This window comes from Anoplopoma fimbria, chromosome 14, assembly GCF_027596085.1.
Source record: "Anoplopoma fimbria isolate UVic2021 breed Golden Eagle Sablefish chromosome 14, Afim_UVic_2022, whole genome shotgun sequence".
NCBI lineage: Eukaryota > Metazoa > Chordata > Actinopteri > Perciformes > Anoplopomatidae > Anoplopoma > Anoplopoma fimbria.
The window spans coordinates 17,756,795-17,898,305 of NC_072462.1; the positions used below are offsets into that span (position 1 = coordinate 17,756,795).

Sequence of the window (141,511 nt, forward strand, 5' to 3'; positions counted from 1 at the left end):
CTTCTCCGGAGTTGCCCAGGGTGAAAGGCGGGTGAGATTTTCGGGCGAGTGTGGAGATATTCACAACCCCCCGGCTGAGGGTCACTGTGTTGGAGTTTTCCCTGGGGAACGAGAGGGTTGCCTTTATGCGACTGCTAGTCGCTGACGGGAAGTATCTGACTGTTGTTTGTGTGGATGCACCGAGCAGTAGTTCGGAGTACCTGGCCTTCTTGGAGTGTTTGGGTGGGGTTCTGGAAAGGGTGCAGACTACATACTCTGTAGTTCTGCTTGGGGACTTCAACACTCATGTGTGGGTATCGATCAAGCCGCAGCCGTGGGGAGGAGAGTGTCCAGTTTGGGGACCTCAGAATTGCATCCCTGCTTTTTGCAGATGTGGTTTCACTGCTCTTCAGAACATGACCTTCAGCGCACACTAGGGCGGTTTAAAGCCCAGTGTGAAGCGGTCAGGTTGAGAGTCAGTACCTCCAAGTCTGAGGCCATGTTTCTCTGCCTGAAAACTTTCTGCCCTTTGGGTTGGGGGTGAGTCACTGCTCCAAGCAATGGAGTATATTGGGGTCTTGTTCACGAGTGAAAGGACAATGGAGAGCGAGATAAGCAGTGCTGCAGGCGTTGTACTGGACCGTTGTGGTGAAGAGGGAGCAGAGCGGTAAAGCAAAGCTCTCAACTTACCAGTCCATATACTTTCTGACCCTCACCTATGGACATGAGCTTTGGGTAGTGACCGAAAGAATGGGATCGCAGATACAAGTGGCCGAAATTAGCTTCCTTTGTAGGGTGGCTGGGCTCAGCCTAATAGAGATGGAGTGAGAGGCGCAGACTTCCCGAGGGAGATTGTAGTAGATCCGCTGCTCCTTCGCGTCGAAAGGGGCCAGCTGAGGTGGTTTGGGCATCTGATCAGAATGCCTCCGGGACGCCTCCCTTTAGAGGTTTTCTGCCACGTCCAACTGGTTAGAGGCCCCCGGGTAGACCCAAAACAAACTATTTCAGAGAGTTGCGGGTTTGTTTCATTAAACCAATTCTCAATCTGTATTTTCTGTGTTTTCTATGGATGTTTATGGGAGCCTGTCCTCAGACCCCTAATCTACATTATTTTACACACCAAGATAAGTTTACTTTTGATACATGTAAGTGTGAACAATAATTGTTGTTCATGACTGATTTGACAGCAGTTTAAATAACATTTGCACTTAGATTTCACTTGTTGATTCACCTAAAAGAATATCTGCTGCTAGAGAACATTAGCTTGCCAACACTGTAGATGGATACAGCATTTGCATTAGCTACCTAGCTTTACTAGCATAGTGTAGCATAGATGCTGGTATGGATTTCAAATAGGGATTTTTTAGCTAAATTAAGAGGCTAGCAATTACATTTAAGAAAAACTATAAGATCTATAGGCTAGGTGTACTTTATGACCCAATTATGAAAGACTGGTGCATCTTGGGGTTAATAAAGCAATTAGTGTCAACTTTAAAACCCTTTATTAAGTATTCCTATTTATTTGTGCTACCACTTTGCTGTCAGGAGCATATGCCATTTAAATTGTGTATGAATCTTTTGTCCCTCATAAAGTTATTTATGACAAAAGATGTTGGTCAACAGAGTAGCACTGACAGGCAAAAAGATTAAATGGTAGAATAAATTTACTTTGAAAAGGCTACAGTCTTTAAAACAAACATTTTTACTTCACTAGTTTTCAACCTGAGCAGTCTTACTTCTGCTTGAGGTAAATAGCATTTATTATTTCCGTGCTGTCTCTTGACAAGAGAACTTCTTTGCAAATTTTCTGGATTCTGTCTTTTCGTAGCAAACATCTGTTGGATCTCAGACTTACTGAAAAACACTCAGATGACACAGCTGGGTGGATGGGAGGGGGTTAGCAGGATCTTTAAATGTTGGGTGCTGCCAGTTGGTCGGCCGTGTAATCAGAGTTGAACTTGAAGAAGGAAAGAAAGTGATGTCCAACACAAGATGAGAGACAGAGAGAGAGTGTAAAATGTGCGTGTGTGTGTGTGTGTGTGTGTGTGTGTGTGTGTGTGTGTGTGTGTGTGTGTGTGTGTGTGTGTGTGTGTGTGTGTGTGTGTGGAGGGGGGTCCTCCATCGGCAGGACAATAGACAGTGGCAGCAGCAGCAGCAGCAGCTGACCAGAGAATCCCTTCTTCTTTTGTCATCCTGTACAATGACGTCTCCACCACACACACTCTTGTCTCTCCCTTTCCCTCCCCTCCTCCCTCCCTCTTCACCCTATCACTACTCATCCCTCCCCCCGCTCTGCCTGATTTGGCTTCTGCATGTTCTTTCTTTCTCTCTTTCTTTCCTGGCATCTATTTACTCCCCCCTCTCTTCTTTTGACCACACCTCCCCTGAAGACTTCCATGTCTTCTTCTCTCCGTCCTGCTCTTTGGACACACATGTTCTTTCTATATAGTATTTGCATGTGCCTGTTTGTGTATGTCTGTGTTTGTGCAAGTACGTGGGTTTGTATATATGGGTTTTCCAGCCTTTGCTCCCAAAGAATGTAACCTCTGAGACACTCTACAAACTCAGTAAATATCTCCACCACAGTCCATGTTATGTTAACTAAAGTCAAGCTTCCCATCTGTGTGCAACCTGTGTGTTTCACTTTGTTCAGCATGTCTGGTTCCTCACTCTGCTTGTAGGGTTGACAGCCAACACAGTAAATGATCCTGTAAAGCATCACAAGACTGTGAGATGATTAAAGGGGTAGTCAAGAAGAAAAAAATTCAGCAAAACAAATGTGTTTTTATGTGGTCTTTGCTTTTATTGTGAAATGAGGGATGACTTTACCTCAAACATTGGTTTGAATAAAGAAGTTTCGGGGGGAAATCAATTTTGTAAGAACCGCCAACAACTCTGAAATGTGACAAACATCCCCTTTAAACTGTAGCTAAGCACCTGAGTAAATGTACTTGGTCCAAAATATTCGTCCAGAAAGAAAAAATGCCCACTCACTCATTCATTTCATAGGCTATCTTTGTGGACTGTGAGCAGATGTAACAGTTAAAGGGCTATTGAAGTAATAAACTAATTCAAGTTCATCAGAAGTTTTATTTCTGTATCTTATTAAAACGTATTAAGTGAGCAAGTGTGCACAGCACTGTAAACTTTGGGCCTGGCTGAATATAAATTAAGGACTGCTGATAAACATGTGGTTAGCTCAGCCTGCCTTTGCAAAGTTATCTGCACGTGAAGTTATCGCTTCCTCTCTCTCTTCGTGGGAATTTTTCCTCTCTCACTCTTTCTCTTCTGCTGAAAGCAAACTGAAGAGTGTCAATAAGGTTCCTCAGTGAATGTGTGTGTGCTGAGAAAGAGAGAAGTATGTGTTTCTGGCTATTTCTGTGTGTGCGTGCGTGTGTGTGTGTGTGTGTGTGTGTGTGTGTGTGTTTGCTAGCCCTCGTCCAGCCAGCGCCAGGTGATATGGCCTGGTACGGAAGGTCAGCGCTGTGATGTCACTTCCCCTTCCTCTCCGGATATTCCCAGCATTCTGCTGCCAGCAGCCGGGAACTCTGGGAACTTAGAGCAGGAAGACCGGCTCCTTCGAGAGAGAGAGAGAGAGAGAGAGAGCATATATATCTGTTATTTGGTTGTTGTTTTTTGCTGCGTTGAATGACTCATTTTCTGTAAAAAACTAAATAAAATAAAAAAACAAAAGCAGCCAGGAGAGAGTTAAATAGGAGGTAGAAGAGCTAACAGCACAGGAATGAGGATGGTGCTGTTGTGCAGCCAACTGTTTGTTTCTCTTACTATATTATTGTGTGTGCTGCAGGCCTATTTGATTGAGATTGTGTGAAATACACGTATCGTCTGTAAATGGAGCAATATCGCCCCCTCCTGGCTATTTTCACTAAATGCAGAGCAGTAGGCATGTAGATGATAAATCTGAGTAGAAATGGCAGAGGTCCAGTTGGAAAAGATCCAAATCAATCTTTAGTTTTTTTCTAAAAGAGAATGTGCAGTTTTATAAATATGACATACCTCAACCTTAATGCACTTTGTAGGGAGAAATACAGAAAGACAGAGAGACAGCAGATGGCTGCCCTGTATTTGTAAAATGTGTGTGTCAAAGGAGACCATTTTAATATTTCAATAGACTAATATTAACAATCAGTGATGGAAGAAGTATTCACAACTAAAGTATGGGTAGCAATATTACACTTTAAAATACTCTGTTACAAGTAAAAGTTCTGCATTCAAAATATTACTCAAGTAAAAGTAAACAAGTATTTGAATCAACATGTATTTTAAGTACCAAAAGTAAAAGTAGTCATTATGCAGAATAATAAATATGACTGGATTAGAATTATTGAGGCATTACTGTGGTCATCATTTTAATGTTGAAGCTGGTAAAGATGGAGCTCATTTTAGTTCCTTTTCATCATGCTGGCTAATTTAATCTATAATAATACATCATTTCAGGTTTATTTATATTTATATATTCTGAATCTGCAAAGTGACTAAAGCTGTCAGATAAATGTCATGGGGTTAGTAGAATATATCCCTCTGCAATGTACAGGAGTAGAAAGTAGCATAAAATAGAAACAAGTATAAGTACTTAAAAACTGTAGCCAATTTAAGTACAGTACTTGAATAAATGTGCTCAGATACATTCAACCATTGTTAGCTTGAATACATTGAATAACTTTTTTTCTACACAATGAACTGGTGAATTATTCTATTTCAACTCAATACTAGTAATAACTAACAACTACTGATATTTTTAAAAACACACACAAATAAATAAATAACATTTTAAAGGGGTGGACCCTTCACAATGAACTGGTGAATTATTCTATTTCAACTCAATACTAGTAATAACTAACAACTACTGATATTTAAAAACACACACAAATAAATAAATAACATTTTAAAGGGGTGGACCCTTCACAATGAACTGGTGAATTATTCTATTTCAACTCAATACTAGTAATAACTAACAACTACTGATATTTAAAAACACACACAAATAAATAAATAACATTTTAAAGGGGTGGACCCTTCACAATGAACTGGTGAATTATTCTATTTCAACTCAATACTAGTAATAACTAACAACTACTGATATTTTTAAAAACACACAAATAAATAAGTAACATTTTAAAGGGGTGGACCCTTCACAATGAACTGGTGAATTATTCTATTTCAACTCAATACTAGTAATAACTAACAACTAGTAACTACTGATATTTTTAAAAACACACACAAATAAATAAATAACATAAAGGGGTTTTCAAATGAAAATTATTCACAACAATACTAAATAAATAATATTTAAAAACACACACAAATAAATAAGTAACATTTTAAAGGGGTGGACCCTTCACAATGAACTGGTGAATTATTCTATTTCAACTCAATACTAGTAATAACTAACAACTACTGATATTTAAAAACACACACAAATAAATAAGTAACATTTTAAAGGGGTGGACCCTTCACAATGAACTGGTGAATTATTCTATTTCAACTCAATACTAGTAATAACTAACAACTACTGATATTTAAAAACACACACAAATAAATAAATAAAAACACACACAAATAAATAAATAAGTAACATTTTAAAGGGGTGACCCCCTGGTATCCCCCTACCGAGGCCACAGAGCGTTGGGTGCTATTGAGGCTGCACCACGCTGCGGCCTGCGGTGACGCGTCTGCCCTCCAGGCCAACAGGTGGAGGTGTGCCCACGACCGTCGCAATGCTCAGCCCACAGCGGAAGCAGAGGCACTTTTGGGAAAGCGTTTTTTCAAAGTCTTGCAACATTTGTGGCAGAGTCAAACCCTTGGACACGCCGCACAAGGTCAGCGGCACTTGCATGAACTGCTGCTGTCAGCTGGCCGTGAGCACGTTGTTGAAGTACAGACAGAGACCGGGTTATTAATATAATTCAAACTTTAAAGTTACCTCAATGATGGCCAGAGGAAGCCGCAGCCGTCCCTCAGCTCCAGCCAGGTAGATATATTTACAAATATTGCAAAACGGATTTATTCTGTGCTGTTGGGATATTGCAGATGGCAGGAAATAGCGCTAATTCAGACTTTAAACACATTATATTGACAGTGTAACGTAAAGTTTAAAGTCAGGCTAATAACTACATTATATACCGACATAGTTTTATTGTTGTTGCGTCACAACTCAGTGAGACAATGTCAACTCAGTTGTATGGACATGACATAATGACAAGAAATCTGACATTTTAGTTTTGAATGCTGAAGTATTTAGTTTTGCACTTATGACAGTAGTTGACTGAATATCTTTATAGTTAAGGGACTTCGATGCAGAGACACGTATTTGTTTTTTGGTAGAGGTGTTTAGTGGATCAGAAATGTAACTTTCTATTCTCCAAAACAAAAGTGCTTTGCTTAATTATCATGTGTCAGGTAAATGTCAGTGGGATTACTAATGTTAGAGAGCAACACTGATTATAAGTAAATAATAGAATGATAAAATACATTTGGACGATTGGAAGTTTTTTGGTTTGTTTTAGGCCATCATACCTGCTTGATTTCCACTCCGCCCTCCACTACATGGATAGCTGATAAGAACAGTTATAAATTAAACATAAGTCAATTAAATTAAATTCAATGTGGCTTTATTGGCATGGAAATTTCGAAAACAGTGTTTACAGAGCATTAAATAAATAAAAGGTCTAGCATGACCTTTTTTTGGTCTGATTAATTTACCAAATAAAAATCGTCAGCATTTGCTAGTTATCCTATGTGAACATCCTGAAACAATTAGAATGTTTGGTATTACTAACAGGTCCCTTGGGGACTACTATTTGAAGGCACCACTTGCTGGTACTTGTGATAGACATTTGAACTTATTTTTAACATTTTATAGACAAAGAAAATGGGAAGGAAGCTGAGACTGAAAAGCCCTGAGTGATATAAGATAAATATTATCATCGTAGTAGATTGCATGAAGGTATAATTCATTATCTACGCCTGATACAGCTGAATGGAAAGGACAGGTGGTGGTTTGCCACAGAATAAGGAATGTTCCTTAATGTCCCATTAAGCCTCACTAATGCAAAATAAATGTAATGGGTTTTTTATTTTTTTTTTTAGTCCAGCTATATCCCATGCCCCGGCCCCGGCCCCCGCTCATGCACCTCCTGCTGCGATGGCCCCGACTCCAGCTCCGTCCCAGGGTCCGGGCCTCATGGCCCAGATGGCTACCACAGCTGCTGGCGTGGCAGTAGGCTCGGCTATGGGCCACGTCCTTGTCAGCGCCCTTTCAGGATCGAGTGGTGGAAGCAGCAATGCAGAGCCAGCCAAGCCTTCATCCCAGGTAAGAGGTGGAGTATAATCAGACAGGATTAGGACGGCTGGATGACTGAACCTAGCTGGACTTTAACACGTCAACTGGTCCCTCCTCATTGGGAGGTGTTGCACTTTTGTGCGGGGAGTGTTTTGAGTCTGACTTTATCTTGGTGGTTTTTCCCTCACCTGTCTGGAACTGCTGAAATGCATAATTTTCTCCATCTGGACCAAGGACTTAAAGTATAGAGCCACGACAGATCAGTTAACTAATTTGTCAATTGATCAACCTTTGTCATTATTATTATTTTTAGAAAATGGAGATCATCTGTTGATTGCTTTGTGCTGATTTGTCTTTAGGTACTGGACTAGTCAGTAAAGACCCTGGTACAGGTTTCATTTGCTGCACAACAGACTATACAGAGCCCCACTGACTCATGCATACCAACCTTCACTATTGTCGTTACTCTCTAGTTTTCAGACGTTGTTGGATTCTCTCAAACATTTGAACTCAAATTTTAAAAAAACTGCACTGTGACCACAGAATGAGGAACCAATTCCGTAAAGTAAAAAACAAATCAAATACTTAGGAAAACGTGGCATGGTTTCCCAAATATTACAGTGCATGAGAGATTTTGGTCTAAATTATTTATTCATTTAGATAGGAGAACCATGAACCATGCCAGATGGATAGGAGAATTTTGTTAAGATTTGATCCTATGGAGAGGCAATTACTACATTTTTGTTGGAGAAATGTAAACCTGTCTTTATACAAAAACCTGGTCCCTGATCCATGTTGCATTGCCAGTAGCTTTTCTATAAGAAGGCAGGGCTGGGTGGTGTTGAAAGCACTGCACGTGTCTCAGGTGGTATTTTTGGGATACTTGGGACAAACACCTGATTTACCGAGTAAATAATATTTGAAGACATTTTGAATATATTTGTTAACAGAACATAACACCCACCAGACTGTTTCTTGTTAAGTTGTGGCCAAACCAGAGCTGACCACATGAGGCTGACCTCGACCACTGAGCCCATTTCTGACTTTTATAGCAGCAGTTTTCTGCAGTTCGGACACAATGTGTGATGTGTTTCTTTCCTTGCTTGTACAATTCCAGGAGCCCCCCCGACCTGTTTCTGCTCCCGCCCAGCCAGGCCCATGTCACTTTGAGGTCAAACAGTTCCTTGATTGTGCCACCAACCAGTCAGATCTGACTTTATGTGAGGGCTTCAATGAGGCGCTCAAACAGTGCAAGTCCTACCGAGGTGAGTCTACCGTGACACCTTTCGAGAGTTATCTTAAAATTAGGCAGCTTCTTTTAAATTTGTATTTAATTATTCATGTTCTCCTCATGTAACTACATTTGGTTATCCTGGAAAAGCACATGCTGAGGAACTTTTACACTTTTACAGTTGAGAATTTTTATTTAGCGACTTCTCGTAAGGTAGCTGCAGCAACTCCTTCCACATAAGTTTAAACCAACAATGATTTTGACAGGATTTTAATATGTATCATGTTGACCTCCTTCTGTTTTTCTGTAGGTGTGACATCACTGGTGTAAATGAAGGTCATGAGCCGTCATGACGGACATACTGAAGACTTGACCACATAACACTAAAATGTGAACGTGTACCACAGGAAGTGAGCATGTTGGTTTTGTTGATTGATGACAGTGTTATGTATGAAATGTTTTTAGGCATGTACAGTGATACCCCCTTAATAAACAGCTGCTATCTACTTGCACATTCTGTCTGTATGGGTTGTCTTTATTTCTGTCATGTCACGTTGTTAGCCACAAGTTGCCCTTTACTGTACGTTTTTAATTTTAATTTTTTATGATTGTCAATTTGCTGATTTTTCATGTTTATTTTCCAATAGTTTTTTTTGTATCAAGCCTCTGACAGCTCAGCTGTAATGGTAAATATAAAATACATATTCTGCATACCTTCAGCCATCACATTAATGTATCCAGGGTCGTATATCTTCACCTTGCTTTGGAGCTTTTATTGGTGAAGGGTTGTCTCCCATGTAACTTTGTCGTTTCGGAGACATTTTAATTCCATGTCTAACTATGGTGAGGACTTGAGTCATGATTTTTTTTAGGACTTTTCATGCAAAAAGCCATTCATATCAAAATGTACATTTCTTAACCTACACAGTGATATTTTACCTCTTATAAGGCTTTAAAACTCCATTAAATCTATCCAAAAAGACATACTGGGGATTTGGTAACGGTAGTCCTACTATTTTTGTGATTGTGGGGAGCTGCTTCATTTATTTATTACATGGTTAAAAATATTTAATTAATGTTCATTATGTATGCATATTTGCCTATACTTTTCAAAATCAAAACACTAGATAATAATCTCACTTCCACCATCTGTCTTTGTCTCCTCCCACTAAACTACTGTAAACACCCATCACAGATATCGAGCATATGAAGCCAGCTGAGGTTTCCTGAGACCCTAAACACAAATAATGGAACACTAATTATTATGTTCCATGCTGGAATACATGAGCTCGTGTCACGTGGTCAAAGTTGTTGTACCACGTGGTCTGCGCGTCACCCACAGACGCGTCTCAAAAAAGACTCAGCTGGGTAACTGGGAGGACTGCTGTTAGTGTAGCTACCAATGTTATTTACACAGTCTAAACTCGGCGCACCATACTCCCCAGTCGACCCAGCTTATCTGTGCTTATCTGTTTTACTCACACATAACTTTGGCAGACAGCTGACCTCACCAACGCTAACATTGAGCTTCTCCCAGCACTAGCTAGCAGTAGCTAGCTGGAGCCCACAGCAGAGCTAGCAGCAGAGCTAGCAGCAGCTAGGTGCGTAGCAGCGATGGAGTGGCTGGGTAACGGAGCAACGATTAACCGAGAGGAAGAGTCGAGCTCAAGTCGACTCAGTGGTGGTTATCCTCACCAGCAGGTAATGAAGGTGTAGCCAAGCTTTACTTGGCATAGTGGATCTAACTTAACGGTATTAAAAGCATGCTGACTAGCTAAACCTGTTTGGGGATCAGTGAAGTGAGTTCATGCCAACCTGGATTGCTTGCCTGTAAGCAACAGTATGGGCTAGTGTCTGTTTCTAGCTTTGCTGTCACTGTCTTACTAGCCAGCTAGCTAAACTATCACATGTATCCAATAACTGTCATGGTGCACAACAGCACTGTCCAGGCTGCATGTTGGAGTGCATACTGACCTCACGCAAACCCAGATTTGCGCAGTCAAGTCTATCTATATGTCCCCTTAACGCGTGGTTATAATGGAAATGGATCACTTGCTGTGTCATCATCCTGTCAGGACATGTCCCTATTCCCCCCCTTCCCAGGTCCTCGATATTCTCAGACTGTGTGTGTGTGTGTGTGTGTGTGTGTGTGTGTGTGTGTGTGTGTGGTGTCTGTTGTTGACTAGATAAGGCATTTGTCTGTTTTGGTACCCATGAATAAAATAGATGCAAGCCTTTTTATTTTTAGCCCTCTCGCCCCACCCTGTACTAAATACAGCATGGTTGTGGTAAGAAGCCAAATGGTTTACATTGTGTGTGTGTGTGTGTGTGTGTGTGTGTGTGTGTGTGTGTGTGTGTGTGTGTGTGTGTGTGTGTGTGTGTGTGTGTGTGTGTGTGTGTGTGTGTGTGCTTAAGAGTGAGCACGCAGTTTGTAGCTGTTCACTCTCAGCTGAGCCAGTGTTTCTATGGAAAAAAGGTGTATAAGACTTCAAGTTATGTCCTTTGCAGGATGTTGTTAATGTGGACTTCTGCTTGTTGAATACAAAGTACATGACACAGGGTTTCTGTGCTGTAGATGTGCCCACTTTGTTCTATTTTTAAAGCTTAGACCCTTTGTTCCCTTTGCAATGGAGACACGTGCATCCACATGTTCTCGGATAGGTCAAAGCTTATTTCAAGATTTAAAACACCAAATTGCTTTTACCATCAAGGCCCTGAGGAAATCTTAGGTTAGCTAATTTAGAGAAAAAGAAAGTAGGGTAATTTTTTGAGGTATACCAAACACTGTGGTAGGTAGACAGGGAATAACAGTTACCTGCTCAAGGCGCAATGTATATGTTATTAATTGCCAAGTTAACTTGAGTCCATGACAATTGGACTCAAGCCTTTCTGTCATAGTCCTTATCTTTTCCATTCTTTCTCCCTCTTCTATTTACCTCACACCAGTCACCATCATCGCACGTTTGTGATTGTGCCATGGCGTCCCTGTGCCAGAGCCAGCACCGCTGCGTGAAGGCCTCCATCGTCTCCAGCTGGAGACTGGCAGAGGCCCAGGATCAGCTGTGCTCTCTAGGAGTCCACAGCTCCGAGTCCCTGGAGCAGGAACGAGCTCGGACTCTGGCTTGCCCCACCGAACTCACGCACACTGAGGAGGAGTGGCGCCGCAAGGAGAGCATGCTGGGATGTCAGGAACCCAGCCGCAGTCCTGTGCTTGGAGCTGACAGAAGTTGGGACGTTTTTGATAAGGTAAGCAAACAGTTTGGCTTTTTTCACATTTTAGTGAGCTGTTGTGATGCATAAAGCTGACATGAAAAAGGAAAACTAAATCATGACTGGAATCTGGACAAACGATTGAAAGATTTCAAAAGAACAAATATATTGTGATGTTGTCTATTAACATTTTCTTATTAATACTACTACACTGTGTATACCTACTGTTGTCTCACCATCTAATAACTTTAGCAACAGTTAATCAATGTCTCCTCTCTCTTCCAGAGTATCATCAATGTCCCAAATCAAACTTTAGAAATGGATCAGGACAAGTGCAAGACGTTTCTCCAAAAGTATGACCAAGAGCTCAGGCATTTTGGTAAGTGTAATCTGAAGTTTGTTATAAGAATGGTCCTGTCCTCAGACTAATGGTAACAAAAAGGTTGGGTCTAGTATGTTTGTAGGTACATACAATATAATAATTTAGCTCTTCATCTTGTTGCTTGCTGATTCTTGCAGGTTTAGGCAGGGTTCCTTCTCCAGCTTTACTGAAATATTTACTTTACATGTGCATACTTCATTTTATAATGAATGATTCAGTTTTATGCAGGGCTTTTATCTCAAAATAGAACACCCGAATGTGGTAGAAGAAGGCAAGCCACCTTCTGTTTTACAGCAAACTCCTGGCATTTGTCAGTTATAGAATGGTTGCTTTGTGTGTAAATGTTTGTGCCTCTAACCAGCGAGGTAGTTGGTGCTGCATGTCAGTTGTGCAGAAGAGTTCATGTCACAGTCTGTACTTTTTCCCACTCTAACAATCTGACTTTTTAAAAAGCTATAGATTTGTTCTCTTTAATTGCCTCCCTCAAAGAAGTTTCCATAAAAGCAGGAAGTGTCTGCACTGAAGGGCAGGAAATGAGTCTTGAAACATACATTATGCTTTGGAAAATGATCCGAATGAATATAGAACACAGCCTACACATTTCTTAGTGTTGAAACAGAAGTGCTGGACAGCTTAAAATGTTAAGCAGGGACTGATCACTAACTAATCATAAGGAGTTCCAATTATAGACGAAAGATAAAAAGATTAACTCTACTATGTCCGCTTTAAGTGCCCAATAATACAAAACTCTCACACTCTTATTGCTGTAAGTATTTCTGACATCAATTTAATATTAGCAATATTAGCAAGCACCTGAGTTTTCTTTAACAGTAGTTAAACATGTAAATCATGGTTCTTTTTTATGTCTTCAAAAAACATGAACCAATATGCTTTTTATTCATTTTTCAGGTATGTTGCGGAGATGGGACGACAGTCAGCGGTTCCTCTCAGACATGCCTCAGCTCATATGTGAGGAAACGGCCAACTACTTAATTCTGTGGTGCATGAGACTACAGCAAGAAGGGGTGAGTTACTGAAAAGATCAGGCTGGTGTTATTTTAGCTTTTTATTATCACTACAATTAAACCTACAATATGTGTAGTCGAAGGCTGATATGGATAATACCTCTGTGGCAGAGAATTCTTTTGACAGTTTATGAGATTTCTTTTTATTAAAACACATTAGAGTCATATAGTTGCGTGGGTGGCATATTGAAGCTTTTACGATAAACACCTCTCAGCTCGTCAAACTAGTACGGCAGTGTAAACATGGAACCACAAGCCTGAGCATGTGCTCTGTTATCCCAAACATTGAAAATACAGTTGTGGGGTAGTTAAAGCATTAACTCCTTCCTGCTTACATAGAATATGACTCTTCCAAATAAAGAAATATCCTCCCCTGCTTTAAATGTCCAATATGTGGGCCCTGATTTCAAACTAATGCAGTATGACACAATATAAATGTGTTAAAAGTACAGAATTTACCTTTTTGCTGTTAGTGCTTACCTCTCTGTAGAAATCTGATATTTTGAGTAGAAACTTTGCCACAATTAACACACTGATAAAGTAGCTGGAAACTTCCCATATACAACAGCACATACTGCAAAGATGATATGAGGTTTTAGAATGAATTAATAACATAGCACAATTGATGTATTGTGCATTGTCCTGTAGAAACAAGCCCTGATGGAGCAGGTGGCGCACCAAGCTGTAGTCATGCAGTTCATCCTGGAGATGGCCACGAACTCTCAGCAGGATCCCCGAGGCTGCTTCAGACATTTCTTCCACAAAGCCAAAGTAAGACAAAATCATCTCATTAATACTGTGAATGTACTGCACCTCTCCGTGTATCCGTCTGTGGCTCTCATTCTGTTGTGTGCAGGGGCATGCATAAGGCACTTTTCTTAATATCGTTACCTTGGTTGCTTTGTAGGAAGGACAAGACGTCTACTTAGAAGTCTTCCATACAGAGCTTGAGGCCTTCAAACACAGAGTGAAAGAATACACAGATAAGTCTAGAGATGATCCATCCAACAATGTCAAACAACAGAAAACTGGCACAAACTGCAAGCTCGACCCCAAAGAAGCCTCGGACCCTTTACCTCCAGTAAGTGCTCCTTCTCTCTTTTTCATAGGCTGTTGCAGTTACTGCACACAGCTGTGGGGTGGCACCATTGAGCTGTTGTATTTAGGCTGGTGATTATATACAAAACACAAGGGCCGTCTTTAGTTGGATGCTGGATTTTAAAGTGTCAGCACTCGTGTTCTATTTCTTAGTGATATTTTTTGTCACAAAACGTGCAAAGAAATATATTCACATAAAGTAAATATACAGCAGCTGCCATACGTTGATAATACCTGCACACCAGGACCTTGAGTTCATGCTGCAGATGTTATCAGTGAGACCAAATAGCCTTTTCGTTGTCCTGTCCTTAATTTGAAAACCTCTGCCATACAGTAGAGATTTTGCTAGAACATCCTGGCTTTTAGTTTCACTGACTCAGACAAAAATGCGCTCGCTGGAAGTGTGACGTGCCAAGTTAAAACATGATAACCTAGCAGTAGTGCAAAAGAAAATAGAAGATAACTTACATTTTTTGGGGCGTTACAAATTCCTCTGCAGGGTTCTCTTGAAACTGTTAAAGAGCACCACAGTGGATATTGTTTTCTGTAGTAAAACACCTTATGTGATGTAGGTTAAATCACTAGAAAAGCAAATCAAGTCAATGTAAAAAAATGTCTTTTATTTTTGTGATTGTGGGGAGCTGCTTCATTTATTTATTACATGGTTAAAAATATTTAATTAATGTTCATTATGTATGCATATTTGCCTATACTTTTCAAAATCAAAACACTAGATAATAATCTCACTTCCACCATCTGTCTTTGTCTCCTCCCACTTTTAGATCATTATTCTGCATCATTCTGTTTCCTAGATCATTGTAGCTTTACCTGCTCCACCATTTTAAAGAGAAGTAATAGGTGACAAATGTGGGCAAATCTTCACTCTCAGGACCTTTTTTTTAAATTGTCTGTAATAACATACGTGCAAGATTCCACATACTTTTCTACTAAACTTGATCCTTGTAGTTTGAAAGCCTTTTGTGGTCAAGGTATAATGAGGCCTCCTCCCCTCTGTTGGCCCCAAAGCTTGACTAGCTGCCAAACATCTACTCAGAGAAAAGGGAAAAAAAAAACACATCCCCCCCATTCTCCCAGAGAAGAAAGATGGCTACCCAGGAATGTGATCGAGCCTGTTGAAAGTGAAGCTCGGCTCTGCTGGTCCTGCTTTTGTATTTTTGTTGTTTGCTTTTTGTAGCTTCCCTCATCACCTCAGTTTAAACTGGGAAGTGTCTGAGGGATGATTTGGAGGAGAATACACACATGAAAAGCTTTTCTTTATGAAAAAAAGCAGATGTGTGATTCCTCCTAGCTTTTTAGTCCTCCTGGCTTTTTAGTTCATAGTAAAAGTTCTCTGCACTGGAAAACGCGTGAATTCAAGATCAAAATTCTCGTTTCCGCTCAGATTAGGGCATTGAATGTTAAAGAGGCAGAGTGTAGTTACATAACCATCATAATCCTCTAACTAGGCAACAGTAGGTTAATCCTTCAGAGTCTCTCTGCAGCTTCGTTTCAAACCTATATTTGATTTAGATGTGTGCACGACATTCCTCATCTAATTAAAGTTTTTTTTTTTTAACCAATGGACTCCCTGTCTTCCTCTCCCTCCACTAGGTGGCGGAGTATCCTAAGAAGCTTTGTTTAGAGGCTGGACTGTGGACAAGCACAGGGAGGTGGACGAAGGATGACGCTACAGAAACGGACGATATACTCATGATGGAGACCTCCTAGTGGTTGTAGGATCGGCCCCCTGCTTTCCCTCCATCTCCATCGCCTTCCCATTTAGGAACAACCTAAATTTTAAGCCCTCTTTACACAGCAGACCAGGCTGAATAACAGTAGTGCAAAGCAGGAATAAAATGAGACATGATCTGTCTTTTAAACTGCAGGAAATAATGTTTGCTGATGACAAACTGAGCTGGTGTCTCTTGCCAGCCAAGCAGACGTGCTGTGCCATAACCCTGCTTTAACAGATGGCGTTCTTATATCCTTCAAGGTGGTTCATTTGTATTTCTCCTGAAACGGAGAAACATCCTTACGTGGATGCAAAACAAACTGACAAATTGAAAAACAACACAAGGAATACTAAAACAATAAAAAAACTTTGGGCAGATAGGTAACCTAACCTAATGACTGACGTAGGACGCAGGTCAGTGGACTTCCGAGGAGTATTGTTATTTTAGCTGCTTAAAATGAATCACGAGAAGCACAACTGACAGAATCAGTGGCTTTGTATCCTGTGTGGCGAGTGATGGTTAACGGAGAACGTTTCATGGACATTTATTAAGGCAACGTGTCTTAAAGTAACATATGAAAGTACCTGATCGTGTGTGAGTGTACCGTATCTACTGTATAACAGAACGGAGATGGACATTCAGCAGGTGTGATCTGTGGAACAATTTGATTTCAATCATGAGGGGAAAAAAGAAAGCGATGCTGTGGTTTTATGTCTGGAATGTAAGAGAAGTCTCTTTACCGGTGAGTTTCAGACTTGATGTCCGTCTCTCCACACCTTTTTGTATTATTTTTTTTGCATTGGTTTACTAAAAGCTAACCTGCTAGCTGTATGCTAATGAGCAAACGGTTTGCATTTAATGACGTAATGAATTTGTAGGAATACAGTTCCAGTTGTGGTTACTTGGATTTGTGTTTTCTTCAGCATTTAACTTTTCAGGCTAAAAAGGAATTACAATCTTGGAGGAAAAAGGTCAATGAAGGAGTTTTGGGTCAGATTCACCCTGCAGGCCTTGCCTCTCAGACTCACAACTGACATGCATGTCTTTAGTGGCACACAACCCACAGGTCTCTAAGGCTCATTATGAGGAGAGGATAAATAATGGAAAATGTGTGTGTGGCTAGTCGGTTAGCTGGCTTAGAGTTTTCTAAATTAAGCAGACAGCAGGGATGCTTATAATATTTAGCTTTTGCTGCAAATGCTGCTCGAAGAGTTGATTGTTTTTTTGTTTTTTTAACACTTTGCAGGATTGCAGGCAGAATGAGGTCAGAGCATGTTATAAACTTCAGAAGTGTGACAATACATTTCCCAAAAGACTGCACAAGAGTGGTTTTACTGGTTAAGGTTTTCTGAAACAGTATTCCTACTGTTGTTTGGAGAGGCTTAAAGGAGCAATTAAAAGTGCTGAGTAATCGAACTACCACCTTTTACATCTGTGACATTCAGAATTTATCTAGCATCTTCACTGTCAGACAAAACACAAATTCACCCAACACACACAATGCTTATGAAATCACTGTAAAATCAATTGAATTGTCAGTCCACATACAACAACAGAAGATGACAGTAATTGTTGTTCACTCGGCTGCATCTTCTCATATTGTCCTCTGTGACAGAAATAATTCAGCCTTTTCAGAACACGTCAGTTGCTTATTTATTCAAGCAGCTTACCATAAAGCACAGACCAATAATGTGCTAAAGACATGAGTGCATGCTTTTTCAGTATGTGATACAATAACACAACTGACCTTTTATTACGTGGTAGAGAAAACATGCATTCTAGAGGTACAGAGTCAACCTTGAGACAACCTTGGTGTTGAGTGTAATTGTGAATTATCCATTTCAATAATGTTATCTGGATGCAAGAGGCATGCTAATGTAAGATATAAAGAGGGCACTACGTTTGTTTGTTTACTTACTTGGCTACTATTCATCAACTAAATTATGCTCCTCCTCGAATGAATTATTTATCAGGCATTCACACGATCAAAGTCTCAAATTTCAACTGGCACACAGGTGATGGTAATGAAAGGGTTTACCAGGCCTGTATGGGTTTTGCGTATTCATTTTCTCTGGTTCAGCTTTCCATCTACAGTACCCAGCATCTGAAACCCAATAACAGCCGCCAGTTTCCTTGTACAAGTTCTCTGAGCAGACAGAAGTCAGTGTTGTGTTGGCTAAAGCTCAGATTCATCTACACCTGAGAAGGAGCTGAAAAGCACCGCGATGGAGGGGAGGGAAAATAAGGGGCTGAGCACTCCACAAAGAAATATTTGTATGCATAAAGGAACTCTCTGCATCTGAATGTGTCCTGCACTTTATAGTTCTCTGCCGTTAAAAACAGAAAAAAGGTCAAGATGGAGTTTTTGAAGCACTTGACTTTATAATTCTTCCTCCTTCCGTATTTTGATTTTGCCACTTTTTTTGTTGTGTTCCCTGTCGTCCAAAATTCAAAGCAGGCTTTAGATAAGCCCCGTTTTGAATTGTAGACATTTAGTTTTACTTTTTGTGTGCTGTTGTTTGCTGACTTATTTTTATTTTTTTAATCAAAGTGTCCAAGTTAGCTTTCGCCCGATTTATCAGGCTTCCAATTAACTGTCCCCTTGTTTTCGTCTTCTTTTTTTTAACAAGACAGCCAAGATCAGTGTGAAAATCTGCTTGAGAAGTAAGATTTTTACTGCTGACTGGGGAATTAAATATACCATATGATGCATTAGAGTACAATGCATGTGTTGATGACTTAAAGCTGCAGTGTGATGCATTGTTCTGAAGTGCAACTGTCATTTCACTAATGGTCATTTCACAGCTCTACGTCTGCTCTGCACAGTGCTGGTGTCGATCAGTCTCATGAAAAACTGCAAGCGTAAACAAAGCTATTGTTAGCAGTGAAGCTAAAGCAATGTGCTGTAGTGGTTTAAAATGTACTTCCTTTTTATTTTTCTTGTCCAAGGTGACTTATCCACTATGCAAAATAATTGTATGGCTTAAGGCTGTTGTACTAAATCTGTGGCCAATATCCATGGTGTCTCAACGTCCGAAAATATATATAATAAACAAAAGTTTTTAGTGAAGATTGAGAGGAATTTCAGTCACTAAGCTTGAGTTTTAGTAAAATGATACACTTCTCATTCAAAGTAGACTGATGTAAGATTTGTCTTCTCTCAACGCTGTTAATGGCTCAAATATAAAACAAATGCTAAATGTTTGTGTCTTGATGTCAACTGCTCCAGTTATTTGTAGACCTGCAGTAATGACCGTATACAACAGGTTCTTCTGTGATGTTGTCATCTATAAATCCTTAAAAGTGAACTCCACCGATTTCACAAATCAACATCTGTTTAAGACCCTGGGTAGTACTACTCCACATGTGAAAAAAGGTTTATTTGTCTGATAAATGTATTAAAAAACATTTGTCGGCGCAAGAGATGGAAAACTGTATTTGACTTTGAGTTTAAAGCCAGAATTCTAAACTAAAATACTTTTTTTCACGTGTGGCCCCTAATCCGCTTCCATAGTTAGATACTACAGGTTTGAAAATGGAAAACAATCTGGGTGTTAGAAAAAAGTGAGTTTACCAGAGATATGTAGCTCACTTATCTCTGCTTGGGACTAATGGCTCAAGCCTTCACTAGCTAGCAATAACACACATAAATATCCAACCAACTGTCTGCTGTCAATTTGAATTGTTGGTAATGTAAGACAACAACAGAAAAAAAACAATTTTGATGATTTATTTTTTAAACTGCCCATTGGAGTCTGACATTCATATAGAAAACAATGCTGAATCGGTGGAGTAGGCTTCTTTTATCTGTCTGTTTTAGGGCCAGATGTGTCAACATTAGTCAAATGAAATCAATGACTTGGACGTTACTCAGTCGTGTTATCGTGGTGTACAATAATATACTACATACAGCTACTAGTATCAGAAGTTTATTGTGACTTATAATAAATACTCATGACACAGTTGTCTATGAAGAGTAGATGTGCTTTTAAATATTGTATTCAAATGTTTATGAAATACACAGTACAATTGAGGAAACATTCTACGGTACATTTGAAAGGCAAGTTAGCATTTCTGTGGCTTTACCATGATGAAACATTCTTAAGACTTGAGAGCAAAAACACAGAACTGCAGATAAACTTTGAATGCTGTTATATCTTTTAACAATACGGAAGCCCTGTACAAACTGTGCTTTAAATGTTTTAAGTTAATACATTTGTTTCTATCAAGTTTTCAGTTGCCAAGTCACATTAAATGGCAAATAACATTATACATTTATAGACTTTGTCATGACAAGGAGCGCCTGGTTGAAATGGAAACATTGTGTATTTCAGAGGCAACGCAATTAAGACTTCAGGTGGGTAAAAGAAGCTGTTTCGCAAAGATAGTTTGGTTAAAAAATAAAAAATATTCAATATATTAAGTGTGGTTTATTCATTATTGAATCTGTGGTCCTTATTCATTAAAAGTATCAACAAACTACATTCACTGAGATACCTGTTACATTTCAAAAGCAGCAAAAGGCCCTTTAGTGCTAAAGGGAATTACAGTAATTTGAATAACATGGCACAATTCCCTTTAGTCATAATCCACAGCACAAGAAACAGTCCCAAGTTACGCCCACATTTATCACACGTGGGGAGAAAACCCATGCAGTATTGCTTTCAAAGGATTTCTTGGGGCAAAGGCAGGAAAATATCTTATTTAGCTCATAATATCTTATGCTTGGGCCCATTCTTTTCATTGTTGCTGACATCAACTAGGAAAATAAATCATGATTGCGATTACAAAACCTAAAAATGATTGTGAAATTGTGAAATACACCTTGATATTCTACTGTTAAAAACCTTGGTATTTGATTCAGTCAAGTCTCCTGGCTTTAAGGCACATTGTTTAATAGAGATACTATCTTTAAATGTTAACGATCAATATTTTAAAGACTGTATGCACACCTCCTGAGAGTTTCCCAAACTTATTTCAGCAACAATGCAATGGTGGCCTTTTCTCCAATAATATCTGCTGTCTTACTATCACTTCCTGACATAACCCGCATGCGCTCGGTCCTCCTTATGCACATTCAGAATATATTATTACACAGACGGCTCCTCTTGTTTCACAGAAATGGGCACCTTGTTGTACAGAGTGGTTTCTTCCAGTAAACTGTAACCCTTCTTGCCGCTGTCTGTTCAGGCTTTCTATGCAACTTTCTGTTTGACGGAGGAGAGTTTTCTGTGGAGGAAAACCTCGACGTGCGGCCAGATCTTGTTGGTTTCTGTCCCAGAGAAGATCTCTAGTACACCTTTACTCCTGGAAGGGCAAAGAAAATCAGAAATCAGATTTTACTGTCACTATCTGAACTCCTATTCCAATGTTACAAAGCAACTAGAAACATATGTACATGATCTATAAATGATTGACAGTTTTTAATGTGCAGAGAACTGTGAACACTAAGATATTTTGTACAGCAAATAAAACATGTAACGGCAATCAAAGTAGTTTTCCATCCTTTAATCACTTGTCCATTTCTATTCCCAGTCTATGGGCTACTTGCCTGTACTTCTTCAAATGATGAACACCCTCACAGACGTTGTGGTAAAAATAAGTGGGACACTAGCTAAGCACATCCATTTGTTTTGAGGGAACACAGAGTAATCTGTTTTCCTGCCTAATTAGTCCAGAAATAGAAATTATGATGCATGTACAAACTTTGTCTGAGGCTTTGCAAGTCTTGTATTTTGTGGTTATTGATTCTGGTAAACCTTAAAAATAAATATTTGTAAATTAATTTAATTAGAAGAAAACGGCAATTATGAGCTTGTCCTATTGGAACGTGGTTCTTTAGCAATTTTTCATTCATGCAAGTAACTGTGATAACTGTGTAGGGAGAACAAGGTCAGGGGTCAAAGTTCAGTGGCATTTCTTGTTGTCTTTTACCTATTAAGGCATTAATGAGGAGTAAACTTCAGTCAGATATTCTGCTGTAATACAGTCAAACATCTGCTCATTTCCTCTTTAAGTTCTGTGTTGAGTGCTGCAAAATAGGTTACTGTAACAAGCAATGTCTGAATGTTATGGACACAGTCAAAAAGTAGGTGGAGGTATATTTTGATTTATCTGTACTACCTGTAGTACTCTAAGACGGGCTCTGTCTGGTTCTGATAGGCCTTCAGCCTCCGTGTGACTGTCTCTGGTGTGTCATCGTCCCTTTGGACCAGAGGCTCCCCCGTCACATCATCGGAACCCTGAAGAAAACACATAAACTTCTGTTAATGCTGACTTCATTAGTTCAAAACTACAACTGTGCAGCATGCTGTAACAGTACTTTGTTATGCATGTTTTTTTGCAAGCTGCAGGAGGAATTATATAATATATGTTTACCAGAACAAAATGTGAGAAACTGCTGAGCCACAGTTGCTTAAGAAAGGCTTCAGGCACTGTAACTATCGTACTGGTCCACAACGGTAGGAATTATCCAGCCCAAACACAAACACAGCACAGGGACTAGAATGTAAACACCCCTCAAGACACGTACAGAGGACTGAAAGGATACACAAAGCTGATCATAGCAAAGGTGAATAATGTAAAAAGACATTCATTGGGTTGATTTGTTGTTAACAACATTTCTTGCATTTCAAACAGTAACTGTAGCAGGACATTAATTCATTCTGACCACAACCTGGTGCACCTCCGGCCTGTGTACAAACCTCTTGTGCACAGGCAGCCAGCTGTGACCCGCACAGTCAAACGATGGTCCGATGAAGCCGAGGAGGCTCTTAAGGACTGCTTTGACTCGACTGTGTGGGAAGTGTTCAGTGATGCCCATGGGGAGGACATCGATGGTCTCACAGACACCATAACGGACTACATTAACTTTTGTGTGGAGAACACCGTACCCACCAGGACTGTACGGTGTTTTTCCAACAGCAAACCCTGGATCAATCCTGATATAAAGACCCTCCTCAAGGAGAAGAAGAGGGTCTTTAGATCAGGAAACAAGGAGGAGCTGAGGACTGTGCAGAGGGAGCTGAGGAGGAAGATAAGGGAGGGGAAAAATATCTACAGGACGAAGATGGAGGATCAGCTGCAGCAGAACAACATCAGCGGAGTCTGGAAGAGCCTCAAGGCCATGTCTGGCCACAAAGGGCCCAACCAACAGCCTGTGGGGGACCAACAGTGGGTGAATGATCTGAACTCATTCTTTAACAGATTTGATCAGCCATCTTTACCCAGACCTGAGCTTGAAGCACCCCCTGGGGAGGGCTCCCCTCCACACTCCTCAAACACTGCACTCCAACACCCCCACTCCAACAACCTACAGCACACAGCCCCCACCCCCCAACTTGTCCCTCTCAATTAACCAGGTGAGGAAAGAACTGAAGAGAATAAAGGTGAGAAAAGCCACGGGTCCGGACGGCATCAGCTCAAGGCTCCTCAGATCCGCAGACCAGCTGTGCAGGATAGTGGAGCACATCTTTAACTTGGCTTGAAGCTGGGGAGGGTACCAAGGACTCCTGTGTGGTACCAGTCCCAAAGACCCCGGGGCCAAGGACTTCAGCAGCTTCAGGCCGGTGGCATTAACATCCCACCTGATGAAGACCCTGGAGCGGCTGGTCCTTGTGCACCTCCGACCCCTGGTGATCTCATCTTTGGACCCTCTTCAGTTCGCCTACCAATCTGGCATCGGGGTGGATGACGCTGTCATCTACCTGCTACAAAGATGCCTTTCTCACCTGGAAAAGGCTGGAAGCACTGTGAGAGTCATGTTCTTTGACTTCTCCAGTGCCTTCAACACCATCCAGCCTTTGCTTCTGAGGGACAAGTTGGAGCAGACCGGGGTGGACCACCACCTCACTGCGTGGATCCTGGACTACCTCACCAACCGTCCACAGTATGTGAGGATAAGGGAGTGTGAGTCAGATCGGGTGTCCTGCAGCACGGGGGCCCCACAAGGAACCGTTCTGGCTCCATTCCTCTTCTCCATTTACACATCAGACTTCACATACAACTCTGCTACCTGCCACCTGCAAAAGTTCTCTGACGACTCTGCAATCGTCGGCCTCATCTCCGCCGGCGATGAGAGGGAATACAGAGAACTGAACCAGGACTTCATAGGATGGTGCCGGCGGAACCGCCTCCAGATCAACTCTGGTAAAACCAAAGAGCTGGTGGTGGACTTCCAACGGGGTAAACACTGTCCTCCGGAACCAGTGAACATCCAGGGACAGGACATTGAGATTGTGCAATCTTATAAGTACCTGGGTGTTCACTTGAACAATAAACTGGACTGGACTAATCATACAAATTCACTGTATAAAAAGGGTCAGAGCAGACTGTATCTGCTGAGGAGACTGAGGTCCTTTGGAGTGCAGGGAGCACTCCTGAGGACCTTTTTCAACTCTGTGGTGGCATCAGCCATTTTTTATGCAGTGGTCTGCTGGAGCAGCAGCATCTCAGCAGCCGACAAGAAGAGACTCAACAAGCTTGTCAGGAAGGCCAGCAGTGTGCTGGGGTGTCCACTGGATACGGTGGAGGTGGTGGGAGACAGGAGGATGATGGCCAAGCTGTCATCCCTGATGAACAACACCTCTCACCCCATGCGGGACACCCTGGCAGCTCTGTGCAGCTCCTTCAGCCACCGGCTGCTTCACCCCCGGTGTGTGAAGGAGAGGTACCGCAGGTCCTTCCTTCCTGCTGCTGTCAGGCTGCACAATCAACTCTGCTCCCAGCAGACCACATGACACATGACAATAAAAACATGACAATAAAAACCTGTGCAATACATTACACTGTGCAATAATAGTTAAAATAGTTTTTTCTGTCTGTAAATATAATATTTCAGTTATTGTTGTTTTTCTACTGTTTTTATTGCTTATTTATAATACTTTTTTGGGTTTTTTTTTTTTCATTTTTTATTTTTTATCTTGTCTTTCTTTACTATGTCTCTTGTGTGCACTTTACTCTACGCTGCTGTAAGCCTGCAAATTTCCCCGCTGCGGGACTAATAAAGGATTATCTTATCTTATCTTACATATGACCACATCATGTGTTTTAGAGCAACTTGCTGATCAAAGCCACAGGCCTGTTTCACAGCTTGACTTTTCACTTGTCATAGTAGTGAACACACAGGTTTTACTAATAACATTAACGATGGCTCTGTTCTATTCAAGTGTCCCAGTAAATCATGACAGTGAGCCAGCATGCACAGTACCAGGAGCGAACGGAAGCAGCTAAATGGAATTAAACCCTCACCAATTTTATAATTTACATGTAAAAATGTCGTGGGAAAGGTCTAAATCCCACTTAGTTTATAGCAAAGTGGATTTCTGTCTTCTATATAATTTTTGACACCTCAGGGTTAACAAGCTAACTAGCTGATGTTTATCAGGTGATGTTGACATTGTCCACTATCTTTGTTAAGCATACAAACATTTGTTATTTAAAACTAAACTCAAAGTACAGCTGAGAATACAATTTTTGACTTGCTGGTTGTGTTAGAGGAACATTTAGGAGATCTCCAACGTCAGTGGGTTTCACCATCTGGGGAACATGTTCGGTACTAAATTTCACCGAAATCCATTCAGTAGTTGTTGGATGACCAACAGACCAGCATTGCCATCTCTAGAGCCGCTAGCATGACACAAATTCAGCAGCACAGCAGCTGGTGTATTGAACTGACTTAATCAGAAAGACTAGAAGGAAAGTGTGCAAATATCTCAACACTATCTCAATCCAATCTAAATAGAAACATGCGCCACACAGAAAAGGGGTCCGCAGAAGTTATATTATATTATATTATACATTTATTAACTTGTATTATATTATATTATATTATATATGTTATATATGTTATATATGTTATGACAGCTTCTTCTGTTTACTCAGAGAGCATGCACAGGCCCTGAGGAGCATTTCAAGGTGCATTCATGCCTCAACAAGTTTTTCTGAGAGCTTAAGTCAGATCTCTGGTACAATACGTACCTGATGAAATGACCTCTAAGGCTGTAACTAGAAGAAAGAAGAAATACTGGCATTTTTTCAAACCCTTGATCTTCATTCCTCTTTTTATGTATGTTTCTGTCACCTTGTTCTCCCTCAAACAGGACTGTGAGAAGTAGACTGAAGACAATGATTAACTGTCAATCTGTTACTCCTCCAGACTGTGAAGGGAATCTAGCAGGAACATGCTGCAAATCCCTACCACAGTGAGAACACGTGACCACAAGCACGTCTGCTATGAATCATCCATCAGCTCTACAGAAACAGGCAGCTCACTTTAGCAACGTTAACTCTGGATATATGTTATATATGTAGATATTTTATAGGCCTGATATATCATCAATTGAGACAATCAAGGGAAAACATTTGCTCAATAAGCTATTTTCTAATAAAATGAATGCTGGGAAGTTGAAAACAGTATGTAAAAAACAACAACTTGGTAATGTCAGATGCAGTTTTTTGCATAAAGGAATTGGCTAAATCCGAGAACTCTGTGCGTAGTCATGGAAACTGGATGCCACATTCACAAAAATGATGCTGATAAAAATAACTTGAATAAAATAGTTTTGCCTGAGACACATCTTTACAAAACAGTCAGAGACCTGAGATCCAACAGCATGCTTCTGTACTGACAGTATTAAAGGAGTAGTAGGTAAGAGAGGATGTATTTACAGGGACTTTAGGCGGGTTGAAATCTACGTTGTACACTCTGCCGCTGGGAAGGTGAGTCCAGCGTGAAGTGAGCCTCTGTTTGATGGTCTGGAAAGGTACATTGAGGTTGATGACTGTGTCCACACTGTAGCCGTCATCCAGAGCTTCTGCCTGGGATACTGTGCGAGGGTAACCTGGTAGAGATGGACAGAGTAAAGCAAGGAGAGCAAAGATACAGGGAAGAAAGAAGGATGCGATAAATAACTATACCAAGACTTTACTTTAAAAGATCAATGAAGGATCTATAACGAACAGACAATACAGTTTTATTATCAATCGTTTCCCAGCAGATATGAGCGATCCTACCATCAATCAGCCAGCTGCTGTGGTCCATCGCTCTCAGGTCACTCAGGATGAGACGAGACATGACGTCATCGGGTACCAGCTGACCCTGATCAATGCAGGACTTCATCAACAGACCGAGTTCTGACACACACAGGAGAACAGAGATAGAGAGAGGAGATGCTGACCGTTTTTTTTCTTACAGCAATGCTACTTACACCACAGTATTGAATAATAACTGTACCTCTTGCCGAAAGCATTTACTGATTCTCATTTCCTCCAGAAAAAAAAAGGTTTTTATGAATGTAGCTGCTTCAACCCTGGCGGTGTTTGTAGTAGATCCTTCATTTTAAACTCATTCTGTGCTTAATGTGTGGTGGAAGTTTTCCAATACAATTTACTATACTAATACCCAATTTGTACTAGTACTATCTATGTCCCGAGATGAGTCCCAATGAGCGTTGAAATAATGATCAAATGACAAATGAAATGTCCTTGCGGTATTTTATTTCTTTGCATGAAAGAGCCAGAAGTTTACAGAGTCACCGGGAGCCTGCAAAGTACTGAACTCCCGAGTCAGGCTGCTCACCCCTGTATATATGGGAGCCGGGGTGGCCAGGCTCAGTTCTGAGTTAGCATCTCCTGACAATGAATGGGTGAAGGAGGGGGGGTATGAAGAACAAAAGGGGTGCATGAATATCAAAGAAGAAACAAAGGAGAGGAAGAAGACCAAAAGGTGGGTATGAGTCTCAGGTAGGGAGGAAGGACCAAGGTGTGAGAGGGCCAAAAGGTGGGGGCATGAATGACAAAGGTGAAGGGACATAAGGAGCGTCTCCACACAGTGTAACTTAGCATACAGAGAGACGAGGTTCTCGACCTTTAGAGTACACATCATAGTACATTTCATTCAAAACCTTTAGAGTAAAATCTTCACATCATAGTACATTTCATTCAAAACCTTTACACTATATACTTCCAACATACACTGATATAATTTCCCATTACAAATGCCACAGAACTTTAGTTTACATCTTGGAAAAAAGAGACCAAAGGTTTACAAATATATAATATGTAATGCTGGATGAATAAATATAAAATGGTGCACAAAACAGTTTGGGCATCTGGGTTTTATATCTAACTATAATCATCATACAATGAAGCTGCACAAGCAAACCGTTTATCTGCTTTAAAGCTTCCTAATGGGAAATTTTACAGGATAATGGATAAGCTCCAGCTGAAGAATGGAATTCCCTGCAGCCTTGCAGAAATGGCCTGAATGTGCTAATATACTGCTGTGATGTAACCATAATAAAGAGCAAAGAGTAAAACATATTATTTATTAATAATATTTGTTTAGCAAATGTAATAAATGAAGACGGCACACCAGTATACTCTGGGCCTGCACACTGAACCCAGAACTAGGTGTTTAGAAAGTAAAGGCATTGTTGCCAGTTAATAAAGGCAAGTATTGGTAAAGTGACAACTAAGGAGGACTGTGCTACTGGTATGTGCATCAGTCTGTTTAAGACATTGTTTTAGAGTTCATATGCAATGCTCAAACCCAAACAGGCATATCTAATGTTCAGTTTGTAAGGGTCCCCTCGGAAAGCAGAAGGTCACTGGTTCAGTTCCAAGGACTGTTTAGAAAGATTTGAGCTGGGGGAAGTCAATAAGAAGAACTGCTTTGACTGCCAACTGTTGGAGTTGCTCAGCTGAACAATACAAACTGAGGAACTTGAAAATGTCTGCATGTGTCCGACAGTATAACAGAACGTGTTGAGGAGATAAGCAGAGGTTCTCAACCCCTCTTTAACCTTGCTTTACTGCTTTCATCCTCAGCTGTAAAAACACACCTCTTCACCTGTAGTCCCTCCTCTCAAGGTACAAAGGTGCACTCTTCTTTATCTTTACACCTCTCTTTATCTTCATCCAAGGTGATATTGAGGAGCAGTGGGCCTCCTTTAAGAGCCCAGCTAAAGTGTCAGCCAGGTAAAGTGTTTCCAGTATACATTATACTACACCCTGTGTATCCCTGCAAGTCAGTTTGACCTTGGGTAAAGAGAACACAGATACTCAAAGTCACAGCAAGAGAAGAATTCAAACTGTTGAATGATCAGTGCTCTTCTCACAGCAGTTAGGGAGTTATCCTGCACACTACAGTATGCCTTGTTTGTGTGTAATACTCTGCTTATGTTGTGTTTTGAGCATGATATTAAATTGTGTCAATTGTTTCTAACAGTGTATCAATAAAAACAATGATGATGAATAACATTTCTGGAATGTATTTCTGTTAAACGGGAAACATCTGAAGTTTAAAATCACATCTACACTGGTATATGTGTGAGATAGTACACTATCTTACCGGTCTGGGCATTGATGTTGGCTCTCAAAATGTCCCCACTAGAAATGTGTTTCAATCCAAAAGTTTTGGTAATGCGTGCGGACACTGTTCCCTTCCCCGACCCCGGAGGTCCCATAATGACAGCACGAAAAATCCGCTGAAGAACCATCTCTGGACGGTTGTTTGCACACACTGTGTACTTAGGAAAAGACTAGCCGTGTCCTTCCCATGAAACCTCTCTGGATGCTCTGTCGAGACTGGACTGAAGACGACTTTTTCCCAAGTGCGCAACCAGAAAGTGGGCGCGTCTTTCGCAGCCTTGACTTTTTATTATCCTGCAGAAACAGAAGGAAGAGGAGGAGGAAGAAAAACTGATTCCAGCTCAATGTCAGCGGGGCAGGATGAGGATCCACTCCTTCTTTCTGTGTGGACACAACTTCCTCACCAATGTCACTGTTTATAGTTTACTGAGAATGTGGCATTTTCATTGCAGGTCTGAGCTATAACACGGTTATGTAATTGATCCACAGAGGAGGAGGAGGAGGGGGGAAGCTTTTTGCAGTGATTAATCCCTTCCGAGCCTCGGATGCAGATTGGCAGGAAGGCTGGGTTGAATATCAGGCAGTCTGCCAGCTCTATTCAGCCTCTGAAACAACAAATGAGAGCATGTATTTAAGGGATTGAATACTGTCTTCTAAAATACAGAAAACGTTTACCTTTGGCGAGATTGAATCATTGTTTCGGTCTGTGTATTCAAAGCAAATTTCAATTCATCTTCATTTTCTTTATTTTATTCCAAAAGCCTATATTTAAAAAAAATATATATTAAAGAGATAATCCTTACACATCATAGTGGTAACCCATTTGTTTACATTTTAATCACGTACTGTGCCTTTAAGACGCAAAGATATCATTACGCCACTCCCACTGTGTTTTAATGAATGGTCAACTTGCGCCATCTAGTGGCCAAAAGCAGCGACGCACCCTTTTAAAAAAAAAAGTCATTCTCAAAACTCATTTTTGTCCCTCCTGGTTTTCCGTATCACCGCCTCCCACCAACGTGTTCCTGGACAAACACACGTGGATCTCCACTGACGCCAGGCAGAAACAATAACATGGCCAGCCAGGGGCTCGCTTACGACGGCTGCAATTTCTTCAGACAGCGGCTGGTTTTATCCACACTCAGTGGGAAGCGTGTTAGAATAAAAAACATCCGGTCCAAAGATGACAACCCGGGGCTCCGCGGTGAGTCGCAGCTTCACTCTGCATGTGGCGTCGCAGTTAGCATGGCGGCTAACGTGCTAGCTGTTACGCAGTTGGGAGTGTGTTTTATCACTGGGCGTCAGATGTTTGGCAACGATGGGACAGTGTGTGTTAATGAGAGATAAATGATATCTCACGTCACTGCACAAAGTTATGTCGTTGTTTTGCTTGTCAGGAGCTTTGAACCAGTGTGTGCAGAGCCCTGCCTCTTGTTATTAGAGTTACTCATTTCAGCACATGTGAGTGTGAGGATCATCAGAAGTTCCCACAGTACTTAATCCACTTGTTTACATCTTTCTGTTTTTACCACTGCATGCTAAATGTAAATGTAACTCATTAGTTTGTTCCAACCAACTTGTTGATATTTCAAAGTTTTGGTAGACTTTTGCTTTTGATGGAAGAAAACATGCCTTTCATCCTCGGATCAGCTGATGGAAGCTGTTTGGTTTGGACTAACTGAACACTTTTCTGCTTGTCTTTTCCAGATTTTGAGGCCAGCTTCATAAGACTGTTAGACAAAGTGACCAATGGCTCCAGAATAGAGATCAACCAAACAGGTGAGTCTTTTCATAACAATATTACTGTTAACTGCCAGAGGATTGTTGGAGGTATAAGGATTGATCAACACCAGCAGACTATGAATAAGAGGATTTAAGTTCTAATGTAGTGTTTTCAGTATTTTTGTTCTCCCATAATCATTTTACATCAATTTGTTTTACTCCTTGCATGTGGCATTAGGTGTAGTGATGTCCAGCTTCATTACAACAAGACTGTAAAGTACCACCCACTACCCCATGGACTCACTCTCTGTCCCTGTGTGTCTGTCTTCACAAAGGTACTGTGTTGTTCTACCAGCCTGGCTTGTTGTTTGGCGGCTCCGTAGAACATGACTGTAACACGCAGCGCTCGGTTGGCTACTATCTTGAGGCCCTGCTCATGCTGGCTCCATTCATGAAGACCTCTCTGAAGGCCACACTGAGGGGGGTCACCAACGACCACATTGACCCGACGGTGAGGACACACACATGCATGCTCCTGATTACCTTCTAACTATTCCTTTTTTTTAGAAATTTTGCACCATCTGATTTTGAATTTGACTAAAATAGCTCATGGACACTGGGTGGAGCTGAGGCATGCTTCTGTTAAGAAACATGACAACTTCTTGGAACATTTAATTTATGGGAACCTCCCATACAAACACTGCCCTCTAGTGCACACATCCTTTCATGCAATTATGTAAGCTCAGATCAACAATGTTGGTGTCTTTACAGGCTGGGCATTTTATGTCTAAGATGGAGAGTTTTTGAGCGTAACGTAATAGCACAGAGGCACAGTCAGGTTTTTTTAATCAATCAGACGTTTGTATACTGACTTGAGAAATTGTTAAATTGTTCACAGTTGTGGTTAATGTTATATTTACAAATGCAGTCTGTTCTCCTCTTTGTGAGTGACACCTATTTTTGCCTCTGAATTTGTTTACATATTTGAAATGTTAATGCTAGCCAGTCTCAGCCACGGCATCATCATTTTCTCTTTCTCGGAGCTGCATTATTTTAAAGTGTACCATGTCAACAAAACACCGACAAGTAGGCAGAAAGAAGAAGCAATGGAGCTTCTGGAGAGAGGCGATGTCGTGAAAAGTTGCTGCTGTGATGGGAAATGACGGTGAAGACGTAGAAGCGAGTTTCAATGATACTAACACTCTGTTTCCTGCAGGTCGACATGCTTAAGACCACAGCCCTCCCTCTCATGAAGAAGTTTGGCATTGATGGAGAAAGCTTTGATCTCAAGGTGAGGACACAATAGTGATCTGTTGATGAGCATGTTGTAATGTTATACATTCAAATATAGTGCTGCAACTTTAGTCAGCCCTTCTCCTCTCTCACCTTCCTTCTGTTGCTGCTCCCTTCAGGTGGTGAAGAGGGGCATGGCGCCTGGTGGTGGAGGAGAAGTATTTTTCTCATGTCCCACCCGCAGAACCATCAGACCAGTGCAACTGACCGACCCAGGAAAGATTAAGAGGATTAGAGGAGTGGCGTATCCTTTCTCATGCTTCCAGTCATGGCCTTTTTTTTTTTTTTCTTCAACTGTAAACAAAATTGATGTGCTACAAACTGTCAATTACAAGACTTTTCTGTCCAGTTGTATATAGTTGTCTAATCTCCTCATTATTCAAGTTGTTTATAAACAAGGAAATTGTAAAAAAAAAATCACAATTTCCCACTCTCATAATAACCTTTAGCCCATGTGATAACCTCAGATGTTTTGTCAAAAAGCCAAATATATTTTCAAACAGATAAAAGCAGCAAATCCTCACATTTTAGTTGCTTATTAATAAGTTACTGTTGATCAATTGACATATCTCTCCCTATTATTTATGTCATCATGAATGTCAGAAACTTAACTCTGTTGTTTTTTTTAAGTTTGTGGTCCTTTCAGCTTAACGTTGGCCCCACTGTCGTATAAGTTTTCAAAGGTCCTTGACGTTCTGAACCCAGATATTCGGTTCGAGTGTCCCCTCAGATGGCCAACAGGATAGTGGATTCAACCAGGAGCGTCCTCAACCAGTTCATTCCAGACATCTACATCTACACCGACCACATGAAAGGAGCCAACTCTGGCAAGTAAGTATCTCAACATTAACAATTCAAAATTAAATTTCAATTAAAATTCATACTGACAAACCACTACGGTAGCATACGTTACTGTTTAAATGTAAACATGGCCTGGGAACAACACTCGTTATGGATTTATTAGCAATGTGTGAATTATCCCAGCATGTTTAGAGAAAAACACACAGTAATTCATGTTGGGTGACTGCAGGTCTCCAGGTTTTGGTCTGACCCTGGTAGCAGAGACGCTGAATGGCTCCTTCCTCAGTGCTGAGATGTCGTCCACGCCACAGGGGCAGGGAGACCCCATGCTACCAGAGGACCTCGGCAGGAACTGTGCCAAACTGCTTTTAGAGGAGGTGTATCGGGTAAGTAGTGAAAAAAAAACATACAGTACTTTCCACACACACTCATTATGTTAGTGCTTTTGGGAGTCCATTAAAGCAACAATCCAGATTTCAGTCATTTTAGCCTGGGATCAGATTTATTTTGGTATTTGACATAAATTGAGAATTATGATAAAATGTAAATGTCTACGGTAAGGGTTAGTGGCTCACTGTCCCTTTTGGACTACAGCATGGTATGATGGTCATCCCTCAATTTGTGTAGGTAACCAAATTGGTTCATTTTAGTTTGCAAGATCATCTTTGGCAAAGTTTCTACTACTTAAAGGGATAGTTTGGCTTTTTTTAAGTGGGGTTTTACAAAGTTCTCATCCATAGTCTGTGTAATACCGACAACAGATGGCGGTCAGCATGTCCCTATTTTTTTAAAAACAGACAGGAATACCAATACAGGAGCAAAGAAACGTACTACTATGGACAGGAGAAGCGACAAAACATATTTCAGCTACCTAAAAGAAACGCCCACATAAAAAGTAGTTTTGTTTATCTGTACGTTATATTTAGAGTATTTTTCAACCCCATTATCTTTCCGTCAGACGGCCCTTTACATGGGGAATTGAACCGAACTTGGCTCTCTTCATAACCACCACAACAGAATACATAAGTTTCCCTTTCAGTTTTGTTCCTTTAGGAAAATATTCGAAATTAATTGTAAACCTAAACTAAAGTAGGTTTAGCAGCTGCCCTCGTCCTCAGCAGTACATTACTTTGCTCCCATGCTGGTACTTAATTTGCATAATTAAAGCCGGCATAATGGCTACCTGCCGATACTCGTCTCAAACAAATCTGATTTACAGATTACATCCAAAGCTAATTTATTATTGGATATTTTTGAAAGGATGTATTTTTTTGTGAACTTGTTTGCTGAGTAGCCCTTTCCATGTGGTAAACAGATCTCACAGTGAAACTTAAAATGTTGCCTCTTTTGCGTTTTTGATTGTCCACCTTGAAGAATGCACTACTATGATTTTTTTGATTTTTTTTTTTTGCTTAAGTTTAACTCACTCAAGTCCTTTTTAAAATCTCCATCATCACTGGAGGATGCTATCAGGTCTTGACTACCCTGCACACAGCAGCTGGAGCATCGGTTTTCAGCTTGTCCCCGGACAAATCAAAATTCTTGGGGAATACCTGACATAGACAGTCAGGAAACATTAGTGTCCGAGCATGCAATACTGACACATGCTGCCCTTGTTTGCCCGCATTCTCCAATAATGACCCCGGTCTGGAATTCAACTGAGAGACAGTTTATGCACAGATTCACAATGTAAAAAAACCAAAAAAAACAACAACTAAATAGCATTTCCATTCAAATCAAATGTTTTGGTCACGCATTTACTCACTTCCATTAAGATGGATGATATATCCTGTTTAGTAAAGCCATCATGGACATATGTCTCATATGTTGGATAAGTTAGCCTTGATTTAGAAGATGTTCCTTGTCCTGTTGGGTCTTGTAGCTTCTGATTTATTGTTCCCAATGTTACTTCTGTTTCATGCCATATTTTCACCATTTTCCACAATGTTTTGCTAAGCCAAAAGAAGCCAGTTGACAACAACCCACATTTGAAAAATGTCATTAGAAAAGGAATTACAAACAGACATTCGAAACAATACAATTTAATTCACAGATATGTCTGTGCAGAGGTCAAAGATCAGTTACTGTTTCAGATGTTGTTGAGTGTCAGCTAAAAATTCATTACCCGAACAATCTTGATGAATGAAGTGATTTACAGTTAGTTTTGAGGCCTCAGAAAAAGTCACATTTTATGTTTCCTTATCTTTCTACCCGTGTAGTGTGTCCCCAAGTGTGACTGACAGTAGTAGCTGTAAGACTAACTAACTTGGCTGCTAGTAAAAGCATACGAAGGCAAAAATCATTTCACATAGTCAGAAAAAAAGTGCCCACCACATCAGAATTTGTACAATTGGATCCAGTGATTGTGTGACTTCAGTTTGCCTCTACATGGCTCTTCCTCTCAGCCCCCTCTCATAGGAGCCATGTGAGTCCAGTTAGCTGGTCAGGGTAGTGCTGATTAACTCTGAAACAGGAATATTGTTGGATGCAGTCTCTTAACTCCAAGCAACAGAGTGGGTAGCTAACGTTTCTTTTTAGCAGCCGCAGAGGTTGGTGGACTGAAAAAACCTTCAGTTTTGAACGTTTTGTTCCTTTTTTTTAAAAACAGCTGCTGATAGAACAAGTTGATTCACCAGTTCAGAGGAACAGCATTTGAATAACTGCTGATTTTAACACTTAACTGTAGCAGGAGGACAGAGTGATTGCTAGAGCTGAGAAAGGATAACACCAGAGTAGAAAAAAGTGTTACTCTTGTGTTGGAATAGTTAATTTTTGAAAACAGAGATAGGACAAGAAAGTAGCTGGATAGGCATTAAAGGGCCGGTGCGCTCTGTAACATGCGTCTTGTTTGTTTAATGGTTAATCAGTACCGTCTTCTTGTAGTAAACCAAAGCTACGTGATGGACATTTTGTTTTTGGAAGCAACATCAACACAGGACAGGAGCTGATGTAAGTGGTTCCAATTTTGTTGAGTTTTTGATATTTAATAATCTATAACAGTTTAGTAACTTGGCTGTATGTGTGCTTATCTTGAGAGTTTTGTCATGTAGTCCAAGTATTTCTGTTTATTTTTCTCATTTTATTCAGATCATCTCAAGATGTGTTTTTTTCTACTAATGTAAGAATTTTGTATTTGTATTTTAAAATGAGTCCTCTGACATTGTTCAATGTTATTCTAACAAATACAAAAGTGGATATCTCCTTAATTTCTTTTATTTCACCCTGTTGACATCCAGTCAGTTTGATACTATAATGTTTTTTAAGGAGAACATCATTATAATAATGCTTGAGGTTGTCTGCCCCCTCGTTTTTTTCCTCCGTTTGATTGTTTGAAAGGGAGTTGCCAGTTACTCGAAGGATTCAAGGGACTTTTCCATGAGGCCTCGTGGTCGGTTGGTGGCTGCTGGCCTCTTGGGAGGTTTCAACTGTCTGGTGTTTGGTCCGAAAGGCAGGGGCCGTATCTAGCTGTCAGATGGTGTTGACTTGTTTCATTTGTCATTTTTTACTGAAATGAAGCTGCTTGTTGAAAAGGATATGCAGGAAAGAAAGTAGGAAACCAGAAACTTTTCAGGGAAAATATAAGTCGTATGAACCTCTGTAGCCCAGAACAACGGCACAAAAAAGGTAAGGTTGCTCAGGCGCAACACTTTAACTATTTTTAACTAAATATGCTCTCCACTTTGAGATTTTATCCAACTTTCTTACACACTTTAAAATTGATAATGTGGCTAGTGCTTAACTAACACCGTTGAGGATTTACTGGAGGCAAATTGTGGTCGGTAAAATGTCTTGGAAATATGAAAAAATTGTGATAACCATTAAGATGGATGTGCTTGTTGCATCATATGGTAAACCCATGTCAGAATATAGAAAACCTATCAATCCAGCATACTTTCAAGGCTTGTTTATGGAGTAAATAATTTGTGATCGAGGTGTACGTCTTCGTAACGTTGCATAGGTGAAGTTAAAGAAATACTTGTTTGAAATCATTTTTACAGCATACTTGTAGAAGGAATGCAGTGGGCAAAATCTCTGGCTCATATAGGCAGTAAGGACAATAAAAACAATGTCACCATAGTTTCCCCATGGCTTCGCTTATATAATTATGTAATTGAATCATATTTCTGCTGACAGTCTGTCACGATGCCATAATACTCGGCCACATGCATACTTTAGTTAGAATGAATGTACAGTATAAGAAACAGATTTTGTTTAGCTTACTATAAACTGACAGCATAATAGAACGGGCAGCCAATTTACTGTTTATGTTATTTATAAATTGCTCTTGGGTGTGTCTGGTCTTGCGTATTCCTCTTCTCACCGGCTGGTGAATAGCACATAGCTGATGTCAAGTAATCACGACGGCATGTGATCACTTGGAGACAGAGAGTGGATCCTCTGTCCTCTAAATATTTCATAAGTCTGTACAGGGCAACAGACTGGGAGGTCAGAGCGGGCAGGACCATGCAGCATTATTAAAGAAAAAGAAAAGAGAAACGTGTTGTTGAGAGATAACAATTACATACAACAGTATGTCTGCTATATTCACTCTCATTGAGGAAAAGTTTCTTTTTTTTTTTTTTTTTTTTAAACAGTTGACTTCAAGAGGTTGAAATGCATATGCACATTTTAAACATGATCAAGGTACTAAACATTTAAAAAAAAAAAAAAAAGCACAACAGAACTGTAAATATATGCTACATAATGTGCTACATTTGTTTTTAAAACATTATCACCCAAAATTTGTGTTGAAAAACATCTAGCCTAAACACGCCTCTTGGATCATATCTATGTTTTGCAAGTGTAGATGACTATCAGTGTTGGACCTGAGATCATCAAACATCTCCGCCTCCATGACATATTTCTGTGTTGTTTTTGTTTTTGAAACTCATCGCCCCTCCTCCCTCTCTTTGTTTTAGGGTGGCTGCGTGGATTCATCCAATCAGAGCCTAGCACTGCTCTTGATGACCCTTGGCCAACAGGACGTCTCTAAGGTTCTGCTCGGACCCCTCTCCCCATACACGTAAGTCACCATCACTCAATAATGGACACACAGCCTTTGGCTTATTTATAAGTTACTATACAGATTCACTTTGTATTTCTTTTACTACGACAGTATTCCAAAGTTCTCGTCCAGCTGTAGAGCATGAAATGCAGGACAAATATACAACAGAGGCAATAAATACACTCTTCATTGCCTCATTGTTTGTTTGTTTTTACAGATTTTCACTGAGAAATACCATGATTTGAAAAAAGTTTTAACTAAGTTGCCCTTTAATTCAATGTCCCAAAAGTTGTTGTTTCTTGCTGAAACCCACACTGGACTCTGGCAGAGTAATAACAAGCCTCAGTTAAATTCAATGGACTTCGGATCACAGTTTTTTTTCCACATTTTTTAAATGCTGCGTATCCTGGGACTTGGCCAGCTGTGCCTTCACATGGTCAGTGTCAGTTCATAGAGTGTCTGCTTGTTGAATGTTTGATGAATTTATATATTTACAATTTAGAAAACATTTAACCAGGATTTTTTTTGTATTATTGGAAACAAATACAAAGTTGATTTGACATCTTCATCATCAGGAATGTGGAGAGAACTATGAACTGTCCATTTTCAGTTATCATGGTACCGGTGCTGTGTCGGTCTCAAGTACAGTACTATGATAACTGAAGATTGGCAGTGCCATCACAATGCACTCCTCTCCTTACTCAGGTAATGCTGATTCTTCTGAAGACTAATGAAATCAAGTTTACACGTTTTGAATAATCCTTTTTCCTCTATATTGGAATCTTTCACATTTTAGACGTCCTAGCTTTAACTTTTGAAGGTAAAGTTCATGAGAGATAAGAAAGGACTGATGGCCTTTGACATTAACCTCCATCATGTGAAGCACACAGCATGGAGTAGACCTAGGACACTGTGTTGTGAAACTCCCAGTGTGTATTATTTGTTGACAGTTGACTTTCATCCAACTAAGGGTGAACGCCTTTCCTTGCATAAAAATGAAACTGAAATTTTATCTTCATCTTTCACTTTCTTCCCCCTCTCTCCCCCACCGTCTCTCCAGGATCGAGTTCCTCAGACACATTAGAGATTTCTTCCAGATCATGTTCAAGATCGAGGTTCAGAAGCCTTCAGAAGACGAAAGGAAAGGGGGGGACAAAGTCCTGATGACCTGTGTAGGAGTCGGTTATAGCAACATAAACAAAACCCTTAAATAAAATAAGTATTTTTTTTATATAAACAACATGTCTTGTATCTCTTCACTCACTAACATTAAATAGTAGAATAAGGTATTTTTATTTTCTGAAATGTGAAAGTTATTACATCATTGTTTTGTTATTTTTGTTACAATATGCAGGAAGATAAATGTGGAGTTGACAGGAATCCGTCACGTGGATTACATACATTTTATAAATTCAAAAAAACATTCAATAGCATCTTCATGTATACATTTCCTCTTAAATCTGTGTGTGTTAATCATCAGTCTGCACAGCTCTCTCTGGTTGAACACTTCTGGGAAATTAATCAGTATGAAAAGGTCAGCGACTGGTCATCCTCCTCTTTTGCTGCGGTTCCTTCCATCTGCACCTCACACCACATGTTTCTCATCACTGGAGTTGGGAGGAGTTAATCTTGGCCACATAGATGCTTGAGGGCCTTGCCATAACTGCCCGACACTTCAGACTACACAGACATAAAGAGAGGGAAAACAGGAAATTGTGTTTTAAGAACACATATCTTCTGATTTGAACAATCCAACAAAATGATTGTCCAGTGTCTCAAAACAAGATACTGTGATATTTAAACTGCACATTTCTGTCGAGGTGCATATGTAATTTCATCTCTCCGGGCATGTGCACTGACCTCCAACTGGGATTGGAGGGAATATCCAAACAGCTTCTTGTACTCTGCTCTGATGTCCAGCAGGTCTACCTCTGAGCGACTGACTAGTATTCTGGTCAGAGTGGACTCTGTGGTCCCAGCACCCTAGACAAAGGAAAAGGTGGGATAGAAGCAAAGGCACAAATTTGACCTGGGTAAATAAAATACTTGTATGTGTTTACATACATTATCCTGCAGTAACTGCTGCTTCTATGTCTGTGGTGTCACATGTTTTTGGTCATTTGGTTTAGAGACTGTTGACAATGTTCAACCAGTGGTGCACATTTAGTCAAAGAGGCCGCAGTAAAACAGTGGCTTAACATTCCTTTCCACGCCACTGGTGACGAATACAAATGCGTGCTGTGGCTAAAAAGGACGGGATGCAACCAAACAACATGTGGGTTTTGTTTTGAGGGCCTCTGGCTTTGGGGTTTAAAGGGCCCTTGTGATACAGATGGACATATTGTTGGACAGTTTACCTTCATGCTCTTGAAAAGCCTCTCAGCCAGGTAGGCAGGAACGGTCTTCACACACTTAACTACACAGAAAAAACTTAGTTAATACGTTTTATGTTAAACGGAGCACTATTTAATGTGAGGGTCAGAAACAGGCAGACAATATGATGCATTATTCTCACCAACAGCCACCAGTAGACTCTCCAGGCTTCCAGACATCTCACTCTCAATGCTCTCCTGTAGAGTCTTCTTACTTATATTCTTGTACTCCACCAGAGCTGCCGAAACACAACAGAGATTTGAATACAACTGTTGGAGAAAAGATGTAAGCTGAGATAAAGTTCTTTAATGAATTTGCTTTTTTTAGCTATGCTAGCGGCAGTGCTCTGAGGATGGTCTGTTGGTTGGTCCACCACCTTTTTTCATAGGTCATGAAAATGTGTCTGTTCCCCAGAGGGTGAATCTTATCGACTTTGGTGATCCACTGTTTTGTTTTTTTCTTTTCTCTTGCGCCAACATCAGGTTGACATTTTTGTAGTATTGGATGGATTGCCATGAAATTTGGTTCTTTTCTTTCCAGTGCCATCATCAATTCAAATATTTTATTTTGTCAAATACTTTTGTTAATGACCAAATACCTGTAAAACTGGTGACATTACCATCAATGTCAGCCTTACTTTGTGTATAGAGCTAATATTCAAACATAAGCAAGCTAAAGGTAGGAGATTGTGAGCATGGTCAACATTATACCCTCTAAACATCGGTAAACTAGAACAGTCATTGTGACCATGTCAGCATGTCTGACATTAGGATTTAGCTCAAACCACCATTGTGCAACCTAACAGAACCGCTAGCATGGCTGCAGACCTGTCCGTTTTATTTCATAAGCATCTACAGAACAAACATGCAAGAGGTGAACCCACTCTGTCGCAGCTGGGGAATGCTCCTGTGGCACAAGATGTCAATAAACTTCCCCTCATCGGTTCCCCATTTCTTCTCCCCTGCTTCATACAGGGCCTGGGTGGAATAAGAGGGAGTGTGAAAATACATATATTCTTTAGACTATAAATGTCGATGGTAAAGACAAAGTGCATCGTGTAATTTAAATGTTCTTAAATTTCCTGTTGAGCATAGAAAAAAACCCAACAGAGAGCTGTGTCAGGGCGTGCGGTGCATTCAGGCCCCATGAATTTGCAAAGTCAAGCTAAGAATGTCAAAATAACAAAGAAGTATGCCAACACCACACTTACAGATCTGTCTGATAAAGTAACTAAACTGCTCTGTAGTGTTTTTTTCAATGCCACTTTCCTCATTTCTTTGCATCCACAAAACATTGAGTAGTGAGTATACCTTAGCATCTGCTTTAGCTTTGGCAGTGTCCACATTGGTGCTCTCGTCTCTCTTGCCCTGTGAGGATGACCAGAAGAACATAGTTTGTGATACGTAGAAGTAATCCATTATATTTGGCTTAGTCATTTTAATGATGAACCTTTTTTGAATAGCATTTTTAATATATTTGTCTAAATTTGACAATAGAGATTTACAGATTCAGTAGAACATACATTTTATTTTACCCTACAATTCAGAAATAGGAAACTCAAGGTCTAGTATGACTTTTTCCATTACATTTTTCTGATATAGGATTAAAATGGTCACACCTGTCTAGCTACAATAAATTGAACGATTCTCATTTGTTGAGAATTCGTTCCCTGTTTCAATGTAATGTACAGTACCTCAGCCAAGATGAGCAGTGCTTTGCCATAATCTCCAGATACCTCCGACTGCAGATCATGAATCATCGATTTTCCAGTTTCTTGAATGAAACAGCACAATACAGACGATTGCACAACAGTCTAGACACAGCATGAGCCTTTGCCAACTGTTTTATAATAATCCGAGTTACTGTCTTATATGTGAAATTACAAACACTTTGTGTTGAAGACACTAACCTGCAAGGTATGCCTCAGACAACGCTTTGATCTGCCTGTTAGATCTCGAGGCAAAGATTTCTGTCAGCGTACTCTCGGTGGTCCCTGCTCCCTGTATGCAAATCACACAAAATGTGATATGCACATGTGAATGATAAGTGTAAAAAAAAAAAAAAAAAAAAAGAGTAAAACGCAGCTGCATTGCGTTCTTACACCACAATGTGAGTAGAGGAAAATGTTATGATTTTAAACAAAAATCTACAGCAAATTAAGTCTGTTTAAACAAAGTCTTTGCTCCCTTTGAAATCTTTTTCTTTTGTTTCTTTATACACTGATGCACCAGAAGGCCAATACAGACTCTGTTATGAAGCAGGTTCATGTCTTCTTCAAGTCAATCCGACACACAGCCTTACCTTTATGGCTTTGATGACTTCTTGACAGTCGTAGACAGCAGGAGAGGTTACCAAGGCTACCAACAAATCTTCAAAGTCTCCTTGGGTGTCGCCCTCCAGGTCGGCTACTAATTTCTGATGGAGGAAGGTTGATACCACGCTATTTCTCTATGTCTTTGTATCAACACTCAGAAATATTATTCAAAAGTCAATTTAATTACCCTTCCTGTGGCTTTCTCATAGGCCTGGGCAATAAGCAGACGCTGAGCATTACTTCTTTGGGTCAACACCTCAATTAGTGTCTTTTCTGTCGTACCTATAAAGAGACACACAAACCAGGCTTACCACTTACACTGCACTGGGAGAGTTCATGAGTTTAAAACCTCATTCAAACATTAATAGAAGACTTGTTCTACTATCAGGCAGAAGGGCGCATTTAGTAAAATATAATACAAGTGCTTTACATATTGGTCTGATATAGTAGATTACTTATCATGGTGACTCATTAACTTACCAATGCCCTCCATGGCTTTCCTTAGTGCGGACACATCCTCTTCCACTTTGAAGTTTGCCTTGTCCTTCACAGTTCCTCTTGTATTAGACTGAGGAACACAGAAACACACTCACAGGCTCATACATAACAAACATTAAGCACGTTTGAAAATGTAAAACAATAAAACATATCTATGCACAGGTGTATATATGTTTTAATGTTGAGTATTTAATATTCTAAGCTCTACTAAAGGATGTGGCACAATCCATTCAATCAATTGCATCTCATGTAATAATAATAATCATCATCATCATCATCATCATCATAATCTTGGGAGTGTGTTGAACTTACTGTCACTGTCAGTGAGGAGGGGGAGTCTAAGAGCAGGTCCAAGTCATCCTACAATTCAAGTCAACAAATTTTAGCTTTTGTTATCATCTGTATTTTTTTAAATTTAAGGCCTACAATCGAATTTAAATACAATTACTCACCCAAACAGACATTGTTGCGGTTGAAGTCTTAAACTAGGGAAATGAAAAAGCACACAGTATCAGCATCTCATAGCTGTATAGTGATGCAATGTATTTTCTCACTAGACTTCTGCTTCTGATTCACTCTCATCCACTTCATCCTCTGACTTTCACTGCTTTTGCGCGTTTGGCATCCACTTCTTGTAATAGAAACAAATCCACTAAACTATTCCTCTAAATGTCTTCATCCATAAATCCATATTAACTACGTGCACATGACAGTTTAAGGTTGACCAAGCCTTCATAGTTGTCAGGACACGTGTACGTGACTAGAACGGCAGAGAATTAAAAAAACATTGCAATGTCGACCGCTGCTTTTCCAAAACACAATTTTCTCGATGAGTAAAGCAAAAACAAAACAGAACACAGAACACAGACAGAGGATAAACAGGTGTACATGCACACAGGCTGTGATCAAAAGTCAGAAAAATTTTAAATTTTTTGCTCTTACCTTAGTAAGTAATGGAACAGGATTGATGTCGGAGGAGGAATTTCACCGTGTCTAGAAATCGCCACACCTTTCAGAAAAGTTGAAAAGGCCACGCCCCTTATTAGCTGCAGGAAGTTGAATCACAGAGACGTATTTCATAAACTCCTCCTCACTGATACATAGTAACTACTCTGCTCTGTCATGTGTCTTACACAGACTCAGGAAGCAAGGGGGATGTTGTGCATCTTCTCTGTAACCTTGCGCAACAATCTACCCATTTCAGGATGGGGGCATCATCTACTGAAGACGTAGCACTTATTGCACTCTTATTAGTTGTTGCACTTACTGTATTTGTATCAGTTCGCTGCACTTATTGAATTTGTATTTGTTTACTGCACTTATCCTATTCGTAGTAGTTTGTAGCACTTACTATATTCGTATTAGTCTGTTGCAATTATTGTTTTCGTAGTAACTTGCCTCTGCACTATACTTTTGCTCTGGTTTATGCTTTAAGATGCTTGTTTAAGAAAGGAGATGCACTTATGACTTCTGGTGACTAGTAGTTCTCTTGAATACCTATGTTGAATACACTTATTGTAAGTCGCTTTGGATAAAAGCGTCTGCTAAATGACTGTAATGTAATGTAATGTAATGTAAGACTATATCTCTGAAGCCATTAGAGTCCAGTAGTGAGGAAACAGGCCCTGTAATAAACCACAGTGGGTCCAAAAGTCATGTTTGCGGTCAGGGCAGAGCCAGGGACATGAGTCAGAGGGGATTAGGAAGGATGTTGAGAAACAGGTGAATGTTTTTCAATCGGCCTTACCTCTTTAATGTCATCACCGCAGTAACTGCATGTTGATCTACAGGTCTGTTATTACAGTTTCCTTATCATAACCAAAACCTGCCCCTTAAATCTTATATATACAGTACCAGTCAAAAGTTTGGACACACCTTCTCATTCAACTACTTTGAAGAATGTAAAATATAAAACATATTCTGGTTTGTTGAGCATTTGTTTGTTTACCACATAATTCCATATGTGTTCCTTCATAGTTTGGATGTCTTCAATATGAATCTACAATGTGGAACAAAATAAAAATAAAGAAAAACCATTGAATGAGAAGGTGTGTCCAAACTTTTGATTGGTACTGTATATTAAAAATGTAATAATAGCAAATTATAGATTATTATCATGCACATTCGTTTACTAATTGAGGGCACGTTTAGCCTTGGCCAAAATGCATAAATAGCCCTACTTAAAATCCTGTGGAGAAAATAGAAGTGTAGTCTACCATAACACTTCAAGAGCTGTGACAGCTCACCACAGCATCCTACATTGGAGAGATGATGTTATCAAAGGGGGCCCGTCTCCAAGGAGACACCGGCCTCCTTTTGAGTTAAATATTTGCAAAAACAGATAAATGCATGCAATCCAAGGGAGGTATGAGAGTGCTATACTGGGAGGAGAGTACCATTGCGACATCTTGTGGCAAATTGTAGAGACTACAAGATGTAGAGGCCTGGAACAATTATGAGATAAGTTATTTGTCATAAGGATTTGTACCTAGATAATATTCAACTGGTTTTCAAGTTCATTGTGTTCGTGTTTAAAATACTAAATGATATGATAATATACAGTACCAGTCAAAAGTTTGGACACACCTTCTCATTCAATGGTTTTTTTTATTTTTTATTTCTTATTTTTTTCTACATTGTAGATTCATATTGAAGACATCCAAACTATGAAGGAACACATATGGAATTATGTGGTAAACAAACAAATGCTCAACAAACCAGAATATGTTTTATATTTTAGATTCTTCAAAGTAGTTGAATGAGAAGGGTTGTCCAAACTTTTGACTGGTACTGTATATGATTGTAAATCACTAAACACATGCTACCAGTAAGTCAATTTATGCTTGACACATACACCCCCCTTGACTCCGCCCATTTAGTGACGCGTGTCAATCACGTAAACATTTGAGCACTATGCCCTAAGTGCAGCCTGCCAGGGGATCTTACTCTCTGCCTGAACAATAACCCGACGTACAAAACATTGTCAAACTGCAAACTGAAGCATAAACCAAATCAAAATATTCTATAGTTATACATTTAACCACTTGAAGAGCGTCACTTGCTCAGGGGGAAAGTGTGCTTTAGCCTACGTGGGAATAAAGCTCTCCTTAAATGATGAACTCAGGGCAGGAGAGAACCCAGGCGGACGCTCAGCCGGGTAGCAGAACAGCCGGGCCGTTCTCTGACAGCTCGCTCTGTCCTCGACGTCAGGTTACTGTTGTGCAGCAGTGATACCTGCCGACGTGTCATTGACCATTTAACTGTATGACAGTCAGTTCAAAGTTCAAGGGAATAATTTATTTTGTAGCCCAAATATTTTTTTTGCGTTATTGCTGTATTTAGCCGTGAAGCCCTTTGGCTAACTAACTAGCATTGTTAAAGGCGAACTAGCTGCTCGTTAGCGGCTAGCTTGCTAGCATCATGGATCCTCGCAGCACTGTTGTGGCTAGCAAGCGTTAGCTACACTGGAGCTCAGTTTTCTGGCTACCTAAATATATATTTTTTTAATATTTCTTTGCTTTTCTTGATTAAACAAGACGATCTGGTGAGCCAGTGTCTCGTGGTCAGTGTTGCTTTTCTTATCAACAGTTATTGTTTATCGAGCCTCTATTGTTTACATGGATACTGTCAGCTGACGTGCACTATGGACATGTGGTGCTCGTAACAATACAGGTTCAGGAGCAGAACAACTACGGTGGACACATGGAAATGGAGGCTGGGACTCTGCAGCCGACTCATACCTGAGAGAGGATGAAGGAGGACAGCTGTGCCTGCTGGACTGTTTGACACTGAGTGGGCGTTGGACAAAGGACAGGAGTGTGTTGGTCTTTATTCAAGCTAAAAACCAAAACAAGACTACATGATGAGAAAAGGAAATCTGGTCCACACTCCTGGCACTGGGATGTTGCTGAAGACTTTACTGTTCACCAGTCTTCTTGGCTGGGCGAAATGTCAAGAGAGCCAGATCATGACACCAGAGGAGAAGACTGTTATCAGGTGAAAAAGACATTTAAAGCTCTGTTTAGATGTGTTTGTAAATGAGTGGCTGTGGAAGTATCTACAATTTCGTAAAACTTCTACAGTGTACAAAGGAGGCATAAATAGGCAAGATATATGTCAAATACTACACTCATTTAGGTTGGGCAATATTGATACAATCATATCTCTCAGAATACACAATCTTGTATCAAAATCTGATTATACATTGCATTATATTGCGTTTTCTGGAAATTCAAATGAAAACTTAAGACAGTAATTAAATGGAAATGTCTACTGCCTATGTATTAGATCCATTGAGTTGAATAGGAAAAATAAAGATATTTGATCATTATGATGCAATTCCATTTTCACATTTTATTCATTTATATTTTTCCCTTTTTTTGTTGTTGCAGGGACCAGATTATTGAAATGTTTGACCATGCTTACGGCAGTTACATGGTAAGGTGTTCACTCTGATGTTGATTTTAATAATTGTAATTGTAAGAGGGAAGTCATGAAAAGCTTAAGAGGTCAAAACTCTAGAAATATTTGTAGTATAAAAAACAACAACTTAATTGTGATTTTTGGCATTTATTAGCAGCATGTCAGAAGATTCCAGCAGAACAATTTATGGTGCTCTTAATAATATTGATTCAGCTCTTGTCAGTGATGAGAGAAGTCTGGATTGTCCCTTTTAGTAAAGCAAGCAATGAGAATGAACAGTGAGATGATCTCATTCAGTGGGTCAGAGTTCTAAATGTAAGCTGCATCTGAAGTTTTTGCCAATATTTTTTTAAACATGAACTCATACCACAAACAAATATTTTTGATAAAGCTCTCTAAAATTTGTTTTTAAATAATTAAGACAAAGAAATATTCAGTAATTAAAGGTAAAAAATAAATAAACTGCTCAGTGCTCATGTAGTACAAACTATGCAATGTAAATGCAATTTCCGCTTAACTACCCCAAACAAATCTTTGGCATTTTTTTAACTGTAATTTTTTATATTCGGCTGATTTCATGGTTGGGCTGTAGTTTTCAGACTTCAACTCCATAATTAATTCAGGCCATCTAATTGGAATCTGGTTTAAGTCTGGAATACCAGATTTAAATCTACCCTCAATCCCAATTGATGAATAGCTGCAATCAGTAACCAGTATAATTCAGGGAAAGTTTTGTGTGAAAAAAAAAAACAGTTCCATTAGTGATCCAGCAGTTGTGTTGTGTGAGATATTTAACTTCAATCTGCTGATTTATTTTTCCTCCAAGAGAATTTTCAAGCCTCCACCCTTTTTTTCCTTAATGACACCTTTTCTGTAGACTGCTAAATGAAGCTTGAAGACAGTAACTGTTGTTTGTGTTGCAGAAATATGCCTATCCAGCAGATGAGCTCATGCCTCTAAGCTGCAGGGGGAGAGTCCGTGGCCAGGAGCCCAATAGAGGAGACATAGATGACTCCTTGGGGAAGTAAGTTCAGTTAAATTGCCTCAAACTAACAAGCCATGTTTTTTTAATTCCTCAATGGAACCCAAAGTTAATCGCACACTTTTGAAAGTCTAATAATTACAGTAACTGGCTTTGAGTGCTTTGTGTCTTTAAGGCATTGCTTCATAGAACTGTGCGATAGTTGGTTTTTAAACTCCTAAATTGCTGATTATAAAACTGAAACTACATTTTATCAACATGTGCTTGATTCTGTCCATTTTTTAAATATCTTTTGCCTGCTTCCAAGATTCACTCTTAACTGAGAATGTTAAAAGATAGCAATAGAATCAAAGAAAAAAATACACCTGTGCATTTGCTGCAATTTTGTATCCACCTTTTTCTGTTTATTGTAGGACATCCTTACTTAAATTGATCAAGTTGTATTGCAAGTCGTTGTTTTATATCACTATCCGCGCTATACTATAGAATAAAGCATTATATTGAGCTGAAAAAAAACGTTTACCTTGATCTGGTGCTTTGAATTTACAATATCACACATTTAATTTCTGCATCATATTTGCTATTATTATTTATCAGTTTTTCTATTTTGTGACAAAAAAACTAAATAAAAGTCGAGAATATAATTGCATGGGATAAAATATGCATGTGAATGTAGATTTAATACACAATGTGATACCTAAGTAATATCACCTCTTTTTAAAATGTATTTAGCGTTTTAAAAGAAGACAAAGATTACATTTTCTTCAATAATACTGTGCTGCTCCAAACATATTTAATCCAACATGGAGTGGATGCCCCAGTTTCATAGAAATACATGATTTAGATGCAAATTTTAGTCAATGTATTTTACAAGAAGGCCATAAGTCACAGACTTGCAGTACAATACATCCATTTATGCACCATTTATGTTGCATAATGTAATTTCACGACAAATGCAACAGATTTTAAATGTAATATTCAGTGGCTCTGGATCAGTGATGAAGTGGGACCTCAGCTCCACGGTGCTGTGCTAGAAGTTCTCATCATAACGTGTCGTTCATCTTTTCTGTAGGTTTTCCCTCACACTGATTGACACCCTTGATACCCTGGTGGTGAGTTCTTCCTCTGTTTACAAGAATACAAATAGTTTGATCACCTTTTTTTCTGAGTCTGTTTTCTCACTTTTCTTTTCTTTTCAGTTTTTATTGCCCCTTTTTCAGCAGTACATTTATTTGTCCCTGTCTGTGTGTGTGTGAGCAGGTGTTAAACAAGCTTGATGAGTTTGAGGACGCAGTGAGGAAGGCCATGACGGATGTACGACTTGACAACGATGTGGTGGTGTCTGTGTTTGAGACCAACATCAGAGTATTAGGGTATGAAACATCTCTGAGATTTATTTACTTTTTCAGTGTGTATTTAACATTTCATGCTCGTATTAATAGATTCATCTTTAATCATTTGACTAAAAATGTAAAATATTTCCATATCACCACAGCATATTGCTAATACTAGTGCTAAGTATTTCAACCTTTTCACGTTTTCTGTTTAATCTTCTATGTTTAAAATTCCTTTAATTCTCCCAGAGGGCTTTTGGGAGCCCACGTGATGGCCGACCTGCTGCGGCAGCGTGGGGAGAGGATGCAGTGGTATCGTGATGAGCTCCTACACATGGCCAAAGAGCTGGGCCATCGATTACTGCCTGCCTTTAACACCACAAGTGGCCTTCCCTACCCTAAGGTATATCTTATTTCATTGATAAATACCACAGGGCTTATTTTAGATGTATAATATGCAGACGGAACAGAGAGCCTTCTGACAAATCTTATCAAGGATGACCCTGGAATTGAACTCAATGCATTGATAGCCAATAGTTCTTCAAAGTCAGTGCACCACAGAGGAACTAATGAAGAACATAGTATTTATTTTAGTAAATAACTAGAAATTATTTGAGCTGAGTGTATTTCAAGAACCTAAAGTAGACAAGATTAATGTGATTTAAAAAAAATAAAAATGTCTTCTTGGTTTTCCAGGTGAATCTGCGGTATGGAGTCCTAAACCCACTTTCACGCACAGGCACTGAATCGGACACCTGCACAGCATGTGCTGGAACAATGATCCTGGAGTTTGCTGCCCTCAGCAGACTGTCAGGAGAGTCTGTTTTTGAGGTATTACCTCCCTCTGCCTCTCTAGAGATGAGGCTTTTGAACATTTTATTTTATCTCTTTGCAATACAGACTTATTGTGAAATTACTGAGCTATAAGAGTAGAGTACAGTCATTTTCTTAGAAATGATAGCTGGCTATAACTGATGCCTGTTGTTGAAAGATAAAATCGTGTTAGAATGATGTAATTGTTTTACCAGAAAAATCATAAGGATATAGTACTTGTTATTGTTTTATAGGAAAATGCAAGGAAGGCTCTGGATGTCCTCTGGCAGAGGAGACAGAGGGGAAGTGACTTGGTGGGGACCGTCATCAATATCCATAATGAAGAATGGGTCCGGAGAGGTAAAGCAAAACTTTGGTTAAGATAAGAGATTAAAACTCTTATCTTAACCAAGCAAAACTTTGGTTAAGATAAGAGATTAAAACTGGACCCACACATAGAACCTGATAATTCATAATTTGCTTGTACAGTGCAAACATATTCAACAGCTTTGTACATTAACCATATTATAGTAATCTTTTCACTTCTGTGTCTGCAGACAGTGGAGTTGGTGCTGGTATCGACTCTTACTATGAATATCTGATGAAGGCCTACATTCTTCTAGGAGACAATGTTTTTCTGGAGAGGTTCAACATTGTAAGTCATCCCTGTACGCCAGCATAGAAATCTATATCCAAGCATCTGGCACCTGCTGTATTGTCCCCATGTTGCAACATAATTGGCCCCCCGCTGGCCATTTTGTTCATACTGTGACTGCGGGTTGAAGCCATTTTTCAGTGTTTGCTAATATATATTTCCTGTTTGTCTTTAACAGCACTACAGTGCCATTATGAAGTACATCAGTCAGCCTCCCCTGCTGCTCAATGTACACATGCACAACCCCACTGTGAGCGTGCGCAGCTGGATGGACTCTCTCCTGGCATTCTTCCCTGGCTTACAGGTCAGGGATCCTCGATTAATCACATTCACTACCATTAAATGTTGTAGAAGGTGTAGAAATTGTTGCACACGTGTCTCTGGATTCCAGTGATATTTATTGTTCATACAGGTTTTGAGAGGAGATCTGAAACCAGCTATTGAGACTCATGAAATGCTTTATCAAGTCACCAAACAGCACAAGTTCCTTCCAGAGGTAAATAATCTTTGTTGTTTTTGTTTATTTAATGACATAAAGGAGGCATAAATAGGCAAGATATATCAAATACTACACTCATTTGGGTTGGGCAATATTGATACAATCATATCTCTCAGAATCCACAATCTTGTATCAAAATATGATTATACATTGCATTATATTGAGTTTTCTGGAAATTCAAATGAAAACTTAAAACAGTAATTAAATGGAAATGTCTACTGTCTATGTATTAGATCCATTGAGTTGAATAGGAAAAATAAAGATATTTGATCATTATGATGCAAACATCCTGAAATTCAGTTTTGCCATTAAGCAGTCTTTCTCATTACAACACAGCCAACAACAATAACCTAATAGAAGCAGTAATATTGAAGGGATAACAACCTTAGTATAAATAGTTTAACTAATAGTTTCAATCACTGAATTTATATTGTCATATCACCAAGTATGACAAGTTACAGTGGGATATATTCATACTAACGGAGATGGGAAATGTAACAATGAATAGGTGTGCAGCAGCTGTTGAAAATCATCACAGTCAGAGATGTATGAAACTATGCTATGATGAATATTTATTGGTGTAGTCATCACATTACACCAAGTAAAGAAATAACAAAAGTAAATGCCTAAGTAAAGAAATAACAAAAGTTAAATTCCTTGTTGCTAATCCTCCTTGTCCCATTGTTAATGTGAACTGTTAATGTAAAAAGATCTTAGAAGAAGCCGTGTCACTAATGTCTTTTGTTGTCTTTGCTTGATCTCCATACAGGCTTTCACTACAGAGTTTAGAGTTCATTGGGGCCAACACCTACTGAGACCAGAGTTTGCAGAAAGCACCTACTACCTCTATAAGGTGACAGGCCAGTGCCACAGTTAGACAAATACATACACTATTTAAGCTATAATACTATTTATACATACTATTACTTAAAATTGAAAATGTCCGGTCTGATATAAGTAAGCTAAATAACAAAACTACTCAACTCTTGTACTATGTTCACAAAGCATTTTTATTAGGTGTGTGGTCGAGATTATATTTTGATTTCTGCAGGCCACTGGCGACCCTTACTACCTCAGAGTGGGACAGTCGATCGTGGAAAAGCTCAATGCCTACGCCAGGGTGCCTTGTGGGTTTGCTGCTGTGCAAGATGTCCGCACTGGGACGCATGAAGACAGGTAAAAAGAAAATGCAACTACACACATGTTTACAATGTCACGTTTCATTTGGATAAGCAACCTCAGAAGGTGTGTTCTGGTAAAACCTTTCCGGTGATGATTAACTGTTATGGAAACTAAAAATATGTGTATGTTTCTTTGTCTGTAGGATGGACTCATTCTTTCTGGCTGAGATGTTTAAATACCTGTACCTGCTGTTTACGGATAAGAGTCAGCTGCCCATCGATATTGACGACTACATCTTCACCACGGAGGCTCACCTCCTCCCTGTTTCTCTCTCCATCACCCAACCGCCCTGTCAAGGCAACAATACGGTGAGAGCTCTCCCTTTATCACAAACACAGGTACAAACATTATATTGCCATTTTTAATTAGGATATTTAAACTGTTTATAAAACTATTTGTAGACAGTGTAATTAATGACGCATGTTAGTAAGTATGAATAGTTGTTCTTGTTTAATGCCATCATTTATACTGTTTCTTGTTGTATAAAAATGGGGCATATTGTCAACTGACCCTTTTTAATATGTGAAGTGACATTTTAGTGTATGTGCTAAAAGTGTTGAAAGTTCAATTGCTGTTTCTGTTCTTCAGGAGACTGTTCCTGTTTCTCAAGAAGAAGATCTGTTTACACACTCCTGCCCCAGCATGGAGACGTTGTTTCCCAACAACCCCTCGTTTGCCAAAACCATACGGGACAGCTACAAGTACCTCACTGGAGTGGGACGAGCCTTCCACCCCTTACCTGTCAGGTGTGTTGAATACCAGCCGCAACAGCTATAGAGTGCTGCAAGAAAGAAATAAAAAAAAAACCTGCAATGAGGGGGAAAAAGCATTTTTGCACTTCAGGTTCCCTCGTCTCAAAGTCAGGGGGCTTTTTGAATGTGTTTTTGGTTCGATGCCTGAAAATAAGGTCTGTGGTTAACACAAACTTAAGCTATTTTATATATTGTTTCTACAATATAAAAAATATGTCAGTAAATAGCCCTCTTATATATTTGAAGCTTTTACATGTCTTGAAAGAGGCGGTAGCTAAAAAAAAAAGACAAGACTACACCACTCTATTTTTTTTACCTTGTGAGTCATCGTGGTAAAATGTGGTCTTGGTCACCTACTACAGCAGGAACTACCAGAGAAGCGGTTTTAGAGTACTTTGCAAGGTGATTGTATTTCTGTCTATCCGTGGAGATTTTTTCACCGCAATAACGTCACAACCGCTCAGATGCAGTCACAAAACTTCAGAGGTGTGTGGTTGAGATCAAAGTAAAGGTCAGGTTTGAAGATAGTTATGGTCTCTAGGGTGATCTCCAGTTCTAGAATGAAATCAGCGGTAAAACAAGTTTACTTTGACTACCTTGTGTTTTAACTTTCGTGTGTTTGTAATTTACAGGGAAATTGAACTACCGCTCCATGATAATGGGATGGAGCCAGTAGAGTTCTTGAAGAGCATGGGCATTTCTCTCACCCCACTGAATGAGGTCATGGCAGGAGAAACTGGAAGTCGGATGGTATTTGAAGTTACTCTGTACTCACTTCATGACATTAAGTTCTGCCTGTCTAAGCATCCAAAACTTTAGGCAAGTAAATGGTTTGCACTAGGCCCCAACATTGAACAAAACAGAAAAAGGTGTCCCTTTGATTTCCTTTTAAAACAGTATTTTTTTTACAGCTAAAATAATTTTATTTCGAGCATTAGAGTTTCTCTCAAAAAGCCTAAATAGCTATCTGTATATGCACTTTACGTGTTTATTTGAAAACCCTTTCTTGCTAGCTTACAGGGGTGATTAAATGGGTCAAACATATCACCAACATGATTGAGACATTTTTGGGATTTTCTCTATGCTTAGCAGTCGTGGTAATAGGCTAATGTGCTTTCCAAAGTTACCAGAAAGTGACTCCCTGCAGTTAAAACACGGGGATCATGAGGATGTTCTTCAGCAGGTTCTGATAGCAGACATTTTAGTTTTCCTTGAGTAACAAGCATGCAAAACATGTTTTCAATTCCCAATTTAAGACCAGATTTTGTCCGTTTGGCTCCACTGATGCACTCAAATGGCCTGTTCAGCAATTTTATGCTGTGAGCATGCTTCAATAGAGCTGTCAAAAGAAGTTAATTATAAAACCTGGCGTTGAACCAATTATATATTTCAAATGTGCAAATAACAGGGAGTTGAGCAGCATCAATATACAAAGGTTGTAAGCTGCTTTGGTCAAATAATAGAGCTTTTTCTATGCTCATAAGGAGTAAATATGCCCCTTCTGGTATCATGAGGTGCATGAATGGCTGTAAAAAATGCCTGAAAGTTTGATTGCTAACCTATACAGTATCACAATATCCACAGATTCCCTTATAAACCATGATAACAATTGAACTGGTTATAGCATAACATTGTCACAGAACGTACCTTTCTTAACTCAATCATGTCACTTGACATCATGGGAAAACACTGAATTTAAATGACTTTGAGTTTTTAAATATGAATCCCTTTTAGGAGCATAAAGGAGTGTACCGGGTAAAACTTGTGGCAGAGGTGAGCCACACCACGGAGGAGGAGGAAGTGTTGCCGCATGTTGTTCAGCTCATATCCCCCCCATATCTGGGTAGGACAGTCCTCACAGCAGGACCTGCCAAGTTCGGGATGGACCTCACCAAGCAGGAGCACGGGGTGAGCTTCCATTGTGACCATAATACAGTATACAGTGTCAACAAAGCCCCCAACTCCCAGCTTGTATATGAAACATGTGTTTGATGATGATAATAACATGACAAAATACAAGAATGTTATGGAAGCCATTACTTTTCAGGGAAATGATGGACCTTAACAAACCAAGGCCAAAGCATTGACTCTTACAATTACATTGCTGATCTTTCCTGAACCATGGAAATATTCCTGTTTTGTCTTACCTGCACTTCTCCTTATCTCAACACCATCACTTGCAATAACACACTTCACCTCTTGTGCCGCAGGTGAAGGGCAGCATAGTGAAAGCCTCTCCCTACACTGCATGTGAGCCTATAGATAGTGCAGTGGATCTTAAAGGCCATATCGCTCTGGCACTGCGTGGTGACTGCATGTTTGCTGTAAAGGCCCGTCGGCTGCAGGAAGCAGGGGCCATAGGAGTCATCTTTATAGGTGAGGATGAGTACCAGAGGAGCTGGGCCTCATTTTTTGTTAAAGTCCATAGGTTAGACTGACTCTCAAATACTGAAGATTGGACCTCATGGAAATTAAATCATTTAAATGACTCCCTTATTCTCTTTCTCAGACCACCGCGAGGGAAGTAATAGTGAGGATACTCCCCTCTTCCAGATGGTTGGTGATGGCGACTCCACCGAAGACATCACCCTGCCTTTGGTCTTCCTTTTCAGCCAAGAGGGTGCCGTGCTCACAGCAGCTCTTGAGGAACATCACAATGTGGATGTGCTGCTGCTGCCCAAGGAGAGGCAGCTGGGACATGGTGAGGAGCAGGAGGAGGAAATTTAAAAGGATAAGGCTGGCCGATATTCTATATTTTTGTTATCGTCAACAAATCTCATGAAAAGGTCTCTTTGATCAAATTGTAATTCCTCTCTCTGTTCTTGTTCTAATTTTGTATATCATGGGCTCTCCTCCTTATTGTCCAGATAAGACAGAAAAACCTGTCAGCATGAATATCAAACTTCGTCTGGCAGAGGAGGGGGAGCTGGAGGACGGATCAGCCAGAGGGCCCACCTTGGAGTTTGTCTTGGAGAAACAGGAGGTGTTTCTTAAAGAAGAAGAAGAAGAAGAAGAGCTGAGAGGAAAACGACAACAACAACAACCACAGCAGCAGCGGCAGTTCTGCTCACAGGCAGCAGGGATTGACAGAACTGAACAGTGTTCAGCAGATTCCTCTCAAAACGCAAACTCTAACAGTAGACCAGACGCGAACCCTTGACCACTGCTGATCCCGAAGCAGTCAAGTTTCCTAACACTGATTTTTCATCAGTTTCTGAATTGGGTGCCTCTCAGAGCCCCTCACTGCCCACATGGAGCCCTGACCGACCCAGCCTGCATGTTTACAGCCGATGGAGAAGAGGAAAGCAGTGTGATGACTTCTAAACCTAAAGATGTAACTACATTTATTAGACAAAGAATCAAAGTGGGGCTTTTACTACTGAAATGAGGGATGTCGTGTGACTAAACTAGGTAAGTTAGAGACAAAAAGCTGTAGGTTAAGATGGCTAGGCTGGTGCTGCCTACGCCCAGCCTGTAGTGTAGCTAGGCACATACAAGGTGTTTGTGAGGATAATGACATTAAAATTCCTCACCTTGAGGAAAACATAGATAAGGCAAACATGTACTCTGCTAGGTTTTTTATGCAATGCTGTTTGTTTTTAAGGTGGAGTGCACCTTTTCACTTCAACAGCTGCTGTTAAGTATTCTGTGATGGGGAATGGGATATCACCTGGCCAGTAGGTGGTGTTAGCTACCGTAGCCTCTCAATAATATGATGGTAGAAGATGAAGGAGATGTGCTGGGGCCAATTTGGAAAGTTTTTTTTTTTTTTTTTGTACTAGTAAATATCTTCAGGGAATTTCAAGAGTGAATGCAGTTTGCTAGGTTGACCCTTTTGATGAAATGTTCATGTTTTTGTTCTGCACTTAATTTCAATAGTGTGTGCGTGTGTGTGTGTGTGTATGTGAGTCTGCAATGTTTTTAATATCTAAAACACCCAAGAAAGAGTCTGAGCTAAAACATCATTGCTATCAGATGAAACCCTCCTTTTTTTTTAGGAGTCATCATGCAAGGAATAAAAAGTCTGTAGGATTAACCACCATGAATTTATGAAATTAAGTTTGGATTTTTCAGGTTGTATGCTTCTTGTTTTCCAGCCTATAAATAACTTTGTAGTCATTATTGAATTGTTATTAATCATGTCACCTTAAAAAATTGCAAAAAATGACCAAAGCTGGGTTTTTTTGCAACTGAAGTCTTCATGTAACTCTGGTTAAGTTCCAGATGCAGCATCACAGGTTGGTGAGCAGTCCCAGACTGCTATGCACTTTGAAACACGGGTATGATGATCGTCTATGGCAGATTCATTTATTTGTGTGTTGAAATTAGTAATTGCAGTCATACATCAACCAATTTACATTGTGCACTTATGCAATGTTTTCAGCCACCTATATAGACAACTCTACGAGGATAGTTTGAGAACCCAAAAAAACATTCTAATATTTAGTGACTCATACATTTAGATTGTTTTTGCATTATCTAAAATGATAACAGTCAAACTGGAAAGGCCCATTAAATCCTGTGCATTGTTTCCAAACTATGGTACAGTTAAGTGACACTCTCTACACAAACTGAACCATTTATTACGAAGAATCACGTTTTGTGACAACTCAATAATATGCAGAACTCTTTTAACAGCTCATATTCACTTCATTCTCACTAATAATTTGTTGCATTAATTTATTTTCTTTCTTTTGTGGTACATTAAATGTGAGCTTATTTTTGTGTGGGGGAAAAACACTTTTCATGCCAGAGTTTGTTTTCTTTTATGTCATTACAGTGGACCTGTTGTTGATGCAGCTGAGTTAATTTTAAGCCTTAATCCAACATGACTTTTTTTTGTTTTTGTTTTGTTTAGCCTGTATGAGGCTTTGCCAACCAGTATACCTCAGGCCCTCTGTGTGTTACAGCTCACACAGAGAAAAGCACCTTTTTTTTTTATCGTTTTACATGCTATTTCATTTTCAGCTGTTCTCTGAGATTTCTGTTGATTAGTGGCTGAAAGTCAAGTGCCAAAAGATGCATGACGTGACCCCGGTTTACGTTTCACATCTTCTTTGTGTTTAGTTTCTGACTGTGAGCCAAGGCAGTCTTGTCAATAAATTTGAAATCACAATTACCAAAGATTTTTACCTATGTTTCCCTGCATTATAGATTTAAATTAATCAGCATTTTAAGCAGCTGTGGAATATGTCAATTGGGGAATATTTTTTTCCTATTGAAGTAATCAAATCTGGAATATCTGGAACTTCAGCAGTCAAGTTGTCATTTGTCTGTGAAATGTTCGACTATATCACTTTGGTAGGAGAGATATTCTTGTAGTTTGAGCTTTTCCCATTACATTAAGCCATTTTAGCATCACTATGTATTTTCTGTGAAGGATTCAGAGAGGAAACATGAGGATTTATTGTGTCCAAAAAGCAGAAAACCAAATGCCTCTGTTCTTGAGCTAGCAAGTGTATCGGTAAATGCACTGAATGTGATTTTTTGTTTTTGTGTTTTTTTCTCTCTCTTGTTTTTTTTCTTTGTCAGGAGAAGATGAGACAGACCTTGAAACCTTTTGGGTCCGATAGGAACAGCTACTTCAGAACAGCACAGTCATAAGAAATGATGACATTAAAGATGATGTCATTGATGATGACAGTGGTGATCTGACAAGAGAAACTGATTCACACATAGATTTGATAACTGACAGAAACAGCTGCTGTGGAGAGATGGTGGCCACGTAGAGGTTTTTGTTTCTGCCCTGGTCACTGAATTTCAGCATTTGTTTGGTTTGGTCTTTCAGCTCTAAGCAAACAAACATCATCATTGGCTGGCATTCAACATTTTGACTAATAATAAGCCCAATGGACAATAATAGAAAGACATTTTACATACTTTTTTAATTTGTCTGTCAATACATTTAAAAATATGTCTTGTGGCATCATTTTACTGCACCTGCTACATCCTGTTAAATAGGGAAACATACACTACTTGCTAATCAACTTTATCCCTTAACCACTATCACCATCAGGCTATTATTAGCCAATCTGTATTATTAAATTATTAATAAATTGATAAAAATAAATAAATAATTGTTTGATAGTGTAAACTCAACTGCATGTAAATAAGATTAAATATTTTTATCAGAACATCTCTAGCAGTGTGTAAACTATGAAACCAAACACATAATAATCTAATGTTATTTAAACAAATAAACCGGTTTACACGTCTCACGTACCTTATGGGTCCTGTATGTAATCCCTCAGCAAACTGCTGCCTTCAGGTGTTGTGGGAAACAGTGACATCTCGATTGTAAGAAGCATGTGGTGGATCTCACGGTAAAGGCAAAAAACAATAATTTTAAGGTGTACGTCAAAAGCTGAAGTTCAAAATCAAAAATAAATTATCACTTTGTTGTCAGTGATTGCACAATTTCCCCTATTCAGTTTTTAACTCTGTTTTTCGTTTAGTTGTCATGTTTGACCTAAGTAGAGAAATGAATACATTTGTACAGGCTGTTAATGGGTTGCCATTCTCTTAAAAGTATAATGTTAATAATAATAATCAGGAAAACACAAGTCTGCTGTCTGTTAGGGCAATAAATCCGTTTTTATTTGGGAGTTTACGAGGAGACCATGAAGGCAGCATGTCAAATACACTCCCTCCCCTCCCACCCTGCCAGAAGCTCCGCTATCTTTAGCACCGCCACGGATTACAGTGCGCAGTGTGTCACAGACTGCGTCGCGGCGTCGCCTGGTTTTACCTCAGCGTGTAGCCTACTTATTATTAAAAATAATAATAATAATAATAATAATAAAAAGCCTAAAGAAAAAGATCAACATAAAACAGAAGTGATGGGGGAATGACAACAAAGCCCGTCCCTCCGTCTGCGGTTCTCTGTCACCGAGAAGACCCCCAAGGATGCTGCCGCTCTCCAGCCCGCGGACCGGACGCCTGCGCCGGGCCTCGCTGCTGCTGCTCGCCGTGGTCCTCCTCTGTGTCGTCCCTCTCGGCGCCAGCCTTCCAGGTAAACACACAACAACACGCAGCACAAAAACACAAACGCACCAGCTACCCTCTGGAGTTTAAATCACCTGTCAAACGAATAACCTGTTACTGGTGCATTTTTATTTATAGTGTTAGTTTTTCTGTTGATAAAGTATCTTGTTAGTGTGGGATACCCAATGAGTTTAGATGCACGTTTTGGACAGGTTAGACAAGTGTACCTCTTAGTGACACAATGGCACAAAGAAAGGACAAGGGTGAAAAAAAAAAATACAAATTCCCTTCCTTGTTAGGTTCCTCAATGCATTTCCTTGTATGCTCACATATTTGTATTTTGTTAATATTACACTAATCCAGCCTAAAAGTAAATAAGTAAATCCAATTCAGTAGGAAATCCTTGTGGAAATAGCCATAATAATATTGTTATACTGTGATATAGAGCTGTTATTTATAAGTTGATTCACTATTGCTTTGATTAGCTGATTAACCAGTTTACAATACCTCTACCTGAGTGCTATTTTAAAAAACAATAACCTACTGTTTACTTAATCTGAGCAGCAGCCACAAAAAACTAATAGTTTGCTCCACATCGTTGTGAAAATGAAAAAGGCAAACAGCTGTTTTTTAACATGTATGACAGTTGATATTTCTCTCAATTGAGCAACTGGTTAATCTAGAAATTGGTTGGCAACATATTTGAGGGCAGTGCCTGAGTTTAATGCCTGTTTCTGTGTGAGTGGGTAATGGGTCTTCACACAGTGATGATTGCTGAGGAGATAATCTGCTTCTGAGCTTTTAACACAGATCCATGTGGGAGAACCAACAGCTGGGTTCTCACATGTAATCTTAGCCTTTATCTATGGACACACACACACACACACACACACACACACACACACACACACACACACACACACACACACACACACACACACACACACTCGAGCTGAACATTAACTGCCTCGACCTGGACACAGACTTGTGGGAATTTATACACGTTAATATATTTTCCCCACCAAACCATAAAGCCATCCATGCAGTCGTCGTGGGTCACTCCATCTTAACGAAGTCTGTGCATGATATCACACGGGGAATGTAGCTTCATTTTGCTTGTGCACAACGGAGAGGATGTGTCGCAGTTTCAGTGTTCTTTTTCTTTAGAGGAAATTAGTGAATTCTGGCGATTTTATGCTTTTCACCAATCGAAATATCATTATTTCTCCCTCTCAAGTGCTGAAAACCAAATCTGTCAGGGGAAAATATGGTTTGGTGACATAAAGGAAGTTTTAAATCAAGATGGAGCCAGACAAAGCTGTCAATACACTGTTGCCTCTTGTTTTACAAAGAATAGCCTAATATGTTTGTTGTCGGCGTCAGTATGTTGGCATTTGCTTGACTTTGTGGTTTTGAAATAACACATTTTTTCACTCCTATGTGAAGTGAAGTAAAGTGATTACAGCAAATTGCACAATGTAGCTGTACTTGATTTTTATTGGAGTCATATCAACTCCACGGGCAAATTTAAGTAAATTATACTTCATATATCGTTGAATATATTGGAGGCAATATGCAAAAGCACATTCAGTACAGTGACTCAGGTTTCAGGGTGATTTTGCTGTGTGACAACAGCATGAAATGCATAGTAATCAGGTCGGTTGATTCAGCAAACGTCGACACATCATCAAGTGTAAATATGCCAGAAAGCTTTCTCAGAACATTTGGTTCTTGGGATTGAAGTTGTCCAAAAATCTCCATAAACCCAATTAACTATAAAAATGATGTCTAGTCTGCTTGCCAAGATACGGAAGCCATTTCTTTAACATGCAGTTTGTTGTATAATTCAGGCTCATTGGGGCATGTCGAATTAGCATCAGAATAGTCAATTTTTTCACTAATTTATATGCATGTTCTCACCGCTCTAATTTTAGCATTTCCCTGTAGAAACGTCAATTCTCAATATTCTATTTCAGCCTGATCATTGTTGTGCTGCCACGTTTAAATGCCAGGTTTGTCATTCACCAAACCCACAAAGCGATGGCGTGATGATTATTCAGAGACCCACTGCCTCCAGCCTTTCCCTCCACCAGGATTAATCTTTAACGATTAAGATCTTTGGTGTCACACACACTCAGCCACTGGCAGCAGTGTTTTTCAATCACCTTTCTTTTTTTTTTTACCCTGCAGCAAAATTAATCACCTGCTTGTGTTGTATTTGAGATTGAGAGCTATGAAAAGTCAAGGGAAATGACAGGCTCACTCTGCATGCGGTATAAAGAACACAGAGAAGATGAGGGTTAATGTGTAATTATTTGGACCACACCGGAGATTTAGTGTATCTATGTTATTATGCAATTAAACGACCAGGTAACAGTTTGATCACATTTTTATTTTTCAGATTTGCCAATGATAATAATGCCACATCTAAAAGGTCTTTTTTTTTTTCACACGATTTATGTTAAATGAATAAATAGGTGAACTCAGTGCTGCCAGGAAGTAATTTAGAAAATGAGGTTCAAAGCTCAAAAGTGGTCTGAAAAACAAGTGGTCCACCAACGCTTTGCTGTGGCGGCTTCTTCAAACCACTGCTATCTCTCTCTGTGTGTCTCTCTCTCTCTCTCTCTCTCTCTCTCTCTCTCTGTCTGTCTGTTCATTTCTTTCTCTCTATCTCTACCAGACCTTCGTTTGAGAGCGCACCGTCGGCTACCAGACCTCTCCAGGAAATGAGAGGGCCACATTTTATCAATTTACAGAGCGCTTACAGACATCTGACCAAGCCAGAGTCAGCACAGTTGAGCTGGAACAAAACGCACTATTTTCATTCAGTTTCAACCCAATCCTGTGAACAGTATTGATAGATTTTCTCATTGAGTCTGAATTAAGAGACAATTTAGTATGTCAGCGGTTTTGTATGCGCCGGTTTGCTTGTGTGTGTAGCCACATCCTAACCGAAAATGGCGTACGAGTGTATGATGCACCAATAATATCAGTTCTGACACTTCTTTTGTAGTGCACATACCCAGAAATCTGTCTATCCTAGATACTGCGGCAAGTTCTTTTGATAACATGATTCTGGGTAAAAAAAATAATTGAAAAACTAAGTAATTGTGAGCCAAATCAGTCCAATCAATTTGGGGGTAATCATTTGCATTGTTCAATCCAGTTATTGAATACTCAGTATACTCCGCTCCTGAAAATTGTTGTCCAACAACTGGACCATCCAGAGCCTAACAAACATTATGACCATGTGAAGGAAAATAACAAAAGACTTATTTAGGAAGCTTTTACATACATACATACATACATACATACATACATACATACATACATACATACTTGCTGCCATTGTATAATTCCTTTCAACCTTTTTTCTGTTTCCTGTGGGGTGTGCTGCTCTGCCCCACTCTGATGATAATGACACAGTAATTATCCGCTGTGTAATGATTTGGACTTGTCATTTTGTGACATGACAGAAGAAAAAAAATGACGAACGCAGGTAAAGATAAGGCAGAAGAGACATTACTGCTCCACATGAGGGGAGGAAACAAAGACTTGTTCCACCTTCTACAAACCTGAATCTTCGACTTGTTTTTCATTCACTTCCTTTTCACCTATAAGTCACGTAACCACTACCACTATTTCCTCCCTTAGAATGCCCTATTTTCCACCAAGCGTGGCAAAAAATGTTACATGTAAGAGTCACGTAATCAGATAATGGTGGGAGCCCAACACATACACTACACTGTTGTACTGAAACTGATAAGGACAGTTTCCAAGTATTTAGTCATTTGATTTATGCTCATTTCTGAAGCTTTGATATTTATGCGGCAGCTTTCTCCGCTATTTTGTTAAAGACTCGATGCTGACTGAGCAATTTCTTTAAATGTTACCAATCTAAAATGTTTTTTCTTTTAGTGTGTTATTTTATTTAGATTATTGGGTTGTGTTTGAGTGGACATTTTGTATATTGCCCACTACTACACTAGTAGTGGGCAATATGGACTAATGATTAGTCCATATTGCCCACTACTAGTGGTTCTTAACCTGGGTTCGATCGAACCCCAGGGGTTCGGCAGACACACACTGCGGTCAAGTGAGCCGCCGCTTTAAAAATGAATGACCGTCTATTCCTTAAGGTGCGTTCACACCGAGCGCCCCGTTCGGTGTGAACGCAGCATAACGGTACGGTGGCTTAGGTAGCCCAAAAAGCACGGAGAAAGCTAAAACTTATGCTGCGTTCAGCAGATGACAGCAGATGTCAACGATGAATGCCTCGACGAAATCATTGAACTTCAGCAGAGCCAGCTTCAACAGCAACTCTTCGGAACAACAACGCTCTCAACGTTTTGGTGTCACCAAATCGTACCATACTCTCGTATTGCCAAGAAAGCCCTTGAGATACTCACACCGTTTGTTACAACGTATCTTTGTGAGCAATCCTTTTCGAGGATGGTGGACATGAAAACTAAGAAAAGGAACAGACTTTGCTGCGAAAATGATATGAGAGTGGCACTTGCCAAGGTGAAGCCGCGCATTTCTGAACTTGTATCTGAAAGGCAACAGCAAAAGTCACATTGATTTGCAGTAAATATTCACTGAGTTATGTTTTTGTGTGAAATTCATGTTTTGTTGGTTTTGTTCTTTGCACACAGTGATTTTGTGTGCAACTGATGCATGGTTCATTTTGTGCACTAATAAAATATATACCTATGTTTTGAAGAAATCATATTTTATTTTTCCAATTACGAAGGGTTCGGTGAATGCACTGATGAAGCTCGCAGGGTTCAGTACCTCCTATAAGGTTAAGAACCACTGGACTAATCTGTTATAGTTGATGTCTTTTTTCGTGACAATTTCAGTATTTAATATGATATTTAAATTTCTTTGGATAATCAAATGAGAACCTGTTTATAGATAAGATAAATACACAGAACAGTTAGTTTTAATGCTAATCCATTTTTAAAACTATTAAAATGAATCCTTAAAAACCACTTCAAAAAGTCACTTCATCCTAAAAGACTGTCCATTAAGTTTTTATATAAAAGATTCAAAGCCGTTTAACCTCATTTCTGTCCAACAAATCCCATAATGGTGCACTTGGATGGAGTAGATGACGTTTGGCCAGCGGTCAAAAAGGATTGCTACCACTGTATAATCAGTTTGGCAAAATATCTGACAATGACACATTTATATTGTTTTATGGGTTACAAAGCATACTGTCGTATTGCGTAATCCCAATTACAGCATATAATAGCAGCGCTTGTCCCAACTGTTAAAAACAATCCACTAGAAACAAGCTGCTCGGCATTTGTTTGTTTTTAGTCATTTTTGGAGTGAGGCCTGTTGAGTAAACAGAAACATAGCAGCATGGTTACACAAAAAGCCACACACGAGAACACAAGAGCACACAAACACACCGTTTATCCATGTGGAAATAAACAGTGTGGTATCAAGTGAAGAGCATCAAGCAGAGCTCTTAAAAGTTTCCACTTGACTTGGAGTGTTTGTCTTACTTCCTGTCTGCTATCAGAGGGTCAGGAAACGCGCACAATGGAAGTGTATGGCCCTCCCGGCCTACCCATTTCCTCCCTATTTTCTAAATCTCCCTCACATACACACACACACAATTACAGATTGGGTGACATTTTATTGTATTGTAGCTAAAGAACAGCTTGAAGGAGCACAAGTTAACGGTGACATAAAAGTGTGCACTTGCTTGTAAGTGTGTGTCTGTGTGTGTCTGCGAGTGTGGATGTTTACGAGGCTGTGTGACAATGCCTCTGTTTGCCTCTCAGCTTTTTTCTCTGGCAGATCTGCTGCTGAGCACACAGCCTGGCAACAGCAGCAGCAGATGGTTAAGAAAGTCCTTTTTCATTCGTTCCAAGGACTACTTTCTGTGTCCCTGAGTTACCTAATGGTTTTTCACACCTCCACTGTCTTCGCCGATACCAAACGTCTTGATATACTGCAGGAACGTGTCTGTTCTGTCTCCATCTCCCTTTCTGTCTCTTGTTTTGTATTTATATTCCTCCTTGATTGAGCTTTCTAATTAGCAACCACTCCGTGTGGGAGGCATGTTGGTGCAACGCCACCCTCCTATGGCGACTTGACATTCACTTGTGTGGCTCCTTTGTTATGCTGGTAATACGATTTGAGCAGCTTTGTCATTATATGATCATGATGAGCATCTTCATAGGTTCAGTTGTGTTTAGAAAGAGTTCCATTATGTATTTGTATTTGTGAGTTTTAGGGCTGTGACAACAAGTTTGAAGCTTTGAAGCATCATTTCTAATGTTGACATATGCCTTTTTTGTCTATTTATTCTATGTAAACACAATATTTCTGCACAGCTGCAGATGAATTTAGTCGAATAATTAGATTTCAGTCGTGGCTGCGTGAGATTGTTTTTCGACTCCTAATATTTCCAGTAACTCCAGAGCCTTGTTAAGTCCAAGTTTATTAAAAAGAGATGGAAGTATATTTTCCAAAATTCATAACATGTATCTAAACTTGTATTCTGCTTGGATCCATATTTGTTGGCGTTTCTTTTTTTTTCAAAAAATCAACATTTTGGAGGAGGAAGGCACACTTAAATAACTACTAGGCTATTAACAGGACAGTTAGCAGCATACATTGCATTTATATAACTACAATAACATAAAAAATGTTTCTTCTTTATTTAGGGTGATGAAAAATGGTACAACCCTATGCTATGGTGCACCAAAGTCACATTATGAAGATATGCAATGAAGTTAGAACAAAAAGGTTTTCATGCAACTGTTGGTGAATGGTAATGAATGCAGATTTTTGATGGATTGTGCTGCAGCTCTCCCCTAATTTTCACACTTGCTTTGCTTTTTCTCACCCTCTTTTCTTAACGAGGCACGCACATAGTCGCTTTGTGTCCGGGTGTGTGTTTGTGTATATACGGCTGTTTGTGTGTGAGGAGAATAATTATCTGCATTCATGTGACTGCAGTAGGTTCCACCACATTAACATCCAATGTGATGAATAACAGATGAAGTGCTGGCTAGAGGTGCTGAGATGTTAGCTCCATTATAATAAAGACTGCAGATTTTCTGAAATAAAGAGGACATTACTTTCTTCCTTTCATAACTGGGATTTCTTCCTTTTTTTTTGTCTGAGACACCAGGGACTCATTTATGTGCCAGGATTTACAAATCGTCTTTTTTGTGTGAATGAAGAGACGTGGGCCTGGAACATACAGAGAATCATTCCGAAATCCACAGAGATACAGTCTTTTATGCTGCGTTATTGCTATATTATTGCAACAATATCTCAATACACTCTCCTGTGATACTGAGTCGTATGTGTTTCTTGCTTTGTTGTTCCCATCACTGGCTGTCTGACATTTAAATGATAGCACATGTGAACATATTATTGGGTGTATGTTAAAAAAAAGTCTGTTCATCTCTTTTGTCCAAAAGAATGAAACATTGTGAGTTAGCTTGTGATTTCCAACATTAATAACATGCAAACATAAAAAGCGCACAGTCACATATTCGACAAATTTATTCCAACATTGTCTAATCCTCATAATAAAGAGAGGTCAAGGAGTCTGACACGGGAATGGGTTGTTTGATCTCTGATATGAGTGCTGCCATCTGCACCTGATCTAGGGCCAGCCCTTAATCGTGGATCGGATCAAAGAGTCTTAAAAAAAAGGTGGAATAATTTGGCGACAGGACTCAAGGGCGTAGAAGGACAGGTAGAGAGAGACGTGAGTTATGTTTGTGATCGAGAGTAAGAATCAAAGTTACCAGGTAGGAGACTACGGTAGCTCACAGAAGGAGAACAAAATGAGTAATTCGATATTTTGACTGAATATAACTGAATCTTCCATTGTCTTATGATATGCATAGGCACATGCCCAAGATCTATTTCCAGTTCCATTAATGTTTTATATAAGGTCACGTGGGTTGAAGGAAATCAATGAGAACACGTGAATAAGATACCTGGAGGGAAATTAAAAATAAGCCACGTTCCATGTCAAGAATAGAAGCCACGACAATTGGAGGAGGAAGAGGAGAGAAAACAAGTAACAGAGTGAGTTATCTTTGATGAAATCAGGAATGAGGGTGCTCAGCACATGACTAGTCACACTCACAAGGATGAGGAGTAACTTGTCATCGGGGCTGAGTAGGTGAGGCAGCAATTAAACAAACAAGTGACAGAGTTGTTGCCAAGCCGTGGGGACAAAAAAGACAGAGCGTGACTTTAAACAACAATCAAAGACCAAAGAGGCTCTGGGAGCTGTCTGTATATCTGCATGTTAGTTTTTGTGGCAGTGAATAAACCATTGGCCCTCAGCTACAGATGTTTCGCGATCATCCCCATCCTCCGGCTCCGTCTGTGTCTTTGACACAAACAGAAAACAAAGCTTCTCAGATTACAAATGCGTCACTCCACTGCTCACTCCCTGAGGTGGACCATGAGAAAGTGTGTGTGTGTCCATCTCCCGCCTGTTGTTGCGATGTGCAGACTAGTCGAAACGTGTGCATGCTTGCATGGTCGTGTGTGTGTGTGTGTGTGTGTGTGTGTGTGTGTGTGTGTGTGTGTGTGTGTGTGTGTGTAACGTGTACATGTCTTCGGTTTTGTTTTACTGTGCAATTTGCAATAAAAAATTTCTGATGTTGAAAGATTTTTTTAACAACATCACAGATATTTCTCTAATGTTCCAAGTTTCCAGTAGCATGGATTTGATCATTTAAGCTATTATTTATTTATTTTCTTTAGCTTTTAGTTCAAGTGCTTTTCAGATTTATGTTTGGGATTTGATGAAAGAAGTTCAAAACACATGTTTATATCTACCTTTAGCAACAGATATTGTGAAAAACAATTGAATTGATGAATCCTTTCATAATGTAATAGCCTTCCCTTTTCAGTGCATCATAATCTACTTCTAGGAACTTTGACTTTGTGTTGATTTTTGCAATCCATGTAGACAAAAGCGGTAGTTTTCCCCAGTCCCTTTTAGAAAACCTCTCATTTTACTGCAGCAGCGTCTGACAGTCTGCCTCGTGCAGTCCGGGTTCTGGTTCTCCTGTTCCTCCCTTCCTTTCAGTGGGACCAGCAATACGGCCTCGGTCTCACGCAGAGTGGTCCTCACGATGGAGCAAAAAGCTAAATGTTAGTTTATAAGTGACAATGAAACAATAAGAGAGGGGATTGTGCACTTTTTTCGTGCATGACTTAAGTTTATCATCCCCTATGACAAGTCAGACAAAGCAGCAGTAGTAGAGTATGTGGAAAAGGGGCAATGTACATCTGTGTAGTCAGACATGTAGTCAATCAGCTTTTCACACACTCATGTTCAATTGAGATACACAACAGTAGGTATTAAAGATTGCAATACCTATCGTCTATTTTTATTAAGATAAAGAAATGATTTAGAAAAATGTATTGATGAATGGATGCATGCACATAAACGTATGTGTACGCAGATACAAAAGGCAAATCCCCAGTCCTGTGCCACTGTTTTATCTGCTCTACGTCTCTGCAAACCTCTCTGTCTGCTCGTGTGTTCCATCAATAACGCACCTTTCCTGATGTTCCAGGCCTTGTTGCCATGGAGGTCATTGAGATATCCCCCCTCAGCGACTTCCTGTCATGTGTTATTCATGTGTAATCTCCTCTTAAGTAGCAATTGAAAAAAAAAACCAATTTGGTTTAGAAAGGAGGTATGACTGCTCTCAATAGCAGTGCTCAGAAAAACACGAAGGTTTTGCAATATTGTATCGCTTAAGTGAAGCCACATCGCCCAGGTAATGAACACATTCATGAAAAAGTGAATTATTCAGTAGAACTGTTTGACCTCCTCAGTAGATCATGTACACCCATCAAGCGCAACCCTTTTCTTTAAAGGGGGTTTTTACGCTGTTCTGTGACCTATAGACTTGAACAACCCTGACCTTTTGATACCCATTATCCCTCAAAAATACTGGGTTCATCCTTTGTCTTTCCTCCACATATCATCTCCTGTCTGTTATGTCAGTATCAACACCCACTGTGCTGTTCACCTTTAGCCGGCCTGCTGTGCAGCTCTGCCGGGCTCATTATTGCTCTTCACTCCAGTGCTCCTCTTGCCCTCTGCTACCAAACACACCTGCTGTGGATCTGCGACCCACTTCTTTCCTGTGCGTGTGTTTCCCAAGCTGTTTAAGTGTGTATATCGAAACAGGGTCTTTTAGCTCTGTATTTGTTTCAAACCAGCAGTAATCAGGCCAGATAGTTATCTAACCTGATTGCGGGCAGATCTGTGAGAGTGCAGCTCTCGAACACTCTTTGCTTATGTCAACCTGACTCGGAAGGTCAAACAAGCGGGTCTCACCACATTGCGTAATGCAGAGAAAAAGATTCAAAATGTACTTTTCTTACTATCCAAACATTCTTGTCTTATCTGGCAAACCAAGCCCATATGAAAGCCTTGATGAGGTTACAGCAAAGGCTAACATTTTAACAAACTCTGTGATGATGTGATGTAATTCTGACATAAGCAGAGCCTCTATTCAAGGGCATTTGTTTCATCTCTGAATTAAGCAGATGAGCTGAACATCCACCAATGAAAGCGTTTGTTGTAAAGTTGAAGCATCTCTTATTAAGGGCATTTTTATAGCACCTCTTTCCACGCAAAGACTGTTATATAACTCCCTCATTAAAAGCGTAATTTTTGCTTCACATTATTGTTGTAAGGATACTAATGAAAGTGTTGTTGTCACTCTCTCTCTCTCTCTCTCTCTCTCTCTCTCTCTCTCTCTCTCTCACCCAGCTGGCAGTAAGTGCCCTCTCCATATAGACTGTGCCAGAGAGGGACGCCACTTCTGCAGGCCTGGCTCCTCCCGATGTGGCCCCTGCCTCTCCCCATTGGAGGAGAACAATGAGGGTCGCTGCGTGGTGAGGAAGAGGCACCATCAGCATGGTACGAAATACACTGTATATATATAAACATTTCACACACAAACACACTCATGTAGGTTTGCATTCACTACACACACAAGCTTGTTTTCATTTGATCACTTTATAGCTGAACCCGAATCTTTTCAGACGTGTTCACTACTTCTGTCGAGGTTGGTTTCCTCAGGCAAGAGTGGTGAACTGAACTGAACTGACACAGAAAGAATGGCAGTCAGAGGAAACCCCCTTCCTCAGATTTTCTATCACTCACATTGACTCATTCAGTGTATTTACACGCGCAAAAATAACTTGCAATGGTAAGATAAGGTCATTTTACATAAGATCAATGTCTGTATGGATGTCTGGTACGCTGCAGGTTAACATTTTACAACACCTTAAAGAAATAGAAGGGGAATTTATTTTATATTTAAACATTTTATATCTATGAATTTACTATGCAGGCAGTTAGTTTTCACTATTCAACAAATTCAACACAATACTTCTGTTCAAATTAGAGCAAAAATTTGAGCTACTATTTTAATCATCATCTTATCGTTTAAGTTAGCTTTCAAGCAAAATTGTCAAATATTGTCTGGTTCCAGCTTGTGAGGATTTGATGCTTTTCTTTGTCTAATGTCATTGTAAATTGAGTATCTTTGGATTTTGGTCTTTTGCTCGGACGAAACTAGGAATGAAAAGATGCCGCCTTTTATAGATGAAGCAGTTAATCTGGAAAATAACTTTGCAAACACATATTTTTTACTCTTTATGAATAGTGCTGAATGAATGAATACACAGAAAAGATTAACCTTGAGAAGAGTACATTTAAGATTGATTAATACTGACTCACTGCAGCCTCAATTCGACAAAGAAAACCTGCTTAACTTTTGAATGCCAGTTACAACAAGCGTGCATTTAAATATACTGGACGATTTGCTGTCATTCTTTCTCTGCTTTCCTTTACATCTTCACAGCACATTCATTGTCACTGCGTCTTTTATTTTCAGTTGATCTCTTTATCCTGTTGCCCACATCTCTTTTCCACTCCACCTCTTTTTATTGATTGGCCTATTGATTCTGTGCTTTCCTTCTCCTCCCCTGTCTTATCTTAGTTTAGTTTCCTTATTCGTCCTCCTTTTCCATATCTCATGTATCGCCTCTAATTTGCTTTTTTCTTGTCCAATTCTCCTGTCTCTACGTCCTTGTTGTGGTCCTCGCTCTCCCTCCATCTATATCTCTGACAAATATGGTGCGGTCTGATCCTCTGTGTTTTTTAATCCGCCCCTGCCCCCGCTGCGTCTGCAACACACACCACACACACACACACACACACACACACACACATCGCCCCCGCACTGGCGGCTTTAATCACTTAGACGGCTAACCCCTCACTCCCTCTCTCTTTCTCTCTCTTGCCCTTCATCTCCATCACCGAATCTCATTTCATTCAACGAAAGAGCCAAGCTGCCAAAATAAATGTTCTTTTTCTGATTTCCATGGCACGACATCGCACTGCTGGCACGCACACCATGTTTCAATGCCGCTAGAGAGAAATTGAAACATTTTGTGTATATTTGAGTGTACTGGCTTACCTCTGCACAAATGTGTGTGTGTGTGTGTGTGTGTGTGTGTGTGTGTGTGTGTGTGTGTGTGTGTGTGTGTGTGTGTGTGTGTGTGTGTGTGTGTGTGTGTGTGTGTGTGTGTGTGTGTGTGTGTGTGTGTTTTTGTGTTTGTGTGTGTTACTGACAGTGTTTATTTATGTCTGTTGGTGGGCACGTGTGTGTGTGCTCTCTGCAGGATTAATAATTTAAATGGGTCTGCGTCAGGAGAGGATACAAACTTGGCTCAAATTATTGGCGGCAGCATCAGAGAGAGGAGAAAACATGAGAAGGGGATGAATGTGAGGATGTATTTGGAGGGAAAGGTCCCATCATGCAGAAGTAGAGAGATTGGGTTTTTTTGCACTTATATGATGATAAAACCTGATCAGTTATTTGGACTTTGGATTGTAACTCGTGTGTGATGCTGTTGTTTGCATGGTGATGTGAATCCAGCACATCATAGGCCTCAGCTAAGCTCCCTTGTGGTTACATAAACCCCTGAGAGACCACAGAACACAGGGATCTGCCAACTCTGACTCCTTTTCAAACTGGCATGCACACATATACACGGACAAATGCAGAATGTTGAAATGAACAGATGAAATTACTATAATTCCGCTGGCCTAAATATACTACACTTGGTTTATTTGGTTTGTCAGGGATGCATCAACACACGAAATAAAATCTGCAGTATTCTGGCAGCATTACACGCTGCAATGAAACCTCTGAAGTCACTCTGTTGTCACATCAGAGGAAATATAATGGCTGTGTTTTCAGGACTAAACAACTGACTGTTTAAAATGTTTGTGAGCTCGCTAAAGCATGAAAGATGCACATTATCAAAACTGTTGATTCTGACGCACGATTTTACTGCACCCCCAGTGGTAGCAGTAGTCAGTTCATTCTCTCTCTCTTTCTTTTATTCATCTCACTCACGCACATATGAGCTCGTGACTACACCTTTGTTTTGTCAGCAAGCACAGCTTGCGTCAGAACATGAACTCATTTGTTCTTCTAATTCAATTTATAACTTCGGTCTCAAAAATCTTGTCATCAGACTCCGTGGTATTTTAAGCGTTTCTAATGTAATATCGCAAAGCACTTTTTATTAAAGTAACAAGTTTTTAGAGAATTAGATGCTTAGATTTTTATGTTGGCCAAAGAGGAATATATTATTTAATGTATGTACAAGAGGGCAGGAACTATCGGTTTGTCATCCTGTTTTTGCAGAACCCAGGATTTGATATGGTCTAGTCATCATACATTACATACTTGACCTTTCACAATAATATCCAGACATATGCTTTGGCCTTTTGACTGCATTTATCTTCACAGGATTTTTCAATTATTTTCAATTAAATCAACCAATTGACTATGAAAGAAATGGTAAGATTACAGTATTACTCTACTTAATAATAATAATAATTATTATTATTATTATTATTATTATTAATGGCAGGGCTTGTGTTTAGCTCTCTCTTCCCTGTAATGTCATGACTCTTCTCCTCGCTGTGAGCCCATTCCAGTTCTTGAAGTAACACCAAATCTTTCACTTTAATGTAAACCGATGCTCCACTTTTTCCACATCGGCCCTCTTATATCTTACATTCCAAATTACTATATCAGTGCTTCTCTGTGTCGTAAACAGAGAAACACTGAGGCCTTATACTTGTTGGTCAGTTTGACTGCCTGTGAACTGCAGGAATTCAAGGTTATTCTAATCACTGGAAACCCCTCTATATGGAGTCTAAATGTCAAAATTTTACAAATTAAACTCAAAGAGAAGGAACCAGTATAGTGGATGAACAAGGTGAGGCAGAAGCAGGCAGCACTTTTTATTATAAGTAAAACTGGCTTCTATTTGACATGGAGGCGTGCGCTGCCATTGGTAAACATACAGTATGCCTGGAAGCCATGTCCTTTGTATAGAAGCCGCACAAAGACTGTTAATGGTAAGTTTTCTTTATATGCAATTAAATGGTGTATGCACTAAAGGCCGGGCTGTCTCCATGTAGCTCGGCGTTTCACAGACTCTTTTTTTTGTGCATACATGTTTATATGGTTTTACTTTATATAATATACAATAGAGCAATCAACAAACAGTAAAGACTATGGCATTTAAACAAAACGAAACATGAATAGATATCCTGCAGCAGTTTACTTTAATAACGTGAAGTTATATAAGTAAACTGATGGAGAGCCAAACTAGGGTTTTAGTTCGCTTACCATTGAATAAACATTTTTACACCTTTTGAGTGTTTAAGTGAATTGCTAGCAAGGCACGCTGCTTTTAACCTGTGGAAATTAAGGAATCACCCTCTGATATCACTACTGTTTTATGAAAAAGTTACATTTTTTACATACAGATTCTTTTTTTGTTTGTTTGTTTTTTTTACAATTGTAAACAGTCACACACTGTAACTGCATGGTGTAATGTTCAGCCAGAGCATCAAAATGCAAAGATGTTGAAAATGTTGAATGTGATAGCTAACACTTACCTGAGTGTTTCCTATAAATTACCTAGACTCTGGTGGCTCACTAAAGTATAATTTACCCCGTAATAGTTTCTTCTTTCTTTGCGCATTTCCTCCGCAGCGGTGTGCAGCGACTTCCTCTTGGATTGACTCTTAGTTTTGCTATCAAAGTGCACCAGATTAATGCATGTAACTTTAAAGTGTGCAACATTTTATTCCGTGGAGCATGTCGGGGGAATCCCCACCATAGTTTAAAATAATTCTGTGGAAAACTCTTCTTTCCTGTTTGAGTAGACAGCAGCCACCAGACCAACACCTGCAGTTCTTACATTTTAAGTTTAACCTACATCACCTTTCAGCAAGAGCAACAGCTTAACAGTTCAGACCTGCTCATGTGGTCATGTATGGATGAGTAAGGGGATTCTGCTTCTTCTATTTTGATGCATCAACACCTGCAATAAATGGCTGTTAACAGTTGAAGTTTTTTTCATAAAGGGATTTTTGTTTTTAGAAGAAAAAATACATTTGAAAAAATACATGAAATATGTATATGAAACACTGTATACTTATTTTCTCTTTAATATTTGGTTTGTTTTTCCGATTACTTGATAAAAAAATGTTTTCTATGAAAAACAAATTCATTTCATATTTTCAACATTGTCCCTTGAATTTCTAAGTATTTTACGAGCAGATACTTGCAGTGGCAACTGAAGTTCTGTCAAAAAAGATTTTTTTAACAATGGAGCAAAGACAGGTGGGACTGTTTACGAAAGGTAAGAACATTGTAGCAGATTTCCTGTATTTACTCGAAGCTCTGCAGTCATCTGTGACTAACTTTTTATAGCAGGTCGGATGGAGACCCACTGCACTTACATGTCAACTTTAGATTTAATGGGCAAAATGTAATTTTAACTGTGCGCCACTCCCTCATTGAAAACAGCCTAACTAACAAAGTAGCAACGAGTTTCTGTTCAAACTTTTTTATTTGAATCCCCTATAACGCCTATCCTCCAAACACTGTGGAAAGAACACATGAATTAGAAAGATCTTAAAGAGGCCGGTACCGTTTTGTGTTTTGTAAGCTATGGAGTCGGTCAAGATTCTGGTTTCAGAGAATTTGAGAATAAGCTATCAGTCAGACCTGAAGTCTCTCCTGCTGTACGTCACATATTTACTTTCCCACTAGAGGGCAGCAGGACACACTGAGTATACATCAATAACCTAAGGACAGGAGTGAGGACATGCTCATTGTAAGGTGTGAGGCACTGTGATCACTTACAACTTGCCTCTCTACTTCTAAGAACTCACCTATGGTAAACATAAGATTTAAAATGCTGCTTTTGTGTGATTCTCTGTGGAGAAACTCAGTCTTACAGATCTGTCCATTAATTAAACTAAACGATTAGTTGACAAAATCCAATTGTGAGTGTAGATCACAGCACAATTTGCAATTTACACACAAATGTCGACCAAAAAGGGACAAAATCTGTGAGTTTTTAAACAAGGACCAGGGGGCAGGAAGAGAGATTGTTCATGCATGGGGTTTGGGGGAAAGAGAAAAGCACAGATGTGTGTGACCCTCCATCCCTGTTGAGCTGTTTATTGTTTGTTTGTTGTACCCAACTGCCCCCTGGTGCCTCTCAAGAGGTCATGGGTCATTATCAAGCCGGTGACAAAACTCTCTTACACTAGGAGAGGTGTGCGTGCTTAGTCAGTGTGTGACAAACCACACACATGCACAGAATCACTGCCTTGTTTATTTGTGAATTATCAACTTCAGCCTAGGTAGGGTCCTGTGAATTTCCATATTAATAAATACTGCTCACCCGTTTTTAACCATCTCCCTGTTGATTGCATATAAATCCACACTTAAGAAATACATGATAAACATCTTATCTTTCTTTTTTTTTTTATCTCCTCTAAAATTGAATCCTGTATTAAGTTGTGCTCCTGGTGAGAACACGGGCACAGTTGGAGCTCTCAACCACCTGCAAAGTACAGATGGTGCATCCCGCCTCCACAGACACCTGCTATGGAGTGCACTAAATGGCCATTAGTAGAGGGGGGTAAGAAAAAAACAAAGCAGGCAGTGAAGTGAAAATGCTGGCATGTCATATCATATAGATTAGCTCAGCCAGATGGCCGGCCTTCTGGAGCGAAAGTGACACTGTAATCATTAATGTAATGTAGGTGGTGTTAAAATGTGCCTCAACACATTTGTTGAGATAGATTTATCTGCAATGATCATTTATTTATCTGCACTGGTTTCTACATTAAACAAACAAACGTCGCTGAATGGGTAATCAACTTTAGCAAGCAACGCAAGAAACTTCAGCTTTTTTTTATTATTATTATACTTTTCACATGACTAGCTGCCTCTCTAGCTTTGGCTGCAAATACCTATAATTTGATGTATTGCAGGGTAACTTTTATGAATGGAAATAGCACTTTGATCACCGCCATCAGCAGTGAGCTATGGGATCCATTGTGAATGTTGCAACGGAGACCCAGTGAAACTAAAGTTTGGCTGATTGCTCCGGCCCCCTGCGGTGCTCGCTCCCCCGGCCACACACACATTATCGGCCCTGGTCGCCCTGGACACCTCTGCAGTACTGCAGGAATGTGGCTCACTGTCTGGCCTCAAGGGCTGTTAACAACAGTTTAGTATTGTCTCCTTTTTTTATCAGTCCACAAACAAACAACAAACCTGGGCACACTCCGTTCATCGCTTCAGAAACAGGACCGTGTAAAACACATTGATACGTGGTTAAACCATATGCATGTCCTCTCAGTCTCTCCCTTTCTTACACTCAATAGTCATGAAGGTGGCCAAGCTACAAAAATATGTTTTTCAAACGGAAAAGTCCAACCTCAAGCTTTCGGATATTATTTTCCACAGGTTTTATAGACCAAATGATTAATTCGAAGAAAATAAAATCAGCAGATTAATTAACAGAATAAGATAGTGAAAATAATAATTAAGTACACCTTTTAAAGAAAATCATTGTGACTCCGCTGTTTTTGTTAATTGAATATTACGGCTAAATATTTATTAATATGGGAACCTCGGTTATTGGTGTTTCGCCCTCGTAAGGTGTGTGCTTGTGATGCATATGGAGTGAATGTCAGTAGTTATTAACTGATTGATATGTTATGTGTATGAATGAAGGTGCTTTGTTCACATTAAGAAGCCTTTGTGTCATTGTGAGTGGTACAAGATTACATGCAATCTGGATTTCCTGTTGCCTTTCTTATTTCATTTTAGTTTATACTTCTACTTAAGTTAATTAATGTTGAAGTTAATCAGTTTTACTTTAAATCTTGTCTGTAGGTAAAGCGGCTTTCTACCCTGACCTGGATGAAGAGATCGATTACCTTCACGCCGTCATTGAAAAACAGGAACTGACAGAGATCAAAACAACAAAACAAAGCAAACATCCTGGTAAGAGCCTTGAGCGTCATCTTAAAAAAAACTGTTTTGAGTTTGGATACGTGGGATTTACTTCAAGTTCTTCTAGTATAAAGAGTTTTTATAAGTGATTCAGGATTTAACATCCCCACATGTCCTTTAGTTGACAATCAGCTCCATTAGATATTGTGATTTCCCCCTAATGGCTGCCTTTGATTATGACTCTGTATCTGTTTGTGTCTTCCTTACTCTCTCCAGTGGCCAAAGCAGATGTTATTAAAAGCAGGACAGATGCCTCCAAACTCAAACAGACAAGCAAGGATCGTCCCTTCCCTGAAACCCTGAATGCCAGCACTGCAGCCCCTGCAGTTTCTGCCCTTCCCAACACACTAACCCCCCAGCCCAGGGCCACTGGAGTTGAGGGCCGAGTCGGTCCTATAGCTGTGCCAACATCCAAAAGTGACAACATTATCATCAGTGAGTATGAATGTATGTCCTCAAACACAGACCAGGAGGCTTTACTGCACCCAGGAAGTGAAGGCCTGATTGTATAGAACTCAGCGCTGGGACAAGATAATGACACAAGCAGATGAATGGATAAAAATCAATCCAATTACATGTTGCTAAGATTTGGGTCATTTTGTCAGCCTCATTTCTCGTTAAGCAGTTTAGTGCTTGCTGCCTGGATGTTAGCAAGAAAGATTGTATCACTTCTGTTCTTCATTTGTCCCCACTGAACATTTGATTCTAGTCATCCCAGTGTGTTTATTGCGTTCACGTTGCAGATCATTTTGCCCAAGATGATCATTACAACTCATAATTAACAAATGAGCAAAGATATAATTATATTACTCACTCGTAAAAAAGATCAGCGGGGAAGTAATCTGACTCCCCCTCAATCACTCATTGTTTACTCCATAACATGCTCTGCTCTCCCCTTTGTTTTACTCTTTCTTTTGTATTAACCTGCAGTTCTGATCTCGCTGTGTGTGGTGGTGGGCACTGTGGCAGTGATCCTGGCAACCGTCTGCTACATCAAGTAAGTCTGAACACCTTTTACAAGTAACTAAAGAGAAAGCTTGATTTTGTCTTTTTGTTGTCGAGTAATTCCTCCAAAACCAAATTAAATACACTACAAAGACCAACCACATTATAACAACAGCAAATACTTAGTGATGAATAAAAACGACAACAAATGCACTTTATATTTTATTCATTAATCGATTAAGTGGAGAGGATTTATAATATACACAATTTTGTATATTATAAATCCTCCATCATGATATTTAAATTGAAGTATGTATCACATTGTTCAATGCCAGCAAAACAGCATCAATTACACTGCATTTTATGGAGGGGTCAGACTTCACCTCAAGCTGTTAAGAGATTAATTCAACTATCAGTGTGTTTTTTGGCAAATTCAGCTAAAAGTTATGAAGAACAACGCATCTCCTTCAGCTCTGCTGGTTGATTTAGAAACATTTCATAGAAAGAGTCAATATAAACCAAACTTTTTTTATTTTGTTACCAGGGATAATTTGTTGAATGTATTTCTCAATCAATTTCACTTTTTTATGGTTGTTTCAACTCACAATTTAGATAATTTATACCTATTGTTCACCTTTTAAAAGTAGACTTTCTCTTGCTGTTCATGTTTCATAAGATCTGTGAGTTCGGGTTAAAGGAGGTTTTTAATGCCAGATGCAGCAAACGGGTATCAGAATTGCAGGAAACTCAGATTCACGATTTCCCCCACAGGTTGCAGAAAGACTCGCGTCTGACTCAGAAGGTGGACTATCCGGCCTTCAAAGGGACTGGCGTACCCCCGACCACAGCCAACGTTCCCTCTGTAAGCCACAGCTTTTACTTCTCCTAACTGCTATTGTCTCCATTTCTCACTTCTTCTTCTGTAATAACCACAAGATGCACTGTTTTCACACGTTTCATCCACACTTCCTTCTGTTGTATCTTCAGGTGGGAGACAAGACTCTGGCCCAAAACGCTCAAATGTATCACTACCAACATCAAAAACAGCAGATGCTCTCAATGGGAAAGTACGTTTTTATGTTTGCTTTTGTTTTCTACATTCTCACTGCCACTCCCCACCTCTTCTTCTTATCTCTCATGTCATATTTCACCACTTCCTCTGACCTTGTCATCTCTTTGCCTTATCTCCACTGACTTTTTTTCTATTCGTCTTCAGTAACAAACCTGAACAGAAAGTCCATGACTCCGAGGTCACATCAGATGAAGAGGAGGTGGGCGGGGACTTCACCGTATACGAGTGCCCCGGACTTGCACCGGTGGGAACACACACACAAACACACACAAACTAATCAGTTCTGATGATGATTTTATACGACTGAAAATCCATTTTCTTCCCTACTTTACAGACTGGAGAGATGGAAGTGAAGAACCCACTGTTTGATGACTCCACTTTACATTATCAGGGGAATCACAAGTAAATCTTGAGCACTTCACACACACACACACACACACTCACACATACATATTTACACACAGCCATACAAGCCACTTCTCTGGAAGTACCACGTGTTCTCACATTGCATGCATAGAGAAATGGAGAATCCTGGCAGAGGTGATTAAAAAATGAATGTTTTCTTGTTGGCCCTTTACTATATCTGTCCATGGTATGGCTTTTATTACTACAAATGTATGTTGGGTTCCTGCATAATTGATTTCTGTCCCTGATTTTGAGCATTCCTCTCTTTTAACATAACATTATCAGAGTCCTCTCAGATTTGTCCCCATAGGTGTTTTATCTTTGAGTTAAGATTTTTTTTCCTCCACCATTACTTTCCTTAATTTCTGCAGCTATTTCCAAAGAATGTGATACAATAGCAGACAGGTACAACACACTGACAAACACATACACATACATAAGCCGAGAAACAGGTGCCCTCTCCTTGTTTTGTCATGCATAGCTAGTGTCTAAACCACATTCCTGACAGATCAGATCTCTGTGATACCTCTGTAAAAACTCCCCAACACAACACAAGGTTGTTACCGTTGGTGTTGATGATTTTATTCCTTGTCATATAAGCTGCACATAAAGATTTTAAGATTATAGAATATAAATATATACGAAAATGAAGTACTTGATGATGTCTGCTTGCATGGTTTGACTGTACTGTGTTTGAATATTGGCAATGCTTTGCTGAACTATTCTGCCTCCTGTATGTATGCATCCTGTTGCTGGAGGAGGAACTACAGTAAAAGTGACTTATGAGCACTTGAATGAAATTTTGGTGACAGACTATACTGATGGATGTGTAGGTGGTAAATATCACTATCTTGTATTGTCACTCTTTCCTCCCTGTCTTCTTGTCGGTCCCAAGTTAACTTCGTGCTGCAAAATGTACATACAAAGAGTGAATGTGTTCACTTTTTATAGATATTTGTACATGCAGACCAAGGATTGGAATTAAAGTTTTTACCACACGTGGAAATGACTTGTTTCTTTTTGTGCTTAATCAAAGTAAATCTGGTTAAAATATAACAACAATAAAAAAAAAAGAAAGAGAAAGTAGGAGTAGTGAGTAGGAGGTTTTATTTGTGATAAATGCAGTGGAAGTACATCAGAAAACCAATGCAAAGAATGAAGGCAACTTTGATCACGTTCTCTGGTGTGAATTGTGAGAAATGATGTTACCTGTGTTATCGTCTTTAACGACATTCAATACAAACCAATTTTCTGCTGCCAAACATTGTTAAACCTACAAAACTTACTTGGAAGTATTTCGGTGTAAAAATCATATAGGTTCAATGAAGAGCTGAAAGAAGTTGATCCATAACAGTATGTGATACTGTCAGCAGTGTTGTAGTCAACACCACCTAAACCAAGACCAAGCCATGACAATGAAGAGAGTATAACAAGGCAGAGACAAGGCCGGAACTTTGAGTCGTTGAGACAGAGCCAAGACCAGACCAGTGAGTCCCACACTGCATGAAACACTAAAATGTGGACCATGCAAACTATAGGCTCTCTTTTGAATTGTTCTGAAAGTTCCACTTTCCTATATAAACACCCACAAAGGAAAACAAATTCCTCTTCATTCACCTATTTTTTTTTTTTACATTGAGGGTTTTGTGATCTTTAAGCAATGGAACAACCCCAGGTTACAAGATGTGTTTAGTTAAACCAGTTAAACTTTAAATATTACAAACCACTAGACTACTTTAGTGAGCAATTCTGCAAAAAAGAAATTTGTTGACAAAAAAAAGGGATGTAGGGTGCATTTAAATATACATCTAGCCTTTCTGAGTCAGCAAGTCAAACTGCCTTGCTATTGGTATTTCCTGTGCCACACATGCACATTTCCATTTGCAGTGTGACATGTTTGGTTTTCCATCTCTGTCTCAACTTTCTGTCTATTTTGTGGTGATCCAGTTTGACATTGCTTTACCATTCAGATAAAAAAAAAAATACACCCAGTGTGTTACTTCGGGTGGGTGTTTGTGTGTGAGTGTGTGTGGATGGGTGTGTTGGGGGCAGGGGCGGAGAGAAAGCTTGCATGTACCTCCATGTGGGTTTTGTGTATGTGGATGTATGTCTGTGTGTGTTGGGGAGGGGATGGGTCTGTCTCCTGTCCCCATTGAGCCACATGCCAAGGGCCATTAAAAGCCCTTTGTGCCGGTGGACAGTGGAAGGAAGGCAGCCATTGGCCCTCCGATAAAAACCTGGGTGGGTGGAGGGTCTGTGAAGATGGGTATCAAAGGCAGGGCCAAAGAAAATCAAAAAGCCATTAGACTTGTTTGAGGGAGACGTTTGTGCTGCTCAACAGGATGGGCGGTATTCACATTTAAGATTTTTTTTACTTTATAACATTTTTAAACTTTTTAAAAAAGGGTATGATTCTTATGTCCATATTTATCTTATTTAAAAAACATCACAATAAGGTAATGAAATGACATTTTAGTTGTGTAGATTGCAGTGCAATTATTCAGGAAGATATTGAGACCGTCCCCAATATTTAGAGCATTTCAAATAAACAGAACTTCTCAAAGTGCTTATTTAGAAACCACATCAGCACCTCTTGAGATGACAAGTGGAGCTAGATGTTTGTTTCATTTTCACATGTGTCGACATGAGCAAAACCCATACATCCTCAAAGGAAATATAGCATTATGTGTAAATAGAAACAACATTTCAACAAAAAGCTGTAACCAGCTCCGAGATCAGATATCATCTAACAACCTACTGCTGGGAGAAAGGGTCAATCACAGGACAGCAGCAACGTTTTCACGCACACACCCACGCCCAGTATTGCTTTCCTTTAAATGCACACAGCCTATGGTGAAGGTGTGAAGAAGGAGAAATGAAGATAAATACATTTAAAGTTCAATAGAACGCTGATACTTTGGGGTTGGTTTGTGGTTTGGACACTTGTTTGGTTCAAGGTAGAGGTAGTTTTTGGTCTCCACTGGTGTGACCGGCAACACATTCATGCGGCTGCTGCATCAACAGGCTTTCTTTTATCTGAAACTTTCTCCCGTTCTCTGTTTGACCGGACTTGCCCTGCGAGCAGATCTCCTAGGTGTCTTGAAGAGGCCACTTAAAAGAACTAAAGACAAGATCTGAGACATCTGGGGGGGGGGGGGGTAAATCCCCAGATACTCCCCTCACACATCCCCTCCTCACTGTACTGAGCTATTCAACACTACCCCCTCCCCTCTCTCCTTTGGACACCCTGAGAGCTCAGTGCTCTGCTGTCCCTTTCTCTCTGAAGCCCTGCCTGAAGTCTGCTATCTCTCTTGCTGTCTGCCTTTTGCATGACAATTATTCCCCCAAGTCCATGGCCCAGAACAATGCTTGTATAGTTAGGGTTTGATGTCTTTTAAGCTATTCCCATCAGGTTCCCTGTTCCTGGAACTACATAACTTTGTTTCTGGGAGGGCAGAGAAGGTGCTGGTTATATAGTGTGGGTTAATTTGTAAAACTCAGAAGAAGAAATTGTATCTGCATTCAATAACTGCTGTGACCAGGACAAAAATATATATTACTGCTATGCTTTGAGAGTGGACTATCACATTTTTCTGTTGTTATTCCATTCCACAATTTCTTGTGAAATGATGCATCTAGACCTCCTCTGGTTGATAATTAAATAGCCAATCTGGGGGAAAAAATAGCATCATTGTATATTTAAATGTTTCACCAGTCAGTGCAACGCAATTCGAATTTAATGAAAAATGTATGAACATGATACTTATTGGTCTCAAGCTGGAAGAGATATTCCAACACAGCTTAATTATTGCATCTGCACACAGCACCTTGGGTCCTCAGACCAGTTTTTTTTGGATCTTTAGGCCATATCAGACTGAAAGCCAATGTATATGGCCTCAATGAACCCCGGACCTGCAGACCAGAGTGATACTTCAGCCTGGTGTTTGTTTCAGAGCATTGGGAGGGGAGGAGGTGGGTGTGGGGCGGAATCTTGTTGAATCAAAGGGTTGAGACTTATTGTTCCAATCTGAAAAGGAGCTAATGGTCGACCATCGCAACTCGGGATCTGAACTCCACGGGGTGCCCCGGGGCCAGGTCGCACAATGGCCCCCCCTCTCCCTTCCCGCAGTGTGTCTTCCTGCCGCAATCTGCAGCCAACGACTCTCGCTGGGGGAGCGCATCTGCACAAGTGCTGCGGCCATCCAGGCTTTTGAACGACCATCGATCAAGGGTGAATGGGAGAAATTCAACGTTATGCTGTTGGTCGGTTTCATGATTTTAGTTCTCAGTTTTCTTCCATTCAAAGTTGGAAAGTAATGCGGAATCAAAAGTAGACACTGTTTCCCTGCAACCTCAGATATAAAGCTAGTGCATCCAAATTATTCATCTTACAAAAGCAGTGTTGAGACATAACTCTTTAACTTCTTTTAAGAGTGGTCCATTATTAAATATTCTCCCTGCTTATCTCATGAGTTCAGAACCCAATGCCTGTTTTCTTCCCTATGAGCTGCCCAAACATTCCCAAAAGCATAAATCTGTTTGTCTCTATTCTGATTGTCTCAAAGTAAATGTAGCCCAACTCATTAAGTTAATTTGTCTTTATCCAAGATTACAATCCCAATTTATATCATTTAGTAGAGATGTTAGTGATTGTAATAAACGCAGGTCTAAATGCCAGGGATTTTAATATCAAAGCCAAGTCCTTAAAGAGGAATAACTTAAACAAACCGAGCATTATAATTCATGTATGAGGTGAGCAAGTTATAGTGTTACAATATGTATTTACAGGAGTAGTGACTCGTGCCTATTTAGCAATGTAAATATGCATTTTTTTTTGTTTTAAGTTGACTTAACACTGTTGAATTATTGATATTTCTCTTTAGAATGGATAAGATAAGTTCTAAAAAATCACTTTAAAAGCAAAACACGTAGTTGGTCTGCAGAAAAAAAAAGAGTGTTTGTGAAAACACGCCCACTACTTTGGGAAGAATCAAGGTCATTCACAAATTCACCATCAGCTGTGCGCAATTGTCCTCGCCAGCCAATGAGCGAAGAGATGCGACGGTCTCCAATACCCGCAGCTGTGATTAGCAAAAACCTGTGGAGCCGAGGCCTGAGAGGAGCATTTGAGCTTGAAGGTGGGGTGATTGGTGTTGGTGTTAAAGTCAGAACTTCATGGAGTAGGCCGAAGGCGCAGTGGTGTTGATGTTGCACCAAAACGGCAACTGCTCAGGTCTACATTTTTGCATAATACCCACCAAACCCAAAACGGACTTTTTGCGAAGAGGTGCTTGGTTCTTTGGAGAACTTCTTCTTCTCCTTCTTCTTCTTTCATCCATCTTTGGTGTGTGCGTAAATGTGAAACGGATGAGCAGGTTCAGAACGAGTCGCTGTGAACTTTCTGTCTTTTGATCTCGGACGCACGCTTGATGAGCGGTTCTCACGCAGTTTGGAAAATGTCTGAAAGATCTCAGAGTCCGGAGTGCCAAATCCGGCCGTACGACTTCAGCCGGACCAACCCTTGCACCCAGGGTTTGGGTCCTGAGAGTTTGGGCGGCCCTGCGTCCTTCCAGCTCCCTCACGGCGTCCTGCCAGACCCGGGCCTCTTCTACAACAAAGCAGCTTATGGTGGCATCTCGCAGGCGTCCCCGCAGACCTTCTTCCCGTTCCCGGCCGTCACCAGCGACTACAGGGGATCCGATCTTCAGGCTGCAGAGTTCGGCCAACCCAAACACTGGTATCCATTCGCTGCGCCTGAGTACACCGGCCAGGTACCCGGCGTACCAGCATCCACCCAGCCTGCCAACCTGAGCCCCCCCATAGCTGAGACCCGGGAGCAAATCAAACTGCACGAAATAAAGACTGAGAAGGACACTAGCAATGACTACTCCACGGAGATAAAGGTCCAACAGTACCCAGCAGCTCAGGCCCCAGCAGCCATGGCCCATGGGGTGTTCTACTCTCCGGCCTGGAACCCGTCCTTCTGGCCAGGGATCACCCACATTACACCACCCGGCAGCAGTAATCAAAACCCCTCAACCTCGTCTGCATCTTCACCATCCATGTCCCCGTCTCCTCCAAGCAACGGGCTCCCAGGGAACGCGTTTTTCAGCGTGAACACGACCCAAAATGTCCCCGGGCCCCAGACGCAGAACCCGGCCTCCTCCACGCGGAGCAGCGGGTCCTCCAGCGGAGGGTGCAGCGACTCGGAGGAGGTAAGAACAACCATTTGATCAGTGTTTAAGTGTTACTGTTGTGCTTACCAATGCAACTTAAAATCTCATAGAAGTAACTAAATGCCACCTAGGCTACAAATTAATCAAAAAAAAAAAAAAAAAAAAAAAAATGACTGTAATGTAATCAAAGTTCTCCATTTCAATTTTCCCTGTTCAGGAGAATCTTTCCACAGAGGAACTAGAGCAGTTCGCCAAGGAACTGAAACACAAACGCATCACTTTGGGTTTCACTCAAGCTGATGTTGGCCTGGCCTTGGGTAACCTTTATGGTGAGTTTGGTTCCCATATCCCGATACTGGTTTATATATTATTATTATTTTTTAAGATTAAGGGTTGTTAAACCCAGGGGATTTAATTAATAAAGGGTCTCTGGCAATGCAAAGCGGAGAAATGTTCATATGTCGTAACTGAGTCCCCAGTCATCATGGTCCACCATGGAGCTACTCTATCAATGCTGTATTGATGTACAGGTGGACACCTTCTGGATTTCTAGTTTGGGGTGTAGAAAATGTCTTAAATAGGACATATCACTAAAAGGAGCAACTGATCTAGTATATAGGTATAAGAAAACAAATTCCTGTTTCAGACTCAGGCTTAGCGATCCTAAATTCATTGTGATATGGCATATTTGATGTTTGTATGTGCTCTTAGGTAAGATGTTCAGCCAGACGACCATTTGCCGCTTTGAGGCTCTTCAGCTGAGCTTTAAGAACATGTGCAAGCTGAAGCCCCTTCTTCAGAGATGGCTGAATGAGGCAGAGACATCGGACAATCCCCAGGATGTAAGTCTGCTACACTCACATCTGCCGACTAGTTTGCAAGACAACAGATGATCACCAAGCTTCATGGGATCATTGGTCTTTTCAGGCCTGGCTAACTTTCTGCTGGGCTAGCCTGGATCAAGGCCCTCCTGTGAAGTGTAATACGCCACCTAGTGGCCTCGCTGTGATCACAAGACACTTTATTTGACCCACAATCTCCATGTGTGAAATGCACAAAATGCGACGGTATATACACATTTTCATAAATAAGGCTGTATTAAAATCTTTCTTGTTCCTCAGATGTACAAGATTGAGCGAGTATTTGTTGACACAAGAAAGAGGAAGAGAAGGACCAGTCTGGAAGGAGCCGTGCGCTCTGCCCTGGAGTCTTACTTTATCAAGTGTCCAAAGCCCAACACCCAAGAGATAACGCACATCTCAGATGACCTGGGTCTGGAGAGAGATGTAAGTACAAACTCTATAAGAGATCCATTTTGCCTTTTTTGAAGAAGCACGTCTCTAATTGCTCACATTTTTAAAAGACAAATGTCGTTCCTGGCAGGTTGTACGCGTATGGTTCTGCAACCGAAGACAGAAAGGAAAGCGCCTGGCCTTGCCACTAGACGAGGAGTGTGACGGCCAGTACTATGAGCAGAGCCCCTCCCCACTGAACATGGTCGCCTCGCCCATTACCACTCAGGGCTACCCTGTTTCCAGCTACCACGGTGCCCCTCCTCCTACACTCTACATGCCCCCCCTTCATCGGCCTGACGTCCTGAAACAAGCCATGCACCCCGGACTAATTGGTCACCTGACTGGATAACCTCAGGTGCTTAGGTAGGCCAGAACCACAGATTGCCTTCCCATGCCTCTGCTCTTCTAAATCCAACCACCAGATTCAGCGATCACATGGATCGTGGAATAAAAACATTCCAAGTGGGGAGGCTCTTCTACTGACCACAGCAGGGAGATGGATGAAAGTGGTTACTAGTTCCTGTTTTGATGGCGAAACGTATCAAACTGCTATGGGCAACATCCTCTTACAATGACCTGCAATCCAACAACTGCTTCGACTTCATACAAAGAGAAATTTAAGCTGAACATGCCTTTTTTTTAATTTTTTATTAATGCATAGTAAATTATTCAGTAGGCTTAAAAATTTCAGGTTTAGAACAATTTCAGAGTGAGATTTGGTACAGTTGCTAACTTACTACTTACTATACATGGTCCAGTTGTTTGGTGAGAATGTGGTTGTAAATGCAAGCAGGGTTAAAGAGCCCCAGGGTATTCCTTTCACTTTTGCCAAATCCCTGTTAGGTTTCTGTGGTGCATGTGAGGAAATATTTTAGTTGCCAAAGAAATCACAATGTGAGGAGATTTAAACCAAAATCACCTCTTGACAGTTCGGTCAATGTTTGTGCAATACTTCTGTGTTTCATCTGAATATAGCAGCTGCAGTATTTTTCTAATCTGCCTCAACGAAATGGAAAATGCAAATCTCAAATTCTCCCATCATTTTTGCACAAAGTTGCTTTTGTATTGTTGAATATTATATCTTTTTTAAAGAAAATGCCCTGTTTATATACTGAACAAAGCTTTTTGGCCTCAATGTTGTTGATAATCTTCAATGTATTTAGCCAATATCTTTAGCGATATTTAGGGGGTGGTGAGATTCTAAGTAAGAGTGATAAATGATTTGTTACTCACAAGTGTTTTAGCTGCTAATCTGCCATTTGCACACAATAGATATTTTCTCAATGTCTCAGGTGAATTGAAGTGAGATTTGGTCTAATCTGACCCGGATCAATTATGCTGTCAAATTGTATTTCAATACCTCATTTTGTTTTTATTGTAAATGTTTTTTATGTTTATGAAATGTTGAATAACACTCACTTGATACAAGTTTGGATGCTTCGTGGAGTATTTCTCTCGTACGGTCTTGTTTTGAGCAATTGTTTTACTCGGATGACTGTCATTTTTAGACATTAAGACATTAAATGTCATTTATTCACTCCTTTTGACTATACCTCAACTGACTTAAGATGCCTGTGAATGTGTTAGCAAGAACAAATATTTAGTTACTAAAATATTGAACCAGTTATTTCAGTATTCTAATAATCTTGCCATGTTGATTATTTTAGACATATTTCCCAATTTGTGAATGTGCAATTATAACTGTCCAACTCTAACCAGTAGTTTTTAATCTGACACATTTTCCCAACGGATAAAATTGTAATTTATTTATCTGAGATTTTTTCACCATAACCATAAATGCATCTAGTAATCATGTAAAACTAACTTAATGTTATAACTGTCCATGTCTTGAGACACATGTACAACAAATGATTGGCTTTTTTTTTTTTTTTTTTTTTTTATAAATATAAACTCCAGAGAAGTTATTGCTCATGTCCAACCGTTTTGTTGTGCACATGGAGTTTAATAATGAGCCTTTCTTTTAAAGTACACATTTTTACTACCATATATGGAAGAAGAGTCTGAGGAGCAGTGCTGATAGTTTCTTTGATCTCAACAAACTATCATTACCCTCGGTAACTAAAAAATACCTCATGTAGTACAAGGTGTTTCCCCGCAATGAAACTGACAAATTATTTATGTAAACCATCGTTTTTACTTGCAAGGGAAGATGGACATGAAATGAACAGGACATCATACAATAAATGTATTACATACAGTTCAAATGATAAATCAATCTGACTTGAATCTTACAGTATCTTTAAAATGTAGGAAATGCTTAAATTAAAATTAAATGCTGACAATGCAAAGACTGGGAGTCATTGGAAAGTATGGGGCTGTGCTTATGTCAGTGCCCTCAAAGTGTGCTGTGTGAGTTCAATTTAAGGTAAAGCCTTTCTGGTTATTTTACCCAACTCTCAGGCAAGAATGAGATTAAGCGACTTTACAGAACTATTCCTCTGACCCTAGAGAGGTAGGCGTTTGTTATACAGTGCTAAGGATATCAGTACTATAGTTTAATTAAATTCATCATTATCAATATGAAGTAGTTAAAGCATGTTAGTTGTATGCATATATGTACATATACATGTTTCCACAGTTGCAGATTAGGTTAGGTTTAGGTCCCCTAAATCTCAAGGATGCTCATTTGTTAATGTGCTAAATGAGCCACATTTATGCAGCTCAAGTGTTATTAGCATTGACCCAGGCCTCTAGGTTGGTGTAAACTTTCTCCTGAGGTAAACTGTTGTACTGTGAGCAGATCTTACACAGTCTCTCCCTCCAGTCTGTGTACAGTTTCACTTTCCACTGATTCTTCCAAGTAAAATATTCACTGTAGCGTTTCTTGTCTGCTGCAAGATCTTGTAGATACTTTCCTAAGTCTTTGACTGATGCAAACTCATCAACGTGGATGAAAGAATTTGGTGGAGCCACAGCTTTGTAGTCGTCTAATGACGGTCCCAGGACAACAGGCACTGCCCCGCCTTGGAAAGCATTCCTCCAAAGTTTCTCTGTGACATAATCTTTGGCGACTGTGTTCTCAATAGCCAAATAGAAGTAGCAGCGAGAGATTGTAGGTAAGAGGGCTTTAGAGGAGAGTCGTCTCTTTGTCCAGCGACCGTAAACCTTTACAGGAACTATGGCATTGAGCTCTTTGTACACTTGGCTTCTCCTGTGTAGACTCCTGTAGTTGCTGACCACCCAACAGACCAGGGAGCTCTTATTCAGAGGGACTTCTTCAACCAGATGGTCTTCAACCTCCCTTGGTAGCAGCTCACCATAGGGTATTGTGATATCAGCATCTCTCCTGTAGGTGATGGTCATGTTGAAGATATTTGCATACTGCAACAAGTTTCCATTGTAAACAGGGGCTTCTAGGGACATCCAGGCCCACCTCTGCCCCTGTGGACGTGGGAGGTCAAGGGGCAGAACTTGGCGTTTCATCACCAGCTCTCCGTTGTGGAACACCACCACATCAGCTGAGGGGAACAAGGAGCGCTGGTCCACCAGTCTACAGTGAGGGATGCGATAGAGGTCCCAGCACACGTCACCCTTCAGGCTGAATGGCCTTCTGAAGGGCCAGTACCACAGCAGGATGGTGACGTTTCTGCTGTTGCTACATTTATGGAAGGTGGAGGGATCCCTGGCTGTCAGTCCCTTGAATCCTATCGGCCATCCATTGAAGAGACACAGCGGTACAACACAGAGAAAGGAGAGGAGGAGGAGGCGCTTCTTCATTGAGCTGAGTACAGTCCTTTTAATGTTATCACAACCCTGTCACAAAAATAATTAAGAAACAGGATCACAAAGGAGCGATGAAGTTTTGTGGCTTTACCTTTTGTTAAAACAGATGTTATATAACCATATCAGTGATTTTCACAGGTTCAAGCCTGTCTATTACAAATCACATATACTTAACATCACAATGAATGATTTTGCCAAAAAAATTCTGGATGTACTTTTCTTACTGTTGTTCTTAGTGATGATGAACAACAATGTCCCCAGTTTGAGTCCCGCTGGGGATCAACCAGAGGCATAAATTGCCCCCAAAATGAACCGGTAAACCAATGACCAATTCAGAATCAAGCACATCTTCACAATACACAACAATTTAAGATAAATTTCTGTCCAAAATCCATGGAAACCTTATCTATTTGTATCAACAAACACAACAAATTCAAGAAAGTCTCTAATGTTATACTGAATAGGCAGTATTGTAGTGTATTTTGTGACTAGTAAATATACATTTGCACACATTCCTTAATATGAATCCTTAAAATGACCAGAAGTTTTGTCACTAGCTCCTTATGAGGATTAACATTGGAATGAGGCTCTCCTGTGCTTCTTTAGAAAGTAAATTTGATGTTCAAATTGTACCACAGCCCTTTAAGCTCTCAAAAGAATGATCCTTTTATCTACTGTAATAACAAAACATTTTCCTCAAACCTTGGTGACGAAAACAGTGGACGATTAGAATCACCCCTGGTTTGGCGAATAGGTTTAATGAATACATGAAAAGTAACATTGTATTTGGTTAATTACTACATCAAGTTTTCATTCACAATCTACTCAAGGTTACTACTGGAAGCCCACAGACAGTTGCACAACACTTGCGTGACCTGGTAATGACATGTTAACAGGAAAAATAAGCTACCATCTCAAAGGCAGATTGTCAGGGTGTGGCAGTCATGACTGCGTGAAGCAAATTCAGTGAAAAATCTAATTATTTTCCTAAGGGTTACTGAAGGGTGAAAACACCTTTTTGTACGAGCCACTCAAGTTTTGTTCCAGTCTGTGTAGACATCAGATCTGTATCTAATTGACCAACAGCAAAGATAATTGTAATGAGGACTCACCATCAGATTCTTCAACTCAGCAGTCTGTGACTTCCACTATGAAGAAACGCACCACCACCCACTAAAATCAGAGACCATGACGGTTTTCGGCTCAACCTTGACTCAAGAGAAACTTGTGAAGGAGCTTCCTTTTTTCTATAAGAACCAAAAGGAAAAAGCATTAGGGGAAAGTTATAAGTGTTGTAGTTGAAGCCCGAAAGCTTCCATTCATTCACATCATCGTAGTTGAAGCCCGAAAGCTTCCATTCATTCACATCATCTCACAGTCAGTTACCACTTCTGTACAAACATTTCATACTGTTACATTATGAATATTTTCTGTAATGTCTAAGGAAAGAATGAAATTATAAACATTGGTTGGCAATAATGATGAAATACCATTGATTAAATTCAAATTCAATCATTTGGTCATAGAAGAAACGTCTCTCTTTTTCTAGTTGCTAGCCTTTCTGCTGTACAGTGTTTCCTCTGTAAAATCATAAAGAAAAAAGGGTTGTGCCAAAGATCACATCATTTAAACAATAGGGTCTCACTGAAGAGTGTGCAGAAAAGGAGCGGATGAAGACTCACGCAGGACTTGAGAAACACAAAGGACAAAGAGCTGTTGAGAGTATTACAAAACTTGAGTAGGTGCATATTCTAGCAGAAAACAAAACTTTGTTTTTTGTATATTTACATGAAAAAGAAAAAGTAATCCAAAAAACACCAAAACAGATACTGTACATAATTATATACACATTTATTATCCAACCTGTGGAAACTACCACAAGTTGTGTTTTCAGTCCCATAGCTTTGGACCCTATTGAAATGGGAAGGGACCTCAAAATGACCATATCAAGAAATAGAGAATGTAAAAGTAGACGTTTGCATCTGATACTATAAAAATCCTGCTCAGTTAAAGTTTGTTTTATCCCCTTACTTTGAAGACTTAAATCTTAACATACAAGAACAAGAATGTGGCAATTTATCATATAATAAGAAAATCTAGTTTCTGGAACATAGTAATCTACAAAGACAGCTTTATGTACACACGGTCTTTGTAGAATATAACATAAAATATCTGCCAGCAGAGGTGAGAGATTAAGACATGAAGGCGACAAGCTATTCTTACAATCAGTGAGCCTCTATAGTTAAGACTTCAACACAATCTGTGAACAGGATGCGGTGAAAGATTAATGGTGGCAGTGGCACTGTTGCCTCACTGGCAGTTATTCAGTGTTAGATGCTACAACGGGCACACAATTTACTTTTCTAAAATGTGCTGTTTTTACATATTTTTGTGTTGTTTCTATGGCAAGAAGTACAAAATGTCAAAAGTGACAGTATACTAATCCACTGTAGGTGAATATATACATTCAGGGTTAAAGTCAGATCACATGGACCAGAGTGATTTATGTAAAAAAAAAGAAGCTTCCTCCACTAACCTGATCACAAGACGAGTGGTCTGTCCAAAGTCCTCAGTTACCACTTATAGTACTTCGGGTTGGAGCCTGCGGGTTGGAGCCTGTAATCTTGAAGCGCTTATAAACTAAGAAACGCAGCCCCTTTTTACGGAGGCTGAGGTGTGGCCTGGAAGATTGTTGAATATGAAATGAACTCCGCATCGTGCTACATTCTCCCACAATTATTTAATCCTGCTTTCTAGGGAATATAATGCTGTTCTTCTCCTTTTTCTCTTAGGCAACTCTCATAGAACAACTGATCATTTCAGACGTTTTTTTTTGCCACATTAGTGCACTGACGGGAAAAGAGGAAGTGTTAAACAGAATTAAGATGGGGGTTACACAAGGGTGAACACATACGCCAGTGAGTCATCTGTGTAGCTATGTTGTGGAGAATAAAATGTGATGTATAGTATGGGGCATTTATTGACCACACAAATCAGTTTTTTTTTTTTTAAGTAAGTGCTATTTACATTCATGTGCAATGCAAAAATGTAATTGTGGCAAAGGCACTGAATGGGAAAATGCCCTGTTTTTTTGTGTTGACTGTGTGCTTCATGTTTTATACTCCTCTGATTATTTTCTGTTGTTGATTGTGCTCATTTCATTATTTTAAGGTTATAAATTTGGTGTTAAGATTTAGCTCAAAAGGTGGACCCAGGCGCGGAACACAACTAGGAGACAGACGAAGTTTAAATGATTTATTGAAAGCACAAAGGTGAGACAAAAATGAGGGCATGAAGGCAAAGAGGAGAGGCATTTCTGGCTGAGCAAGGTGGACGGAGGTGAGGTTGCACGGGGAAGCGGGCAAAGAGCAAGTAGGCTGTCAGGCAGAAAGGAGGATGACACTGAGGAACGAGGAAAATAAATAAGCTGTGCTGCAGCAGTTTGCTGTTTCTCTGTTTGGCTGCCTTTCCTGACCTCGATTCCCCGGGCTTGGAGAGGGGTCCCGTCTTCATAGCCCAGTTCCAATGGGGTCCCGTCTTGGTAGCTGTGTACCAGAGAGGTCTTGCCTACACCGCTTGCCTCTAGATTGGTCCTGCCTACGTCGTTGACCTCCAGGTTGTCTACCAGAGCATTTTTATTTTCATGATAGGATCCTGTTGAAAAGTGATGTCATAAGAGAAACATAGTTCAGGCTGGAAGACTGTGGGTGTTAAAAGTGACCAATCAAAGGAGCTGAGACATCACTCACTGTCATCTGAGTCTCAAAAGTCAACTTGCCTGCCACTGCTCCTTAGGAACATGGAAACTTAGGAACTTTTGAAAGTTCTCATTTCATATTAATAATTTCTTCTTGCTTTGCTTGGTCTTTTTCTGTCTTTTTTAGGCCAGCAATTGATTACTTTCTTTTGTTTGCCTGGTGTTGCAGAAGGACTTTTAAATGGAGAAACCACGCTACTGTTCCCAGTGAGCACCAAATGGGATTTCGACATTGATTTCCAGTTGAAAACTGGGTGATATTCGGTTTGAATGACAAAAACCTTTTTTCACTGTCTTTCAACCGGCTTAAATGCGATAGTTTCACTCTTGATGCTTCTAAAAACCATTAAAATGTAACAAATTGAGGAGAGAGCATCACTTCTATGCAACTGGTGACAAAGCCAAGGGTTCACAATTAAAACCTAGCTTTGCATTAATGGGTCAAATGTCATAAAGATTAGGAACTGCTGGTGTAGCTCATTGTCGTGTCCAATAGATAGATTGTTTAACTCCTTTTATACCTTCTCCTTGTGGGGTTAAAATCTTTTATTTTGCATACTCCGTTTTTTTTGTCTTTTGCACAGTTGGTTAGCCTTATTATGCTTGTTGCTTTTCAGCTTACTGTTCATCCTGTGGTTGTGCACGTTGAATAAGATATCTAATGTTCTTTGAAGCTGCTCAAACAAAATGAAGTTTTATACAGTACAACAAAACACATTGTATGATTACATTTTTTATGTTTCTGGATTTTCTAGTTAAAAAATAGTAGAGTGAGTTGATAAACTGATAAGAGGGGTTAATAGGGCTGTGAGTGGGACATTTACTCACATAAGATTATCAGTAGGCTTACTTTAACAACAGCAACATGGACAACAGAAAACCCAGGACATTTTGTTTAGTTCCTTCCTAGTATTAACAGGTTGATTCAAGGGAGATACCTTTCATTGAGATCTCTAAAATGACTGAACTAGCAAATTACTTTAATTGACCTTGTACAATCTACGACCCCAATCTGTAGATTCCACAGCACAGAGTCATAGGTGACTGCCATCACGCCCTCATGATTTCCTCTCTCGTGCAATCTCGCCTATATGCCTATACGTCTCACTTGCTTGAGTCTTGCTTCAATCACTGAATCTTCAGGGAAACCTTGTGAATACCTGCTACATGAGAGCATTTTCATGTCATGTCATGAATGCGGAATGACAACTGAATGTAGGCTGCAGGATGAAGGCAAAACAAACACATCAAACTAAGCGGAAGACAAGGAAAAAGCAAGAGACCCCAAACTACAAAAACACCATTAATTACTCAGAGAGAAAAATACATACATGATACAAAGGCAGGTATTTTTTTTTTCTTGTCAAAATGAGTCTTCACTCAATGTGAACATTTCCTAAATTCTCAATATCTTTCTGACACAATAAGAAAACACACTATGGTCCAAAGTATGTGGACACATATGTTTGTGCACCTTTGTTCTGGGACTGTTTTTCATTATATAATGTTTAGTTCATATTAACAGTTTGTGGAAGAGCCATTCCTGTTTCAACATCACAATTCCTGCATGCATAGCATTTTAATTTAATTAATTTAGAATGAGATGTCCAGTCACATATATTTGTAATGCTCACACATACTTCTGGTCATATAGGGCACAAGGGGACTTAATTAAGCACTTGATTGTGTTATACAATCATTGTAAATCGACATTTAAATTATACACTATTCTAGCTGCACAAAGTCTTAGATCAATTCAATTCTATGGCATTCTCATTTGTCATTTGGAAAAAACGCTGATATGGCAGCCTCAGTGATATGTTAACAATGCACTGACATATAACAGTAGAGAGAAAGTGACTGTAAGCAAACAAGAGAGGTCAAGGGGAAAAAAGAGATAGATTAAGACCAAAGTGGACTGACTGAGACAGTCACAGATTGAGAGTGGAAGGTCTCTTTCAGAGAATATGCTGGAAGGCTGACAGGCTGAGAGGAGAGATCCAGATCTGCTGGTCTGACTGGAAAGGCTAGAGGGGGTGTGGGCTGCTTCTCAGAGTATGACAGGTGTGGTGAGAGACGAACAAAAAACAGAAACAGACGCACAGAAGAGAATAGAGGGAGGAGAGGAAAAGGTGAAATACTGGAATAAAAAATAAAACAGTGTTCTTGTATCCAGTGCTGACTGTGAGTATAGGCTTCAGTAACACATCTTACTACCAGTTTTATTGAATCTATGAAAGAGGGACGAGTGTGTGTGTATGAGTGAAAGAGATTGCAAAATAGTCATAATTACAATTTAAATGGCTGACTTGTTTTTGCATTGACAAGGACCGAAACAAGACCGTTGTGTGGCTCCAATAGGAGTTAGTGGACATCATGACTTCGAAACAGACAGAAGTAAAGACGGCAGAGTCCCCGAAGATTGAACTCTTTGTGAAGGTAAGACCTACAACAGTATAAATATAGTATAAAGTAGAGTATAGTAGTAGTATAAATATATAACAGTATAAATGCAGTACATATATTTGTTATTATTATATATTTGTTAACAGCAAACGTTCGGCAAGCTTGTAGTTATTTAAACTGATACATATCTAATTATGTAGTTATTTAATCTTAACCCATTGGTTCTCTAAGAGCCATACATCTCAAAAAAGCAGCCAAAAACAGATGAAAAAAGACAAATCTCTGGGCCAAAATGTCTGCTTTATTATTGTTTTTTATGTATTGCTTTAATATTTCATGTCACTATATCCATCTCTTGTTATTCCTGGAGAGTATCAGAGTGGATATTTGTGGTGAACAGTAGAAACTATAAAGAGGCCTGTCCTGTTTGCCTGTCCTGCCCTTTCAAAAAAGCATTTGCCTCCCTGAATGCCTGTGACTCAACAAGATTAGGCTATAGTTGAAAATGTATGATACATCAGAGACACAATCTGAATACTGGGTTGTTTAATCTGGGTGTAAATTGTTCTCAACTCACCATTTTAAATTCCTCAGCGGTTTGTTTTAAACAGTCAGAGTCGAGCAGGCTCGACAAGAATACCTGTGCAGGTATTCATGATCTGGTCAGATACATTACAGCCCTGATGCCGGAACAAACTTATTGGTGTCCTATTTCAAAAGCCAGATCATCACTGTTTGCAAGCAATAAGAAGTGCATGTGTTCATAATATTACGCCTGTTTGTCTGTCAGGCCAGTGTCGACGCTGAGAGTGTGGGGAATTGTCCTTTCTGTCAGAGACTCTTCATGATTCTTTGGTTGAAAGGGGCCAACTTTACCCTCACCACTGTGGACATGAAGAGGTGAGAACACATCCTTTTCCTTTGTCCCTTAATTAAAAAATATTGGTCTTGTTTTTGAGACAGGTATTTAAAACTTGCAATATAATGTGATGAAACACAACAAGAAGCAGCAACTCCATTTGTAATGTAGTCTGAACAAAAATAAACATAGGGATATTTTCACTAGTTACATTCATGGTATTTGCATTGTATTATATTTTTGTAGGTGTTCATCTTATTGTTCACAACCACTACATTTCAAAGTGATTGCACATAAACAGTTGATGTTGGGCATACAACTCACAAGAAAATGTCATGGTTGGAAGGAAAAAACAAAACAATGTTAGAGTATAAAGTATTTTATTGCACTTCAATATTCCATCCATCCATCCATCCAGAGTGCAGAGTATGCAGGGGGACTGCAGCTTGTGTCACTCACAGGGTTGAAAAGGGTACAATATTTAAATAGGGGTACAATGATAACAAAACAGACAAACATATATACAATATTGATAATTTTTGGGAGACTTTGAGTTCTAGAATGAAATGGACATACCTTGAGAACACTAATAAACACACAAAAAAATGCCCCAATCGGCCAAAGAGATTAAACATTAATTACATTGAAAAATCATTAGTTTATGTTTGTTAACAATATCTTAACATCCTCTGACAAAAAAGAGAGAAGGAAATCCGGTATCTGTGGCAAGACTATAATAAGCTTGTTGAACGGCCTATATGCATGTTTACCCACATACCTGCCAATCTGCTTGCACTTTGTGCGTCACCGGAATCTTCAACAAGATGCAAGCTTGACAGCTTTGAGTACTAACCAGGTATATGTTTATGTTTATAATGGCAATTGTTGGGGAGTGGCTTTGTCAGGAGGTCTGAAGGGATCGGCTGACAGTGTTGCTGACTTGGCGACATTCTCACTAGATTTAGTGACATTTCGAGGAAGTGCTGCTAGCTACTTTAACTAGAAAAGAGTTGGCAACACTGGGCTGGGTTTATCAGGTGGAATTTTATTTTGAAATCTAGAGTACTCTTGCTAGCTTTTTCCAAACGTAGTTTTAATATTAGACCAAGAATTATAAAAAGGCATACTACTGCTACTGCTACTTCTACCACTACTACTACTCATAATAATCAATAGAAATCAGAATTTAAAATATACAAATAATATCTAGAGAGTAAGAATAAAACAAACAAGATCTTATTGGGAAATGTATTTTGAGTAAATTTGATTAAACTGTAAAGGAGGTAGCTCATTATCCCCTTTGTACTCCCCTGGCATATTTATCATTTGACCAACTTTGGTGAGCTTAACTTGTTTTGTTGTTTGTTGTTCTGTTGCAGGGCCCCTGATGTGCTGAAGGCTCTGGCTCCAGGCTCCCAGCCTCCGTTTCTCCTCTACAACGATGAGGTCAGAACAGACACTAACAAGATTGAGGAGTTCCTGGAGGAAAAATTAGCCCCACCACAGTGAGTCCTACATTTTATAGTCCTCTTCCTGGACAATAGAATGTTTTCTGTCAACTATTTTTTTGAAACACATTTAATATTTCATTCATTGTTGCACGGACACACATTCATTTTATCAATGGCAGGTATCCAAAGTTGTGCTGTCGATACAAGTCCAACGGTGCAGGAGAGGACATCTTCCGAAATTTCTCAGGATATATAAAAAATCCTATTCCTGGATTAAATGACAGTAAGGGCGTTAGTTTGATATTTCAATGATACATTTAAAATATTTTTTGTTGAAGACATAACCACACAATGGAGACCTGAAGGGTAACAAACGTCTGTTAAACTCTTTCAGGGCTAGAGAAAAAATTTCTGTCAACTCTGGTTAAGCTGAACATGTACCTAGAGACTCCTGTCCCCCATGAGCTGGACCAGAACCCAAATGCAACTGAGTCTTCACGCCTCTACCTGGATGGTGACACCCTCACCTTGGCAGACTGCAACTTGCTTCCCAAACTCAATATTGTCAAGGTGGGCAGGTTATAGCAATATAAAAACTTCCTTTCCATCATTGGGACTGAGATCTAATATTTTTTATCTTATGGATAAAGATTAGAAGTCATAATGAGCTGCTCCAGGACCTTAAGTTCTCCTGATGTCTTTTTGCAAATAATACAATCTAAAAACCTGTCTTCCCGCAGGTTGTGTGCAACCAGTACCGCGACTTTGTCATCCCTAAAGAGCTGAAAGGTCTGAAACGTTACCTGGATAACGCCTACAAACAAGATGAGTTTCGTTACACCTGCCCAAATGACTCAGAGATCCTCAATGCCTACCAGTCTGTGGCAAAGTACCTGAACAAATAAAAAATCAAGAGGGCGAGATGAAGGAGTGTACCTGAGAACAAAGAAGAAAAGAGGGAGTAATGCGGAGAGAACAACAGAAAAAAGTAACACCATGTCTGAACACTGTACATGATTTATGTTTTATTTGTGTTTAGTCTGGATAATGAAAATTGCTTGCAGTGGCATGTTCAACAATTAGTTTTCTTTAAAAAGTATTGTTGTTTTCATCATTTGGGTTTTAATTTGCCAACTGCTACCTTAAAGTTGCTTGCAATTTGTATTTATATATACTAAATGTACTGTTGCATACTCTGGTTGTACTGATAAAGATGTTTTATTCAACCCAGTAAGAGCACGGAAGCACTGTAAATCCCATATATACAGAATATTTATGTTATGGCTTGTTGTGCATGTATATATTGTGTCTAAGCAAATACATGGTGTTGATGCAATTTGTCATGAAATCAGATGCGACTTTAGATTAAATATCATATGTTTTGAAAATGAATAGTGTAAAAAGAAGAAAAAAACTGCTTTGGCTGTACTCAAGGCAGATTCCAAAGCTATTATTTGCTTTCAAGGTGTGTTTTAATGATAGTTTGTTAAACTGACAAAGTACATTTTTTCTCTTGATGAAAATGAGTTAACACCCACTATTCATTTTCACAGTACATCCTGTTTATTTGTTTTGTCCGTGTAAATGACTTCATGTATCTCAGTAGTGACTCAGTTATGTTTAACTTTGACATGAAACTAATCTAACTGAATGAAGACAAGGTGAAGAAAAATATATAAATTTTGACATGGTATATATTAAAGATATATGGAAAAGTTTCTTGTTGGTTGTATGAATATTTAGTGAGATGTCTATTATGTGTCATTAATGCGAAAACAATGTACATGAAAATGACAGGAAATACAGTATGTTACACAGTATATTGCCTGGAATCAAATAAAGACATTTTATATCATAATAGTAATTAAGTAAAAAAATAAATAAAAGCTTTTAATCCTACATGTAGCCTATATTATACGTCCATAGATTATCACTGATGCATTCATCTACAGATGAGCAGAATTTAAATGTTTTAACTGTTCAAGGTGGTGTTAATTTGAACTACTTTATATACTTTGGGGTATTTTATTTACTGTACAACAATTCATCAGATTTCTTATGCACGTTGGTCTTTTTTAACATTTAATCTACAATTTTTTTTTTTGCTACAGCTGCCAAATAATGGTAGTGGAGTAAAAAGTACTATATTTGCCCCATAAATGAAGAAGAAAATAAATAAAAAAGTAGCATATAATGGGACTACTCAAGTAAATTGCTTGCAGTGGCATGTTCAACAATTAGTTTTCTTTAAAAAGTATTGTTGTTTTCATCATTTGGGTTTTAATTTGCCAACTGCTACCTTAAAGTTGCTTGCAATTTGTATTTATATATACTAAATGTACTGTTGCATACTCTGGTTGTACTGATAAAGATGTTTTATTCAACCCAGTAAGAGCACGGAAGCACTGTAAATCCCATATATACAGAATATTTATGTTATGGCTTGTTGTGCATGTATATATTGTGTCTAAGCAAATACATGGTGTTGATGCAATTTGTCATGAAATCAGATGCGACTTTAGATTAAATATCATATGTTTTGAAAATGAATAGTGTAAAAAGAAGAAAAAAACTGCTTTGGCTGTACTCAAGGCAGATTCCAAAGCTATTATTTGCTTTCAAGGTGTGTTTTAATGATAGTTTGTTAAACTGACAAAGTACATTTTTTCTCTTGATGAAAATGAGTTAACACCCACTATTCATTTTCACAGTACATCCTGTTTATTTGTTTTGTCCGTGTAAATGACTTCATGTATCTCAGTAGTGACTCAGTTATGTTTAACTTTGACATGAAACTAATCTAACTGAATGAAGACAAGGTGAAGAAAAATATATAAATTTTGACATGGTATATATTAAAGATATATGGAAAAGTTTCTTGTTGGTTGTATGAATATTTAGTGAGATGTCTATTATGTGTCATTAATGCGAAAACAATGTACATGAAAATGACAGGAAATACAGTATGTTACACAGTATATTGCCTGGAATCAAATAAAGACATTTTATATCATAATAGTAATTAAGTAAAAAAATAAATAAAAGCTTTTAATCCTACATGTAGCCTATATTATACGTCCATAGATTATCACTGATGCATTCATCTACAGATGAGCAGAATTTAAATGTTTTAACTGTTCAAGGTGGTGTTAATTTGAACTACTTTATATACTTTGGGGTATTTTATTTACTGTACAACAATTCATCAGATTTCTTATGCACGTTGGTCTTTTTTAACATTTAATCTACAATTTTTTTTTTTTGCTACAGCTGCCAAATAATGGTAGTGGAGTAAAAAGTACTATATTTGCCCCATAAATGAAGAAGAAAATAAATAAAAAAGTAGCATATAATGGGACTACTCAAGTAAATTACAACACCTCAGCATTATACTGAATAATTACTTTCCACCATTTGATTTGAGTAAAATCCTTTAGTTGAAATAGTTTGTTGTTTAACGATACAGTGGCACAGAGGACCATGCTGTGCCTGGTCCGTTGCTGATTGGACAAGGGCGTTCTACGGTACCAAGGCGACGGCGGATATCACAATTTCTATTGGTGGACGTGTGGACGTGGGCGGGGCCAAACTAGTGTCACGCAGCATACAGACAAACTTTGAGCTACCCGTTAACTTTGCTCCATCGTCTGTTTGGCAATGTTACTAGCTTGACACAGCACGCCAGACGTGGTCCAAAAGTAAGTCAAGTGATTTTTGTCCACTGAGAATTTCATAATGCATGGATGTGAAGTTGACTTTAGTTATTTCTTGACACTGGCAAGACGGCTAGACTAGCTGCTAGCTAGTGTTGTTTTAGCTAACGTCAAGCTACAGCTAACATTGAAACCATCGCTGAGACGGATCACTTGAAATCAACAGCTGACAATTACGTTGTCTCAAGTTAGTTGTTCAATCATATCGCGTATCTTCCTTTATAATGTCATGAAGTCATATGTAAATGAAGATACGAAGCCAAATGAGGAGTGTGGCTAGAGGAATATGCTGCTAGTTCCTCTACAGGAAAGATAATCTCCTCACATACAGAGCTAATTTCACCATGTATCTGCGTAATTTATCTAAGCCTTTTTTTTTTATTGTCAATATTTGTATTTTTATTTCATCAATGCTTCTTACCTGTTTCATTGAGTTACTTGCTTTTATTGTATTTTCTCTACTATGCTTATTTGTACGCACTATACATCAAGGCAAGTCCCTTGTTTGTGAAAACCTCTTTGGCTTTAGACTGATTCTTATTACAGGATGGACTGCCATGGAGAAGATGATGGAGAATTCTGCAGGTTGGCGAGGGCGAGTTTAGTAAGCACCGCTATTTCCTTTTTAAAACATACAAGAAACAACTGGCTTTACAGTGGCGACCTTCATTGAGCAATAGTCACTGTTTTGGGGATTTAAGAAATTGTGCTAATCTTGTGTATGTTTTAGGTGCTGGTGAACAGCAAGAATGAAATCAGCGCACGACTGCAACAGTTTGTGGAGGAGAGGATGCAGACCACCATGGTATGAAATGATTCATTGTGACAGCCTAAGCTTTCAACAAGCAAGTAGAGCAATGCCCTCCCTGCGCAGTGTTGCCAGGTTGGGCAGTTTTCTGCCAGATTGGGATGCTTTTTATTCAATTGTGTAGTTGATAATAGTTTCCGAGTGGGTTGTGATAATCTAGATTGTTTTGTGTAATATTTCCACCTATTTACATGTTCAATAAGATAAGATAAGATAATCCTTTATTAGTCCCGCAGCGGGGAAATTTGCAGGCTTACAGCAGCGTAGAGTAAAGTGCACACAAGAGACATAGTAGAAGAAAGACAAGATAAAAGTAAAAAAATAAAATAAAAAAAAAACAAGTATTATAAATAAGCAATAAAAAAACAGTAGAAAATCAACAATAACTGAAATATTATATTTACAGACAGAAAAAACTATTTTAACTATTATTGCACAGTGTAATGTATTGCACAGGTTTTTATTGTCATGTTATTATTGTCATGTGTCATGTGGTCTGCTGGGAGCAGAGTTGATTGTGCAGCCTGACAGCAGCAGGAAGGAAGGACCTGCGGTACCTCTCCTTCACACACCGGGGGTGAAGCAGCCGGTGGCTGAAGGAGCTGCACAGAGCTGCCAGGGTGTCCCGCATGGGGTGAGAGGTGTTGTTCATCAGGGATGACAGCTTGGCCATCATCCTCCTGTCTCCCACCACCTCCACCGTATCCAGTGGACACCCCAGCACACTGCTGGCCTTCCTGACAAGCTTGTTGAGTCTCTTCTTGTCGGCTGCTGAGATGCTGCTGCTCCAGCAGACCACTGCATAAAAAATGGCTGATGCCACCACAGAGTTGAAAAGGTCCTCAGGAGTGCTCCCTGCACTCCAAAGGACCTCAGTCTCCTCAGCAGATAGTCTGCTCTGACCCTTTTTATACAGTGAATTTGTATGATTAGTCCAGTCCAGTTTATTGTTCAAGTGAACACCCAGGTACTTATAAATTTGCACAATCTCAATATGAATCACCCTACCACTTCTTGGATTAACAGTGGGACTGTTTCGACAAGCAATTATTGTTGACTCAGATTAAATTTCCGTTTATTTCAACTGTCGTTTAAACTGTTTTCCTATTCACACTCTTCATTCTTTCATAGCTCAGCGATATGACATGTAAAACATAATCAATAGTTATCATAGTTTTGAGCTTCAGTCAAATCTTGCATTACTGCCTGCATAAAGCATGTGTATTTTTCTCATTACACCAACAGCAAAGAACTTGTGCTATGTCCAAAGACCAAACAATATACTGTTTGTTTTCAGTATGCAATAAACACATTTTTATATTAAACTGTTATTTCCAGTCAATATTCAAGAAATCAATAGTATACTGTTTTGTACTAACAAACCATGACAATGGAATGTTATTGTCAATGTTGTGTCACTACTATCGATAGTTTTTCCAGCAGTTTGAAGCTTCTCCTGTTTTTTGTTTTTTTTAATTCCATTGTGGGACAGCATTGTACGTCAACAGTACACTCAATTAGACTGTTTTAGTATACATACTGCTTTCTGCAGTACTGCATACTATATTTAGTCTCTTTTCCAGTGTGAATACACTACATACTCAAAACCTGCTTCAAATTAGTATGTGGTATTTAACTTGGGCACCGCTTTGGACTTTGACAGATAATGTTACTAAACCAGCAGAGAAAACATCCAATTATGTGGGAATCTACACTACAAAACCTTCTCATGTGTCTGTAATGTTGTAACAATGCTCTTGTCTGTCTTCTAGCTCACAGGTGTGCTGATTGGAGCTGCTGTCGCCATCTCACTGATTGGGATTGTGGTGCTTTTCCTTTACAGGAGATACAAGCTTGCTCGTGAGTCATCCAACCTCCTCCTGAACTTCAATCTTATTCTAATGCTATAATACTTATTTTAAATATTTAAATAATTTTGTCTGCCTCTAATGATAACGGTCTTCAATAAAGCCCATATTTTCTTAACAGTGTTCTTCAGAATGTGGTCTTAACATGGCTTTATCTGCGTTTTGTTCAAGGTCAACAACAGCCCGGTGTACCTCAGTATCGCTTCAGAAAACGAGATAAAGTGCTCTTCTATGGAAGGAAGATAATGCGAAAGGTTTGCTCCATTTCCATTTGTCTGGCACTCATACACACATATACAGCAGGTAAAATATGTATTGAACACGTCACCATTTTTCTCAGTAAATATATTTCTAAAGGTGCTATTGACATGACATTGTCACCAGATGTCGGAAACAACCCAAGTAATCCATACATACAAAGAAAACCAAACAAATAAGTTCAGAAATTAAGTTATAAATATGGATAATAAAATGGAATGACACAGGGAAAAAGTATTGAACACGCTTACTGAAATTTATTTAATACTTCGTACAAAAGCCTTTGTTGGTAATGACAGCTTCAAGACGCCTCCTGTATGGAGAAACTAGTCGCATGCATTGCTCAGGTGTGATTTTGGCCCATTCCTCCACACAAACAGTCTTCAAATCTTGAAGGTTCCGTGGGCCTCTTCTATGAACTCTGATCTTTAGTTCTTTCCATAGATTTTCTATTGGATTCAAGTCAGGTGATTGGCTGGGCCATTCTAGCAGCTTTATTTTCTTTCTCTGAAACCAATTGAGAGTTTCCTTGGCTGTGTGTTTGGGATCATTGTCTTGCTGAAATGTCCACCCTCGTTTCATCTTCATCGTCCTGGTAGATGGCAGCAGATTTTTTATCAAGAATGTCTCGGTACATTTTTCCATTCATCCTTCCTTCAATTATATGAAGTTTGCCAGTGCTGTATGCTGAAAAACAGCCCCACACCATGATGTTCCCACCTCCAAACTTCCCTGTTGGTATGGTGTTTTTGGGGTGATGTACAGTGCCATTTGACCTCCAAAATGGTGTGTATTATGGCATCCAAAGAGTTCAATTTTGGTCTCATCTGACCAGACTATATTCTCCCAGTATTTCACAGGCTAAATGTCGTGCAGCAAACTTTAAACGAGCTTCAACATGCTTTTTCTTCAGCAATGGAGTCTTGTGTGGTGAGCGTGCATACAGGCCATGGCGGTTGAGTGCATTACTTATTGTTTTCCTTGAGACAATTGTACCTGCTAATTCCAGGTCTTTCTGAAGCTCTCCACAAGTGGTCCTTGGCTCTTGGACAACTCTTCTGATAATTCTTTTCACTCCTCTGTCAGAAATCTTGCGAGGAGCACCTGGTCGTGGCCGGTTTATGGTGAAATTATGTTCTTTCCACTTCCTGATTATTGCCCCAACAGTGCTCACTGGAACATTCAGAAGTTTAGAAATCCTTCCGTAACCAATGCCATCAGTATGTTTTGCAACAATAAGGTTGCGACGGTCTTGAGCGAGCTCTTTGCTTTTACCCATCATGAGATGTTTCTTGTGTGACACCTTGGTAATGAGACACCTTTTTATAGGCCATCAGTTGGGACTGAACCAGCTGATATTAATTTGCACTGACAAGGGGCAGGATTGCTTTCTAATTACTGAGAGATTTCAGCTGGTGTCTTGGCTTTCCATGCCTTTTTGCACCTCCCTTTCTTCATGTGTTCAATACTTTTTCCCTGTCATTCCATTTTATTACACATAACTTAATTTCTGAACTTATTTGTTTGGTTTTCTTTGTATGTATGGATTACTTGGGTTGTTACTGACATCTGGTGGAAATGTCATGTCAATAGCACCTTTAGAAATATATTTACTGAGAAAAATGGTGACGTGTTCAATACTTATTTTACCCGCTGTACAGTGGGGGGAGATGCATCTCAGTACTATAAATTGTGTAAATAGGCTTTAATATGTATTTAGGGCAGAAATTATGTTGAGTGAATTTCTTATTTTTACATTTTCCCTGCATAAAAACTAAATGTTCTCCTTAGAATGTGCCTATCTTGTTGCACTACAGCATGAAACCTACTCCACTGGCAATTTAAATGCTAAGGCTCCAGTAGCTTATCATTGTAATGCACTCTGATACAATAAAACAAAACAAAAAAATACTTCTGCATTTAGATTAAGAATGAATGCAGGTCCTCAATATTGGCTCCCTACATTTATTCAAGAACTTTTATTTTTTGTTCTATCACCTTTATTTATTAGGTTTATGCTTCAAATAAATATACATCCATGTTTCTGTCTGCAGTAAACAAACTGCAAACATGAAAATCTTGCATATGTTTGTCTTTCTAAGGTCCAGACGCTGTCATCGATTCCTCCTCCCACCTCTACCTCAGTAACAAAGCAACCGCAGCGCATACGCAAAAGAACCAAAGTTCTCAGCATAGCTCGCAAGTATGCTCCATTTCTATATTATTTCAATTTTGTGTGTGCAATTGAAACAGTTCTTGAGATTTGTTTAACCTTGTTTAGTCAATTAATTAATGGAATTCCTACGTGTCCTGGAAATCCTGAAAAACAGTTGACCAATTTTCCACTCACTAGAAACACATGGGAAGTGAGGGGGAAAAGTAAAGTAGTAGTTTTTTGCAAAAGAGTGTTTTTTGTTATGTTGTGTAAACGCTGTAAGCACCCGTCAAGTCACTTCACATGGTAGCACGTGCAGGTTGGATGACATAATATAACGTTGTGTTCTTCCCAACTTGTTTTAAACTGTTGAATGAGGTTAAATCGGTTAGCACGTTCGGTTTAGTTGCTGAAGTTGACATGCTTTCTAGCTTGTTTTGCTTGCAAAGGCTTAAGGCTTGTGATTCAACTCGAGCTAGGAGCTAGCGAGTTTCAAATGTGTGTTGGGCATTGTTGAGAGAGTTGGATAATAATGAATTGGAATCTGGGGTCAAATCAATGAATTGGGGTACACCTGTATGTGAGTCAATCTACGGCACAATACTGGCTAGAAGTACTTTTATACCTTGCTAGCATTGTCATTTGAAACGCCATGCTTTATTGCTTTAGTAAAATGATCTCTAGATAAGACTGGGAACTGTAAAAACATTTTTTTGTTGTACCTGTCATTAGAATCTTGAGGATCCGCAAAGACCCTCCCACCCTGCAGCCTAAGGAACCTCCTCCCTCCCTGCTGGAGGCTGACCTAACAGAGTTTGATCTGCAGAGCTCAAACCTGCCCTCGGAGGTCCTCTATATGCTGAAGAACGTCAGGTAGACAAATATACAACCTTTCCTACAGATTTTGCCTCCCCAAGTCTCAAATTAGTTTTCATAATGTGTGTGTGTTCTGCAACTTGTTGTAGGGTCTTAGGCCATTTTGAGAAGCCCCTGTTCCTAGAGCTGTGTCGCCACATGGTGTTTATCGAACTGCAGGAGGGTGAGAGTCTTTTCAGGCCAGGAGAGGATGACAATAGCATTTTCGTGGTCCAGGATGGACGACTCGAGCTCCGCATCCACGAGAACGTATGTGGATATGTTACATTTTCAGCAGTTTTCTTTTCAGAAATCCATTATCCGTTTAGTCCATTTTTAATACACAAAAATATAAAAAAAAGAGAAGCCTTAAAATTGTATCTACACAGCTCCTGAATCCCGTGCTGTTTTTTTTTAAATTTTATACAAGATGCTAAAACAGGGACAGGTCCTTCGCCATGGAGCCTCTGATCATTAACACATGTGACATTTTGTTTTAATGTAGTGTGAAACAAGGGCACAAACACATTTTATGCTGTGTTATGCCTGTTTTCATATCCTCCTCATCAACCTCACAATACTTATGAAAAAACACCAGAGGGCAGTAATGCAACACTTATCTACACTCATCTACTGAACAAGAAGAAAAAAAAAAAGTAATGCTCTCCAGACCTGTGTTTGTATTTAAATTAGTTTTTCTGCTGTTACTTGCTTCTGTCAATATGTAGAAGTCAGGAGGGGCATCCCATTCTATAGTTTAATCTCACTCCACTGTGGGTGGTTTTTGAAGTCCTCCTCCAATCCCAATGGAATCCTGCAGATTTGTTTAAATGGTGCAATATATATTAGGCTTCACAGTAAAGTTTTAAATAAAGACTGTTGTTGGTGTCATTGCTAGAATTTTTGATTTTCTGTTTTTTAGGATGGTACTGAACCAGTGGTGAAGGACGTGCTCCCAGGAGACAGCGTCCACAGCTTGCTCAGTATTCTGGACGGCATCACTGTGAGCACCTTTTTTTTTTTTTTTCTTTCTCCAACTGCACATCAGATTAACTTCTCTGCTTCTGTGCTCTTTTGCCCTTTCATCTGTGTGTGTCTCAGTTCTCTGTCCCCTCTCTACTGTTCATATTTCTACTTATACTAATCTTTTTTTCAAGGCAATTATTTTTGTACTTCCTGTTAAACTGAATTAGTTTATTGATTACACCTTATATCCCTGTGTCAAGTACTTTATTTAAGTCTCTTCTCCAGTGGCATGTTCGATTACGATAAAATGTCTTTACTCAAAGTTGCATCTATTGATGGTCGTATTTTATTAGTCAACTTCATTAAGTTTAATGAAAATTCTAGAAAAAGACAGTCATAATGCTATAGGTCAGGTTGGATTAAATGAATCGAAAGAAATCAAGAATTCAAAGCTTAGAACAACTTGGAAAATTGAAAATTTGATCATTAATCAAATAAATGATTGCTTCAAAGTGATACAAACCTGTATCATACTAAGTTTATTTTAACAGTTAATAACGCTACAGGTTTAAATGTTGCAAGCACAAAGTACAAGTTCATATAATAGAATTGAGACCTAAAAAAAGCTTAGTCCAAATCATTATTCCACGGGTAGTTCTAGTTAGGTAGCTATCAACACTGCAGTCAAATATGTATAAGAGGCTCTAGTGACTGCCGCCTTTGTCTTTACCTCTTTCTTTTCTTACTGTTTTGTTCTGCCTTTTCCAGGGATATCCAGCTCCATACAAGACTGTATGTGCACGGGCAGCAACTCGTTCCACCATCTTACGTTTACCTGCATCAGCCTTTGAGTCTGTGTTTAAGAAATATCCAGAGACAGTTGTTCGGGTCATTCAGGTAACAGATTGTTTAACAATAAATATACAGTGTGTGGTTTTTGTTTTTCTTTAAGAAGTTAGTTCCTATTACTGGAACAGATCATTATAAAATAAAACATGATAAAACTTGGATGTAATTACAATCTGATGTATAATATGTTCTGCTCTGTTTACCTCTATGTTTGATTTTGTGTGTGTTGCAGATAATCATGGTGCGCCTCCAAAGAGTCACCTTCTTGGCGTTACATAACTATCTGGGCCTAACAACTGAGCTCTTCAATCCGGTAGGAGGGAAATTAATTAGTTCATGCATATTTGTGTATGTACACACGCACACAGAGAGGCTCAGATTAAATACCTACACACCAATGTGTATGCATTTGTACATAAGCAAACACTGAAAGGCACGCACACACTCTGTAACACTTTCAAGCTAATTTCACACAACATTAAACACAGTATCAAAACTCGATCCTTCAAATAGCTCAGTGAAAATGAGAAAAAATGATTCCAACCCCTCCACAGAAAACAGAGAAGGCCAGTAACCTGTAAACCTGGCTTGCCTCTGACTTTTTTTGGGAGGACATATATGGAAGGGGGTTCACTTTGCCAATTCCTGAAGTTTAAAAAAGGTTTTATGTATTGTTGTAGTCATAATAGGTCTTCAAAGATCCTCAAATAACTGATACATTAAATATAATTGAATACCAATAAGACGGTGATCACCAAATGTCCTGACTAATATTAGATATCTTGGCTGTGCTACCCACTGACTTGAAATGGACATTTTACTGTCTTGGCTGTGCTACCCACTGACTTGAAATGGACATTTTACTGTATTTCTTTTTTTTTTTTTTTTGGGTGCGGCCCACAGAGGCAGGGGAGAGCAAAGTTATGATGAACTTAATGTGTTAAACTCCTTGTGATCAAATCTATTATGCATTAAATATTTCATGGTTACTCAAAATATTACTGTAGTCCCGACTAACGGAAATGTGGACTGTTATTATTTGTTTTGTTGCCTAATTGACAGGAGAACCTGGCGGTGCCCTTAACCAACATAAACGGTGTGATGGGAGATGCGACTTCTGGGAAGACGACTCGTCGCTTGTACTTCCAGGACGAGTTACCCACTGGGGGCACAGAGAGCTCCACAGAGACAGGTCACACACATTATTCTAAACATACACTGAACACACATTTGAGAAAAGTGTTTTTTGTTGTGTTGAGACTGATCCTGTGCTGGCACTCTACAATAAGCAGATGGTGTGAAGGACAGTCCGTCAAACAGCTACAGGAAGCCGCGATCCACCTCAATGACCACCGACTGCGCAGGTGGGTCACTGACTTGGACATAAGCGGTCACCGAATTCCATATGTCGGTACTAATTTCCTGCAGTCACTGATCTGAAAAGGAAGGACACATTCCTTACCTGAAATCATAATCGACCTCCTTCTTCCTGATTTGCAGGTAATGACCTGAACATGGCTTGTGAACGAGCTCGAGTCACTATAGATGAGGCTCCGCCCAGTCCTGTCACTCCCAAAGTAAGAATCTTCTGCCACGTCACCTCTTTACATTAAATCGCAGTTTGGCTGTGTAGATTTAAAACCATATCCCAGAATCCACTGCATCTTGTGCTGCTGCTATCTTGTTCATCCTTATACATCACTCTCTTATGTCTGTCTTTGTAGTCCAGTCTGAAGAAGAGTGTGACAATGCAGCACACGCCCTCTGAAGTGTATCACTACACAGACGGTGGGTGGCACGAGGAAGCCTTCAACCTCAGTAAGAGCTGCGCAATCCTCCAGGCTGCCAAGAAGGACCTGCTGGGAATCATCCAGCTGCAGGTAAAAGGTTGATCACAGAAAAAGAACAACAACTGGGATAAATATCTTAAGGGTTTCATTTCTTTTTATTTTTACGGCTACTTCTAATTTTGCATGCATATTGTGAAATTTGACAATATTTGATGAGACGTCTGATAAATTTTTTGATGATATAGATTTAAAGCATTCATTCTATATATTTTTGGGTCAAACTTTTTTGTTGTTGCAGGACCCCAGTCTACTTGAGGGCAGAGTGACCCTCCATCAAGTCAAAGCTGGTTCTGTGGTGGCTCGTCAGGGAGACCAGGTTAGAAGAACAACAACTTAAAAAGCAGTTATAGCTTCCTTTCTGTTTCTGATACCTAAGAATCATTTAATTTAAGGGTTTTTCCATTTTTACTCTTGTCTCTTTTTTTACCAATTGAAGGCTAGTAGATGCATCGCAGGTTTCTTTTAACGTGGGAATCTTGCTTTGTGGTCCCAACAACAAGAAAACTTTAATTGCATTAATTTATTATATTCCAGCACAATAATCCAAGGTTTGTCCTCCACCTTTACTGTTGCACTTAGTTTGGCAGCATTTTCCACGAATGTGTTGTTAAACACATTTTGAACACAGGGACCCCCAGAGACTTATGTGGGACAAAGGCCTGATCTGAATAAATTAAATAACAGTGTGATCCATTTAGCTGCACATGTCATTCTGATGATTTATGTCACAGCCTGAATCATTGAATACCTTTTTAGAAAATCTTTTTGTAAAAAAATGGATTTGTGTTCTAGCGCAATACACCAAAAAATGATTAGACTCATCAACTGTATTGTTTTAAATACATAAGTCTTATTCATGACAATTAGAAGCTAATGCGCTGACTCTAATGAACCAAGAACTCACAAATCAGTGTGTCTATTAGCATACCTGAATGTTGGCATTCACCTTTCAGACTGCCAAATTTGTGCTCGTCTCTTGGTGCTTTAGGAGGTGAGCATCCAGTTTGTGATCTCTGGCGTCCTCCATGTCTACCAACGGATGATTGACCGGGAAGAAGAGACACGTCTGTTTGTGACGCACCCCGGAGAGCTTGTCGGTCAACTTGCTGTCCTGACCGGAGAGCCCCTCATATTCACTGTCCGAGCCCTGCGAGACTGCAGCTTCCTCTCCATTACCAAAACCCACTTCTATGAGTCAGTCACACAGACACATCTGCACTCACCCATCCAATTAGAAATGTGTTCTCAATATGTAGTCTTGCATATCAAGGGCAGAGAGCCGGAACTATAGATACTACAAGTTATAGTGTATAACAGATATATACATTGTAAAACCTTATTTATATGCCTTTTATTTTGAAAAATTATTAATGGTCACAGACCTTATCTTAAACCTTAACATTTAGATAAACTGCAGTATGTTTGGGCGCTAAAGGGCGCAAGAAAAGTGCTCTTTGTTTTCTACTACAGCTTTCTTGTTCATTTTAAGAAAGTGCTAGTTTAATAAATGAATCAGGAATGAAATTCATCCAAATATGTGACATAAAGGTAGTTTACAACATAAAATCATGTGAAATATAAAAAAAACATATCTTTACTAAGATTTTGGAGCATCAAGTGATTTTTAAATTAAATGGATACATTTTCTCACCAGTCAATGCAGTTTGAGTTTAACCTCTGTTTTCTAGTTGAAAACGACACATTTCTATGGTATGATATTTTAATGGTAATTTAAGACATCAAAAAGTCACCAGTTTTGACCAAAAATATAGTTTCTGTGTTTGGGCTTCGTAGTGCAGTTCAAACAGTAGACTTAAAAAAAAAATGTACACCAAGAAAAATGTTAACAAAAGCAATGCCAATGGTCTGTTGTCTTTGTGTACTCCTCAGGATAATGCGCGTGGAGCCAAAGGTTGTGCTGAACGTTGCTCACACAGTGGTGAAGAGGATGTCACCCTTCGTCAGACAGATAGACTTTGCTCTCGATTGGATGGCTGTGGAAGCTGGCAGGGCAGTCTACAGGTACCCTACTCATAGCCTAGTACATCTTGGAAAAATAGTCTCCAGAAAACAAGGTCAACCTTTGTTGACATTAATAAATTCATGTGAGAGATGTCAAGACATTTCAGATCAATTCCAATCAAGTCAGTGGATGTTTTGGTTCACATGCAAGTTTGCATATTTGCAGTGAATTGAAGTTATGTTTATATTTTTCAGGCAAGGAGAGAAATCAGACTGTACTTTCATTGTGCTGAGTGGTCGACTGCGCTCTGTAATCATGAAGGAAGATGGAAAGAAGGAGCTCATAGGAGAGTACGGACGCGGCGACCTGATTGGAGTGGTAAGGACCATGATGGTGAGGGGGAAGGCAGATGGTGGGTAGTAGTTGTAAAACTATAAATATCTACCATGTTTTTCACTTTATTATCTTCATAAATATTAATGACTGCATATCAACAGCTCTGAGTTTTTCTTCAAAAACAGAGTAGATCAAAAACATGCAGATTTAAATATGCATCAGGAAAATTGTTTATGTCGTTAACGATAGTTAATCCTCACATAACACGTTCACTGTCAGTATGTTCAGCTGAAAAGAAATGACCGCCAGTATGCTCTTCAAAAACAAGAACGTTAGACTAGTCTCACTGCCAGTAAATTAAAACTCAGCCAAGTAAATCTAATGAATATTTATGGGGAAAAAGTAACTAAACACTAGCTGCAAGCCAGCTGAAGTTGATTTTAAACAAAAATCAACAAGAAAATACTGAACCTTTATTATCCATACCCTACTGTACGTTATAGCTTACGTACAATTCTATTCATTTATTTAGCATACATCATGAAATAAAAAATCTGGCTCTTCTTTGGGGCTTCAAACACATTGAGACTAGAGTTTGCAGGAGCATTAGTACAACAGCAGTCTGTAGAATAAAGTGTGGGTGATCACACTGCAGTCGTTTAGTTGTTTCTCACCATGTTTGAAATTTATCTTCAGTGCCTGTTAGTGCTATCTGGCATTTCAGAACATTTATGTGAAATGTGAACATATGTTTCCTATTATTGTCCTTCATGGGTAAGCTTCTAAAAGTGGTTACCAATACCAGGGGTCTCATTTAAAACCAGTGCGCACAAAAAGGGACCTGAAAGAGGCATACGCCACTTTCAACGCAAAAGTTATTGCACGTATAATGATGCCTCTCACATTTAATTTCACTTCATATCTTACTTATACTTTACCCTTATAGATCGACTTTATCTTTAACAGTCAAACCAGCAGTGTTTTTTTTGCTTGCACTAGTGGCCGATAGCTATAAGCACATTTCAAGATATAACCCAATTTACACCTCAAATCAAATTTCGATTAATATAAGCTCAGCGCTGTCTGCTCTCCTCAGTGTGGAGGGGAGTGCCAAACTACCAACACTCGTGGTTAGCTGTAGAGCAGCTGATAACAGCTGTAAGATAACGTCTAAAATTGTTAAAGAACTGCAGAACAGAGCGCCAGTAGTTTTCAATAATCTTCAAATACTGTGCATATATCACCAAGTCTATCTTAGCTTTCATAAAGTGTTTCTGAGTAAAATCACTGCAGTGAACACAACTTTATTTATGGTTTATTCCATAGGGATAGATACAGCATACTGTGCACTGACGAACTGTAAACAGTTCTCCAACGCCAGTATCCGAGATCACTGGAGTCACCGCGCTGACTGTCACACACTCTGTCTGCTCCAGTCACCTCACCTTGCTAATTGTCTACACCTGTACATAAGGATGTCTAAATTAGCAAGTAAAGCCAGTGACCGCTCTCGCACAATCACTCCATATCCTTACTATCCGTCATAATCATAATGCCATATGAAAACATAAGTAAATAAATAAATTGTGTTCACCTATCAAAAGTCCCTTTTTAAAATGATATCCAGGGTGGGGGGATACCACTGGTTGTCGCGATAATTTTCTCTGATTCCTGTAAACACATAAATACTGCGGTGACTCTCGTGACGTGTTTTGCTGTACCATAGATACTCTGAGTGTTCAGGGATCCCTTCATCAACAAGCACTTTGTTTTCTGTTAACTACCTCCTGGTAGTTGCCATGAATTACCGTAAAGAACCATTGATCATCAGGCTCATGTCTATTGCATTAACATTCATAAGGTGCTTTGCAATGACCATTTATGGCTGAATGTGGGTGTGTAGTGGGCGAGGCTGAACCAGCTGTGCACATTTACAGGTTGATTGGGGATTTCTAAAAGGAAATTGTGGCTGGCAGGCGTACGGAGACGAATATTTTTTGGCGTACGTGCATTTCTTCCTTTCAATGTACGCAAACATTTTAGTGTGGATCCTATGTTTTATAAATGAGACCCCAGAACTGTTTTTCATTTTGATGAACTATGTAAAACAAAATCACTTTGTTACACTTCACCCACTTTCCGATTGGCTGGTGTGGCTGCTCTCTGCCACGATGCTTCTAATAATACCTTGATTGATGGATGCTATGGTTACTGTTACCTGGAGGAGAGAAGCTGTTCACAGCTCCTGCGATGGTGGGAATGAGATTGTTCTAAAGGTGGATAACTTTTTGAGACATATTTAGCACTGCTGTGTTGACGTCAACTCTGGATGAGATGGAGAGATCTTATTTTTAGCTCTTAGCTCATAGCTTTTTTTTCTTACTCTTGACTTGTGAAACGTCATTGACTAACATACAAACTTGGAACTGATTAAAAAAAACTTATGTTACATGCAAACATTTTCATGTAACAGTGTATTCTGCAAAGTATTTGTTTTGTAGTAAAATATGTCATGTAAAGTTTAGAAATGATCAAGGTTTCTTTTTAAGCATGATGGACCCTTTTTGTTTTCTGACCAAGTAATGAATGTGACGTGTCCTTTGTTTTTCTGCAGGTGGAGACCCTGACCTATCAGAACCGAGCCACCACAGTGCACGCTGTACGAGACTCTGAGCTGGCCAAGTTACCAGAAGGAGCTCTCAGCTCCATCAAGAGAAAGTTCCCACAGGTAGGGTGAACCTCAATTTAGAAAATTAATTAAAGCTGAAGTGAAAACACAATACATTTTTTCTGGATGGAGTGTATAGTGATTTGATTGTAGTGATTTCCAAAAAGGTCAGCTTTGATAATGGATGAAGTTGATTGCTTTAAAATGAGTTGATTAAACCCAACCTTTCATAATAAGCATTTGAATAATTCATCAACTGACCAGTAATGTGGTAAAGGGTTCCCAGAATGTTAAATACTTACTACAAATGACATTTTTAAGCATTGCTAAATACATGGTGAAGAAAATGCAGCTGACAGATCTGATGACTAACACAGAGCCTCTTACAAAATGTCCTTCTTAGGTCGTCACCAGGTTGATCCACTTACTGGGAGAGAAGATCCTCCAGCAGGTCAACGGTTTGTGCATGTACATGTGCACTTAATGTTAATCTCAACTGACTACTGAAGGGGAGGTTTACTAATATGCAAGCATGTCCCCAGCTCGCAGTTTGGCCCTCCACACTCAAGGCAGTAAGTGGGATGCAGGGAACCAGGCCTCCAACCTTTCCACTGTGACAGTCCTGCCTGTATCAGAAGAAGTACCTCTCACTGCCTTCAGCCTTGAGCTGCATCATGCACTCATAGCAATAGGTAAGAAAAAGAAATACAGGGGCTCAAAATGTTTCTAAATTGCCTGTTTCACTGCCATCGTCAACATGAGAGGTCGTCAGAGCTTGGAGTTGAGGACACCTGAGGTCCTGGATGGTCTTTGTAAACATCTGGTCACACTACTTCTGCTGTCTTATACACTTACAACTTGTGTCTCGGTGTCTCGGCATCTTGTATTAATACTCCATGCTACGGTGTAACTGTTCTAGCTGTAGACACATTGTGAGGACCTGTTTACTCCATAGGATAGCTCCTTTCCTCTGCTGGGTTTAGTTCATATTGAATTAAGGATTTAAGTGTTATTACGAGAGCATCAACTGTAAAGCTTTAGGGAGTGACAGTATGTTACCCTTAGTCCCAGTGCAGCTCCCTTGCTTGTTTTGTTGTAATATTTTGATGAAAAGCTCTTCATCAATCTGTCTAAGCGGTGGACCACTTATGGACTGACCAGACTTATTCACTGTATCTGCTGTGATCTTTCAAATTCAGGTCCTACTCTTCTGCTGACCAGTGATGTTATCAAACAGCGACTTGGAGCTGCAGCACTAGACAGGTAAGTTTGGTGGCTAACGGAAAATCTGGATTTTGAATATTACATTCTCTTCAGCACCCCCTCAAAGTCTCATACTACTACTCATACTAGTTGTTGGCCTATTTAATATTTTCCTTGGGCTCTCTGTCTTTCTGAATCACTCATTAAATTCAGTTTAAGTATGCTTTATTGGCACAAAAGTGATCTACTGTGTGCTGCCAGCTGGGCAGCAGTGGCTGTCATTAATGGACTCTTATCCTCTTCAGTGTTCACGAGTATCGTCTGTCCAGCTGGCTGGGCCAACAAGAAGACCTCCATCGCATAGTCCTTTACCAGACGGACTACAGACTGACCCCGTGGACACAGCGGTGCATCCGTCAGGCTGACTGCATCATCATCGTGGGACTAGGAGAGCAGGACCCTGCCGTTGGGGAGGTGAGCTGTTCGGGGTTTGGTTACAGGGGGAGAAAGGTGAAAGGAGAATTAGTGGCAAAGGTATCTCTGGGTTTAGGAATTGAGTGTTTGTTTAATGGGTGTAAGGTAGGTCAACATTAGTTTGATCATTAGCTTGTTCTGTAAAACGTAAAGAAATAGTGAAAATGGCCATCACATGGTTCCAAAGTCCAATTTCTTAGATTGAGAGTACACAACTGAAAGATATACATTTTTTTCTCCATTTAATTTCCTTAAAGAATTGGTAACTGTAGTTTTCAACCAATATTACTGAGAAGGAACTTAATAAAATCTATTTGTTCTGGACTATTTTCAAATGCGGATTTAGTGAGCTAGTAAGTATTTACTGCAGGACAGTGTGTATGTCCTGTATGTATGTGTGTATGTACTTCCTGTAGGATAAAAGCAAATGACTGTAATGTAATGTAATGTATGGATTGCCTCAGAATAAACTGAAATACCCATGTTCATTGTAATGGTTTAAGTACCACAGTGGAGGTCCATGACACACAGGAATCAGCTATATCAGGCTTAGGACAATAATTCTAGTTAGATCAGTTCATTCCTGGTTTTGGTCTTTTCACCAATTACTATTAGCAGGTATTTTTCTGATTTGATATTAGGGTGAGTGCTGATCACTGTGCTCTAAATTTCTTCTCATATCCAGGGGTTAAACAACTTAGTGGTTACACCTGCTTTGAAAGGTTTGTATCTGACCCTTGGGCATATTGGCGAAATGAGCAAAGGGTGGATGGATGTTGTGAAAGAGAGGTGGGGTGCGAGAGAAAGGAAGTGCCGTCCAGCTGATTAAGGGGAGGTAATTGCCTTCCAAGGGAAAAAAATGTGCACAGAGAAAAATAAATGAATGTGTCCCCGTTTAACAGGAGATGGTGGGAGAAATAGAAAGATGAATCAATATTTGCTCAGAATGAGTCATAGCTCTGGGTTTTATCTATCAGGGCACACACACATACAGACATCCTCTCACCTTGCACATACACTGAACCTTAAGCAGTGGGCCTGTTGACTAAGAGATCTGACCTTCCTCTCAGACAATGTACTATTTGTTTTAAGATATAAAAAATGTGACATAAAAAAAGAAACCTCAAATAAAATAATCTCCCATTCTGTTGTGCCCTTCGTGTTACTCAAAATGAAAGTGTAGCCCCTCACATATAATAGTATATTTAAAAATAAGACACTTACTAAATTGTATCCTTGATTCGTCCCTTAAAACCAAAACATTATTTTTAAATTGCAACAGCATACCTGTACATGTGCTGATGTTGTGCTCACTTAAACCCAGTGTCTAGACCCAAAGTCTGCAGTTTATTTCAGGGCAAGCATTTAAAATTCTGTTCAGGCGCAGCACAGGAGCCACTCTGAAGTAAGTGAGGTGAATAAAATGTTCTAAAACATCTGTGCTTGCTGTCTTCCCTCTAGCTGGAGCGTATGTTGGAAGGAAGTGCAGTGCGTGCTCAGAAGCAGCTGGTGCTGTTGCACAGAGAAGACGGCCCCCCACCCAAAGGAACCGTGGACTGGCTCAACATGCGAAGCTGGATCTCCAGACACCTCCACCTCTCTTGTCCCCGAAGGGTCTTCTCTAAGAGGAGCCTTCCCAAACTGGTAGGATGCAGTAGTTTTTCTCTAATTTCTATCTGCAGATCAAAACGCATTTGTTTGTCCCAGTCTGGCTGTTCCCTTCTTAACCTATCATTTTAGTTGTTTTCTCATGATCTTTTCTTTTTTATTCAACATCATCCTATTTTCTCCAATCTACTTAAATTCTTCTTGACCCTCTCCCCATCTCACTCCTTCCTCCCTACTTTTATTATAGTTATTTACCTGTTTTTCAGTTGGAGCTGTATCAACGTGTGTTTGAGAAGCCAGCAGACCGTCACTCAGACTTCTCACGCCTGGCTCGAGTCCTTACAGGCAATGTTATTGCTCTTATTCTGGGAGGAGGAGGGGCCAGGTAATGCCACCACATTGTCTGTTTTACCAAACTGTTTTAAAGTTCCTGTCATAATATACTGTAATCTAGGACACAAACTTTTATATGTAACATTTGAAATATGACGCCTCCTCTGGGCTTAATGGATTTTTATAATCGTCAGAGCCTCAGACTATAATTATAAAGCTTTCTTTCTGCTGGCTGGATATATGTGTGTTTTGAAAAAAACGTTCTCTGTCTTTCTATGTTTCTTTCTCGACCCTCCTGTCCAGGGGCTGTTCCCAGGTGGGGATAATGCGAGCTCTCTGCGAGGCCGGCATCCCAGTGGACCTTATTGGCGGCACCTCTATCGGTTCCCTGATGGGTGCACTATATGCCGAGGACCGTAGCCACAGCCGCATGAGGATGAGGGCCAAAGAATGGGCTATGGTGAGAGTCAATGCAGCAGTGACACTAATCTTGTAATGAACCAAAATGTTAAGGGCCGTTGATATTTTGATCAGTTTTATATCAAGTAGGCAGTTCAAATTAAATCCCACTTATCATCAAAAGACCAATCAGGCCCCTTTACCGTACTGGTATTTATTAGAGAGGGGAGGTTGGTTCAGGTAATTGTTACAAACAAATGGTTTTTAGTGGGATGTTTAGTAGACATATTCTGTTTTGTGGAAAAGAAGCTGAGATCCACCGCTCCTCCTCCACTTCCTCTAGTTTGTAGAGGAATATTTTTCAAGCTATTTAAATGTTCTGCTTGTGAGTCTGTCCTTGTGAAGGTGACTGTTTCTAACAGCATTTTTTTAAAAGCAGTTTTGACCTATATTCTACTTTTTTTTAATTTTTTATTATTATTAACCCTGCTGTGCTGATTAACCATTGACTAATATATTGGTGATACACACACAGCCCTGAATGGTTTGCACATTTATCAGAATCAGACAGCTCATGGACAAGCTTAATATCTAATATCAAACTAAAATAACCACTGTTGTAATAAAAAGTTTGTCCTTAGCAAAGTCAGAACAGGACAGTTGGCGCTGTTGAAATGTTGATGCCTATTTTATGAGGAGTGAATTTACCGTTTTACGAAGAAAAGCACGTGTACATAGAAGAACCTTTATATACACTGCAGACAAAAACAATGAATCCATATCCAGAAGATTTTCTTTAAATCAAATTGAACTTTAATGTTCAGGCATTAATTCTGCTTTGCAATGAAGAAAACTTATTGTTGTCTGGAGGATAGAAGCCATTTTATCTCTATTTTCTCCGTCTTTCCTGCAGGAAATGACATCCGTGTTTAAGAAGATTCTGGATTTGACCTATCCAGTCACCTCCATGTTCACCGGTGCTACCTTCAACTCCAGCATTAGCAATGTCTTCAAGAGCAAACAGATTGAGGTGAGTTCCCAAAGAACTAGATAAAGGAGAAACAGAGATGACAATGAATTAGTTTCAGCTGATTTAAGATGGAGATGGTGCAGGATAAGCAAATGCATCATGTGAACTTATTATGTTTATCTGTTTGGATGTAACCTTTTGGGTATGCAGGACCTTCGGATCCCCTACTTCAATATTACAACTGACATCACTTCCTCTGCCATGAGAGTACACACTGATGGTAAGTACAGTGTTGTGTTTCTTTAAAAAAAAAAAAATTATTTGCTCAAAGTGTCAAATGACAAAAACGGGTTTTCTTACCTAGAGTAAGTATTGTCTGGCCACGGTAGTAGATACTTTCTGTTTTATCAGCCTCTGAGAGTTCTGCCACCGCTGCCCTCATTGGTGAACTGACCCTTTAATTAGTTTCAGTTCAGGTTGGTTGCTTTCATTTAAAGACAATGTGCTAAATAGGCATACAACTTAAAAGAGGTAACTTTTTTGCTGGTTGAGGTTCTCTGTGGCGGTATGTTCGGGCCAGCATGTCTCTGTCTGGATATCTGCCTCCTCTCTGCGACCCCAAAGATGGACACCTGCTGATGGATGGAGGCTACATCAACAACCTGCCAGGTGTGTTACACTCATTCTTTTCAGTTTCACTTCATACCTCCCTTGGCATTTGTTCTTTCAGTGCCTTGACCATCATGAAGGCTTGAATATTTCTCTCTCTTTCTCCTGTCCCACCTTTTGTTTCCGTTTCCTCCTCTTCTCACAGCTGATGTTGCACGCTCCATGGGGGCCAAAGTGGTGATAGCTATTGACGTGGGCAGCCGGGATGAAACCAACCTCACTAATTACGGCGACTCACTCTCAGGCTGGTGGCTGCTATGGAAACGCCTCAACCCCCTAGCTGAGAAAGTAAAGGTAATGGCTTGATTAAGAATAAAGACACAGACAACAGACTGTGCAAGGATAAGTTTAAAACTAAATGATTCCTATGAATAGAAAATGAGTATATTTTTGTTGGAGCTTACAGTGATACATATGTTAATTTCTACACTTGTGTTCTTAGGTGTTAGACATGGCAGAGATTCAGACTCGGCTGGCCTACGTGTGCTGCGTTAGGCAGCTGGAGTCTGTGAAGAACAGTGACTACTGCGAGTATATCAGACCTCCAATCGACAGATACGGAACACTGGAGTTTGGCAAGTTTGATGAGATTGCTGTAAGTTTGTGTAACAAATATCTGACAAATTTCCACAAGGTATTCTGGTGTATATTTTTAACGATTTTTGCAGTAGAAAAGTAATATTGATATGTGAGCGTTTGTAATGTAGGCGGTGGGATACCAGCACGGGAAAACTGTGTTTGACGTGTGGAGACGCAGTGGAGTGGTGGAGAAAATGTTGAAAGACCGACACCAGGAGGAGTTCCACAACACCAAAAGCAAGAACAATGTAAGGATGGAGGGAGGGATAAACATTTAGGAATGCTGTAGAATATGTGACAAGAGAGCCATTATGCACAGTTCAATGCAGAGCAAAAACAGAAATTAACTATTGTGGTTTCAACTATAACCATTGATGTTCATCAAAACTCTGTATGTCTACAGTGAAGCAGCTGACTAAATTTCTAACTCAAAATATATTTTTGAATCAAAGCTATTTAAAACGTATAACTACCAGGTTGCAATTAAATAGTTTGTCCTAAATGCAATCAAACTGATTAGGTCAAGAACACATAATCTCAGTAACTGCTCTGCATTAGTACCCATCTGGGAAAAAAACAAAGCAAAATTCACATTCTCTTGAGTTAGGTCGACATCTGTAATCCCATTTGCAGTCCATGTATGTTTATCGTCACCATGAGTATACTAAATTTCAGTCGTCAACAGGCTTATGTTAGGCCTTCGGCTACACTGCTTTTGAAGTAATAACATTAAAACTAAACTCAGTCTGCTCTTTAAGTGCAGAGAAAACAGATTTACAGTACACAGGATTTATCCTGCAGCAATGGCAAAGAAAGACAAAGGACCAACTTAACAAAGACGGAGACAGGATGATGAAGAAAGATGAGATATTCATCCCTTATCTGAACAACAACAACAACAACAATAACATGGGGAGGAGGATGAAGAGAAAAATAGCAGGGGTGATATTGAAATGAGTTTTGACAAAAGCCCCAAAGCAAGAAACTAACAAATGAACCTGAAAATAATTGTGTAGATAAGCATGGATGCAGTTTTGCAACTGTAATCCTTAAGATTCTTTAATAACTATCCCTCATAGGCAGTAATTACAAAAATAATACAGTAGTTAAGATCCAGAATGAGCATCTTATGATTGCATTTTTAAATGAGCATGTGTCACTGAAGAACAAAAACAAGACATTATCCACAGTTAAGACAATAGCCTGATTTGGCCCTGACCAAAATCTTTGACTGCACACTAAAATAATATTTACAGCTGTCAAACTAATCCTGTTTCGATGAGACGACAGTAAGAGTCTTGAAAATAGCAAAAAATATCAGGAAATTTCTGCATCATTGCTTTCTCCGTTTCCTGTCTAAGGAGATTTATATCATATTTTACATGGGGCTACAAATCTGGACATTTTGTGGACAGATTTTGTTTCTCTTCATCCCCTTTTTGGAATCTTAATCAGATGAAAAAAGCAGATTTTTACAACACAGCAGTGTAAAGGTTGTAACATGTGCACAAAGTTGCCTGAATTGAGAAAATAAGACTAAATTCGAATAAGCTTCCCTTTTTATGTTTTCACCACCGGTGTTCATAAGGAGGAATACATTAAACGTTGACGCCTGGCAGCTGACCTAGTTAAAGCACAATTGGTTAGTTATTTTAACCAACAAATTAAACAAGACCCAATGCATGACTCAGTCTATTTTAGTATTACTTTAATGCGTGTATATAGTGTTTATATAGTAAACATATATAGTGTTTCTGTGTCTTTTTAGGTGGTGTCGATTCCCAATGCTTCCTTTACTGACCTGGCAGAAATTGTGTCCCGCATCGAGCCCGTCAAACCTGCTGTGGCAGGTAAAAGTACTCACACACACTTTCAGCCACACCAATGATCATACTTTTTTTAAACGTGTGCGGACCATGTCTGGGAGAAGGCATGCTATTACTGTTTCTCTTTCCTGTGCTCTCTTATTTATTTTTAGATGGGTTTTCATACTAGCAATCATGGCAATGGGCTGCCGTTTTTTTGTTAAACGGTACACGTGGGTTGGTCCAACATGCTGGCCACAAAGCCGCTATGGGACACAGTTGGCAGGGGACAGATGTTAAAAACTCTGTTGATTCACCACTCAAACTGTGTGTACGCTAAACTTTTTCGACATACTTCTAATTACTATACCATGACTATTTGACATTTTCAATAGACTTTCCTATGACTGTTCTCGAGCTACTATACCATTATTTATTTTTTTATTACTTTTCCTGCATACTATACTATATCTTTTTCAACATACTACACTATGACTTTTTTTGTCATTTGGTATGACTTTTTTCAACATACTATACTAGGACTTTTTTATGATTTTATTTTTTGGACATTTTATTATGTCTGTTTTTGTCAAACTATAATACAACTTTTTTTTTTTACTTCTTTCAACAAACTATACTATGACTTTTACAACCTACTGTACTGTGACTTTTTCATGACTTTTCATCAATAACTATAACGTTAATTTATTTTTGACATACTATACTACAACTTTTAAGACTTCCTTTCCTCTTACTATTGTATGACTTTTTTTTTTTTTTTTTACATACTCTACTATGACTTTAAAAAAAAAACTATAGCATTACTTTTTTCCTACATACCATACTTTTACTTTTTTATAACTTTTTCGACTTACTATACCATGACTATTTTTATGACTCTTTCCGACAAACTATAGTATGTTTTTTTCCCCCGACATACTATAACATTACTACTTTTTGTATATACTTTGACTGTTTTTCGAAACAACATACTATGAGTTTTTTGGCATGTTATATAACTTTTTTCGACTATAAGTAACCAACTATAAATTCGGCATACTAATATATATGAATTTATTCGATGTTAAGCAAATCAATGGCAACAATGGGGTTAGAACCCATGACCCTTTGGCTCAGGGGCAGCGGTGCAAACTACTGTACCATTTCTACCATAATGTGTATGGCAAAAGAATTCGAGGAACTACTTATTACTATACTATGACTTTATGATTTTTCCCAACAAATTATACTATTGACTTTTTAGGCATACTATAGAAAGAGTTATTATGACTTTTTTTCTGAGATACTATACTATGACTGTTTTATGACTTTTTTCGACATGATACACTTTGAGTTTTCTAACAAACAATTTCCACATTCAAATCTTACACAGCAGCCAATCGTGTTTTTATCAGATATTTCCATCCATCATCTTCTTTCTATGATTAACCTATTTTTAATCCTTAATCCGTAATCCTACCTGCACACCCTCATTCATTTAAACTCTTATACAAACCACGTATTTCAACCTTTGACCCACAATTTGCTGCTTTGCTTCCTGTTTTCCGCTCCTTTCCTTCATCAGAGGAGTCAGACTACCACACTGACTATGAAGAGGAGGCATTGGAGAGCGCTCTGTCTGACACAGAGCTTTACAATCGCTACGGAGAGCACACTGAAGGGGAGGAGACTGCCGACACAGTGTGAACCACTGCTTATAATGGTGGACATATTGAGGTTTCTTATTTGTAAGTACAGCACTTTACAGCTATTGCATTTCTTTCTGTCTTTACACAGCAATATTCTACTATTATTGAGCACACAAACTTTATGTTAAATCTAGACTTTGGGAAAGTCAAAAATGTTCTGTTGGTCATTGGACAGAAAGAGAATAAAAGGTTATTCTGGAGACAGACCAATTCATGCTTCAAATGTGATCAATAATAATTTAAAACATATCCTGAAATTAATTACAAAACACTGCAGGGCCACTTGAGTTTAAGTTAAGAAGCCAGGGCCTGAGAAAGTTGTAGGATAAAGACTTTGAGTCGGATATGAGGAGATTAGGCCAAGACTCAGTTAAGCCTTGAATAATGTTTCCAAATCAGACAAAAAAATAAATGATTGCCAATTCCAGTCAATACAATACAGCTGTACTTACCAGTTAAGACCATTGGTCTACTCTGTCTAACAAAGGATAAAACCTACAAAATTTAAACCCAATTTAGGCTGTGAGGTTTATGACACAATGGAGAAGTTAAGAGTTAATTAGTTAGAATGAACTGGAAGTCTCCAGCCCATGCCACTAAAGAAAATGTCAAGAGGAATGCCTTTAACTGGACAGTTTAGATTATGTTACTTCTACATTCAGGCAGTTCAAATGACATTACATTTGTGATTGTCAAAGGATAGGTTCAGGTAAGGTTAATTATTTATACTCGCCACAAAGAGAATAGGTAAAAAATCCTTTTAAAATTCCAAGCAATGATTCTTTATAAAAAAAAGAAAAAAAAAGAAATGAAAAGGAACCAGATACCACTACCAATATTCAGTCGATGCATTGGACAAGGCCCATGTATCATAGCAGCCATATTATTTGATAGTGACCCATTCAGTGGAATCAATTAGGGATTTCTAATCAATGTTTCTTGAGGATTTTGGAGATGTGTAGAATATTATTCAAATTAAATTAAATTTGAGCTTTTTGTCTCTTGAATTAAACATAACCTTACTTTTGATTCTTAGGATGAAGAGCTGGAAGGGAGACGTGCACACCACATCACCTCACTCTCCAGCAGTCATCCCCAGACTCCTACCATCTCTGACAGTCAGTCAAACCAGGAAGTCCTCTCCAAGCAGTCCATTGAGTGAGGACCAGTCTCATGAACTCTGCCCAATCAGGTCATCGCAAATTAATCTGACACATTTTAAGAGTTCCAAGTAGATTATAGAGAGTTAAAGATTCAGTGCATTTCAATTACAAAATAACTTTGTTTCTCACTTCACTGTTATTTAGATAGTTTTGACATACACACCGATATATGTTACATAACATTTTTAAAAATGTCTCTAAATGATGAAAGAGACAAGAAAATAAATAATGTTCAGTTTTTGGTGACATTGTTGAAAATGTGTAAATTCAATTATGTGTTTATTACTGAGGTCACAGGTGGTGTTGCACTGGACTACATTATGTTGAGAGGTGTTTCTCTCTCAATATAATGCAGTTCAGCAGTGTGTGCTGCAAAACAAGCAGCACACACTAAGGCCATTGCTGTCAGGGAGATGGAGGGAAGTAATGATTGCAAACCACTTCAAATAACTACATATTTCCATAATTAAGCCAAGAATAAATACAAGCTAAACCCTAGATGATTTTATGCACAAGCCACACAGGCTGGACAATCACTCCAACAATGCAACGCAATGCAAAAATACACTAACAAATAGTTATATAGCCTTGTTTACCATGTCTCTCTGTATGTCACTTTACCGATTTTATAGCGTTAACTTCATTAATGACAATTATTTGTATTTTTGATTAGTGTGATCTTTTATTTTGTATTAACAGATTAATCTTTTGGCCTATATTATGTCAGAAAATGTTAGAATTGGATCAATATTTCTTCGACCCCAAGGTGAAAAACATTGTTTTTGTCTAACCGACTGTCCAAAACCCAAAGATATTTAATTTACTCAAAGTAATTCCAGGAAAAGCAACAAAGGCTCACATCTGAAAAAACTGGAAACATCAAATGTTTAGTATTTTTGCTTCATGACTGGCTTAAACAATTAATTGATAATCGTGTTTACTAGTTTTCTGTTGATTGACAAAATGTTTCACCCTAAATCGCTTTATTACCAGAGGCCTGCAAAACTGTTTCTGTGTTGTCTGGCCGACAAATTATGTAATAGGGATTGTACTGCAATTTCTTATGACCAAGCGGCCAAAACATGTTGAAATACAAATGTAGCTGCAACAAGCTAATATTAGCCAGCCAATTTATCCGTCCACTTAAATCATAACAATATCAATGCAAATTTGGGATTTTCTTCCCACTTGATAAAGCACCCTGTGATCTTAGCTAATACTGGTGCTACGGTGCCTGCAGCCTTACATGTGTAGACAGAAGAGAAACCCTGTGATATACAATATGGGGATCCCATATGGTGATGGTTGAATGGAGTCTGAGCACAGAATGTGGGAGCAAAGCAGATGACCAATGAGGTAATGGTGTTTGCACTGGTGTTTTGTACTACTTTTGGGTGGTTTCCAAAAACCAAGCACAGTGAATTGATGTTGTCTGGCACAATGAATGTTTCACTACTTTATTAAATGGGACATGGTAATGGATGCAGTGCTGATGTAATGTGTGGAACTGTGCCATAATGTTAATGTTACAAAGCCTTAGATGACCCGTACAGAAAAAAAAACCACTCGTGCCCTCATTTAGCATTATTGTACAATGATGAATGTTTACCACTAAGCCTGTACTGTATATCAGTTACTTGTCTACACTTGTTATTTGATAAATATAGTTTTTGATAATCAATTGTTACTAATAAACTGGTTGTTGTTGTATTCTGTGTCTTTCATTTTTTCAATTTGCAACCTGGCTTTCTCTTTGCAGTAAAAAATGAATCACATCAAATGCCTGGCAGACCACTGACAGATAAGTGACACATTTTAGCAGAAATTACAGATTCAGAGGAAAGTTTTACTTAAGCAAACACCGGAATACATAAATCTGCACTATGCTGTTCTAAGGGGCATATCCAAATGAGATCAGACATTGGCATCGGTCTAAGTAAATACAGCATGATTAAAAAAATATCGACATGAGGAAGTGCTGCTGCTGCGTGGCTCAATTGTTAAATGCCCTTAAGTGGGAGTACCCTGGCCTCAAAACTGGAGACAGCGAGTATTTGCCCAGCTTTAGTTTTCTTAGACTGATACCTGAATCTTTACCGGCGATAGACAAGCAAAAATAATTTTCCTAAAGAGGACCAGTCTCTTCATAGTAAGAATCCAGGTTTGAATTTCATGTCTGATCCTATCTGTGTCACTCTAAATAAACAAAAACCTGTAATACTGCCGATCTTCATTGAAATTATAATGTAAAATGTTAAAGTCGTTAAAAAGATGCATTACAGTATGTCATGAAAAAAGTCTTAGTAAAGTATGTCAAAAAAGTTCGTATTATATTTCATTAAAAGTCCTAAAAAGTTGCAGTTTTACATGTCAAAAAGTCATAGTTTGTCATAAAAAAAGGGTTAGGGTTATAAAAGTGGTCGCAGAGTTTTTAATTAAAAAAAGTAATTCTATAGCATTTCATAAAAAGTAAATAAAAAAAGTCAGTATTGTATGTCGAAAAAAGTCACAAAAAAATCATACTATAGTATGTCGAAAAAAGTGATGAATTAGTCATAGTATAGTATGTGGAAAAGAAGTCATAGTGTAGTAGGTCGAATTTTTTTAATATTATAGTATGTCGAAATAAAGTAAAAAAGAAAAGTTGAAAAAAAGTCATAGTATGTCGAAAAAAGTCATAGTACACTATGCTGAAAAAAGCCATTGTATAGTATGTCGAAAAAAGTCATAGTATGTACGTTACATATACAAGGAATTTGGCTAGGTGATTAATTGGTGGGTACAGTAAATAAACACTGCATTAATAATAAAGACATAATTTAAAAATAGAAACTAAAAATATACAATTATACTTTGTAAACAAGTAAACAAATAAGAGTATTTTAAATCAGGTATGGTTTTTATGGGGATGTTATTGTCTAAGTCAGGGTGAGAGGTGTCAGCTACAAACTCCCTTGCACGCCTCAGAGTCCTGGAGGCAAACAAGTTGTGGATGGACGGCAGATTGCGGCCAATCACTCTCTCAGCAGAATGAATGATACGCTGCAGTCTGCCTTTGTCCTTGGCGGTGGCTGGAGGACGAGAGGATGGACTCAATAATGGCAGTGTAGAAGTGCACCAGCATTGTCTTTGGCAGGATGAACTTCTTTTTTAACATACTAACATAGCATAGTATGTTGAAAAAAAAGAAAAGTCACAACAAAGTAATAGTATAGTATGTCGAAAAAAGTAAAAAAAAAGTGTTAAAAAAAGGCATAATATACTATGATGAAAAAAGCCATCGAAAAAAAGTCATAAAAAAGTCTTAGTATAGTATGTCGAAAAAAAGTGATGAATTAGTCATAGTATATATAGTATATGGAAAAGAAACCATAGTATAGTAGGTCAAAAAAAAGATATTATAGTATGTCAAAAAAGTCCCAAAAAAGCCATAGTATAGTATCTCGAAAAACAGTCACAGTAAAATATGTTGAAAAAAGGGATAAAGTCATAGTATACTATGTTGAAAAAAGTCCTAGAATTGCATGTCGAAAAAAAGTGATGAATTTGTCATAGTATAGTATGTGGAAAAAAAGCCATAGTATATCGAAAAAAGTCACAAAAAAGTCTTAGTATAGTAAGTCGAAAAAAAAGAAATCTATAGCATGTCGAAAAAAGTCATAACATAGTATGTTGAAAAAAGTCATAGTATAGTATTTAAAAAGAAGTCATAACATAGTATGTTGAAAAAAGTCATAAAAAGTTGTTACTAAAGAAGATAGTATAGTATATTAGAAAAAAACTTTAGAATAGTAGGTCATACAAAGAAAACAAAGTCATCGTATTATGTCATAAGTAGCATGAGTGCTAAAGAAAACAAAGATCATCATAAATAAACGAAGAGCTATCACACCTGCACACTTGTTTGATATACACACTCACACACTCACACAACGGATCACACATACCAATGGATGACTAATCCAAATTTATTGATGTGTCCTATAACGAGCTTTTTCAATCCCCACCCTCCCTGGGGAACTTAGACTTGCATCAGCTAATTAATGAGCATGCAGAGGGGGAATTTAGGTCACAAGAAGGGAGAAGAGAAAGAGAAGGGAATAAGTGGCACCAGCCGCGATCAATACATAACAGGGAAGAAAGCAAAGAGCCAAAAAATAGGGCGAATGAGTACAAGCTCCCAGGATATTAGAGTCTTTTGAAAATAAAGGCAAGGTTGACGTCGTACAAGCGGTGCCATGTTGCTGGCGTGTTGACGACAATGACCCCACTCTGGACTGAATTACTGCGACAGGCAGCAAGAGTTTTAGAGAGCCATTTATGGAAAGATGAGGGAAGAGGTGCGACAAGGGGAAGTTTCTGCCCTCAAACTGATGGACTTTGATTTATTGAAGGTCATATGCAACGCACGGCCACAAACTGCATTTCTCTTTCCATCTCTCCATACATACACTCCGCTCTTTTCCCTCCCTCTCATTCTGCTTCACCTGCCGACAGGCTTTTGGAAAATGGGGACAAAAGGGACTTAAACAGGTAAGTGGGTCACACTTTTTGTTGCTGTAGTGAAAGTACCTCTGTGACGTGTGAATACAGAAATAGAGTGTCAACACACAGAAAGGTCCCCGTACAAGATGTACTATAAGCACTACTTACAGAACCTTAAATCATTACATGAAGGTGAGCTGTAGACTCTCAGTCTTTTTATAAATGAAACAATTACTGCAAAAAAAATCAATAAATTAATCAGTAATAAGAATAATGACTTGCAGTCATCCACCAACCACTTTATACACAAAATGATTATTGATCTCCATCAACTAATTGCAATACATCTGATTTTCAATGTGTCCCAGTGCAGCTGGTCAGTTATCACCATGCTGAGACAGATGAAGGCGACCATCAGGGGGCATACATATATCCATTATTTATTTGCAGGCACTGAGTAACAATTTAATACACACGTAAGAGAAAAAATACCTAAGCACTGCTGTATCGTTCCCTATTCTTTATTTATTCCAACATATTTTGATCGTAAATGGAACCAACCTAAGACAGTTTTTGGTCGAAATGTTTGCATTGCCATGTAAAATTAAAGAAGAATTTGGAGGAAAATAGCTGTGTGAGAGTATATTTTGAGAATAATGCAGTCCTATTAAAAATAAAACTTGGATGTGGGTACAGGTTGGCCTGAACTTGGTATTCTCCACAAAAGCAAGAGAACCATGTCTGACTTAGTCCTCACAGCTGAAATCATTATGCTGCAGTCACTTCTCTTCTCTACCCTTGAGTTCAGAGGTCCATCAGCCCGCACACTTTGTTCCAGGACAGCAGCAGCAGCAGCAGCAGCAGCAGCAGCAGCAGCAGCAGCAGCAGCAGCCTATACTAACATGCTTCCCTTTCAGTGAAAAGGCTCTCCATAGATGTGATTTTCCAAACTGTAGCACCAGGTGCTGCAATTGCAAATGGGAGCATTAAAAAAGCACTAAATATGTAAGAACTCAAGCACAAGATTTCCTCTGAATGTAAGAAACCTTTTTTGGAAAATAATTCCTGCGGGGTGGGGGGGTGGATCAAAAGGTGCATAAATAATTTTAAAGTGGGTTGCGTAATTACTTTAATTTACCTTTCTGTTTTTCTTACCTTGCAGCCAAAACACTGCAAGTAAAAGTGCAAAGAGAGCAAACCAGATGGCTTAAACTACAACACAATAATGATACAGACATACTGAATACTGCATGTCCATAAAGTAGATCTCACAGGCTAGTTTAGCGAAAAAAGTGTCTTATGTCTTAGTGTGACGGGTATATATAATTAAAATCAGTACTGAAATTTAAGAAAAAGTTTGATAATTGATTGATCAGTTACCATTATCATTTATCAATCAAAAATACCAACCATTTGCTGGCTCTGAAATATGAGAATTTACATATTTTCTCTGGTTTAAATCATGTTTAATTAAAATTACATTTTTACTGTTGGTCAGACATGAACCTTGGAGTCTGGGAACTGGTGATGGCCTATTTTTTTTTTTTTTTTTTTTAAATTTTTTTTTTACACATTTTACAGACAAAGGGATTAATCAATAATGACAATGACCATCACTTGCAAACCTAGTTCCAGTTAACATTCTAATAAAGCAAAAAAGGCTTTAAGCAGAATGTCCTCCTTAAATAATGACAGTGTGCAAAAGAAGAATGAAGCTTGAATCTTACTGTAAGTGGCAAAGTAATGACCTGAGCACCAGATTTAAAATCACATATTACTAACTTAAGGTTTTGTTTTGTTTTGTCATGTACGGAAACTAAATGTCAGGTAGATTTGATTTTGGGTCAGGGTTGCAAGCTCCAATAAACGACAGTATGCATTTTTTCAAAAATATAATCCAACAGCTTGCTCCATCCGCTCTGGGCTCTGAAGGGTCCAGTAATTTAAAGGTTGTCCGTTATCTCTAGATTTTCCCCTATTTTTGTCTCTGTTTCAATCTGTCTCAACCTGAGTCAGTGAGTAACTGTCGCCTTAGGCCTGTACAAGATGGAGCGATAAGAAGAAAATTAGATTGTCTGTTTTTCCAGTGCACACTATAACCATGCAGCTGTTGTCCCCTTTCATCCACCAAAGCACTCAGTCATGTACAGAACTCAATCTGTGAACTACCCTAATTTACTGTACACTACTTAAACATCTTCACTCATTTAGTCAAATACCACTTAGTACCTGGTTTCCAACAGCAACATGCTGACATATAGGTGGAACCTGCTAGCATTTCATTGTTGTGAGTGAGAGAATATTTCTAGAGTGCTGCTGTCTGAGATGAAATCAGTTAATACGCAACCAGGGAAACAGGACACAAGGGTGTAGGAATAAGAAGAAAACCTTCGCCCACCATGCAGGTTTCTGCATCATCGGACAAAGGAGGAAGAATAAACTGTCTGAAGCAAAATTGGAATAAAATGTCAACTTAACAACTCCTTGCATTTCAATAGGGAATGTATCAGACAGAACAGAATAATTAACAAAATATAAATACGGTTTAGTGAAGTAGAGTCACCAAACCGTATTTATATTTTGTTAAGGGGAATCTGTTCTGTCTTATATATTATACTGATTCACTTTTTCTGGATCTTCTACATTGCCAATTGAAATACAAGAAGATTTTCAGAAAGCATTACTTTAGTTTATTTTTTCAGAACTCTTAAGAAATTCATTATATTCCAGTCGTGGGAGGTACTATCTACTATTTGATATACAAGTCAGTTATAATCTCTGACCTTACGTTTGCAGGAGGGTGTTAGGATAAATGCATCAGTTTACCTGTTATGTTTATGCAAATTACTTTCAACACTCAAGTAGTAAACAATATGCAGCCCACATAGACACAGAAATGTTTCTTTATCTATAGCGTCAGCAACAACCTCTACCACTGGTTTCCAAGAACAAATAGGACAAAAAAGACCCATTCACACATATTTCTGGCCATACCAAGATTGAGATACTGTTATCTCTACTGTTAGGTTGCAAAGGTCCAATCCACACAAGAGAAGAAAAACACTATTATTTATTGAAATTCAATTAGCAGGATGGTGAGCTCATAAACCACTTCTTTAAATAACTGTTATCCGAAATTTGTTATCAGTGCTCTCATAGTGGATTTCATATTGTTTACTCCATGTCACATCTCACTGACCCTTTAGCTTTAAATACTTTTAATCAACTTTCCGTGGATATGTACAACAGAAAACAAAGAAAAAGCACATATGAGTATGTTGCCAGCTTAAATAAAAGCACGTCCTCAACTGGCAGCTTATGTGGGACTGGAAATGAGTCTGAGGAAACCCAGTAAGCATATGGTTATAGATTTGTGTGTGGGAGTGCGCTGTATACTGTGTAATACGCTCACAGACACAGAGCAGCCGAGGTCAAGATAAAAAACAAAGATGGAGTCCCAGCTGCTGCTGGTTGATCCAGCATAAAATCTGGGCAGAGCTGCCGCCTCTTTCAGCTCTCTGCCAAGCTAATAATATCCTGCTAACGCTCAAGATTGGGAACACGAGGTGAGAGCACCTCGCTGCCCAAGTACGTCACCGGGGTTTGCAACTTCTAAAAAAGAATGACTTTTCCCCAGATAGAAACAGGGTCGTGGGTTTTAAAATACTCCCACATACTTGATAGAGTCTATAAAGAGCAAATACAGACTGCAATGATATTAGTCATGTATTTTCATCCAGGCTTCTTTAGGTTTGGTCAGACGTATATTTAAAGGTTGGTTTTAGATAAATGAAAAGACATTTAAAAACGGTTACTCTTTGTGAAGAAGTGGAAATGCGGAGGTATTCAGAAACACACTTTCACATTATTGCCAAGTTGGTTGGGTGGCTAGAGGGCTTAAAATCATGTCGTCATTTTTATATTTTAATGCTTTTCTTACAGTACGATTCTTGTTTGACAGTTCAGTTAGTTCACTATTTTGGGCCATGTGAAGTTGGATTCCAAGCTTCCATTGAAGGCAAAGAAAAACCATCAACAGACTTCCAGTCTAATGACAAACATTTAGTGTCTCCAATCTATATCGATGTAGGGTTTCTATACCACCTGACGTGCTACTCTTTAAGAAGAAACCTTCATAAATATGGTCAAACATGCCACCTCATATTTCATATATCAGTTTATGAAACAATCAGAATTCAGTCTGCTGGTTCTGCAGCTGGACAATGTTTAACTAGATGAGTGCTGTGAAGAAAATCTTCATTCACTTTGGAAAGATGTAAAGTGGTGGAAGTCAGGAGGAAATTAACTGAATAAAAAAAAGCATATTTGAAAAGAAGCAGGAGCTTGTAATGCAAAAAATACAATGAGATGCAGTTCACTAGAAGCATTCTGGCTTTATTAAAGTCGGTGAGAAAAGCAAAGTATTGGCAGAAGAAACAACTCTAACATCCAAAATGTCCCCTTTATTAGGTCCAGGTGTTTCTACAGACCATGTTAAATATGTTTAAGTGTCTATGAATGATCAAATGCTCACGTGTGTTAGCCAGAGCAAAACTGTAAATACTGCTCCATTTTTTTAGCACTGCCATCAACATGGACTGTAGCAATGTCCTTTCCCTTGAAACTGCTGTGTGTAAGTGTGTAAGTTTGTAAGCGTTAGGGTCTGTCAGCACTCGGGTCTCTCATAGCTCACCCACCCAGCTTTCTGGTGAACGCTCGTTTATCACTTTCGACTCTCGCGCTTTGCCCGCCTGTCCATTTGATCCGGTGCTAGATGGCCTGTCAGCACCAGCCCACTTCCCTCTTTTGTTTCATCTCTGTATGTATTCACTCTCCTCCCCTTTTTGCGCCCTCTCTGCTGTCCAAAAACTCCAAATTCAGCCACCATTCATAGGTTCAATCATAGCTTATACTAATTCTGGACTTTCTCCCCTCCCCCCTTTTCCATTTATCTCACTGACCATGGCTTTCTCAGATTTCTGTTTTTACTCCAGGAAAAGCCCGCTGTCTACAGTACATTTTCTCTCCGTCATTGTTTGCCAACCCACGGAGATCTGAGGCGTTTTGGCAGGGCTGTCCTCGGAGGCATTACGCCACACTGAGTGAGAAACCAAGTCAGAAAGAAGTGACCTTTTTCCCAGCCCAGCAGCCAGATGGAGCAGAGAGCTGGGAAGCAAAAAGGTTTAAATCAGATCAATGTGTCCTTTGTCATCTCACTGTCAGTCTGTGTATCTATCTGCCCATTTGTTGCCTGATTGTTCCTCAGTATCTATTTTCATTCGGTGTCAGTCTATCTGATTTAGATTGTTTTGTAACATAAACACATAGAGGATCTCTTGTGGAACAGCACTATTTCTACATTACCATAACATTACTTTTGGTATTTCAAAAATCTTTTTTTATTGTCCAAAATAACTATCAAGATTTTAAGCAAACTGCATTTAACAAAACTAAGAGTCAACAGCTACACGAGCAGATATGTACGAATATGCAGCGGTTGGTTTCTCCCATGAATTTCGCTACATCTTTGTCTTTATTTTTTTTTTCTTTCTGTTTATCACTAATGGCCTATGACAATACATTCATCAACATCTGAAAAGGAAGAGTGGGGATAGGATGGAGTGCAGCGGACTTTGGGGCGATCATCGCCCACTGCTGACCAACCAGCCAGACCTGCCGGACCAAACGCCACCAAACTGCCCCGGGGAGGTGAGGGAGGAGAGCTGTGATGGAAGCTAAGCTAACACAGCTAAGACAAGAAAAATAAGATGGATGAAAGCAGCGGGAGGTCGGTGACTGTTGAGCCCACATCTCCACAGAGACCTGGCTCCATCGTTCATCCCAGTGGGACGAGAGGAGGTGGACTCTGTGTTTACATCATGATGCTTGGTGCTCAAACACAGTCAGAGTTGATGGAAAATGTTTTCCTCACGTTGAATTTCTGAAGATTCAGTTAAGATTTTGACCATATTATCTAAATAGTTTTTGTTGCTGCTGTTTACATTCCTAATGATGCCAATTCAAACACTCAACATCAGCATGCACCATGCTCAAAATGACAATGCTAGCATGCTGATGTGGAGCAGGTGTAATAGTTACAATGTTCACAATCTTATTTTAGTTATTTTTTGCATGCTAACATTTGCTTATAGGCACTAAACACAAAGTATTATGTTTGACTTAATGATGGCCTCTGGATGAGTTAAGGGAGTTGTTACAATTATTTCACTTTAAATAAAAAATATCAACTTCATGGTGGCGCTAAAAAATAATTCAGGGGATCACCAAAGTCTTCAGGATACATCAACCAT

The 141,511-nt window shown here is 39.3% G+C and overlaps 11 protein-coding genes across 12 annotated transcripts; 8 read left to right on the forward strand and 3 right to left on the reverse strand.

Moving 5' to 3' along the window:
- The first annotated feature begins 5,761 nt into the window (after positions 1 to 5,761).
- On the forward strand, positions 5,762 to 9,020 carry chchd10 (coiled-coil-helix-coiled-coil-helix domain containing 10). The gene is made up of 4 exons (XM_054612920.1): positions 5,762 to 5,971; positions 7,090 to 7,312; positions 8,400 to 8,547; positions 8,824 to 9,020. Exons 1-4 carry the CDS (start codon positions 5,928 to 5,930, stop codon positions 8,841 to 8,843), a joined length of 435 nt encoding a protein of 144 aa, XP_054468895.1. The 5' UTR covers positions 5,762 to 5,927; the 3' UTR covers positions 8,844 to 9,020.
- An 849-nt stretch (positions 9,021 to 9,869) lies between these two features.
- cdc37l1 (cell division cycle 37-like 1) lies at positions 9,870 to 19,031 on the forward strand. The gene is made up of 7 exons (XM_054612233.1): positions 9,870 to 10,214; positions 11,460 to 11,759; positions 12,009 to 12,102; positions 13,015 to 13,130; positions 13,779 to 13,901; positions 14,038 to 14,211; positions 15,840 to 19,031. The coding sequence occupies exons 1-7, from the start codon at positions 10,128 to 10,130 to the stop codon at positions 15,954 to 15,956; spliced, it is 1,011 nt and encodes a 336-aa protein (XP_054468208.1). The 5' UTR covers positions 9,870 to 10,127; the 3' UTR covers positions 15,957 to 19,031.
- Positions 19,032 to 19,131: 100 nt separating this feature from the next.
- Positions 19,132 to 29,966, reverse strand: ak3 (adenylate kinase 3). The gene is made up of 5 exons (XM_054612234.1): positions 29,313 to 29,966; positions 26,975 to 27,094; positions 26,630 to 26,802; positions 22,085 to 22,203; positions 19,132 to 21,268 (listed from the first exon to the last, which is right to left on the reverse strand). The coding sequence occupies exons 1-5, from the start codon at positions 29,458 to 29,460 to the stop codon at positions 21,157 to 21,159; spliced, it is 672 nt and encodes a 223-aa protein (XP_054468209.1). The 5' UTR covers positions 29,461 to 29,966; the 3' UTR covers positions 19,132 to 21,156.
- A 332-nt stretch (positions 29,967 to 30,298) lies between these two features.
- rcl1 (RNA terminal phosphate cyclase-like 1) lies at positions 30,299 to 39,389 on the forward strand. The gene is made up of 9 exons (XM_054612152.1): positions 30,299 to 30,536; positions 31,040 to 31,111; positions 31,390 to 31,565; positions 32,271 to 32,345; positions 32,467 to 32,591; positions 33,053 to 33,178; positions 33,378 to 33,534; positions 38,068 to 38,171; positions 39,214 to 39,389. Exons 1-9 carry the CDS (start codon positions 30,407 to 30,409, stop codon positions 39,365 to 39,367), a joined length of 1,119 nt encoding a protein of 372 aa, XP_054468127.1. The 5' UTR covers positions 30,299 to 30,406; the 3' UTR covers positions 39,368 to 39,389.
- A 40-nt stretch (positions 39,390 to 39,429) lies between these two features.
- On the reverse strand, positions 39,430 to 44,370 carry anxa3b (annexin A3b). Its single transcript, XM_054612153.1, has 14 exons — positions 44,281 to 44,370; positions 43,791 to 43,823; positions 43,651 to 43,698; positions 43,321 to 43,408; positions 43,028 to 43,122; positions 42,828 to 42,941; positions 42,436 to 42,526; positions 42,220 to 42,299; positions 41,837 to 41,893; positions 41,410 to 41,503; positions 40,669 to 40,764; positions 40,511 to 40,569; positions 40,014 to 40,136; positions 39,430 to 39,833 (listed from the first exon to the last, which is right to left on the reverse strand). The coding sequence occupies exons 2-14, from the start codon at positions 43,800 to 43,802 to the stop codon at positions 39,777 to 39,779; spliced, it is 1,014 nt and encodes a 337-aa protein (XP_054468128.1). The 5' UTR covers positions 43,803 to 43,823; positions 44,281 to 44,370; the 3' UTR covers positions 39,430 to 39,776.
- Positions 44,371 to 46,545: 2,175 nt separating this feature from the next.
- si:ch211-282j22.3 (ER degradation-enhancing alpha-mannosidase-like protein 3) lies at positions 46,546 to 59,155 on the forward strand. Its single transcript, XM_054612067.1, has 21 exons — positions 46,546 to 46,900; positions 47,011 to 47,334; positions 47,730 to 47,775; positions 48,684 to 48,784; positions 49,815 to 49,854; positions 50,003 to 50,115; positions 50,326 to 50,479; positions 50,773 to 50,907; positions 51,144 to 51,249; positions 51,447 to 51,544; positions 51,723 to 51,848; positions 51,957 to 52,040; positions 52,813 to 52,896; positions 53,095 to 53,219; positions 53,368 to 53,533; positions 53,814 to 53,971; positions 54,610 to 54,727; positions 55,712 to 55,885; positions 56,188 to 56,353; positions 56,487 to 56,678; positions 56,845 to 59,155. Exons 2-21 carry the CDS (start codon positions 47,198 to 47,200, stop codon positions 57,135 to 57,137), a joined length of 2,616 nt encoding a protein of 871 aa, XP_054468042.1. The 5' UTR covers positions 46,546 to 46,900; positions 47,011 to 47,197; the 3' UTR covers positions 57,138 to 59,155.
- A 1,499-nt stretch (positions 59,156 to 60,654) lies between these two features.
- Positions 60,655 to 82,826, forward strand: npdc1a (neural proliferation, differentiation and control, 1a). The gene is made up of 9 exons (XM_054612793.1): positions 60,655 to 60,989; positions 71,754 to 71,903; positions 79,285 to 79,395; positions 79,621 to 79,839; positions 80,335 to 80,401; positions 81,121 to 81,211; positions 81,337 to 81,416; positions 81,566 to 81,665; positions 81,756 to 82,826. The coding sequence occupies exons 1-9, from the start codon at positions 60,884 to 60,886 to the stop codon at positions 81,825 to 81,827; spliced, it is 996 nt and encodes a 331-aa protein (XP_054468768.1). The 5' UTR covers positions 60,655 to 60,883; the 3' UTR covers positions 81,828 to 82,826.
- A 4,313-nt stretch (positions 82,827 to 87,139) lies between these two features.
- pou5f3 (POU domain, class 5, transcription factor 3) lies at positions 87,140 to 90,883 on the forward strand. 2 transcript variants are annotated; one of them, XM_054612425.1, is made up of 5 exons: positions 87,140 to 88,041; positions 88,220 to 88,331; positions 88,714 to 88,844; positions 89,124 to 89,288; positions 89,386 to 90,883. In XM_054612425.1, exons 1-5 carry the CDS (start codon positions 87,256 to 87,258, stop codon positions 89,644 to 89,646), a joined length of 1,455 nt encoding a protein of 484 aa, XP_054468400.1. In that variant the 5' UTR covers positions 87,140 to 87,255; the 3' UTR covers positions 89,647 to 90,883. The 2 variants fall into 2 exon arrangements, with proteins under 2 accessions (XP_054468400.1, XP_054468401.1); XM_054612426.1 differs by having other exon boundaries at positions 89,366 to 89,539.
- Positions 90,884 to 91,291: 408 nt separating this feature from the next.
- On the reverse strand, positions 91,292 to 95,856 carry fut7 (fucosyltransferase 7 (alpha (1,3) fucosyltransferase)). Its single transcript, XM_054612703.1, has 3 exons — positions 95,578 to 95,856; positions 94,154 to 94,288; positions 91,292 to 93,071 (listed from the first exon to the last, which is right to left on the reverse strand). Exons 2-3 carry the CDS (start codon positions 94,154 to 94,156, stop codon positions 91,980 to 91,982), a joined length of 1,095 nt encoding a protein of 364 aa, XP_054468678.1. The 5' UTR covers positions 94,157 to 94,288; positions 95,578 to 95,856; the 3' UTR covers positions 91,292 to 91,979.
- Positions 95,857 to 100,033: 4,177 nt separating this feature from the next.
- clic3 (chloride intracellular channel 3) lies at positions 100,034 to 102,640 on the forward strand. The gene is made up of 5 exons (XM_054612720.1): positions 100,034 to 100,104; positions 101,443 to 101,568; positions 101,694 to 101,797; positions 101,909 to 102,084; positions 102,255 to 102,640. The coding sequence occupies exons 1-5, from the start codon at positions 100,049 to 100,051 to the stop codon at positions 102,417 to 102,419; spliced, it is 627 nt and encodes a 208-aa protein (XP_054468695.1). The 5' UTR covers positions 100,034 to 100,048; the 3' UTR covers positions 102,420 to 102,640.
- A 2,446-nt stretch (positions 102,641 to 105,086) lies between these two features.
- Positions 105,087 to 132,408, forward strand: pnpla7a (patatin-like phospholipase domain containing 7a). Its single transcript, XM_054612208.1, has 36 exons — positions 105,087 to 105,212; positions 105,774 to 105,831; positions 105,958 to 106,032; positions 107,808 to 107,895; positions 108,075 to 108,157; positions 110,264 to 110,364; positions 111,049 to 111,189; positions 111,282 to 111,441; positions 112,094 to 112,174; positions 112,906 to 113,034; positions 113,219 to 113,299; positions 114,049 to 114,178; positions 114,279 to 114,350; positions 114,487 to 114,563; positions 114,711 to 114,866; positions 115,075 to 115,152; positions 115,825 to 116,030; positions 116,727 to 116,858; positions 117,054 to 117,177; positions 119,750 to 119,863; positions 120,207 to 120,261; positions 120,346 to 120,495; positions 121,003 to 121,066; positions 121,312 to 121,480; positions 122,942 to 123,124; positions 123,355 to 123,473; positions 123,725 to 123,881; positions 124,734 to 124,850; positions 125,001 to 125,070; positions 125,343 to 125,459; positions 125,605 to 125,753; positions 125,902 to 126,054; positions 126,167 to 126,286; positions 127,807 to 127,888; positions 129,429 to 129,591; positions 130,589 to 132,408. The coding sequence occupies exons 2-35, from the start codon at positions 105,775 to 105,777 to the stop codon at positions 129,548 to 129,550; spliced, it is 3,912 nt and encodes a 1,303-aa protein (XP_054468183.1). The 5' UTR covers positions 105,087 to 105,212; position 105,774; the 3' UTR covers positions 129,551 to 129,591; positions 130,589 to 132,408.
- The last annotated feature ends 9,103 nt before the right edge of the window (positions 132,409 to 141,511 follow it).

Excerpts from the sequence above, each read along its gene's own strand:
- si:ch211-282j22.3 (XM_054612067.1), top strand. The coding sequence starts at position 47,198 with ATGATGAGAAAAGGAAATCTGGTCCACACTCCTGGCACTGGGATGTTG. Across the intron at positions 53,220-53,367 it reads ACTGGGACGCATGAAGACAG|GATGGACTCATTCTTTCTGG; the intron begins GTAAAAAGAAAA and ends CTTTGTCTGTAG. Across the intron at positions 53,972-54,609 it reads TTCCACCCCTTACCTGTCAG|GGAAATTGAACTACCGCTCC; the intron begins GTGTGTTGAATA and ends TGTAATTTACAG.
- ak3 (XM_054612234.1), bottom strand. The coding sequence starts at position 29,460 with ATGGTTCTTCAGCGGATTTTTCGTGCTGTCATTATGGGACCTCCGGGG. Across the intron at positions 27,095-29,312 it reads CAACATCAATGCCCAGACCG|AACTCGGTCTGTTGATGAAG; the intron begins GTAAGATAGTGT and ends TGTGTGTGTCAG. Across the intron at positions 22,204-26,629 it reads TCAACCCGCCTAAAGTCCCT|GGTTCCGATGATGTGACGGG; the intron begins GTAAATACATCC and ends TGTTTTCTTCAG.
- anxa3b (XM_054612153.1), bottom strand. Across the intron at positions 43,123-43,320 it reads GAAAGCCATGGAGGGCATTG|GTACGACAGAAAAGACACTA; the intron begins GTAAGTTAATGA and ends GTCTCTTTATAG. Across the intron at positions 42,527-42,827 it reads AAGTCATCAAAGCCATAAAG|GGAGCAGGGACCACCGAGAG; the intron begins GTAAGGCTGTGT and ends ATTTGCATACAG.
- chchd10 (XM_054612920.1), top strand. The coding sequence starts at position 5,928 with ATGATGGCCAGAGGAAGCCGCAGCCGTCCCTCAGCTCCAGCCAG. Across the intron at positions 5,972-7,089 it reads CGTCCCTCAGCTCCAGCCAG|TCCAGCTATATCCCATGCCC; the intron begins GTAGATATATTT and ends TTTTTTTTTTAG. Across the intron at positions 8,548-8,823 it reads ACAGTGCAAGTCCTACCGAG|GTGTGACATCACTGGTGTAA; the intron begins GTGAGTCTACCG and ends GTTTTTCTGTAG.
- cdc37l1 (XM_054612233.1), top strand. The coding sequence starts at position 10,128 with ATGGAGTGGCTGGGTAACGGAGCAACGATTAACCGAGAGGAAGAGTCG. Across the intron at positions 11,760-12,008 it reads GTTGGGACGTTTTTGATAAG|AGTATCATCAATGTCCCAAA; the intron begins GTAAGCAAACAG and ends TCTCTCTTCCAG. Across the intron at positions 12,103-13,014 it reads CCAAGAGCTCAGGCATTTTG|GTATGTTGCGGAGATGGGAC; the intron begins GTAAGTGTAATC and ends TTCATTTTTCAG.
- clic3 (XM_054612720.1), top strand. The coding sequence starts at position 100,049 with ATGATTCTTTGGTTGAAAGGGGCCAACTTTACCCTCACCACTGTGGAC. Across the intron at positions 100,105-101,442 it reads ACCACTGTGGACATGAAGAG|GGCCCCTGATGTGCTGAAGG; the intron begins GTGAGAACACAT and ends GTTCTGTTGCAG. Across the intron at positions 102,085-102,254 it reads CCAAACTCAATATTGTCAAG|GTTGTGTGCAACCAGTACCG; the intron begins GTGGGCAGGTTA and ends GTCTTCCCGCAG.
- rcl1 (XM_054612152.1), top strand. The coding sequence starts at position 30,407 with ATGGCCAGCCAGGGGCTCGCTTACGACGGCTGCAATTTCTTCAGACAG. Across the intron at positions 30,537-31,039 it reads TGACAACCCGGGGCTCCGCG|ATTTTGAGGCCAGCTTCATA; the intron begins GTGAGTCGCAGC and ends TGTCTTTTCCAG. Across the intron at positions 33,535-38,067 it reads TTTTAGAGGAGGTGTATCGG|GGTGGCTGCGTGGATTCATC; the intron begins GTAAGTAGTGAA and ends TCTTTGTTTTAG.
- pou5f3 (XM_054612425.1), top strand. The coding sequence starts at position 87,256 with ATGAGCGGTTCTCACGCAGTTTGGAAAATGTCTGAAAGATCTCAGAGT. Across the intron at positions 88,042-88,219 it reads GGTGCAGCGACTCGGAGGAG|GAGAATCTTTCCACAGAGGA; the intron begins GTAAGAACAACC and ends TTCCCTGTTCAG. Across the intron at positions 88,845-89,123 it reads CATCGGACAATCCCCAGGAT|ATGTACAAGATTGAGCGAGT; the intron begins GTAAGTCTGCTA and ends CTTGTTCCTCAG.
- npdc1a (XM_054612793.1), top strand. The coding sequence starts at position 60,884 with ATGCTGCCGCTCTCCAGCCCGCGGACCGGACGCCTGCGCCGGGCCTCG. Across the intron at positions 79,840-80,334 it reads AAGTGACAACATTATCATCA|TTCTGATCTCGCTGTGTGTG; the intron begins GTGAGTATGAAT and ends ATTAACCTGCAG. Across the intron at positions 81,666-81,755 it reads AGTGCCCCGGACTTGCACCG|ACTGGAGAGATGGAAGTGAA; the intron begins GTGGGAACACAC and ends CCTACTTTACAG.
- pnpla7a (XM_054612208.1), top strand. The coding sequence starts at position 105,775 with ATGGACTGCCATGGAGAAGATGATGGAGAATTCTGCAGGTTGGCGAGG. Across the intron at positions 108,158-110,263 it reads GAAGGAAGATAATGCGAAAG|GTCCAGACGCTGTCATCGAT; the intron begins GTTTGCTCCATT and ends TGTCTTTCTAAG. Across the intron at positions 121,067-121,311 it reads GGAGCTGCAGCACTAGACAG|TGTTCACGAGTATCGTCTGT; the intron begins GTAAGTTTGGTG and ends TATCCTCTTCAG.